Source organism: Arachis ipaensis, chromosome B1, assembly GCF_059453495.1.
Source record: "Arachis ipaensis isolate K30076 ecotype BB chromosome B1, ASM5945349v1, whole genome shotgun sequence".
NCBI classification, from domain to species: domain Eukaryota; kingdom Viridiplantae; phylum Streptophyta; class Magnoliopsida; order Fabales; family Fabaceae; genus Arachis; species Arachis ipaensis.
Genome location: NC_142436.1, coordinates 3,372,703 through 3,494,598, shown reverse-complemented (window position 1 = coordinate 3,494,598; position 121,896 = coordinate 3,372,703). Strand labels below are relative to the sequence as shown.

At 31.4% G+C, this 121,896-nt stretch overlaps 8 protein-coding genes and 5 pseudogenes across 13 annotated transcripts; 4 read left to right on the top strand and 9 right to left on the bottom strand.

Annotated features, from left to right (window-relative positions):
- Positions 1 to 1,260: 1,260 nt before the first annotated feature.
- On the bottom strand, positions 1,261 to 5,374 carry LOC148575567 (uncharacterized). The gene is made up of 6 exons (XM_088502916.1): positions 5,223 to 5,374; positions 4,037 to 4,379; positions 3,299 to 3,383; positions 3,081 to 3,167; positions 2,200 to 2,445; positions 1,261 to 1,340 (listed from the first exon to the last, which is right to left on the bottom strand). Exons 1-6 carry the CDS (start codon positions 5,372 to 5,374, stop codon positions 1,261 to 1,263), a joined length of 993 nt encoding a protein of 330 aa, XP_088359042.1.
- Positions 5,375 to 6,311: 937 nt separating this feature from the next.
- Positions 6,312 to 10,735, top strand: LOC107644348 (mitochondrial 28S ribosomal protein S29-like protein). The gene is made up of 7 exons (XM_088500848.1): positions 6,312 to 6,706; positions 6,791 to 6,957; positions 7,731 to 7,942; positions 8,889 to 9,143; positions 9,234 to 9,320; positions 9,897 to 10,069; positions 10,253 to 10,735. Exons 1-7 carry the CDS (start codon positions 6,393 to 6,395, stop codon positions 10,365 to 10,367), a joined length of 1,323 nt encoding a protein of 440 aa, XP_088356974.1. The 5' UTR covers positions 6,312 to 6,392; the 3' UTR covers positions 10,368 to 10,735.
- Positions 10,736 to 10,980: 245 nt separating this feature from the next.
- Positions 10,981 to 13,702, bottom strand: LOC148575566 (inactive tetrahydroanabasine acetyltransferase pauper allele-like). The gene is made up of 3 exons (XM_088500847.1): positions 13,157 to 13,702; positions 12,212 to 12,482; positions 10,981 to 12,031 (listed from the first exon to the last, which is right to left on the bottom strand). Exons 1-3 carry the CDS (start codon positions 13,631 to 13,633, stop codon positions 11,331 to 11,333), a joined length of 1,449 nt encoding a protein of 482 aa, XP_088356973.1. The 5' UTR covers positions 13,634 to 13,702; the 3' UTR covers positions 10,981 to 11,330.
- A 2,182-nt stretch (positions 13,703 to 15,884) lies between these two features.
- Positions 15,885 to 20,699, bottom strand: LOC107644266 (alanine--glyoxylate aminotransferase 2 homolog 3, mitochondrial). Of its 2 annotated transcripts, none has more exons than XM_016348125.3 (9): positions 20,370 to 20,699; positions 19,621 to 19,851; positions 18,946 to 19,116; positions 18,724 to 18,867; positions 18,319 to 18,498; positions 17,734 to 17,959; positions 17,540 to 17,653; positions 16,265 to 16,351; positions 15,885 to 16,160 (listed from the first exon to the last, which is right to left on the bottom strand). In XM_016348125.3, exons 1-9 carry the CDS (start codon positions 20,646 to 20,648, stop codon positions 16,117 to 16,119), a joined length of 1,476 nt encoding a protein of 491 aa, XP_016203611.1. In that variant the 5' UTR covers positions 20,649 to 20,699; the 3' UTR covers positions 15,885 to 16,116. The 2 variants fall into 2 exon arrangements, with proteins under 2 accessions (XP_016203611.1, XP_020971549.1); XM_021115890.2 differs by having other exon boundaries at positions 18,688 to 18,867; positions 20,370 to 20,690.
- A 14,338-nt stretch (positions 20,700 to 35,037) lies between these two features.
- On the top strand, positions 35,038 to 39,977 carry LOC107644187 (protein NARROW LEAF 1). Of its 2 annotated transcripts, XM_088500846.1 has the most exons (7): positions 35,058 to 35,290; positions 36,635 to 36,677; positions 37,222 to 37,714; positions 37,823 to 37,966; positions 38,386 to 38,626; positions 38,729 to 39,229; positions 39,338 to 39,977. In XM_088500846.1, exons 3-7 carry the CDS (start codon positions 37,226 to 37,228, stop codon positions 39,769 to 39,771), a joined length of 1,809 nt encoding a protein of 602 aa, XP_088356972.1. In that variant the 5' UTR covers positions 35,058 to 35,290; positions 36,635 to 36,677; positions 37,222 to 37,225; the 3' UTR covers positions 39,772 to 39,977. The 2 variants fall into 2 exon arrangements, with proteins under 2 accessions (XP_020971543.1, XP_088356972.1); XM_021115884.2 differs by lacking the exon at positions 36,635 to 36,677 and having other exon boundaries at positions 35,038 to 35,290.
- Positions 39,978 to 41,299: 1,322 nt separating this feature from the next.
- Positions 41,300 to 43,785, top strand: LOC107644100 (LYR family of Fe/S cluster biogenesis protein). The gene is made up of 2 exons (XM_016347934.3): positions 41,300 to 41,439; positions 43,268 to 43,785. Exon 2 carries the CDS (start codon positions 43,308 to 43,310, stop codon positions 43,593 to 43,595), a length of 288 nt encoding a protein of 95 aa, XP_016203420.1. The 5' UTR covers positions 41,300 to 41,439; positions 43,268 to 43,307; the 3' UTR covers positions 43,596 to 43,785.
- Positions 43,786 to 44,559: 774 nt separating this feature from the next.
- On the bottom strand, positions 44,560 to 46,261 carry LOC107643934 (tetrahydroanabasine acetyltransferase pseudogene; annotated as a pseudogene). Its single transcript, XR_015902173.1, has one exon. The product of XR_015902173.1 is annotated as a tetrahydroanabasine acetyltransferase pseudogene (transcript).
- Positions 46,262 to 58,614: 12,353 nt separating this feature from the next.
- LOC107644023 (uncharacterized) lies at positions 58,615 to 61,245 on the bottom strand. 2 transcript variants are annotated; one of them, XM_088500845.1, is made up of 7 exons: positions 61,098 to 61,220; positions 60,496 to 60,990; positions 60,254 to 60,410; positions 59,917 to 60,000; positions 59,667 to 59,774; positions 59,184 to 59,453; positions 58,615 to 58,913 (listed from the first exon to the last, which is right to left on the bottom strand). In XM_088500845.1, the coding sequence occupies exons 2-7, from the start codon at positions 60,969 to 60,971 to the stop codon at positions 58,815 to 58,817; spliced, it is 1,194 nt and encodes a 397-aa protein (XP_088356971.1). In that variant the 5' UTR covers positions 60,972 to 60,990; positions 61,098 to 61,220; the 3' UTR covers positions 58,615 to 58,814. The 2 variants fall into 2 exon arrangements, with proteins under 2 accessions (XP_088356971.1, XP_088356970.1); XM_088500844.1 differs by having other exon boundaries at positions 60,496 to 61,245.
- Positions 61,246 to 66,513: 5,268 nt separating this feature from the next.
- On the bottom strand, positions 66,514 to 67,929 carry LOC107644416 (tetrahydroanabasine acetyltransferase-like). The gene has a single exon (XM_016348273.3). It carries the CDS (start codon positions 67,927 to 67,929, stop codon positions 66,514 to 66,516), a length of 1,416 nt encoding a protein of 471 aa, XP_016203759.1.
- Positions 67,930 to 79,584: 11,655 nt separating this feature from the next.
- On the top strand, positions 79,585 to 80,545 carry LOC148575565 (protein FAR1-RELATED SEQUENCE 1-like; annotated as a pseudogene).
- An 8,830-nt stretch (positions 80,546 to 89,375) lies between these two features.
- On the bottom strand, positions 89,376 to 90,806 carry LOC107616144 (tetrahydroanabasine acetyltransferase pseudogene; annotated as a pseudogene).
- Positions 90,807 to 104,882: 14,076 nt separating this feature from the next.
- Positions 104,883 to 106,504, bottom strand: LOC107643840 (tetrahydroanabasine acetyltransferase pseudogene; annotated as a pseudogene). Its single transcript, XR_015902659.1, has one exon. The product of XR_015902659.1 is annotated as a tetrahydroanabasine acetyltransferase pseudogene (transcript).
- Positions 106,505 to 113,830: 7,326 nt separating this feature from the next.
- On the bottom strand, positions 113,831 to 115,400 carry LOC107644411 (tetrahydroanabasine acetyltransferase pseudogene; annotated as a pseudogene).
- Between the last annotated feature and the right edge of the window lie 6,496 nt (positions 115,401 to 121,896).

Below are 121,896 nucleotides of genomic sequence, written 5' to 3'. Positions count from 1 at the left end.
ATACACACTATCTTCTCACATCTAAATAAACATTCAAAGGGACCGACCTTTGGTATTCATCAAAGGACACTTATCATTATGTCCTGAAGCGGAATAATAATGCATATATAACAACATAATAAGGGTTAAAGATTTAAGATAATGTTCGAATATAGAGTTATTTGAACAAGATTATAGAAAAATTTATAAGAAAGATGAAGTTGTTGTTGATTCTCTCATTTTAAGGTAGTATTTGTTTTGAAATACTGGAACGGAGACTAAAAAATTGGAATTCAGTATTATATTTATTGATCTAAAGACGGGTATTAAAATTTCAGTTTCTGTCTTTAAATTTTTAGTAGTTAAGTATTTTCAAAAAGTAAGAACATAGGTAGTGTTTGGTGGAGAGACAGAGACAGAAAGATTAAGACTGAGAGACAGAGACTAAGAGACAGAAATTGAAATAAATCTCAGTATTCTGTTTGGTGCAAAGTGGGAGACAGAAATTGAAACAAGAATAAAACTCTAATTTAATTTGCACAAAGGGTAAAATTGGAATTAATTAATTGAAATAAGGGTATTTTAGGTATAAAATGTTATTAAAATTTCGGTCTTTATCTCTAAAAATTTTAGTCCCATGTGTCTCTATTTTTTGGAGGTACTAAAATACTGAAATTTTGGGGACAGAGACAGAAAATTTAGTACCAGTCTCTAAACCAACAAACATGATACTGAGTCTCAGTACTTCAAAACAAACGCTACTATAGGGACTGAAATTTTTGGGGATAGAGATTGAAACTTTAATAACATTTTATATCTAATATATTCTATTTTAATTAATTAATTTCAACTTTATTCTTTGTTAAATTAAATTAAAATTTTATTCTTATTTCAGTCTCTGTTTCTTACTTTACACTAAATACAATACTAAAACTTATTTCAGTCAATCCAATTTTTCAGTTTCAGTTCAGTCTCTATCTCTCTTCTAAATACTATCTAAATAAATTTATAGGTCTCTTATAAGTTATTGGTTACTAACTTTTAAGTTCTAATCATTTTATAAATAAACACAATGAATAATGTGTATTGAAATCAATAACAAGGTCATGTCTACATGAATGCTACAGAAGTGCTCTTACATTAGCATCAACAATGCCAAAGAAATTAATTGTAAAAATGTTAATAAAATATGGGGAGCATATGCTATAAATTTTGTATGATGCACAAAATTTATTCTAAGCAGGAAAAAGATCGATCTTTCGATTAATAATTGTGACTACATTAATTGAGATTTAAGTGAAAAACTTTGTCAGCACAAACTGCTACAATAACTGGTCCCGCTAAATCACCAATAATACAACCTGAAAATAAAGGGGTCATATTTAAAACTATAGGGAAACGGAAAATAATAGAAAATCATCATTGTATGAATCAAAGAAATTCAATTCACAAGTGGTAATGTGAGAATGTTAGGGTTATAAATTTTAATTAGGCTTGGGTTAGTAAAATTTTATTTTTCGAAAATAATTTATCAAGGTTAGTTTTTGAAAAATAGTTTTTTAAACATTGTAGTAGTTATATTTTACCAAAATAATTCTTAATAAGTGCAAGCAATAATAATTATATTTCATAAAATAAATTTTAAAATTAAAAAAAATCATAATAAATATAAAAATAAAAATAAATTTAGATATTTATTAATATATGATATTATATTAGATTATTAATTTTAATAAGAACACAAGACAATTTTAAAAAATTTTACCTTAAGTATTTTTAAAAGTATCTTTAATTTTTAAAAAATGTTAGTACAAATACGTGGTCTTTTTTATTTATCAAATACAACGAAATGTTTGTGATTTTAAAAAGTATAAACATCTCATCAAAAACTTTTATCAAACCAAGCTTTTGGTTTTCGAAATAACACATGCGAATTATTTTAGTTTTAAAAAAGTTAGATAAGTTAAAATAATAATTTTCGCATACAAGTCAAATGAGTTGTTTAACATTATTTAAGTTAATTTCTCATAAGACACTCAAATAGCTAATTTAACTTACTTACATTTATTATTTACAAAAAGAATAAGTATAGACAGGGATTTATATTAGGGTTAGGATTTAAAATTTAAGATTAAAAAAATTAAAAAAACTAATTTGATATTAGCGAAAATTGATTTTCTAATTGAATTGCATGCTTTTTAGTGTTGATAATAATCTTACCAATCCACTGGCCAGTTGAAGGTTTAAAGAGGGTAGCACCAATTCCAGCCCCAATAGAGGCAAAAACAAGAGAGGCACTACACTTTACTGTTGCCACAAAAACCTTCTGCTTCAGTTGTCTAATTTTCTCACATTTTTCAATGTTATTATCATTTACTTTCTTGCATGGGCACATAGAAATACCAAATTGACATAATTTGCTTCCTATTTGGACAATCCATGATGCTGCAACTCCAAGTATGTACCCTACCACAAAGTCACAAACACTATTAGCACATAATAGTTTAAGTAAACAATTCAATTAATCAAACATTAGAATATACTAGTCACTTAATTGGTGCTATTAACATTATAATATACTAGTTATTAAGAAAAAAATTAGTTCATGGCCTAATTTAACCTTAAATAAATACAGAGAATTAATTTTTAATTAGTTAATATTAAGGTGGAAACCCAGGTGCAGTCGACTTCACGTGAAATTGATAGTTGAGAGCTGTTAGATGAAAATTTAGTCAAATCAGTCAAATAATCTAACGGCTCTCAGTTATCAATTTCATATGAAGTCGACTGCACCTGAGTTTTCACCTAATATTAATATTTTTTTAAGGTGAAAACTCAGGTGAAGTTGACTTCACGTGAAGTTGATATCTGAGAGCCGTTAGATGAAAATTTAGTCAAATCAGTCAAATCATCTAACGGCTCTCAAGTATCAACTTCACGTGAAGTCGACTGCACCTGAGTTTCCATCTTTTTTTAATTATAAAATTTAATTTTTTTTAGAGAACTTTTTATAATTTACGGTTTAAAATTTTAAAATAAAAAATATTTTAAAAAAATTAGTTAATATTACTCGAAAAAAGTTAATTCTTAAACTCTTTAACCTCTGAATGTTGTTCTGGTCACAGAGAGGAAGTAGACAAGAGTTGGCATTTTTCTTGCAGCCTTGCGAGTAGCTGATGCAGGAACATCTGATCATGAAAATCACACATAAATAAAATGCATGTAAGTGTATGTGTTAAACATTTTATTTTATTTTTGAAAGAAAAGAAGTATCATCTAGAAATAATTTGAAAGAACAAGCACAATATATACACTGTACCTTTAAGAAGTTTCCATGCCATTCTTCGAGAAAGATAATAGAAAGAGACTCTTTCTAAAATGCGTCTAGTTGTTAGGACAGTTACCTGTGTGATGATGAAGAATTCAAAATAAATCAACTTTTGAACCATCTTGCAAAAATTTTCTTGACAAAGCTAGACATAAATGCAATAGAAGACATCATATATGCTGGTAATGTTAAAAAAAAAAAAAAAAAAAAAAATATGAAGTTGTCTTATTTAACATTTATCAATTATTGTAATAATTAATTAATACTAAATATAAGATAAATTCTGATGGTTTTTAGTTAATTTTTTAGTAGAAACTCAGGTGTAGTTAATTTTATGTGAAGTTGATAGTTAAGAGTCGTTAAATGATTTGATAGATTTAACTAAATTATTATCTGACGACTCTCAGCTATCAACTTCACATAAAGTTAACTACATCTGAATTTTCGCCTAATTTTTTTTGTTATCAAATATTTCCGTATACCTAATAATGTGGCCATTCTTACTTATTAATTGATAAGATTTCAAGTTCTGAAATGTAAGAAGAGTTTAACTAAAAAACTAACTTTTTTCAACTAATTTCAATAAAAAAATCATAATTTTAAATTCTCTAAAAAATAAAAGTTAAAAAAATAATTTTACAATAAAAAACAAATTAATATTAACTATTTAAAAGTTAGTTTTTTATAATTTTTATATAGAAAAAATCAAACATAAATCGATATTCTGACCTCTCGAACGATTTGCCATAACGATTTTTTAAAAGGGACGGATAGGTTGCGACAGAAGGTATCTTGATTATTTGTTTGAAGATAGTCATGATCGTCTTGTTCCATCTTTGCATGAGGCTCCAAAAGTGGCAAATAGAACATCAAGAATGACCTTAGGGTAATCAATCCAAATGTCCACAATTCAAAAGCAGAAGACAAAGGCTTAAGTTCAATGTTGTAGTTCTTTGCTGTTGTATATTTTAGAGTATCATGGTAAAAATATCTCTCAGGTACACTTCGTTTAGTAGGAATATAATCTTCAGATGTTGCTGCTCCAACATCACAATAAGCAATAACTGGTGTCCTGAAACTAAAATTAACGTGCCTACAATGTTAGTATGCATCCACAAAATTTAAATTTAGAGTTAAAAATTCAATTTTTTTTTATATCATGTTAAAACATTATATGATGAAGCCCTTTAATAACTTACCAAGTTTAATTTGGCTACTATAATTCACTTAGAAAATAAAAGACCTAAATGGATGAGCTATGCAAGCTATCACAACACAATAGTTGTTATAATTCTTTTTTCTTATAAAATAGTAAAAAAATAAAAAAATCTGTGAATCAGACCAATGATTTTCATAGAAAAGGGAAAAAAAATTCAAAAGATTTTGCTAGGATTTATCCTTAAAATTAGGTTTTTTAGAAATTTCATTACCTTTTACACTCTTAATTTCAATTTGTTTTGATAATATTGTTCTATAATCTTAATCGATATGCCATTTAATTTACTGTATAAAATTTTAAAATTTCATCAAATTTTTAATTAAATTTTTACAATTTAAAATTTTGTAGGTAAATTTTTATATTAGATAAAAACTTTCAATTAAGATCTTATTAACAATTGCCTTTAAAAATAATAAAAAAACTATTTCAAGAATATTCACTCTCATTAGTAAATATATTAAAAAAATCCATTTTTTTTAACGATAACTATATATTAAAAGAAATCTACTGAAAATTTGTATCTAATATAAACATTTAATTACAAATTCTTTTAATTGAAAGACTTACTTAAAAAGTTGATGAAATTATAAAAACCATAATTTAACATTCTTTTTCAAAAGAAATTATAAATAACTGTCCATAAAATATAGACATTCAATTAGATAAACTAGCTATATATAGGGTGAAGGATCATACCCAAAAAAGTCCTTTGAAGCAAAAGCGGATCCTACAGCAAAAGAGGCAGTGGTAGCAGATGCAGAGATGAACCATGAAGATTGATAGTTTCTTGCAGTGTTAAAATTTTGGTTTTTCCTCCATAGATCCAAAAGCAATGATATTCCAGCCATTGTAAGACCTTAATTATGATGATACACAGTTCTATGACCAATTAGAAACTCATGAAATCAACCTCCTCATGCAAGAAAATTTAATGCACCAAAAGGTTGGTATTTATATAACACTAGTAATGTAGTCCATTTATAAAATCAATAGGTCAGGTTTGAGCTAGTCTTCATCAAGATCGATATAAGTGGTAAAGACTCGAAATATTTTTAACAAAAATGCGAGTTCGAATATTTTCTATTAACTGGGAGATGACTACCGTACAATGCAATTGTAGTGTAACACTTATTTTTTGCAAAAATAAATCACAATTTCCTCAATTGAAACAATTGTGGCGAAATTACATTTGCAATCGCAATTTAAAATCATCACCTAAGCTTTTAATTGAAAAACGTTGATTAATTCGGTAGTTTCTTATACATTAAGATAGAGTGATATTAGATATAGAAATATAATATTTTAATGCAAGAATAACCTAAAAAAATAATAAATTAAAATTGTGTAAGTGCAACAAAACAAGTAACATGAGCATATACCTTATGTGTTTGTTGTGGAGTTTGAGACACAAGTTGGGAGAGAGTAAGGTAAGAAATTTGGTAGCAGAGGAGAAACAGAGTGAAGTGGGAAGAGGTAACAGTTACAAGATCCGTTTTTGTGGCAACTTGGCTTCGTGAATCGTTCCTTCTAACTCCTATCAGTGCTTCATGCTTTTTAAGGTAAGTCTTATAAGTTTTTTTAATTATAAATAAAGCATGAATCAATACAATATCACACAAAATAAATAAGTATATTTATCTAGATTACATTATTTCTCTAGCGTTAAAGCCCAAGCCAATATTTTCAGCCTAATACTGAGTTCCTGTAAAAAAAAAAATAGAGGTTTCAGCCCAAGAATGAATTTGTATTCCTTTACAATACGAAAGTACAATAACACCCCTACACCACTCCTCAATTTCCCAACTTCGCTACCCTCTTCTCTGCCATTCCAAAACCCAAAACCCAAAACCAGAGAAAGAGAGAGAAATGTTGCGGTCCCTTGTGAGAGCCACAGCGACAACAAACTCCAAAATCCAGCCATGGCGCGTGGCTCCTACTTTTCGCTACTCTTCCAAGCCCGCTCACTTTCTCAAACCCGATCCCAGGAATCCCGGCGCCGCCGCCACCGCTGCCATAGCCGGCCAGGCCGTCTCCGATCGACAGGAGCGCCTCCGCCTCCTCGCCGAAGATGACAAGAACCCTTCCCTTGACGTCGGCCCCAGTGGCCGCCCCCTCTTTACCTCCGCTCCTTCTCTCTCACACCTCGCTCGCCAACACGCTTCCACCTACTTCAAATTCACGTACTTTCTGACATTTCTTTCGTTGTGACATTTCTTCGAACATCTTATGTGCACTGGTGAAATTTTTTTTTTTTTTGGGTTCAGGAAGGAGGGGTTGAACTCTGTGTTACCGGAGGGGTTACCGATGGGAATGGTGACGGAGTTCCAGGAGTCCATGAGAACAGCTTTGCTTGTTCGCCAGAGCTTCCTCGATCTTCGCGACAATTTCCGGCGTGTTGTTGATCCTCCAATGTGGTCTACTAATGCTAAAGGTGTGTAGATCATGTTGAAAGTTCTTACGTTTTGTTTTTTCTGGGTGCTTCATTATGCATTTCCTTAGAGTCAATGTGACTAGTGTTTGGATTTAACTTAAGTTTCCTTGATCAGCTGAAAGTGTTTGATCCTAATATATGGAATTTGGCTTGCTTTTCTATGGTTGATTCTGATTTTGGGTGATTTTTCGCTTTTTGGTTATAATTATTATTTTTTATTATTATTATTATTATTATTATTATTATTATTATTATTATTATTACTAGAAGCTTGATTGCCACACTGCTAATCTGCTCCCATTGAAGCTGCAGTTTTAAATTTTTGAGATATTATTATAATTAGACATTAACTTTCATGTTTTGAAAGTTTGATACATAGGAGTAGTTTTGTTGGAGATAAAAATGAGAGGGATAGTTACTATACTGAATGTATTTATGGACTTGAGAAAAGATTTAATACAATTAACAGAGACCAAAAGGTAGTTATTGAACCCAATTCTCTTTCTTATATGTATTTATATGTATATGGATATATAATAAAGATTATTATTAATATGCATATTTGAGGCTGATGGTGATGTGTCTTTGGCTTGATTCCCCCACCCTCTCTTTTGGTTCCATCTAGTATTGTAATGAGGAAGCAAGTTGGGTTAGAACCAATAGATATGGTTGGTATTTTTTAGGTCGACATAGATTTGGGTGATTTCTGGTGTCTGAATATTCATTTTTAAAGTGAGGTTCAGTGTGATTTGCATGTCTGTTTCTTTTTTTAGGTGTTAAAGTTAGGAAGCAAGTTGTGTTAGATGGTCCGGTTAGCTGTGGAAAGAGCATTGCACTTGCAATGCTTGTGCATTGGGCTAGGGAAGAAGGTTGGCTGGTTTTCTATGTCCCTAGAGGCAAGGCATGGACTCATGGAGGATTTTTCTATAGGCACCCGCTAACTGGTCTGTGGGATACTCCTATACAGGCTGCAAAGGTCCTCGAGGCAAGTATGCTAATTTCATGCTTGTTAAATTGAATAATATCCCAGAGGTACTCTTCATTGGCAATTCCATTTGTTAATATGTTAAACAGAAGGGAAAAGAAGGAAACAGCATGTGTATTTTATTGACTAGTATATTAGCAAATCAACAATAGATCAATTTACAAATGGTTTCACTGTTGCTTAGGAACTGAGCAACTTTTTGCATTATCCAAATCACCCTATAGATTGCCATTTCTCAGGGATGTATTTGTATGCGGCAACTTTCTTTCTTTTACGAGTTATCGCCTTCTCTTTTCCAAAATACTTTGACAGCATTTAAGTTACCCCTCCTTTAGGATTTGCACATATGATAAGAATATATCCTTTTATGATACTTTCTTTAACTAAATATGTGCTCTAGCTGAGAATATCCCCTATACTTATTCAGCGTTATGATAATTTCTGGAAAATTTTTATAAAAGAAAAAAGTTGAAACCACAGCTTCCATTTCTGGAAAATTTAATACCATTCCGAACAGGTATAAATTCAAAGAAAAAAATAATAAAATAAATTGAGATAGAAGGAAGAGAGGAACTTGTTATCTTAATTTGAGATCAATGCTCTTTTGAATAAAAAGGATAATTATTTATACCTTAAAAGGTACCTTTTTACAATCTTTTGCATGGTATAAAAATTGCATTTTTTGGAATCTATAACTTCAAGCTTCTTAAGTATAAAATATCTTTGTAAATTATAAACAAGCTGGTTAAGGATTAACAACTGGTTAAGATGTTACGTTCTGTCAAACTTAAATTTTACCTTTTTCAAAAGATCATTTGAAAAAGATGCTTTTTTAAGAAGCTCATGGCCTCATCAAAACTAACTCAGTATTTATTAATGGAAAATATTACCGCACATAGTATTTTGTTGTCAGGGAATTTTAAATTTATGAGTCATTTGTTTCCAGGATTTTTTGAAGTACAATGAATCCTACTTAAAGCGACTGCCATGCCAAATATTTGATCCAATCCCATTAGGTGAAGGTGCTGGTGTTGGATGGTTGAAAGATGTTGATTCCTTGGCAGTTTCTGAAGGAACAATGTTATACGAGCTAGTGAAGACTGGAATTGAAGAAACACATGCAGCTGTTGGAGTTGTTGTTCGTTTGAGGAAAGAGTTATCACTTGTGAAAGACATGCCTGTTCTTATTGCAATTGATCAAGTGAGAAACATATTCCTTGAAATTGTTTGTTTTCAAAGTTGTGTTCTGCACTATTTTTGGTATCTTATTTGCTGTGGTTGCTGTCTCCAGTATAATAACTGGTTTACATTCAGTGAGTACGAGGAGCCAGTCACAATTCGTTCTTGTCGACCAATACATGCCAGAGAACTTACAATGGTTAGTGTGATGCTGCCATATATTTTGCAACAATGTTAGCAGTAGATCCCTTTATGGGTAATATATCTGCCTCTGCTAAAGAAAACATGCTCATATACTACATTTTATCTGCATGCTTATCTTGTTGGTTTATAGTTACTTCTTTGAGAATGTTGGCTATCTTTATCAGGGGGGAAGACTTAAGAGTTAAGAGAGAGAGTAAACTACCATTTTTACCTATGAAAGTTCAGAATGTTGATAAATCTATCCTTTAATAAATGAAACTAACTTTATACTCATAAAAGATGAAAAACTGTCATTTCTACCCATAAAAGTTCGGAATATTAACAAATCTACACATGAATAAAATTAACGTTAGAGTACTTTTATCACATAGCAACCATCTTTTGTGGGTGCAAATTAGTTTCGATCATTCATTGTTAAATTTGACATCATTTTAAAATTTCATGGTTAGAAATTACAGTTTACTCCAAGAGAACTCTAATGTCTGGCATCGAAAAAATCTTCCTTTATTTGCTTGCCAGCAGTTAGGCTTATGTGCAATTAATCAATGCTTCCGTCTTACTGTTGTTGTAGGTGAATGCATTTAGGTCAATGATGCATGATGATATGATGGTAGGGGCTTTCTCTCATTCAACAGCTGTAGGAAAGCTTCGAAAAGACTTGCCTGATGTTCCGGTAGATGCCCGTGTTATGTTTCCTCGATATAGTTTGGAGGAAGCTGAGACTGTTTGCCATTATTATTTGAGGTACTTTCACAGTGTCTTATTCTTGCAAGCAAGTTAATGTTGGCAATATTCTACCTTACATCTTCTTTGTGAGAAACAAAGTTGCATTTTGCTTTGTCATGGCTGAGACTTGAGTGCCAATGAACCACAGAGCTCAAACTTCTGTTTTGGATTTTGAGCTTATTCTGTTTTCATTTCTGACAGGCAAAGGCTTATTCGCCATGAAGTATTTTCCGAAGAAAATTGGAAGAAGATTTACTTCCTAACCAATGGAAATGGAACAGAGATGCGAGGGTTACTTCCTCACATGGTATCATAGACAACAAATGCATTAATTTTTTGTCCAATTTGATGGATTCAGACTGTTAGTTAATAAGAGAAAATTTTGATGTTTACAATTATCCTGAGTTATTCATCATAGGAAACAGTGGGTTTGCTAATTGCATGATCCACTTAAATCTGTTAAATTAGCATTAAGAATCGTTGTCCAACCGAATGTACCACTGGTTCTTCACCGTCCTGCTTGCTGATTCCTTAGGTGGTCTGTGTATCAGGTTGTTTTATGTTTCTGTCGCACAGGAAAAATGGCAATGTACTACAATGTATATTAATTTGCATCTTGTAGTTTTAGAATTAGAAATATTTTGTTTGATTTTTGTATTTACTATGATATATTGTTCTCTTAAATGATGAATATGCTTGTTTGATTGCCTAGAAGAGTAAATTTTTGGACAAAAGTGTATAAACATTGCCGGAACAAGATTTATGCCTATGATTGCTAATCAATGAAGGCAAAGTATTCCATGACCATGTCATGGACATGGGAAAGGCATTGATGGCGTACAAGGTTGAGAGTAGAGAGTTAAAAGCCTTCATGGCACATAATTCAGCTTGCAAGTTCATTTCTCGGTTTAAAGATACAAATAATTATGTGCAAGAAACCCAACTAATCACCGTTTCCTGTCCTCAATATTTCAACAATGAACTAATACAAAATATGTCTATTTCACATATCATTTGTGATTGATTGCATTATTTGTTAGAGAATCAAGAGGCCAAGTATAAGAAAGTACTTATAGTGGCTTCATAGCTTACAGCACACACAACTCAAGATTGGAACAAAGGTGCACATCAAAGGACTACAAACAAAGAAGAAACAAATTTGAAAATTTCTTGGTCTGCCATATCATTCTAGTTTGGAGCTATTATCATATAGGATGATCAAACTCGAGAGTTTACTTGAACATTTGAACTTGTAAACTTGTGAACTAAATTTCGGGACTTAAACTTGTAAATTCACTAAATTCGGGAGTTTGACAACCTTGCTTTCCTCATCTTTCATAATCTTGAGAGCCTCCATCTCCTCCTTGAACTTGGGCATGGAAGCTTTGGGAAGGGAAACATAAACTCTAACACCTCCTTTCATTGAAGGATCAAAGTTACTAGGAGGCAAGAAAAGGGTCATATCCACATAGCCAAACATGTTCCAAGGGAGAGGTATCATATTAACCGAAGCTTTCCATCCAAAATCCACTTCATCCAACAATTCCAATTGCCTCCAATCTGTTAATACCATTGATGCACCTAAACCTCCAATCTTAATGTTACATTTCCTCATTGTCTCCAACATGTTGATGTTGCTTCTTATGTATTCCATATTACAAGGTTGTTTTTTGCTTTCCTTAATGAGCTTCACAACCTCTGAGAGTGGTTTCTTATTAAGTTCTTTCACTGTTAAGACCACATTTGAATTCACAAAAGCATTCCCATAATACCCTTCTGGCAAAGGTGGATCCAATAGGTGCCTCACACCAACTGCTAAACACAATAAAGTCTTCCCATCACTACTCAATTCCATAGCTCTAGCCTTTGATCTCCAAACATAGGCACCAAGTGCTTCAAGTGTTGTGAAGCTTTCCTTACCATTATTATCATCACCATTTTCCTTCATCAACTCCATTTTGAGTCTCTTTATGCTCTCACCTATTCCATAATACAAATACAGAATAAATATATGTGTTATTTAACTTATTTTCAATATGTATTTTGTATTTCAACATATACGGGTGGTTGATTTTTTTATAGTATGATTGATTTTATACAGATACATATGATATACATATAGTGAGTAAAACGAAGTGTTTATAAATCATAGGCTCTCACCCTTGAAGTGAAAGCATTCATGTGAAAGCTCATTAGATGGCCAAAATGGTGAAACTGCCATTGAAGTTTTATCTAACGGAAATTTCAGTGGTTGCTTGAGAACTGTTCCGATTAGTCTCTCCCTCTCCCACACAGGTTTCACAGAAGGCTCACTTTTCCCACTTGCAAGTTCAGCAACAGCTCTAAAGAATTGCGACGCACCAAAACCGTCACAAACAGCATGTGACAATCCCATTCCAATTGTGAAACCGCCACAAAGAAACTTTGTTACCTATATCGCACATATGCATGTATAAGTATTAATACAATACAATACCATAAGAAAAATACAGGACAATATGTATTACATAACATGCCATAATTATATAATAAAAGAAATATTAATAAAAAATTTTAAAAAATATATTGTCAACAGAAAAATAAATAATAACATCAGACAATAAAATCATTTATCTTATTCTCTTCAAATAATAAAACTTTTAGCATATCAAATATTATCTTAACAAAAGAAAAAAAAAATTAATTTTCATCCAATGGTAGTATAAAAAATTTTACACGATCATTTAATCATGTGTTGTCATATTAATAAAAATAATTAATTTTCAAACTTACTGATAATTAAAAAAATTATCTAAATATGAAAATCTAATTAAATGACAGCATAAAGTTGTTTATATTGTATCACTGAATCAAAATTAAATTCAAAAGAAAACTATGGAGATATGTGAAAAAGAATAATAATGCATCCAAATGCATAATAAGAGTAGCCAAAGTTATAGCTCAAATGGCATAGTCTATCCATACTCAATTAAGAGGTTGCGGGTTCGAGTCTCTTATCCTTGGTAAAAAAAAAAATGCATAATAAGAGTATTGATATATACGGTTGGGTTTTAATAAGTGTATATCACCAATTTTAAAGTATGTATGGCATGATTGTTTAGTCACCTTGAAAACCAAGGGATGTTGACTAGTTTGATCATGATGAAGAGAAGGGTTGTCATAATCAAACACCAATTTCTGTGCTGTTGGAACATCAATCCCTTCAAGATAGTGAAGAGAAGAGAGTTCACAATTAGCATCTGCCTCCAAGAATGGAACTCCATCATCAACATTATTGCACTTGATTCCAAGTCTTCCATCACCACCATTATTTGTTATTATCTTACCTGCAAGAGGGTAATAGTAAACCAAAGCCTTTGAAATGCCTTGTTTTATCACATGACAAGGATCTAATAGTAATTGGCCTTTTGGGTCATCAAGATTTGCTTGGTATGCATAAATGATGTGACAGAGAACGTTGAGCTCAGGATTGTTGTCAATGCTTGATAGAGAAAGAACACAAGAAGGTGTTGGTTTGGAAGGTTTAATGATCACAACATCCTTCATCTCAAGTGAGAGTGTAGTTGCATTGTTATTTGCCATGAAAGAATGTGAAAGCTATGTGTTGAGAGAGATTATTTATTAGATTGGTATGCTTAATATTATTGCTTCATCTCTATATATATAGGTAGATTAGAGCTTATTATTGTGTGCAAATGCATGTACTTTGATCTTATCCATTCAATGTGAAATTGGAATCATTATTACAAGGAAAAGTATAGATAAACGATGAAAATATTAAACAATGTAAACAATAGATATATCAGATGTTCATTTTATTAGTGTACGGATGATTATTTTAATATTAAAATTTAGAGGGTTAATTTGAAAGTGTAGTGTATTTTTATTTGATTGGTAGTTGTTCATATTGTTCAACAAAATTATTGTCCCCTAACATTTCCCTATTCAAAAGTGGCATTGGAAGAAGTTGCATTGTCACTGACCGAAGAGGAATTGGGTAGTAGTGACCCCTTGATTATTAGGAAGGTAAGCAGATCTTGGAGTATAGCATACAGTAGTTATATTACAAAGTTTTTCACTGTAGGGGAGAAAATATTTTTATAATATATTATTTTAACTTTTTTAATATTAGAGACTTTACATGTACCAAATTAAATTATGAACAATATTATATGAGTAACAAATTTATTAATTTTAACTAACGCTTGACCAACTTTAAATTTTAAATACTAAATTCTAATAATATAAAAATAAATATTGACCGAAAATATTAGCTAATATTAATAAAAAATATTAATTCTCATAAATTAATATGATTATGCTATAAAAAAATAAAAAAATTTAGTAACAAAAAAATATTAATAAAAAAAAGTCAGAAGTTACTTTATTTATTATTCATTAAATATTATAATAATTAATAAATATTAAATAAAGAAAATTTCTGCTGTTTTTTTTTTCTAACATTACTGATAAAAAAAAGTGTATTTTATTGTATATCCGTATAAACCAACACATCTCTCTTCCTCTTTTAAATAGTTGTTACTTGTTAGATTTTTTTTTCTTTTTTTTTTTGGGAAAATAAACCACCCCACTCCCACTGCCCTTAGACATAAGACATGGCCATCGAAAAATGGAAAGTGTTAGAATATAATTAGGATCAATTAGAATTATTTAATATATCTGAATATTTATTATAAGAAAATAGGTCTTTATTATTACAATTCTCTTAATTCTTATAAATACCTTTTTATATTGTATCATTCAAGACAACTTGAATAGACAAATTGAACACACTCAATAATATACAAATTCTTTCTCCAATTTTTAGTCTCTTATTTCTAAGAGGGAGCAATAAATTTCTCGTAGAAAGAGTTTGAATCTCTTAATCTAACTTATTAATGAATTTTTCCTGAGCATTTACAATCTTGTAACATTGCCTTAGATACAATGACAAACAAAATTATTGAAAGAACTATAGATTTTTATAATGTCTTTGTCTAGTACAATTGCTAAAGAAAAAAGGCTAAAAGAGCTAAATTTAAAAATTTTGTTTTTGAATGAGAATGGTAGATGAGTGATAGATGTTAACGATGCTTCGTTTGATATAATTAACGAAGCAAGTAAATTTCGTGCTCTTATATATTATATGGTAGAAACACATTCCTCTTAGAGATGTCTCTTAGTCTTAGATAACTTCATTTAAAAGTTTAAGCTAAGAGTATTTGGCACTTGGTTCGTATGTATATTAACTTTCAACTTAAGTCATGAATAGAATGAATGTGGGACCTTGAGCACCCATAATACCCAAATCTTTAATAATTGTTAAGTATTTAAGAAAAGTGGGAAATCACACTTTAAAAATTAACTGTTAAAGGTGAATAACCACTCTCCATATATACAACATCAAGCATCCCATACTACTCGATGTGAGACTTTGAGCACCCATAATATCCAAGTCCCTAACAGACTTTCTCTAAGAAATTATGTGTTAGAATATTTTAGATTTGGACTTTACATTGATTGTCAAATTTTGATTTCTTGGACATGGATTTAGAAGTCACTATATATTATTAGACTTGAAGTGGTTTTGACGCTTTGTACCTTGAATAGCTTGTAAAATGGGTTGAGTATATGTAAACTTAAAAATTTGTGTCTTTATTTATTCTTTAGTGCATTTTATTTGTTGTCTTATTTTTTATGTAGATTTTAACTTCGTCCTAAGATTGGTGCAATTGATGTAGGTTTCCACAATACATTGAAGAGCTAACAATCAGGGTTTTATTTTTTATTTCAAATCTTAAATTTCAATTTCAGTTTGAATAAACTTTAAGTCTTTAAGTTCTCCATGCGATTTAATTACTAATAATTAAGTGTAAGCCGGAGGTAAGTACATAATCACATACATAATATAAAAAAGAAAATTTAATGCTAACTCATATATTATACATAACAATATAACATGCTTTACTCTAGTGCAAAGACCGTTCTAAACTAAAATATTACACTAATAAGATCACAATTAGAGCATGTTCGTCATCCAAGATTATGGCATAGTGCAATAGGCTTCACATCTTTAACATTGTGTAGTCCATCACATCTACAAGAAAATCTATATAATGATGCAAAAAATGGCGAGAATTAGCATGAAAACATATAATAAGTACTATGAAGAGAAAGAAAAAAAAGGTGATGATAGTGATGACAATAACAAACCTGCATCTTCCTTAGTGAAACATAATGGAGGTGTAATCCTTATAACATTTCCATGAAAGCCACCTTTCCCAACTAGCACCCCCATATCTGAAATAGAATTGTAAGCTTAAATGGGGTTAATTGCATTGTATTTCTTTTTCTTAACAAGTAATTACGTTCTATTTCTTAAACTATACATCACGGCGGTTATTGAAAGAGTAAAGTATCGTTTTTCTTTTCGGGGTAAATTATATTTGTGTCTCTAACATTTAAATCGTCCTATTTGTATTCTTTATATCTGTAAAAGTGATTCAATGTTATTCTCAATTACACATCATGAGTAATAAAAATGTTTGGGACACAATTGATGATTTAATTCGAAAAATAGCTCATCAAAAGTTAAAATTAATCCCTGCAACATTTACATACTTCACTTTTCTAGGGACATAATTGAACCTAAACACAAATAATGGATACAATATTGAAATCGAACACATCCAAGTGAGAATAATTGAAAAATACAATATGATTTGTTAGTATAATTGACGGCAGAATAATATTAAATCACTTTTATAAATGTTAGAGATACAAATAGAACGATTTAAACATTAAGGATACAAATAGGACTTACCCTAAACATTGAGGACAAAAACGATACTTTACTCTTTATTGAAAATATACAAATCTAAAAAATTTTGAGAGTAAGAATAAAATATATAATTTTTATAGTAATTTAATATAATGAGAATAAATAAATATTATTATTATTATTATGTATTACTCAAAACATTTTTAAATTCTAGTGGGGCACTTGCCTCCAGAACTTCCTACGTGGATCCGTCCCGAACAAGTTTAATTATATTTTTTATCAATAGTTGACAAAACTAACATTTTTTCAATGAAAAGTTTAGGGGTCAGCAATTTTTGTGTTTGGTGGTCAACACTTAACCATCAAAAGAAAAGTGAATGATCTTCCACTATTGGATGTAATCTCACACCATTAAAAAGACTATTGATAACCAATTAATGATTACAAAATACAAAAATTGCTGGTCCTAACACTCCTCTTTTTTCAAAACAATGTTTAGGAGATCAACGTTGTTTATTGAAGAAAGTTTAGGAAGTGATTTGCTCATAACTCAAAAAGTTCAAGGCGTATAATGCACTTAAGGGTCTATTTGTAAAATTTGAAAGTTTAAATGACTGAAGTGCATCATATTATATGTAAAGTTGAACAGAGAATTAACCCTGATTAATAGGTATCACCGATTCACTATCACAAGTTGTAGAATGAACCTTTCATCTTTTCAATGATATGCAGCATTTCAGCATTAGCAGGAACTTTCAACTTCTGATCTTTCACAAGCTCAACTCCAAGCAACATTCCTTTTCCCCTCACATCCCCAATTACTTGTATAACAAGAAAACATAATGTTATTCATCATAGAAAAAAAAAATAAATAAAACTAGAAGAAGCAAAAGAAGCTTACTTTCATGCTTATCCATGAGAGAACTAAGGCACTCTTTTAGATATGATCCAACAACAAATGCATTTTGCGCAAGTTTTTCCTTCTCAATTACTCTCAAAACGGCATGCCCCGCCGCACTACATACCGGATTCCCACCAAATGTGCTAAAGTAAGTGCGGCGACTCAACACCTCCGCTATCTGAGGAGTTGTAACCACCGCGCCAATAGGCGCGCCGTTACCAATCCCCTGAAATGTATAATTAGTTCAATAATTCGCATACACTTTGTCCAACAAGAACAAAGAGACCAACTTTTTTTATCTTATCTTTGTTTACTTTATGACAATTCACTGACCTAACACACAATGCTTTCTAGTCTAAGAAAGTGGTTTAATTCATTGTTACATGGTGAACACTCACGTGCAGTTCTTTTTATGTGAAGTTAAGAGCTATTAGATAACAATTTAGTCAAACATGTCAAATCATCTAACAGCTCTTAACTAATAGCTTCACATAAAGACAACTGCACGTGAATTTCTACTTGTTATATACATGAATGTCTTGTGCAAATTCCAGTGCATGTCACTTGGGACTAAAGAAGTGCTACCTTAGCCAGAGTTATAATATCAGGGACAATTCCATGTGCCTCAAAGCCCCAGAAGTGGCTTCCGGTTCGACCGAATCCGGTCTGGACCTCATCTGCTATAAAGAGACCCCCTGCTTTCTTTATGATGCTATGAACCTCAGGCAAGTAACCAGGAGCCAATTCTATTACTCCACCCACTCCCTGTCAAATACAAACCCTTCACTAAATTAAGGAATAGAATTCCGATTCATATAAAGAGAATTCCTCACTTCTTTCTCATTCAAAATCGTGCATGAGACTTTCATCTCGCACGGCTCCTAAGTGATAAAAGAAAGAAGATCAAATCCATTCGATTTAGAATTTTTTGTAAAATGACCAACAAAATTTAACCTCATCAAGGACTGAAGTGATGAATGATAGCATCACCTGAATAGACTCAGCAATAAACCCAGCTACTCGACCGCAAGTTCCATAATCGATTATATCTTGAACATCATTTGCATATTTGACTCCATCCGAACCAAAGACACCTCTATATGGATCTGGATTAAGGGCATGATGAACTCCACTCTAAAAGGCATAGTAGATGCAGTGACTATTAACTTCTAACTTTAATTGAACATTGGTTTAAAACAGAGAACCGTTCACCTGCACAACATTGAACTTGTGAATGTTTTGAGCAGTGGCACCCATTGTTGAGGTTGCATTGCCATGGTAGCCATTTCTGATGGAAATTATGTCATGGCAGCTTGTGTACAGCCTGGCAATCATCAAAGCCAGCTCGTTGGCTTCTGTCCCGGAATTTGTGAAGAACACAGCCTGAATGAAAATTTGCAAGTTAGGGAATTCCTAAGGAGGAGTACTAGGAGGCCAGCAATTTTTGTGATTTATAGCCATTAAATAGCCATCAATGATGATTTTAATGGTGTGAGATTGATGTGAAATTTCATGTAATGGTTCACTTTTCTTTACTGGTTATATGTTGGTCAGAATTTGAAAAAGTTGCTGGCCCTCTAAACTTTTCCATCCCTAAAATCTAAGCTTGAAGATCACTCCATCAAATGAACTAAGTGAAAGAAATCATGATTACAGAACAAGGCGCACAAGCATCCTGCGGGAACGCTGAAAAATCAGGTGCAGTTAACTTTATCTTCGTGTGAAGTTGATAGCTGGGAGCTGTTAGATGATAATTTAGTCAAATCTGTAAAATCATTTAACGACTCTCGGCTATCAACTTCACATCAAGTTAACTGCATCTGAGTTTTCACCTATTTGAACACTTCAACTAGTATCATTGAAAAAGCATAGAGATAAATGAAAAACCTTGAGGTCACTGGGAAACTTAGCAGCAAGAGCCTCGGCGAAATCGATGACAGCATGGTTCAAATAGAGGACAGTGGTATGCTGCAAGAGTCTCATCTGATTGACAGTTGCTTCAACTACATCAGGGTGGCAATGGCCGCATGAAACGGTGGCAATGCCACCAAATGCATCAAGATACCTTCTACCATTCTCATCATATAGGTACTGCATTTTACCCTCCACCAGATTCAACTGCCACAAATCATGTATCGTATATCATTTACAAGGTCTCGAATTGAATTCAATACCTTGTTTAAGCAATATCAAGCTGCTTATTATTTGGACTAATCCGTATTAGTACTTAAGAGATTATATTTGCATTAAAATAACTACTTTATGCAAAGTACTGATAAGAGAAGAGAAGATATGTCATATAAATCATATAAAATTGAAAAAGAAACTAAATTGAACCATCACCATCGTCATATAATTTGAATAATGTTTGAGCTACAGAGATACAAGATTTGGAAAAAAAAAATATAACGTTACTTTTTCTCATTTAAAAAATAAATAATAGTATATAAATGCATGATTTAATTTGATGTTTTATAAACAAGTTGCATTATAACCGTGGAATTGGTGTCCAAAACATTCATTTTTATCTTAATGTACGAACTAACATACTAACAAACTAACTAACATAATAAGTCCCTAATTAACAACCAAAATAACTTTTTATAAGTAACTAATGTGTGATTGAAAATGCTTACTGGGTTGGTGTAATAGGGGCCAACGGATGTAGGTAGGTAGTGTTTGCGCCTCTTGAGGAGATCAGATGCTGAAGGACCACGGTAAGGTGATGGAGTGTGATTGAAGTGTGGCATTTCAGGAGGAACAACCAAATTGCCACCAACACCATCTTTTTTTTCTTCTTCTTCTTCGTTGCTTGGAGCTATGGTGGTGGTAGACAACAAAAATTGCGAACTAGTTTTGTTGTCCTTCTTCCGCAGAAGTAATGAGCGATAAGGACATGAAAAATGCTTCATCATGGTCCTTTACAGATTTCAGTTCTTGGTGGTTGGTGTTGGGTTGTCATCTACAGTTACATCCGTACAACACTTGAAAGTTATATCATAGTATCAGATGTCTTCACAAAGTGATGTTAAACGCTAAATGACAAAAACGGGGTGGTCCATGATAATCTTAAGTCATAACTAGTTTTTTTTTTTTTTTTTATATTATTATTATTATTTTTTTCACCGTATTTCCCAAATCCGACATAAAGAGAACTAATTCGTGTAGATCTGTCACCAAAAAAAAAATTCGTGTAGATCTAAATTTTATTTGGGGGTTTATTATTTGTTAATAAATTACTGCATAATTAGTTATTTTGAGAAAAATTAAGTGCTTGTTTGTGTATCATTAAATTGATAAAAAATTTATTCAAACACGCTAAAAAATTAAAAAAAAAAATTATTCAATAAATTTTTTTAATTTTTTAGCGTGTTTAAAAAATTTTTAATAATAAAAATAAAAATACTAAAAAATTAAAAAATATATTTTTTAAAAACTACAATTTACATCTTTTTAAAAAAAAATTTTAAAATTTTTTATCACATAATAAATAAACAAAAAATACTTTTATATTATTATATACTCAAACATAATTGATAAATAAAATTTTTTTTTATGAGATATCTAAACATAAAATTATTTTTATTTTTTTAATTTTTTTAAAAAAATAACTCAAAAATATATCTTATCTTAAAAATTCATCCAAATTCGTCCTAATACTAAAATAATTTAATATATTTAATTAAATTATATAATAATTTATAATATTATTTTTATATGAAAATATCTTTATGAAAATAGTCATTTTTGGATAATATATGGTGAAATATTATATGCACTTTTTTATAAATTTTTTTAAGAAAATAAAATCAGTGTTTTTTTTGTGGAAAAAAAAGTATTTTTTCAAATGAATAATAATGTTGAGATAAAATTTTCAAAATATATTATAATCAAAATTAATAATTATAAATTGAAAAATAGTTTATAAGAAAAAATAATATTTTAAACTTTTTACTATAAACAAAAGCTTATTGTTTTCAAAAAGAAATGTCAGAATACACAAGATTATGTATAAGTTAGCATTCTAATTATGAGATGCTACACATTCATGTAATCAAGTTGACCCAACATAAAAAAAATTTAATACCATTAAATGAAACATGAAATACACGCGTCTAACACACACAAAATCGCTCTTGCCCAACGCTTCTTCTCCCCCACGCTTCTTCTTCTTCTCCCGCGCTTCTTCTTCTTCTTCTTCTTCTTCTTCTTCTTCTTCTTCTTCTCACGCTTGTTTACGCACGGAGCGTCTTCTTCTTCGCGTTCCTCCTTCTCCTCCTTTTTCGCGTTCCTTCTTCTTCACGTGTTTTCTCCTTATCGTCATTCTTTTATTGTTGTTGCTGCTGTATTTTTTTATCTTTTCCTCGTTCTCTCTCTGATGAAGAAGCAGTAGAAGATGAGGAAGAAGAGTTTTGAATAGTGCAGAATAAATCGAATACAGTACTCATGGTGAACCGAACACAGTATTCATGGTGAACCGAACATAGTACTTATGGTGAACCGAACACAATACAATTGTATAGTATTGAGTGAACGAAACATAATCCATTATATAAAATCAAATTCAAACAACTTTCTGCACCGAACACAGTACTCATGGTGAAACACTTGTATAGTATTGAGTGAACGAAACATAATCCATTATATAAAATCAAATTCAAATAACTCTACCTACAATTTACATATTATCAATTCAATTCAATTTAATTCAGTACACCTCCGTCCATTTAATTCAATTCAAATTAGCAATTGCATTCCATTCAATTCGATTTAAAATTGAATAATCCAAACTTTGTCAGTTTGATTCGTTTCAGAAGAGTAATCCAAATCACTCTCCTATTTACCAAAAAATTATGAACCCCTAAACCCTAAACCCTAAACACTAAAACCAAAACCCTGAACACTGAACCCTGAACCCATAAACCCTAAATTCCTAAAACCTTAAAACCTAAACCCTAAACCCAACACTCTAAAACCTAAACCCTAAACAGCCTAAACCCTGAACCCGAACCCTGAACTCTGAACTTTGAACCCTGAACGTTAAACCCTAAACCCTAAACCCTGAACCCTACCGTAAACCCTAAACCCTAAACCCTAGACCTCTAAACCCTAAACCCTCAACCATGAATACAGTGAACCAAAATTAATACACGGGGCGAACCAAAAGTTTGAAACACACTGAACCCCTGTACATTGAACCCTGAACCCATAAACCCTAAACCCTAAAACCTTAAACCCTGAAATCCTATCGTCATTCTTTTGTTGTTGTTGCTGCTGTATTTTTTTGTCTTTTTCTCCTTCTCTCTCTGGTGAAGAAGAAGTAAAAGGTGAGGAAGAAGAGTTTTGAATAGTGCAGAATGAACCGAACACAGTACTCATGGTGAACTGAACACAGTACTCATGGTGAACCGAACATAGTACTCATGGTTAACCGAACACAATACAATTGTATAGTACTGAGTGAACGAAACATAATCCATTATATAAAATCAAATTCAAACAACTTTCTGCAGAATGAACCGAACACAGTACTCATGGTGAAACAATTGTATAGTACTGAGTGAACGAAACATAATCCATTATATAAAATCAAATTCAAATAACTCTGCCTACAATTTACATATTATCAATTCAATTCAATTCAGTATACCTCCGTCCATTTAATTTAATTCAAATTAGCAATTGCATTCCATTCAATTCGATTCAAAATTGAATAATCCAAACTTTGTCAGTTTGATTCGTTTCAGAAGAGTAATCCAAATCGCTCTCCTGATTTGAAGTTGAGTCATTTATTGTTTCGATTCAGAAGTGCAGATCGAAGAAGAAAACGAAGAAGAATAGAAAAAAGATAAATGCAACCAGATCGAAATAAGAAAATGAGATGATGAACGCGAAGAAAGAAGAAAAAGAAAAATATTTACGTTGCAGCAGAAGATTTACGTTGAGCAAAATTTTAGGTTGCAGCACGTTATATGTAACGCGTGTGGAGGAAATTACTTAGTTAATAACCATGTAAAAAATACATGGATGCATAGCTTTTTCAGATAATTTATATATAAAAATCTAACTCTTTCTTTTGTATTAAATTATATTTTTTGGTTAAATTTATTATTTTATTTATGATAATTACTTAATAGAAAAGCAGAGAAGATGACTTGAGAACTAAAAATTCGAGTGTGTATTTGTTTATAAAAATTTGAACCAAAAAAATGAGAATCAGAAAGCTTAAAGCTGAACAAAGGGAAATTGAATATCAAGTGTGTATTTGGTATGAATTGAGTTAATACACTTCTAGTAGCTCAAGTATATATAGTGCACATCATAATAGAATTCGACTAACAATGTAAAGAGCTTTTGATTGAATCTTTTTCTTAATAATCTGTACATTCAACTGATAATGCTTAGTACGATTATGAAATATTGAATTAGCAATTAACAATATATTACTCATGTCACAAAAAATAGTTGGTAAAGTCTTAAAAAAAATCTGCAACTCAACTAATAAATTTTGCAATTATTTTAACTCAGTTTCTATAAACATAATATCCACACTTAATTGACTTCAAGATTACTCACTCACATAAATAATGTTATTATATTTTTTTATTTTTTCAATTCACCAACACACTCACAAAAAAAGAGAAAAATTTATAACAACTCAATATATTTTCATTCATATAAAAAAATTATTAAAGTGTATGCCTTTCAAGCCTTTATATAAACAAAATATGATAACATACTTAATTATTAAAAAAGAATATTATTAACTATGAACAACTAATCATTAGTTATAATGGAAGTGATAAAACTTGTAAAAAATTGAAGTCATTATTGTTGACTATTTTTAACATATAATCAAACTTTGTAATTCATATTTGACTTTATATCCAAAACACGTCTAACATGTTGTAAACAATTTGTAGCATTTTTGAATCTTTTAGTGTTTTATAGAAAAGATCATATAAATTCTTAAATCTTCTAACAATTTGGTAATATGTGAAGTCTTTTAGTTTCTTTTGTAATTTTATCCAATTTGACAATTTGCTTATCTTAAGATCATTGATTCTAATATTGAAGTGGATACAAATTAATTTATTTTATGCAACAATGCTTCCCTTAAATCAAACTTGTAAAATTTATTATTCCAAGCATATTTTTCAACTTGTAAAATAACTCGGTGTTCAATGGGTTTGTAAATATATTCGCAACTTGTTCTTCAGTATGATAGAATTTGATCACAACTTCTTTCTCATTCACCAATTCTCTAATTTTGTGAAACCGTAAATCAATATGCTTTCATCTCCCCTCTGTTGGGCATTGTCAACTCCTTGTTGCAAATCTGGTTCAATAAAATTTCACAGGTTCTGATAGCCTTCAAATGAATAGACATCAAACTCTCCTAGTAACTATAGTCGAGTTTTTCATCTAATTTGGAATCATATCATACAATATTGAAAGTGTTTGCCATACTGACTCTATAAACAAACAACTATGAGAGAACCCTCTCACACCTCACAAATTCTCAGACATCAGGCGCTAGATTAATCAGCTCTGATATCAAATGTAAGTATAATACCCGCACTTAATTGGTCATAAGATCACTCACTCACATAAATAACGCTATCATATTTTTTTATCTCTCAAACTCACCAACACACTCACAAAAGAGAAGAGAATTTCTAACAACTCAATACATTTTCATTCATATGGAGAGATTATTAAAGTACATGGATTTTAAGCCTTTATATAGACAAAATATGATAACTTACTTAATTGCTAAGAAAGGTTATTATTGGGTATGAACAACTAAGCAAGGTTGTAATGGAGGTGATGAAACTTGTAGAAAGTTCAAGCCGCTATTGTTGACTACTTTTAGCATGTAGTCAAACTTTGCAACTCATATTTGATTTTATATTCTAAATACTTCTAGCATGTTATAAGCAATTTGTAACATTCTAAAATCTTCTAGGTTTTGTAGAAAACATCATATGAGTTGTAAATTTTCAAATCTTCTAACAACTTGGTAATATGTGGAGTCTTCTCGTCTCTTGTACTTTTATCCAATTTGACAACTTACTTATCTCATGATTATACATGATGATTGCAATATAGATGTGGATACAAGTTGATTTATTTTATCAAACACTGCCTCCCTTAAATCAAGCTTGTAGAATTTATCATTTCAAACATCTTCTTTAACTTATAAAATAACTCGGTCTTCAATGGCTTTATAAATATATCCGCAAATTGTTATTCAGCATGACAGAATTCGATCACAACTTCTTTCTCATCTACCAATTCTCTAATTTTGTGAAACTGTATATCAATATGCTTTGATCTCCCTTCTTTTGGGCATTGTCAATTCCTTGTTGCAAACCTGGTTCAATAAAATTCCATAGGTTCTGAGCTTTCAAATGAGTAGACATCAAAGTCTCCCAGTAATTGTAGTCGAGTTTTTCATCTAATTTGGAATCATACCACACAATATTGAAAGTGTTTGCTATACTGACTCTATGAACAAACTACTATGAGAGAACCCTCTCACATCTCACGAACTCTCAGGCACTAGGCACCGGATTAACCAGCTCTAATACCAAAGGTAAGTATAATACCGACACTTAATTGGTCCTTGGATCACTCACTCACATAAATAACACTACCATATTTTTTTATTTCTCAAACTCACCAACACACGCACAAAAGAGAAAAAAATTTCTAACAACTCAATACATTTTATTCATATGGAGAGATTATTAAAGTATATGAGTTTTAAACTTTTATATAGGCAAAATATGATAACATACATAATTCTTAAGAAAGGTTATTATTGGCTATGAACAACTAAACATGAGCTGTAATGTAGGTGATGAAACTTGTAGAAAGTTCAAGCCACTATTGTTAACTACTTTTAGCATGTAGTCAAACTTTGTAACTCATATGTGACTTTATAATCTAAACACTTCTAGAATATTGTAAGCAATTTGTAACATTTTTGAATCTTCTAGAATTTTGTAAAAATATTATATGAGTTGTAAATTCTCAAATCTTCTAACAACTTGGCAATATGTAGAGTCTTCTTCTAGTCTCTTGTACTTTTATCTAATTTGACAACTTGGTTATCTCATAATCATACACGATGATTCTAATATGGAGGTGGATATAAGTTTATTTATTTTATCCAACACTGCCTTCCTTAAATCAAGCTTGTAGAATTTATTATTCCAAACATCTTTTTCAACTTGTAAAATAATTTGGTCTTCAATAGCTTTGTAAATATATCTGTAACTTGTTATTCAGTATGACAGAATTCGATCACAACTTCTTCCTCATTCACCAAATATCTAATTTTTTGAAACCGTATATCAATATGCTTTTATCTCCCCTCTGTTGGGCATTGTCAACTCTTTCTTACAAATCTGGTTGAATAAAATTTTACAGAACTTTTAAATGAGTAGACATCAAAGTCTCCCAGTAACTGTAGTTGAGTTTTTCATCTAATTTGGAATCGTACCATACAATATTAAAAGTATTTGCCATACTGACTCTATGAACAAATAACTATGAGAGAACCCTCTCACATCTCACTAACTCTCAGACACCAGGCACTTGATTAACCAACTCTAATACCAAATGTAAATATAATACCCACACTTAATTGGTCCTAGGATCACTCACTCACATAAATAATGCCATCATATTTTTTTTATCTATCAAACTCATCAACACACTCACAAAAGAGAAGAGAATTTCTAACAACTCAATACATTTTCCTTCATATGAAGAGATTATTAAAGTACATGAGTTTTAAGTCTTTATATAAGCAAAATATGATAACATACTTAATTGTTAAGAAAGATTATTATTGGCTATGAACAAATAAGCATGAGTTGTAATGGAGGTGATGAAACTTATAGAAAGTTCAAGCCATTATTGTTGACTACTTTTAGCATGTATTCGAACTTTGCAACTTATATATATTTGACATTACATTCTAAACACTTCTAGCATATTGTAAATAATTTGTAACATTCTTGAATCTTATAAGGTTTTGTAGAAAATATCATATGAGTTGTAAATTTTTAAATCTTTTAACAACTTGGCAATATGTGGAGTCTTCTAGTGTCTTGTACTTTTATCTAATTTGACAACTTGCTTATCTCATGATCATACATGATGATTCTAATATGGAAGTGGATACAAGTTAATTTATTTTATCCAACACTGCCTCCCTTAAATCAAGCTTGTAGAATTTATTATTTTAAGCATCTTCTTCAACTTGTAAAATAACTCGGTCTTCAATGGTTTTGTAAATATATCCGCAAATTGTTATTTAGTATGACATAATTCAATCACAACTTCTTTCTCATTCACTAATTCTTTAATTTTGTGAAACCGTATATCAATATGCTTTGATCTCCCTTCTGTTGGGCACTGTCAACTCCTTGTTGCAAACCTGGTTCAATAAAATTTTACAGATTCTAAGCCTTCAAATAAGTAGACATCAAAGTCTCCCAGTAACTATAGTCGAGTTTTTCATCTAATTTGGAATCGTACCACACAATATTGAAAGTGTTTGCCATACTGACTCTATGAACAAACTACTATGAGCGAACCCTTTCACACCTCACAAACTCTCAGACACCAGGCACTGGATTAACCAGCTTTGATACCAAATATAAGTATAATACCCACATTTAATTGGTTCTAAGATCACTCACTCACATAAATGGATCTCTCATACTCACCAACACACTCACAAAAGAGAAGAGAATTTCTAATAGCTCAATATATTTTCATTCATATGGAGAGATTATTAAAGTACATGAGTTTCAAGCCTTTATATAGGCAAAATATGATAACATACTTAATTGCTAAAAAGGTTATTATTAGCTATGAGCAAGTAAGAAAGGTTGTAATAGAAGTGATGAAATTTGCAGAAAGTTAAAGCTACTATTGTTAACTACTTTTAGCATGTAGTCAAACTTTACAACTCATATTTGATTTTGCATTCTAAATACTTTCAGCATGTTGTAAGCAATTTGTAATATTCTCGAATCTTCTAGGATTTTGTAGAAAACATCATATGAATTGTAAATGCTCAAATCTTCTAACAACGTGGTAATATGTGGAGTCTTCTAGTCTCTTGTACTTTTATATAATTTGACAACTTGCTTATCTCATGATCATATATGATGATTCTAATATGGAGGTGGATACAAATTGATTTATTTTATCCAACACTGCCTCCCTTAAATCAGGCTTGTAGAATTTATCATTCCAAACATCTTCTTCAACTTATAAAATAACTTGGTCTTTAATTGCTTTGTAAATATATTTGCAACTTGATTTTCAGTTTAGCCAAATTCAATCACAACTTTTTTCTCATTCACTAATTCTCTAATTTTGTGAAATCGTATATCAATATACTTTGATCTCCTTTCTATTGGCAGTATCAGCTTCTTCTTGCATACCTGATTCAATAAAGTTTCACAGGTTCTGAGCCTTTCAATGGGTAGACATCAAAGTCTCCCAATAACTGTAGTCGAGTTTTTCATCTAATTTAAAATTGGACCACACAATATTGAAAGTGTTTGTCATACTGACTCTATGAACAAACAACTATGTGAGAACCCTTTCACACCTCACAAACTCTCAGACACCAAGCGCTGGATTAACCAGCTCTGATACCGAATAAATGTAAGTATAATACCCACACTTAATTGTCATAGGATCACTCACTCACATAAATAACGCTATCATATTTTTTCATCTCTCAAACTCACCAGCACACTCACAAAAGAGAAGAGAATTTCTAACAACTCAATACATTTTCATTCATATGGAGAGATTATTAAAATATATGAGTTTCAAGCCTTTATATAGGCAAAATATGATGACATACTTAATTGCTAAGAAATGTTATTATTGGCTATGAACAACTAAGCAAGAGTTGTAATGGAGGTGATGAAACTTGTAGAAAGTTCAAACCATTATTGTTAATTATTTTTAGCATGTAGTCAAACTTTGCAACTCATATTTGATTTTACATTCTAAACACTTCTAACATGTTGTATAAGCAATTTGTAACATTCTTGAATCTTCTAGAATTTTGTAGAAAACATTATATGAGCTGTAAATTTTTAAATCTTCTAACAACTTGAGAATATGTGGAGTCTTTTAGTTTCTTGTACTTTTATTCAATTTGGCAATTTTCTTATCTCATGATCATTTATAATGACTCTAATATGGAGGTGGATACAAGTTAATTTATTTTATTCAACACTGCCTCCCTTAAATCAAGCTTGTAGAATTTATTATTCCAAGCATTTTCTTCAACTTGTAAAATAACTCGGTCTTTAATGGTTTCGTAAATATTTTTGCAACTTGTTCTTCAATTGACAGAATTCGATCACAACTTCTTTCTTATTCACCAATCCTCCAATTTTGTGAAACCGTATATCAATATGCTTTGATATCTCCTCTATTGGGCAGTATCAGCTCCTTATTGCAAACCTGGTTCAATAAAATTTTACAAGTTCTGATCCTTCAAATGGGTAGACATCAAAGTCTTCCAGTAACTATAGTCAAATTTTCCATTTAATTTGGAACTGGACCACACAACATTGAAAGTGTTTGCCATACTAACTCTATGAACAAACAACTATGTGAGAACCCTCTCACACCTCACAAACTCTCATATACCAGGCGCTGGATTAACCAGCTCTGATACCAAATGTAAGTATAATACCTAATACACCACGGCTCTTGGATGCTATTAGCCAACTCCTCCAAGTGGTTCCAAAGCCTCCTTCTATTAGCTAAGTGCGGACTTTCATATACAGTTGTAAACTACCTCCTTCTTATTATCTGAATTTATAATTCTCATGTGTATAAGCTGATCTTGAATAGAGATAGGTTCAATATTCCAAAAATCTTTATTCCAAAGACACCAAATGCTACCAGCAAACCGACCGATAGCTTCACTGATGCACCAAGAGTCAAAGCCTAGTCTTTTAATAATATTTTCAGCTTTGTTTTCTGATACATGAGATTTCAAAAGCATATAGAAATTAATATTGTATCTATAAGCCATATCTTTAATAATAATGGGAACCCTCTAGAGAGAGTTCCTCTACAATTCCAAATAATAAAATTCATTAAAACAAACAAAGAAAAAGAGTTAAGAGTTCTCTTGATGGCGCAGGTAATCATGCCTCTATAGGCTTTGGGCTTGAGGGAGATTCTTTCCTATCCTCATACTGATCTTTGATGACCATATCTTTCGACCCAGAGCTCTGTTGTTTGTCTCCTAGATTGATTGGGTTATTAGCTGCACTGCTGCCTCTGTGTTCTGTACCTTGTCCTCCATGAACCTTGATATGATTACATGGTGGCATGGGCCATGATACCAAAGAAAGAGATGCGTCTTCCATTGTTGTGTTCTTTGGTTAATTTCTTTTGGAGTAAACTAAAGCTTCTCCAGTAATCCTAGTGGCTGTTTTTCTGTTTCTCTTTATTATGTGTATGCTCCATGATATTTACTTGGTTTTGATTATTTGGCTTCTCATGATTTTGAGTGATGCTTGATTTATTCTGATGTTAATTTTGGTTGGGACTTTTTTTCTTTCCTACGTCCAGGACTTTCTCCTTCAAATTTGAGGTGGATGCCTTACTTTTTGGATGACTCATTTGGGCTTACAGTTTATGGTTATGCTTGTAAGCATTGCTGCCATATTTTCCTTGATCTTACATTTTTGCCTTGATTGGATTCTGATTGTACTCATTTCTGTCCACAATATTTTCTTACACGCTCTCATTATTGTCATCAAGAGTTTTCTCTGATAAGACTTGGAATTTGGAACCATAAAAATTTTTCTTTTTTGCTCTCGCAGATTCCTCCATTCTGATTTTATTCTTTCTAGGATTGTGTTTGACCAGCTTCCACGATCCAAAAGGATTCTTATTATTGGTGAGTTTATTGTTTTTTTTCCTCCTCATTAATAGTAGGATTATTCCCTTTCTCTACTGCTGACTCTTGTGCCTCAACCTGTAATCCCTGATTTTGCGCCATAATAACCTCACTCCCGTTAGGGGGTTTCCTTTTCTAGTGATTCCATCAAGTTACCGTTATTTTCGTCTTTTCTTCTCTGTTTCGGTGTCCGATCACCGTCCATGGCTGCCTGAAACACTTGTTTGAGCATTTCTCTCACAAATTTTGGGCAATTTTTCATCCTATGTCCGTATCGCCCATACTTAAAAAATATATTTAATGGAGCCCTTCGTATTCGAGTTTGAATTCTTTCTCTAGAGCCGTGAAAGAGGGTACAATCTGCTTCCTTAGATCAATTTCCATACATATGCAAGCAAATTTTTCTCTATAATGTATTGATGTAAACTCATCAATCTTTAGCATTGTTCTTAAGGCTTTTCTACCGTCCAAAGAAAGTATTTATTGTAGAATTTCGCTGGAAGGTTTGGAATTTCGATCTAGACAGCTACCTTGCGTATATCTATATCTTGTGGCATGAAGAGAGGTTTCCAACGTTGTACTAGGAGGTAGTGATCCGCTATATCCAAAGTCCCTCGAAGAGGGCGTAGTCTTCTTGATTAAAGAAACGAATCAAGAAGAAGTTCTCCTCAAGATCCATGACTCGAACTACATCTTTTCTAGCCCATTTTTGAGAATCCATCTCTCCACAGCTTGGAGATTGAGGCTTTTACCAAGGGGTTTCACTATCAGTGATAGCTTCTATGACTTGCACCAATCTTCATACTCCTCCAAAGTGACTTTAATGCTTGGTTTGGGATTGAAGAGAGTCTCAAATCTTTCCTAGCCTTCAAAGATTCTTGATTCGACATGTACTCCTCTGCAACTATTTCAACTATTTCTTTTGGGTTGAGATTGTCAAAACCATTATCAACCATCATATCCAGGTAGGATATCTTCTGTTTCATGTTTTCTCTATCAATAATTCCTTCTTAAGCCTCCATCGGACTGGAGAGAGAATTAGTTTCTGTTTCTATAACATTATTAATGATATATTCCATTATTTTTTTCTGTCTATTCCTAGTCTTGCATTCCGTTCATTGTTATCTTTTTAATGCTCCTAGCCACTAGATCTCTCTATTACATTATTAATACAAAATTATGTAATATTTTTTATTTTTTATATTATTCTATTAATATCAAATTTTTTGCTTATTTATTTTGTTATATAAAGTTAACAAAACTTTATGGTAAAATTATTTAAAATAACAAGACAAGTAGATTCTTAAAGAATTTTGAGAAGAACTTATAGGATTCTCAACAAAATAGTAAGTTATAGAAAAAAATTTTACGATAAAATTATAGATTTTGGAATAAGACAAAATATCAAGTTAGTCTTTGCAAAATTGCAATGATAAATTTATAGGTTTCTAAAGAAAATTAAGTATATAAAGTAAGTTTTTGAAAAAATTTTGTGATAAATTTATAGAATTTTTAAGAAAAAAAGGTATCATTATTTCTGATAGTGGATTTATATATATATATATATCTCTAACAGAAGTATAAGTTGTCTCTATATTTCAATTTTTTATAGACTTATAAATTTAATATTTTAATTTTGATTAAATTATTCTATTAATTTTTATAATTTTAATAAACAACAATGCTAGGGAACAAGAGGGTATCAGCCAAAAACCAGCCAAATACCTATGGGTGAATCCAAAACATCTACGTGGATGGTGTTTATGCTAGGTATTAGGATATTTTTTCTACTAAGTATTGTTTCTTTTTCATATTAAATGGATGTTCTTTTATATATTTTATAAATTTTTTTATATACTAAGAATTGGAATTGTTAGAAGTTCCGTGATCCCCGCCCCTATTTCTCCAATGTATCATTCAGAATTTTAATTTGAGGTGAGAAGCAATTAATATCAAATATTATAAATTAAAAATAAATAAAATTAATTAAATATAATTATAAATTAGTTAAGTTGTTTATTTTTTGGCTGATCACCTTTTGATTCCATATACTTTTCCTTTAATAAATTTGTAATTAAATTTTTATATTTTAAAAAGTTTTAATTGGATATTTATATTAGTTTTAAATTTATAATCACATCTTTATCGTTCAAAAAATATTTAACTTAGTAAAATATACTGAGATATATTTATTAGTGGTATGAGATAAATAAAAATATTTTGGTAGTATTCACCGTAAAAAATAATTTAATTATAAATTTAAAATTAATATAAAAATTTAATTAAAAATTTTAAAATATAAAAAAACTATAAAAACTAACAAATAATTTATAATGACTTGTTTGATTTTTTTTCATTGAGAAACTTATAAGTCAATCATAGAATTTTTGCAAAAATTTATTTGGTACTTTATTTTCCTCAAGTGTATAAGCTTATTATAAAATTTACTAAAATATTATTTGTACACTAAAATTAGTCACTAATATTTGTACACTAAAATTAGTCACTAAGATCAACCACCAATATATTTATATATAAATACATATGTAGTTTAATTTTTTTTTAATGTATATTTATATTCCAACATATATTTTATATTAGTGATTGACTTTGGTAGCTGATTTTAGTATATATCTAGTATTATTCTAAAATTTATTAAGGACGGCCTTCTCTTATTCTTCTATTAAAATTTTAGTAAATTATTTTTTAATATATTTATCTAAAATTAATTTTTTCTAAAATGGAGAAACGGGAGTGAATAAAGTCAATAAACATTGGTATTGAGAGAATATCTTAAAGTATAAATAATGTGCATTGAATAAGGCTATTAATAAAAAGAGACAAGACATTAATAAAGAGAGAGAAAATGTTAAAATATAATTAGTGTGAATGATAGTAAATGACATATTTATCCTTAATTTTAAACTAACATTAAAAAGTGAAAGAGTTTATTAGGATATTATTATTTATAAAACTATTTAAACCTTTTATTTTAACAAATGTATAATAAATATATTAATAATTAAATTATGTATTTTACATTTTTAGTTCATAATTTTCAAAGTGTTATAAAGACACATGTTTAAGTTATTATCTTAAAAAATTGTTTAAAAAGGATTTTTAATAAAAAAATAAAAATTATTCTTTTTATAATAGAAAGAAAAAAGATACATAATCTACAATGCATATTTTTCTTAAAAATTTAATTACAACCTTTTTTTTTTCTAACTTCAATCTTCAACAAAGAGAAATTTATAAAATCTTATATGCCAAAATAAAATAGAAAATGATTTGTACTCTTTTAGAAAAAAATTAAAATAATAATAATAAAAAAAGAAAAACAGAGCTTTTCCCCAAATAAAGAAGAGTCCACTCGAGTGAACCACCCCACGCGACTCAGCACTCAACACTCACAACACTCAGCACTCAGCAGTGTTGATGAGCAACAAAGTTCGTATCTTTCCTCAGCTTCATGCCCCGTGATCGCTTATGCACTTCTCTATTACCTCACCTACCCATCATGCAATTCAAGGTTTCAAGTATGATTTGAATATGCTTCAGACCGAGTTGTCTTTCACTCAATTCAAGGTTTGAACTTTGATACTTTTTTCATGCCCCAAAGATGTTTGTGTTAATGCTTTTGAGTGTAACAGTGTTTGGTTTGAGTTAACTGCTCTGCACTTCTTTTGATTAGTAAAGTGTGAATACGCCTTATTAATTTTAGAAGTACTGTTTCTGATTAAGTGGGGTGCTTGTGTATATGGCTGTTAAGTATTGATGTTACTGTATAATTGTATTTGTCTAGGCTTTGATTCATGAGTAGGTAGATTAGAAGAAGTTTGAGGTATGGAGATTTTGAACTTCTTTAGCCATATTTGGCGTTAGGCCTATGAATAATAGTATGCTTAGTTTATAGTAGTCCAATTAGTAGTATGAGGGCTAGTTATAATATGAATTACTATAACCAGGAGGACCAGCACTAGTAGTAGTTGCTTGGTTTGTTTGAGTGTCATGCCCTTCGATTCGATCCTCAAGGACAGTGTATATGCATCAGGTATCGGGCCTCCCACCCAATTTAAAGGTGAAATCTGATGAGGCTAGGGATTAGTCGTTAGCTACCAACCGATAGATACCCGAGGATTAAAATCCATCAAAATAAAAATATTAAAATCCATTAAATGAAAAGTGAACCATTCTTTGAATTTCCTCGTTTGGAAATCGGAATATTCTCCATGTTTGGCCTTCTCAAAATTAGTTTTGGCTTCCAATTTTGTATCCATTTTTTTCCCTTCTAGTTATTTGGTTGTGCTTAAATCTTAAACAAAGATCAATTTCTGTGATTGAATGCCTGAAATCCTGACAAACCTGCTTTGATTGAGAGGATGGGTTGGATTAGGAGCGGTCCAATTTGTTATCTTTTACCTTCCTTACTGGTTTTTATGATGGTTTTGTGTGTCCCTAAACGGTAAACTCAAGAGTATAAGTTAAGATTTTAGAAAACCAAGTTATGAATACATAATGATAAGTTAGGTCCTTAACTTGGTCTACTGGACCTCTTTTTTTTTTTTTTTTTTTTTTTCTTTTTTCCCTTTGATTGAATGATTAAAATCCTCAACATGAATGATGTTTTGTGGATGTCTATTGCTTTACTATTGTTATTGGTTTATTGTTGAATTTGAAATATTGTATTTCCTTAAACTGAGTATTGCAAAGAATGGATCAATAGTTGTCAGGTTCTGTTCCTAATACCATTATATTAATGACTTCTATTGCCCTTATGCATGGGGCATTTTCATTAAACAAATATGTATTGTTTTCAGTTTTTCATGCATCTGCTGGTTCTTAATGTGTTTTCATATATGTTGAGTGGAAAGAATCCTAATTATATTTATACTGTTCTTAATGTGATTTGTTCCTGTGCTGGAATAATAGGTTGCTTCTGGAACGTCCTTGTATGCGTTTGCTGTTTATTCATGTTAGTCTCTTATCACTCTTCTATAGCAGTATGCTGTTTAGTTCGTACTTTTGCAGCTCTTTGAATTGCATACCCATTGAATATTAATGTCATGTATAATATATTGGAATAGCAGTTTGAATTGTAATAGTTTGTAGTTGTAGGAATGTAGGTGCTAGTTGTCCTCACTATATTTTACAGTATTTGTCTTCCCTTAATATTCCTTATTGCTTGTTGCTTTCTTTGCTGCTCCATTTGATGTTTGTGAGTAATTTTGGGTTGATCTATTACTTTTATTTATTTTTTTAATACTTTATGTTTTCTCATTTGCATTTAAAATTTATAAACAACAGTATAGGCATATGAGCTGAATTTACCAAGACGAACCCCCTAATGTTGGTAGTGAGTTTGATCTATAGCTCCGTTTAGTTTTGCTGTCCTACATTTAATTTAAAGTTGAACTAAGACAGTGATCCTATTTACTATGCTCTTGTTTGTCAGATTTAAGTTTAACATCTTATCAATCTGCATTTGTTTATATAAGAATACTGTTTTATGTTAATAGAAAGATGGAGCGCACCAGATTTAACATGAGGGGTCGTAACTCTGGTTCAACTCCGTCAGAAGAATCATCTTTGGACCTTGAAAGAAATTGTTGCAGTCATTCTAATCTGCCTTCGCTGAGTCCACCAACACTACAACCCTTTGCCTCGGCTGGGCAGCACTGTGATGGCAATGCTGCCTACTTCTCATGGCCAAGCCGCTTGAATGATGCTGCGGAAGAGCGAGCAAACTATTTTTTAAATCTACAAAAGGGGGTACTACCTGAAACACTTGGTCGGTTGCCAAAGGGGCAGCAGGCAACCACATTGCTTGAACTCATGACAATTAGGGCATTTCACAGCAAGATACTGCGTTGTTACAGCCTTGGTACAGCAATTGGTTTTCGCATACGGCGAGGTGTATTAACAGATATTCCTGCCATTTTAGTATTTGTGTCGAGGAAAGTTCACAAACAATGGCTCAGCCCAATCCAATGTCTACCCACTGCTCTTGAGGTTGTTGACAATATTTAATCTGAATCTACCCTAACTTTGTTAGATATTTAGTAATTATTTGTTCTCTAATGCCTAGTGCAGCACTTAAATGTTTAATATGTAAATCAGGGGCCTGGTGGAGTATGGTGTGATGTAGATGTGGTGGAATTCTCTTATTTTGGTGCCCCAGAGCCAGTTCCAAAGGAACAGCTGTATACAGAGATTGTAGATGACTTGCGTGGGGGTGACCCTTGCATTGGTTCAGGATCTCAGGTGTTTCTTTGTTCCAATTTAAAATAGGTTACTTTTGATTCATTTTATATTGTGTAGATTTAATGACGAAAGAAGGCTTTTTGGTCTGATAATGATGTCATGATAGGGTAACCATTGTTACTGTCCTTTTATCGGTTTGCCAATTATGATGTTCATTCTAATGTGGTTCTGTTGCCAAGAAAGCCTTTTCTACATGATTCTAACTCTGTTGGTTGTATGTTGTGATTTCAACTAGTATTGTAATTGTTCTCTATGGTCACCTCTGAAGTTTAATATCCAGATGTGTGGACCTTCTATAGTCCTCGATTTCATTCTTCATCATTTTATTGTATCTATTACTTTTCCGGAACCATAATGGTATCAAAATTCCTGTATTCATGAATCAGTTGAATTTCTAATTGCTTACTTCCTTCATACAGGTGGCAAGCCAGGAGACATATGGAACTTTGGGTGCCATTGTTAGGAGCCAAACAGGTAGTCGGCAGGTTGGTTTTCTCACAAATCGACATGTCGCAGTTGACCTGGATTATCCGAATCAAAAGATGTTTCATCCTCTTCCACCCACCTTGGGGCCTGGGGTTTACCTTGGTGCAGTAGAGCGAGCAACTTCATTTATAACAGATGAACTTTGGTATGGCATATTTGCTGGAATAAACCCAGGTAACATAGTTTTATAGGTCTGATAAATTCTGTTGCACCGACTCACATTTCCCCATGCGTAGTCAACTAGTCATCCTTCATCACGGTGTGTTTCTCTTGCAGAGACTTTTGTGAGAGCCGATGGCGCATTTATTCCTTTTGCCGATGACTTTGACATGTCCACTGTTACTACTGTAGTGAGAGGCGTTGGAGATATTGGTGATGTAAAAATTATTGACCTACAGGCACCAATTAGTAGCCTTATTGGAAAACAGGTGGTGAAGGTCGGAAGAAGTTCCGGCTTGACTACAGGCATTGTTTTGGCTTATGCCTTAGAGTATAATGACGAAAAAGGAATATGCTTTCTAACAGATTTTCTTGTGGTTGGCGAGAACCAGCAAACGTTTGACCTCGAAGGAGACAGCGGAAGTCTCATCATGTTAAAGGGTGACAATAGCGAGAAACCACGACCAATTGGGATCATATGGGGAGGAACGGCTAATAGGGGCCGCCTTAAGTTGAAAATTGGACAACCTCCTGAGAATTGGACTAGTGGGGTTGATCTAGGCCGTCTTCTCAATCTACTTGAACTCGATTTGATAACAACAGATGAAGGACTAAGAGGTTTGTCAAATTTTTCTCAGAATGATCTGTTTTTTTTGTTACTCTTTTCTGTCATTCAGATCTTGTGTTATAAATCCTGATTCTGTTTATTCTGCTGTCACATATTAGTGGCGGTGCAAGAACAAAGAGCTGCTTCTGCAACCGCGATTGGCTCTACAGTTGGCGACTCATCAACCCCCGATGCTATGCTTCTGAAAGATAAATCCGAAGATAAGTACGAGTCACTTGGTCTTCAGATTCAGTCCATTCCCTTAGGAGTTGAGACTAGCAACCAAGACATGAAACCGTCGAATATGGAGACTGAATTTCAGTTAGAAGATGGGATCAAGGTAGCTCCCAGTATCGAACACCAGTTCATCCCGAGTTTCATGAGCCGGTCTCCACTGCACAAGAACAGCATGCAGGAGCGGGCAGCGACCGAGAATTTGTCCTCGTTGAGGAGTGGCTGCGACGAAGATTTATGCGTTTCACTGCATCTTGGTGATAACGAAGCAAAGAGAAGGCGTTCTGAAGCATCAACTAGCACTGAGGAAGCTCAGTGAAGTAGATTATTTACATGAGCTGGATGAATCTGCTTGTTAAAAGATTCAATCATTTTTAATTAGTCCCTTTTTTTTCACCGGGTAACGTGTTGTTTGTAACAGTTATGATACTGTATTTTATGCTTAGAAGCTGAGACAATGAGCAATGATCTTTGTGGAGTTCGCTGTCTATGAAGTGAATCTGTGGTTAGAGACAGAGAAGAAAAGTTTGCCTTGGTGTCTAGTTGATAGCTTTCCAACTCCTCCTTTTTCTAAAAGAAGGAAAAGAAAAAAAATCTGAAGATCATATTTCCATTCAAATAACTCAAACATATTACATTTCACGTATGATTAAATTCTGATCTAACAGAAAATCACAGTTAACCCTTGATGCCTACAATAAATAAAAAAATTCCTATTACAAACTATAAAAAAATATAATTAATATTAGAATTTAATTTGGATGGATCGGTCATTCAATCAAATTCATGTGTTTAAATTAATTTTTAGATAATAAATTTAAAAATTAATTATTTTTACTCACATGACAATATACAAATAATTGTTTTGTATACAAATTTTTTATACTAATAGTATATAAGAATTAAATTCTTAATATCAAAAAACTAATTCAAATTATTTTTGCGTATTTCTTTTAATATAAATTCATTGATATCTCATATCTATATAAATCCTTGTTTAAAAAATCAATATAAATTTGAAACAAAAGGGAAAAAAATAAAATAACATAAGAAATTAGGGGTATACATAGTTCGGCCCGACTCGAAGGCTTGGCCCATATCCAAACACTTTAGGGGCTAATTTAGTGTGATTTCATCGGGTTTAGGGTCGAGTAAGAGTATCAAAAATAGACTTAGTCATTATTTAGGGCTGGGTTCGGGTCAAGGCGAACCCGGTTTCACCCATTCTATAGAGGATTAAAAAAGGTATATATGTTTTAAATTAATTCCAATATTATGTTATATTAATTATAAGTTTATTGTTTTATTTTTAATTACAGATAATTAAATTAAAAAATATATCAAAAGAAGCATAAAATTAGAATTTATGGACAAATTTAAATTCAAAAATATATATCAACTTCTCGATAACAAGTACATTTTTTTCTTCTTTATAAATAAGTGTATCATCATTTTTTGACATATAATTTATCAAGATTCGAACTTCACCGATTTAGATTCAATTTTAGCGTGTGACCTGAAAGTAGTATGATTTTATTGAATTTAAAGCCGAGTAAAAATTTTAAAAATAGATCCGATCATTATTATTTAGAGTCGGATCCAAATCAAAGACGAACTCGACTTCACCTCACCATATCCAACCCTACAACAAATAAAAACAAATCACATTTAAAAGTGAACATAAATTCATGAAAAGAAAAACGCAATAACCATTAACTACCCTTATCTCGCCGCATAAGTGTACCCGCCCTGCGCCAAATGAAAAATTGAAAACTCTTGAATTGCTCTAAACCATTCCTTTTTGCCATTCTAGCTACCGCCACAAAAAGAGAGCGACAAAATTCACCTATCTCTGCCAGAATTCAATGCAGGTCTTTGCATAACGGAATCACCAGCTGTCGCCATTGTTGAAAAGGAAGCATTGCTCTTGTCGCCACCGCCGAAGGAGATCCGCCGCTCCTTTTTGCTTGGTTCAACAAAATCGCAGGTTCTTAATCTCTTCCTTGGTTGTTTTTTGCCGTTACTTGAATATGATAGTGAAGGAAAAGAGCCTTCTGTAAATTTGATTATATTTTTAGACAACCAAAAAAGCAGAAATTAGGATGACGAAATCGGAAACTAGGTTTAATTAATTATGTGATTTGGATTTTTCTTGTGAGTTTGGAAGTGCTTTTGTGGTTAATTGATGGGTAAACTGAGTCTCAGTCTTGCCTTACTAGCTGCATTTTTTTAATTCGTTGAGGAAAATACTGCACGTCTGAATGTTTCTGAAGCTTGGGAATAGACTTCTCAAATGGATTAAGTTGATTTATTGTGGCTTGGAATTGGTTGTTGTTGGATCTGAATTGAGGTTAAGGGCACTCTTTTATATGTTATGATGAAAATAGCAAGTCGAGTTTGAGCGAGAATGGCAGAAGTTTGAGTCTGCTTCAAGTTTAAAGGCATTGCTTGGCGAGCCAATCAACAATTTGATGAAATTGGAGAATCTGAGCAGATCGGAGTTTGTGATTGGTTAATCGTGTATTAGGATTGAAAAGGGTAGGTTGGATCCTTAATTTAGTGTTCCCAAAGGTCTGGAATCAACTTGAGTTAGTAGGTTGTTAAACAGTGTTGTTCAAGTTCTGGTTTCTCCGCAGAATTAAGTGCAGGGACAGCAACTTGTGGAACCTATATCTCGCTGCACAGACCACATTTCTGTGTGGGACCAAATTTGGGTGAAAGCTAGTTGTGTCTAGTGTATGGTCACCAAATTCGGGAGTATTTCAATCTCTGTAAGATTAGATTTGAGTTTTGGAAGAAGAACTGCCAGACTTGATTCTGAATTTCTTCAATAATGGGACAGCTAACTGCTAAAATTTATAATTAAGTCTATAAAGCTTGAAAACATACGAGACTAAAACAAGTGTGAATTTTAGTACCTCTAGTTGTCCCCACCAAATTTTAGCTCATTTAGAGGTCTTTAGAATTTATGGTGATTTTTGGAAGAAAGTGACAGTGCAGTTTTTCTGCTGCAGGGCAGTTTCAGTAATTTCCCTTTATCTAAATATGTAGCACCTAAAAATTCACGATTCTTGAATCGTTGGCAAGCTTGTTTGAATACGGAGGTGTTGATATGAAAGTTTGCACATTCTCGATGTCGTTTGCCCTGGTTTCATTAGCAAGTTTCTCGTGCATTAGCGGTTAAATGCCCGTTTTTACTCTGATGTGTATAAGTTCGATTTGAGTTGGCCTTAGTAATTCTGATATTTTGATGTTACTTTGGTGATTAGAGGCTGTTAAGAGATTTGGGGATGAGTCTTAGGCCTAGTGACAAGAGTTTGCTGTTAAGAGGTTGTTCACTAAAAGTACCATTTGGTCAATGTCAGTTCGCTGGACTTTTCTTGTAATTTTGAAATGCTTTTGAAGCTGCTAGTTATTCCCGTTCTCACTCTCAATCTAGTTGTGCCCACCAAGCCCATCCAAATCTAACCCAAAATCTCGCAAATACTGCACTGTCTTAACCTCAATTGACACCCTTCAATTTCAATTTTAATTTCTTTGTTCTCTTCCTCTTGGAATCCTAATCAGTAGCCACAGTCCTACTCCTATACTCACTAGTCGCTCCAATTGCATTTTACTTCTGCCATTGTTGCTGGTGCTCTCCACTGCGTTGCTGTCTGTTGGTGTTCATTTTTCGAACTCTCCGTAGTCCTATGCTCATTATCCACTCTTTGATGTAACGTTGCCCACAACAAGGGTGGACCAACGAATGCCAGCTGTTGTTTCTTTACTGTTGATGCTGTGAACTAATAAGGATTGTTCTTCTTTCTTGACAGAACTGAATTCAACAACTTAGCTATTGTCAGACACGACAAGATGCGAGTTCAGAGACTTTCAGGAATGCAGAAGCAAGTGCTCAGCTTATATAGAGGATTTCTTCGTGTCGCCCGATCCAAATCTGATAAAGAACGACACAAGATAGAGTCGATAATATCAGAAGAGTTCCGCCGAAATTCCACGGAAGTAGACCGGAAGAATTTTCAATACATTGAGTACTTACTCCGTCGTGGCAAGAAACAGCTTGATCAGCTTAGAAGCCCTGGCACCACTGGGTTAACTTCATTAGAAGTTGATTTGTCTAGAACCAACAAGACTAACTCTTAAAGTAAGGATTAGAATGCATGTCATTTGTTATTACCAAAGAAATATATTTGTAATCATGTTTTAACATCATATACTAATTTTAACAAAATATTTAATTGTAATTTCATGCTATAGATTTGCACATATTAATTACCAAAATATTTAATGGTAATTTCATGCTATAAATTGTTTGCACATTAGACACTTTCCCAAACTTTAAAGGCCCATGCAAATGCTTAGCTTGAAGCTATACTAGGATACTTATATAATTAATTGTATATCAAATTTCATAATTAGAAATGTTACAAAGCCAATGATTTTTGGCCAGTAGTGAACTAATATACTAGATTTTTTTTATATTTTATTAGTTTTTTACACACGCATATACACATAATTTAATATCATTTGTACTCATATTATACGGTCTGTAGTCTGTACACAGATTGATAGAGAAAAGAAGCATTATTGTTGATATTGTTAATACCATGCAAGGTTATCCTCCTATGGATATTGGCTCTTTATATCTTAGGGAGGTTTGTGATATTCTCGCTCTTGGAATATTTTCTCTTGATTTTAGATCTCCGGTTCCATAACCCAAGAAAGTGGTGTTGTGAGGAGAATTCATTTTCTCGGTTATGGCTTGAGATTAATGGTGTTCAACCTTGAAGGCTATTACTGGAATTTGGTGTTCATGTGTTGATTTTGATGAAAAATAGCTTCTAGAAGGTTCCTTGCTGTTAAAGCATGCTTTTTTTGAATATGGGTGAATTTTCTTATGTGGTTAGGGTTCTTGAAAGCTCGGTATGGCCTTCAGAGCCCTTATCTCTTTTAAGCCACAAGGTGTTTCAGCCTTGTCGTCTTGATGTATGCAAGCAATTCTAATGTAGCTCTTGATAAGATATTGAACTTTTATTCCAGACAAAAAGTATTACAAACGTTCAAGGCAACATTAGGAAGAAGAAAAGACCCACAATCACTAGCACGAATCAAACATGAAACACATTTGATTATCATAATTATATATGTATTTATTTTACATTATAGACATCACACCATCAATTTATTTATTATTATTTATCACTAGATGAGAGGTGATTGTAGACACCATAGATTTTGCATGCATGATGAACACACCAAGCACCCTTTATTATTGTTGTTGTTGTTGTTGCCCATAATCTATGGTTTAACAAGCATGAGAGCTTCCATCTCCTCCTTGAACATGGGCATAGCATCATTAGGTAGAGAAACAAAGATTCTAACACCTCCATTCATTGAAGGATCCAAGTCACTAGGAGGTGAAAAAATGCACACTCCAACTGTCCCAAACATGTTGCATGGTGCCGGTACCATGTTCACTGGCTTAGCCCACCCTTTGTTCATGTTTTCCAACATACCCAAGTGCATCCAACTAGACAAAACCATAGATGCACCGATACCTTGATAATCAAAGTGCTCTATTTTTGTCTCTTTTGTGTCAATAGCATTCCTAATATACTCCTTTGAGAAACCAAGCTTCTTAGTCTCTTTGATCATCTTCACCACATGTGAGAGTGGCTTTTCATTGAGTTCCTTTACTGTTAGCACAACTTTTGGGTCCACAAAAGCATTCCCATAATACCCTTCAGGCAAAGGAGGAATCAAGGAGTGATTCCTTCTTAACCCTACAACAATAGCCAATGAAGTTTTTCCATCATAGTTGAGTTTCAAAGCTCTAGTTCTTGACCTCCAAACATAAGCACCAAGGGCTTCAAAACTTGTAAAGCTTTCACCCTCCAAAGAGTAATCAATATTATTGCTATAACTTATTTCCTTCAATAAACTCTTTTTGAGTCTTTTTATGCTCTCACTATCCACCTTAAAACATTCATGCACGAGAGTTTTGGTGGGCAAGTAAGGTGAAACCGCGGCCGACGCCTCATCCATGGGACTTAGCAATGGATGTTCAGTAATTGACCCATTTAGCCTTTCCCTCTCCCACACAGGTTTCACAGATGGCTCGCTTTTTCCGCTCGCGAGTTCAGCCATGGCTTGAAAGAATTGAGATCCTCCAATTCCATCAAAAACAGCATGTGATGCGCCTATTCCAACTGTGAACCCGCCACAGAGAAACTTGGTCACCTTTATTCCCAAGGGATATTGGTAACCATTTTCATCATCATCTTCATGAAAAGGATTATCAAAAGCCAAGTGTTTTGCATTTTCAGTGTCACTACCATCAAGGTAGTGAAGGCAAGAAAGCTTGCAATTTGCAATGGATTCCACAAATGGAACTCCATATGCATTGCAATGGATTCTAAGTTTCCCATCAGCATGTTTTACAAGCCTTCCAGCAAGAGGGTAGTAATAGAACAAAGCCTTGGAGAGTGCTTCTTTGATCACAAGTGCAGGGTCATTTTGGGCATTTTGAGGATCATCAATAAGAATAGTGTTATTTGGTGGTTTAAATATGTGAATGGTTTGACATAGACTATTAAGTTCTGGTCTATTATCAATTGTGGATAGAGAGATTACAGATGAAGGAGTTGGTTTTGATGGCTTTACAAAGATAACATCTTCCATGCTAACCTTAAGGTCAAGGAATGGTTTTTCATATCCCATAGAGATAGAATATATTTAGTTGTTTTGTATGTGTTACACTATGTGTGAGTTTGAGATGGGTAGGATAATATATGGCCAATGCTTCTTCATGTATTTATAGAATTTGCGTTGTATGTGCATGTGTGTGTGAGAGAGAACTTACTAATAATGAACAAGAATGGAAGATGTTGATAATCTTAAAACATGGTTATTTAAATTGTTTGATCTTCTAAAGCTTTATTCTAATATATTAAACACATGAGAACACAATTGTTTTTTTTCTTTCTTATCCTTCATTTTAAATGCTTTGTAACCTTTGGTAATAACAATGGTTTAACCCAACATATAGGACTGTAAGTAGATCAAGTTAGATTATAATTTAGTTCAAGTTTGATTCTTTAGGGTAGCGTTTGGTGGAGAGACAGAGACGAAAAGACTGAGATTGAGAGACAGAGACTAAGAGACAGAGATTGAAATAAATTTCAATATTCTGTTTGGTGCAAAATTGGAGACATAAATTGAAACAAAAATAAAACTCTAATTTAATTTCCACAAAGGGCAAAATTGAAATTAATTAATTGAAATGAGGGTATTTTAAGTATAAAATGTTATTAAAATTTTAGTCTTCATCTCTAAAAATTTTAGTCCTCTGTGTCTCCACTTTTTGGAGGTACTGAAATACTGAAATTTTAGAAACAGACAAAAATTTTAGTACCAGTCTCTGAATCAACAAATATGATACTAAGTCTCAGTCTCTCAATCTCTGTCTCAATACCTCAAAACAAACGCTATCTAACAATTTGATAAACCAATGAGTTCATGAATTTATGAGCCAAGCTTAATATGAATTTGAGCTTATATATATTATGTATTTTTATTTTTAATTTGTAATAATAATTTATAATTTTACACAAACACATAATTATAATATTCAAATTTGTTAGTGATTTTTTTTTTCATATCTAAATTGTAATATTTTTTTATTTTATTGTAGATTGAATAAATAATAAGTCTTGTTAAATTATTTATAATAGAAGACAATAACATTCTATATATTAATGATTTGAATAAAGTATTATATTAATCTCTAACATTTGAAATAAGTCCTAATTTCATTCCTAATATTTGAAACGTTTTATTTTTATTCTTAAATATTTATATCATATATTTTAATCTTCTGATCAAAATAACAAAATTCTTTCAAAAATACTTTCATCCATTATGATTTTCCGAAAATCGTAATTATATGGTCACAATGGTTGTTATAGTAATTTGAGAGCAAACGCAACAGAATAATAAGAAAAAGAGATAAAGATAAACAGAAAAACGTATTTCTGAAAGAAAAAAATTTTAATTGACCAAAGAACAAAAATAAGACGAAATGAAATATTTAAGATAAAAATCAATCATCATTGCTCTAAAATCTAAGAAAAAATATTTATATTGGTGATCATTGTAGGATTGATTTTACTTACTCGTTTAAACTTTTTTGGACTAAATAAAATAGTTTAATATGTTAAGAATCAAACTATAATTTAGCCCAAATATTTAAGATTAAAATAATATTTTATTTTTTATTTTTCATTTTTAAAATTAAAAAATATTATTAAATAGGAAAGCAACACAACCGACATAATCATAAAAACCATATATAGGCACCATAATTTTAGCTAACATATATTTTAATGGCACAACTTAAAATTATTATTAGTAAAATGTTTTAAATTTTTTATTTTAATAAAGGTTAAATTATATAGTTGGTCCATACACTTTCAGTGAAATTGCAAATTGGTCCCTACACTTGAAAAGTTTGTAATTGGATCTCTAAAGAAAATTAAAATTTGCAATTTAGTCCCTGTTGGTCAAAAAGTGTTGATTTAACAGAATATTTTCAGAATATGTTGAGAATATTCTGTTAAAATAGAGAATATACTGAGAATATTCTGTTAAATTAAGCACTTTTTGAACGACGGAGACTAAATTACAAATTTTAATTATCTTTAAGGACTCAATTACAAACTTTTAAAGTATAGGGACCAATTTGCAATTTCACTGAAAGTGTAGGAACCAACTGTGTAATTTAACCTTTAATAAATACATAATAGTTACATTGAAAACTAAATTTTGTATATTTTTTTATAATAACTTTTTAATTAATAATTTTAATGTCTTTACGGCATATCTTTAACTAAACTCCTTTTTATAAATAAAATCAATTTTTAATTAATCAAATCGGAAAGTGAACTTAATTTTCGTGAATCTGAGTTAAATTTGACCTAAGTCAACTCCACTAAACTCAGTTCCAATCCTAGTAACATGCAATTTTATAAGACTAATGAGTGAATTGGTAGAAGTCTTTCTTTCTAATCAGCTTCACGTAAAGTCCTACTAACACATGAATATTATATTCTTATTATTTAGCTTGTAATTGCTCTATGACCAAGACGTACAACATGTATAGATCTTTCATCATTGTTTATACCCCCCTCCCCCCTTTTCTTTTAATGTCATAACAGTTCCTAACTAAACAACCAGACTGCATTCACCAATGATAAGTAATTAGAGATCAGAGGGTCACGTAGAGTTCCTTAATTATTAGTGATAATAAACAGAAATGATGTTGAAAATGTTCTCTATAAAACGACAAAACAAAGCGCACATGATACACATCCTTGGATTTAGAACATGTGATATATGTGATATATAAGTGAATAATGATGATAATCACTACCTCTGTGTGTGTGTGTGGCGGAAATTTGATCCATTTGATAATGGTACCAAAAAGTTGACGGGATACAAACATATGATATATCCTCAATATAAGTTCAAGTCTGAAAAATTGATAGTGGTGATATAGCTAGTGCTCCATTTTGTTTGTATCATCGTTGGGTGCAAGCAACGGTTCATCGTATTATTGTAGAACAAATCCTGAAACTTGATATAGTTATGGAATTTCCCAACAAAATCAGAAAAAGATGAAAAAACCAATTAAATAAAGAAAGAAATTGAGAATTAAAATAAAGTAGTTCAACAATACAATGACTAAATTCTAATAATGGTCCATGAGATTTAAGGTATTTATCGTTTTAGTCTTTTAGATTCAAAATTCACTAATATTTGAGATTTAGCTCCAGGCACGCACTACAGTAGTCTCTGAACTCTTCTTGACATTGAGTCAATAAACAAAGTGTTGAGCTAGCTCTAAATTGCCATATTCGACAAAATTAAATAACGACGTTTTATTTTAGTGCTTAAACAAGGTAAAAATAAAGTCATTTTAGAGAATGAGAGGAGATAATACAAATTACGTATCATATAAATTCTTCTTCGTCTTTTTGTTTTTTGTCTTATTTAAACGACAAACGAAATAGCGTTGTTTAATCCGGGATACAGTCTGACAAGTCAAAATCAATTTAGCATTTTGTTCACCAACTCAATACTAGAAAGGGTTTAACTACTAATATGATGTCTAAATTTAGATCTTGGGGTCAATACAGTAAATTTTAAATTTAAAAGATTAAAATAATAAAAATCGTGAATCTAAAAGACAATTATAAAAATTTAGTTATAATAATATATATATATATATTTTAAATTAAAAATTTAATAAAATTATAGTGATGAACGAAACCATTAAAGCTAACAAAAAAATCATTCACGCAGTACAGCTTACACCTCTCTAGTCTTTAGTTGACCAAGATAGTCAAGATACACTCTTCCCATTTTATTGAGAATAATTCACTAAATTAGTTTTCAATAATTTTGATTTTGGATAAATTAGTTTTTAACAAAAAAATTAACAAATTGATCTTAATTTTTAGAATATTAGGCAAATTAATTTCTAATAAAATAAAATAACAAGTTAGTTATTTAATATGAAGTACAGACAATTTGAGTTGTCGTGTTTGCGTGTCGGACACATTTTGGACACGATATTTATCGACAATCGTCCGACACACATGTCTGTCGTATTCAATCGTGTCTTAATAAAAAATAAAAAAATATTCTCTAAATACATTTAAACACACCTAAATATCATTACGTGTCAGCGTATTCAGCCTTATTCTTAACATGTATTCTTGAAAATTGAAATGAGTTTAGAAATAATATATATTATTATTTATTAAAATAAAAAATATTTTAAATACTTTTATATAGTTAAAAAAAGACATTAAAACCAATTAAAAGATTATTTTATATTTTAATACTAATATAATATCAAGAATTCATTGTAATTTATATAAAAAATACTTTATATTTTATATATATATCATGTCCCCATATCTTATAAGATTTTAAAATTCATGTGTCTAGATATCCTATATCGTGTCGTGTCCTGTATCCATGTCAGTGTCCGTACATCATAGGTTATTTATTTTTAAAAATTTAAATAGCTTAACTAATTTTCCTGTGAAAAATGTTAGAAACACATTAAATTTTATTATTTTTAGCCATCATTTTTAGTTAGTTATTAACCAAATTTCTTTAATTCAATAATTTAATAACATAATTTAGCCTACATTTTTAAATATTAATAATTAATTGATGACAAACCCTAAATTCTAAATCCAAAGTAATTACATTTTATAGTTATAAGTTACCTTAGACTCATCGTAGTTGTTAAAATTAGACCATATCTATCAAAAATTCAGCAAATCGATAGTCCAGCAGTTTAGTTAGCCATTTAGACCAAAGTTGCTGTTGTTATATTTAGTGTTTTATATATTATTTTAAAGTTTTTGACTAAATTATAATTTCTATATTTATTTAATTAAACTTAAGTGATGTAAATTATTTTGTTATCATTTAATAAAAATATTCTATTTCTTTGTTTTATATTTGAGTTCTCATTTTTAATATAATTTTATATATTTATTTAATTATTATCAAATTAAACAATTAATATAATTAAACGTTTCAATCGAACCGTTAAACCAATAATCAGTAACTTAGCCGAATCTATTATATATATTGTTGGTACAATTCTCATATGTATGATAAAACTCAGACACATTTGTCTTGTTTTTTTCGTTAAGTTTCTCACACTTAACCAAGCCAACAATCAAAGTAGCAGAGAACAAAAGTGATAACTAAGGGTGTATTTGGTTTAGCATTTGGAGTATTAAACACACGTTTAATTTTATTTTAAGTTTTACTATAACTTATTTTGATAATAAAAATAATTGTCAAACATAAATTATATTAATATCAACTTACTTTTAATTAAAATCAATTTTATAAAATTAATTTTATACAAATTACTATTTACAAACATTAATCCAAATACATTAAGTTGAGTGTATCTGTGGTCATAGTCGATCCAAGCACTAAAAATGAGATGAAATTAGAGATGTCAACAGGATAGGATGGGGGCGGGGATGCCTCTTTGCTCTTCATCCCTGCCCCCAGATTTACTCTCCATCTCCATTTTTGTTTCCCGCCGTAGAGGAATATTGCTCTCCATTCTCATTTTTTACGGGACTCCATTTTTGCGGGGACCCCATTCTCCATCTATCTGATAGTTCTAACTAATTATTAATTTCCATATAAATAGAGCTGCAAGTATCCATCCTATACAAAAACAGCAAGATTTTATACCAAAAAAAAAGTCTAAACGATAAGATGGTGACTTCTTTCGAAATGACGCAGTGGGGGACGCAACAGTGAGCCAGAAGACAGAGCAGTGGACAAGGTGGGAGATGCGGCAACAGAAAGAAAAATGGACACGTCGACAGAGTTACGAAAAGAGAGGTCGCAAATAGAGAGCACAACGCGATGAAGGTGATGGCACCATGAGGTGTAACGATGCGGTGAGAAGGGAGAGTGGCAACAGAGTGGCTGCAGAGAGGTTGGATGGAGTATGGATAGCATTAGGAATCTCTGAATTGAATAAGGATTATACAAATGAGGATTAGGAGTTTTGGGTTTATGTGTGTGTAAATAAACTATTAAGGACAATTCAATAAATTTATGAATTTCGAGAATTAGCGAGGATGGGGTGGGGATTCCAGCTCGAGTCCCTGCGCTTGTCTCGAGGAAATTTCGTCCCCCATCCCCATCTCCATCTCCGTGGAGAAAATTTCCCACAGCCGGATCCCCATTCGAGGCAGTCCCCGCAGGGATCCCTGCATCTCAAAAAATTTTGCCATCCCTAGATGAAATATACCTCCATATAGTATTTATTAACTTTACAATAATATAAAACAAAAAATTACAAACAAAAACTACAAAAGGTAATTATATTTTATAGAATTGTGCATTTTAAAAAATATTTTTGCTAGTCGAAATAATTATTTTCAAAAGATTAAGCTGATTTGAAAAGTTGGTAAAGTGTCGAGATGGAAGTAGGAACTAAAAGAGATACATGTGCAAGCATTAAGTGGAGATTATTTGGCACAGATTCGATTTCGATACTTTGGTAAAATCGAGCAGTTACTCAATTGGAGAATCGAGCAGTTACACGAATGAAAGGGATCGAAGGCTTTCTTTGAATTAAGGATTTGTTGGTAACGCTCTTGGGAAAAAGAGTGTGAACGATTACCTTAATCTCCGCACGCAAAGGGGTACAAATTCTTTAATGATCAGTTATGGAAAGAGGACTATAAATAACAGGAAGCAGTACGGCACAGGGGTTAGAACTTTTCTCCAGAAATATACTCAAACATACTTATATCCCAATGAATGTATGCGTCTCCATTCGATTTTGATTTCTGTAGAGTTCCTTCCATTGTCTTTACTTTTCAATTTTACAATTTCTGTAAACTTTATCTTTTCCAGTTCAATGTATCTTCAGAGCATATTTTAATTTCATTGTCAAATTTATATTTTAGCACTTTTATTTTTCATGTCAAAAGTCTTTTGACCCAGTCGAAGGCATTTTAATTGCTTTATTTAAAATTCAATGTAAACTATTTTAATTTTAGTCATTTTTACTTTTTGAAATATTTATTTTACACTTTTTCTGTCTTTTGTACCTTTTGAATTCATTTCCCTTTTAATGCTCATCTAATTCAAGGATCTTTGATGTACTTATAGAAAAATTGGTATCTACAAAAGAGGAGTAAGTTTCGCTTCCCGATCATCAGAATCGAACCACCGTCAATTTGTTAAAAATCGATGAAACAATTTTAAAGGAAAAAAAAACAAACTAAACGAGGAGTACTCAACAGCTAATTAGCTATGTTGAGTATAGCAGCATCAGCCCGGCCTCTCACTGCGAGTTCCTGTTTGGTCTTTTTTATTGCGTTTTATGTGGTTGTGCTTCTTCACATGGGCTGCTCATCACAAGGCTCATGAATACAAAAAATAGTGTGATAATTAGGCAATGCAACTACCAGTTATGAGCATTTGCTAGGTCAAAAGTTTTGAAGGGGACCTAAGCTGATGGTGCATTTGGGTATGTGGTGGGTATACGAGGTGCACGAAGGATGCTAATAATGGAACCTTGTATTTGACAACCAAGAATAAAAAAAGGAACCTTGTATTTTGCTATTTGCCTTGTAAGAAGATGCTAATTATTCTATTTGATATTCAAATAGAACAATTAAATAAACGTGGTAAAATTATAAAGAGCTATAAAATAATTAAATTTTAGAAATTCTATTTGACAACTCAATTATCTATTTCAACCTTTTCATTGGTTGTCTGATATAATTTTAAATGCGTTGTGTAAAAGAAAATAAAAATTACTTTGAAATGGTCATAAAATTATTTTTTTTAAAAAAAATTAAATTAATAAAAATATATATAAATAATTATATCTCTAATATATTTTTTCATACAAGAACCTTTTTTTTTAGTTTGCACAAATTTTTATATCAATAGTACTAAAAGACTAATAGATTTTATTATTTTTTATTATCAATTAGCTAGCATTATATTTTTGTACACAAATTCAATAAAAGTTTAAATACAACATAATATTAAAGACTTAATGTTGGCTAAACATTAGCTAAAATTTGTTCAAATTAATGGCCACCGAGACTTTTTTTTTTTTTTCATATAGGACTTTTTTTTTAAGAGTAAAACCTCTAAATAGGTCCTAAGAATTTGGATATAAGTCAAATTTATTCTTGACAAAGATTAATTAGGTTGGAGCTCTTCAACCTTTTATGCCGTTAGTCAATTCTACTTGTTAAAGACGAATTTGTCTTATATCCAAATTCTTGAAAATTTATTTGTGGCATTACTCATCTTTTTATTTGTTTTATGCTTTTTTTTTTTAATCAACAAGGATCGACTCTAATATCAAATATTTAGAACTAATTAATCAAATTCTTATTAAGTTACACTATTTTTGTTTTTTGTTGGAGCTTCAAGAACTTAAAATAGCAAAAAAAAAAAAAGGAATAGGAAATTTTAAGAAACTAAAGTAACAAAACAAGAAATTATAAATTAAACACTACAATTAAATAAAATTAAACTTAGGATTAGAAAAAAAATTAATAAAACTCTTGAATTCTAGAGAAAAATTAAAATTTCTTTATCTAAAATTTAATGTCTCAAAATTTAAAAAAAAAAAAGAAAAAAATGAGTGTGTATAAATTGTGTCTTCTTCCCTTGATTTTGGCTTCTAAATTTGGATTTTTTGGAGTTTTAGGGCCTTTGAGAAGCCAAAAAATAAGTATTAGCGTGCTTTATTAAACCTAATACATAGGTGCATCTCGCTATAGCGAGAATCTCGCTCAAGCGAGAGGAAAGTTCGTTAGCTCGCTATAACAAGGGTCTAGCCAACCAAACTTTCAAATTATTTTTTGAATTTGTTTTTCTTGTTCAATTTTTTTCGATTTTTTGAGGTTATTGATGTGTCTTAACCCTAAAACACTTAAATAAATTTGATGACAGCATCAAATATCATATAATAATTAAGAGCATAAAAAGTATATTTTTCACGTATAACTTCATCAGAAGCAAAATTCAAAAAACTCAATAATTAATTGAACCAAAATTGTGTAAATTTGTTGTTAAACTTTATACTTTTTAACACAATTTAAAATAATAAAATGGAGTATATCACGGATAAAACCGAACTGCCTTACTATGCTCATGGAGAGGTTACTTTAGTTGACAGTTCTTCTGCTTTACCGAATTTTATGACTTTCTTTGCTTGGTTCTGTGCTAGGGGCAGCAGATTTTGTGAGTTGTAGTCATCAATTAGTCATCAATAGTATATTTAATGGTGTAAAATTTCATCTAATGGTGGAGAATCACTCATTTTCTTTTTGCTGGCTAAGTGCTAGCCAAATTTTAATAAATCTACTGGCCCCTAGACTTTCCCATTTTTTATACCTGCTGCAAATCTGGGTTTTTTTTGTCTATGTTATCCCCAACCCAACAGGTCAAAGACTAATCCATTGTGGTATTGAGCTCTATTTAAGGGTTTATCGCTGGCCAATGAGTTGCTGCATGCACAAGGCGGGATTCGAAGCCCCAACACTTGTTTAAGCGGACTAGTGAGCTAACCACTAGACCAACCCAACTTGGTTTGGGTTTTTAATTCTTAAAAACTTTCATGTGCAGGTCATGGCCTCTCAGTTTGAAGCCCATGCTGGCTTGGCATCCGGACGCAAGCCGTGAGTATCTACTATTTAGCCATATGCATTAAACAGCTCATCACAGTTTTACTCTGTTGTGAAACTATTTGTGTCACCTTAGAATGCAGTTGAAGATATAATATTGCAATTGTTCTAAGATATATATATTATGAAACTTTTACATATCTCATTCCAATCTTTTATGTTATACGATTCAGTCTTCTAACTTTTCCTTTCACAAACTTATGCGTGCCTCTTTGTTTGCTATGATTTAATACTGACATTGTTCTTGAACTGGCTTTGGATGCACAATATGATTGATTTTGCCTTCCCATATCTCTTGGCTCTTGCAGGTATGCATTTTTTGTTCCGTTGAGTAGTGTCACCTGTAATTAGATTCACATGTATTTTATTCTCTTACAATATGTGAATAAATAGGCTACAAAACTTTATAAACTAATTAGTGCTCCAAAACAAATTTATTTTTTAAAATTTGGTACATTGAACTTGTTTTGTAGTGATCACTGATAGTGATCAAGCACTGCAGCATGTTTAAAAGAAAAATAATAGCTGCTTGTGGTTTCGGATTTTGGTAGGCTAAAATTTATCGTATAATTTTAGAGGGTAAACTTAATACCCTTCTCTTCTTTATGTTATATATAGATTAATTATAATCATACTTGCTTATATATCATAACAATTATTTTTTTAACTATTTTTTCGTATAATTATGCAGGATAATTTTAGGGATGTTAATGAAGATTAATTAAGATGCTTATCATAATGGTTTATTGGCAAAGACTTTAATCAGAAGATACTTATGTAGGATACAATATTTTGATTTTTTGTCGTTTATTAATAGTAAACTTGGTCTCATGCATATTTTGATATGGGTGTATTTAATTTAGTGTGAGATATATGAATATTCAAAATTATGATCATCCCAATACTTTTGGTTTATTATAAATATATTTTGTTTAAGGATAATTTTTATTATTTAAAGAATATTGTATAGTATTATTATGTATTTATTTTTATTTTATAATGTTTGACTAATTTAATTAAAAATGCAGGATTATATATATAATCATACTGCTAAATATTAGGTTTTAGAAAAAAATTATTAAAATAATATATATATATATATATATATATATAAATAAATAAAAAAAACGATAAACATAAGGCTACGCTTATATAGAATAGCAAAAATAAGTGTAGTATGTTCTTTTGAATTCTGATGAGTGATGAAAAGCGTAGCTTTTGATTCTTAAGCGCATCACTTTAAAAGCAAGCGTAGCCTATCCTAAACTCCAAAAAATCAAAAATATAACTTTTGAGATAGAAAAGCGTAGTCTTTGAGAATAAGCAATCCCCACTAAAATGTCTCCAAAGCCAAATAACTATAGCCTTTGCCATCATTTTTTTTTAGCTACACAAGAGTAGTTGAATAAATAATTTTCTTGTAGTGTCAAAATAATAAGACAAGTTTGCATTTACACAATGACTTATATAGCAATTCTAGTCCAAGGAGACGCTCAAGCCGAATTGAAGAGAATAAAATCCTTCAAGACTCGATTAATTTCATGAAGGAAAACAGCAAAACTTTCCTTTGTAATGTAAGCATTGTTCCTGTTTGTAGTTAAATTTTTTGGGGTACTGATTGAATTAATAAAAGAATATTATTCTATTAAGTTTTTTAACACATTATGAGTATTCTTCAAATTCACCCTTGAAATTTAGATTGATACCAATCCGACTTCATAAATTTCAATTCGGGGTAGCATCCTAAATTTATCTTTGTTAACGACAAACTGAGTTGGCACATTAAGTTGGCACACTGTACGAATAAAAATGACATAATTTTATTGAAGCGATGGAAATTTCTCAGAATTATATCATAGAAGAGAGGAAGAATAACGAACGAGGGTTTTGTGTGAGAATGTTAATCTAAATATGATATGATATTGCTTTCTTGTCTAATTTATAAAGCCACAAAATGACATTTTCTCCATTTGTGTCATGTGGAAACTTAATGCGCCAACAGAGCAAGCTGTTAACGCAAACGAATACAAAGATTAACACGAGTTATGAATCAAATTTTAAAGATGTTTATTTGAGTAAATTTTAGGGATCATTTAAGATTGACGCAAATTTTAAGGGACATCTTAACACAAATGTTGAGTAAATTTTACTTTACATAAATTGTTGTTTACTTGTTCATCTTTTTGGACCTTTTGTTCATACACGTTATTTACTTTCCTTTTTTCTTTCAAAGAAGTGACATACACGGATGACATTGATAGAAATAGCAAAAATTAAAACATTTTACCTATAAAGAATTTTGCCGCATTTTGATGCTTATATACACGAATTTAACTCTAAAATTGACTACTTTTTAAACGCATAATCTAAAATTATTTAAGCTCATAAATTTGATTGAATGTTTGTGTAAAACTTTTTAGGTATCAAAACTAACTAAATATTTATGTTTCTTATTAAATTTGAATTTAGGTTTCATCTCTAATCAGTAATATGCAAAGAAACCACACATTGTTTATATATATAATTTATTAAGATTTAAACTTAATTGTCATTTATAAGTATCCCCATTTTTATAGAACTCGAGTTAAGGATTTGTTTGGCCCTCGTTCTTTTTTTAGGCTTAGCTGACAACACATTATGCATTTATGCTAATAGAAAAATGAATTGCAAACCAACTTGGGTTGGTCGAGTAGTCAGTTCACTCGTCCGCTTAAACAAGTGTTGGGAGTTCGAATCCCGCCTTGTGCATGCAACAACTCATTGGCCAGCGGCAGACCCTTAAATGGAGCTCCGATCCACGACGGATTAGTCCTTGGTCTGTCGGGTTAGGGGATACCGTGGGCAACCAAAAAAAAAAATGAATTGCAGTGAAGAAGAGAATAATAATGTGCAATAAAACATAATTTAGATACCAAGTGCATACATTAACCCAACCCATCACTTCTCAAAACTGAACACTGAAGAAGGAAAATTATGCATAATAATGATTCCATCACCAAGAAACAGATCATCATGCAAGTATTGGTAGCTATGACCAAAATCAAAGGTTTAAGTAGGGATGGAGATGGAAGTTTGAAACAAGGCATCATCCTAGAAAGTCATCACAGTTTAAAAACTGATCCCATAACAATTTTATGGTATCTTCAAGCATCTTTGAAATCAATGCTGTGTCAACCTTTTGCACCTGTTGGAAAGAGAGATGTATAGAATTGTAAATCAAATGATGGATTCACAGGTATCTTTCACTCAGGCACAAAGTAAATACTAGTAATGTCACTAATCATTCAGTGATTGTTCATGAGGCTCCTTTGTGAATTCTACAGTTGAAATAAGAGACAAGTACAATAACATGTTAAAAAATATTAAACTATAGTCTAAACTTTATAACCTAACAAATTCTGCAAATAGAAATCACTAGTCTTTTCTCCCATTTTGCCACAAATATTAATAATACCTGTAATGCAGAGACAATTCCTTTCAGTTTCAGGGAAACTTCAGATGCAGATTCACCAGTTGATGTCAGAAAATCAAATCGATCAGCATGTCTTGCCTTCAGCCTCAAGGAAGGACCTACATAAGCTTTAGTTATAGTGTGCCAGACCCCAATAACAGAAAACCTGTCTCCAGAAGATGCTTTCCCTAGGGGCCATCTCAAACCACCTTTCACATTTTCATCTAGGACTGCAGAATCAATCAACTTTTGAATGCATTGAATTTCATCATCCTGGAATAGGAGCACATACAGTAAGTTCAATTGCATTGTCTATGTTCCTTTTTTCTATTTGAGAAATGGATAAAAACTATGCTTTAGCAATTCAATTTGACATGTAATAAAAATAAAGGAAACAGGAGGATTGTGAAAACTATATAACCGAATTCTCTACACGAAAACATTGGCATGATGTAATCTATAGAAGTGAATAAAAACGACACTTACTTTTGGAGCTGCTATAATCCTTTTGGTGCATAGCATTAGTCTGAGATCAAGGTTCTTAGCAGGACAGGAGACATCTGTGACCATGTGGCGAACATAATTTAGTTCGACCTACAATTACAAGTGATATTTAATTTCCAACATGAGGATGAAAAAGGGATCAAATATACTGAAAGATGGAAATGGAAAAAAGCAAGTGTAACACGTTTTGCTAACATTTTCTAATCAACTAATCAAATCATAGACTTTTTACCTTGTAGAGCTTAAGCTTGTTTTGCTCCTTTATTATGCTACACTTGCAAGAAATAGTTGCTTCTGGTCGGTTGGCATCGGACAGCTAGATAATATAAGCAAGAAATTGGCAAGTGAATAGGAAACATGATCACAGCTTGCGCAGAAACTCGAAAAGAGAAAGTCTAGGGGGCCAGCACTTTTATGCACTTAACCAGCAAAAGAAAAGTGAGTAATCTTATACCGATAGATGTAATCTCACACCATTAAAAACACTAATCATGGCTAATTGATAACTACAAATCACAGGACTTGCTGACTGCATAGCACTCCTCTATATAGGGCATATATATATATACCTTCACAAGATACATGTCTTTTTCTGTATTATCAGGTTCAAGTCCAAGTTCAAGTGGCAACGAAGTGGTCATTTTCTCCATATAGGAGGCAGGAACACTTGTGTAAAACGATCTACGAAACTGTCGCATTGTGGGTCTTTCTTCTTGTGTAAAAGTACTGAAATATATTGTAACATTTACCACTCATATCAAGATATAAATATAACTAGTGTTAGCTTATGTGAACTTCATCTATTGCTTACCCGTGGAAGAGAATCTTGCCAAATCTTGCAACCAGGTAAGGCTTAATTTGTTCAGATTGGGGGTTTTGGGCCTTCATTTCAGTCCTCACGTTTTCGAAAGAAGAAAGCAAGTAGTCAATGGCTTTAGCTGCCACAATTTCCCAGGGGTTTCTTGTTGCATGTGTCCCTATAGTGTAACTTTGAGATTGATGCTGGGTGCTCTGAACTAAAATAAGTGGCTTTTGTTTGAAGTTGCAGTCAAAAGATTCCAAAGAAACGGGACGAAGTTGTAAAGAAGGGTGAAGCTGATTATCATCATGATCATGATCATGTGAAGAAACCACAAACCAATTGGAAAGAGCATCCTTTGAATAGATGCTTGACAAGTTCAATTTAGGGCTATGGCTGAATTGTCTCCGGCGAGGAGGCAACTCGGGTGAAGGTGAGGGTCTTTGGTTGTCCTTGGAGTGCCTCATGTGCGGAGGAACATAAGCCATTATTAATCTCTCAAGCAAACTAACAAGAGAATTTGCTAAGGACTGAGGACTATGAAAACGACACTAGATAGCACGTCTTTAAATAGAAGGAAAATCAATGAAAATGAAATGGATTATAATTTTCACCTTCATAGAGAGAGCAAGCAGGTGTCAGCACTCACAAAAATTGATTAGAACCGTCGCATGAGTGCCTTTTCCTTCTTTACACCTTACAAATACTTTACCTTCTCATTTTCTGTGCAAAATAACCGACTCATTTCATTTTTTTTTGTTTGTTTGAGGAATGCTATTTTAACATAGAAGTACATCATTGGTAGTTACCAACTATTAAGATAAGGATGTGTTACGGCCTGACCCAAGCAATTTACGGGTCGGCCCGACCCGAGTAACACCCGACTCGAATGGTTGGGGGCGAGACGCTCAGACTCCGATTCGGACACGCGTCTCCGACAGTTTCGTCACAACTGTGTAAGGGAAGCCTCGAAGGAAGTGGGCCTGTCCCTGCAGGGCCCACCTCTGACACGGTATAAATGGGAAAGGATCTACCCTTTCCCTAAGGTACGTCACATATCAACCACTCCCTTTTTCGCCTGCACACTTGACTGACTAGAACGTCAGAGTGTCTTTGCAGGTGACACCCCCTTTCACATCTGAAGAGGTCGGGACCTCGCCTACCCCAACCCGGAGACATACGACCAGACGACTTTCCCTTTGTTGATTGGAATATTCACCCGATACGTCCGGTACCTGACCTATCGAACAGGATGAATGATGTGGATGACTTATTTTTTATGAGATTTAGTTTATCAAAGTGATTGCATTTAATTATATTTAAAAAATAAAGTTTTTTGTATTTATAAATAGTAACGTAATATAAAGCATATGAAACACACACAAGTAATAAAATACATTTTTTTAATATATTTTTTCTCTCTTTTTTTTTTATATATATTAATAAATATATGAATCATCTTTATTGAATTAATTATATTAATACTATAGAGTATTTTATTTATGCTTTTATTTTATATATCTTTTTTATTTTTTTCAACAACACTAACTACGAATACTTAGCATATCACGAATTCAATTTACCAAAACACCCTTAATCCGATAGGAGAAAACACATGAATATTATATTTTTTACACTGATATTTAAATTTATGGGAGGACATAGCATAAAGTCTACATAAGAGGCTATTTGTTAAAATGGTTAGCCGAACAAATTGAAACTGTTAAAACTACATAGTTTAAAATTTTAATTAATTAAAAATATTAAGTTATCCATAACTTATTCTATTTATTTCATATTTAAGTCCATACCAATTAATTCTCTAATTGTTTTCATTAAAAATGTTAAACCCCAACATTCTACGTTAAGGAAAATAGTAAAATACCAAAACTTAAACACTTTTTTTGATCAGGAAAACTTAAGTTTGAACATACGTTGTAGCCCTGAGAATATGGGCCTAGGGCCTTAGTTGATTGAGTTGAAGAAGGAGATGGGACGTTTTTTATTGCCATGAAGGAGATGCAGCCTTGAACGATGAGCTTGACATTTGCTATTATTGGTTCTGTGGTTTATTTGAGTGATGGTGGACGGGTGTTTGTTGGGGACCATTTTTTGGGTCAAATATAGTTAGGATCCCATTTATAAAGAAAGAAAATGTTGTAATTCATCACCACAGAAAAAGGGACTTCTTAATCAAACCCAAAAAAACAATATTACAATCAATCATCGTAGAAAAAACAAAATTCAAAGGCTATAAATTAGAGAAGGGCTATAAAGCAAGTGATGCTTTGATTAAGTGATTATATATGTCGCCTCTTAATATGTTGTATTCGAGTTCAAATTTTAGCGGTGGTCAAATAATAAATAAAACCCTTAAAATATGTATGAGTATGTGATGTCTAGGACTAGGATTGAAGGCTTTTTAATTCATAAAAAAAAGGGCTATAAATTAATACAAGACTATATTATTGAACATCCCAAAAATCCTAAATTGTTACTAATGATTTCTTTTTCATCGATAAATACCTATGGTTCAGAATGATGCACACATTTTTTTTTTTTTTTTGGAAAAATAATGAATTCCACAAAAACTGAACAATCTTTTAAGCCCATGTAAATTATAAAAGTCATGTTTTGCTTAATAACGTCTGTCCATGCACGTAGCTCTGATAGATATATTCTAAAAGTAAATTATTTTTTCTATCTACGAAAATTTAAATTATTGATAAATTTATCTATAAAAAAAATTAAATTTATAGTAATGATAAAACTTGAGAAAGAGGATTAAATCAAGTTGAGTTAAAAAAAAAAGTTCTTTTAATAATTTTCGTGAAAGCAAAGATTAACAGAACAAAATAGAAAAAAAGAGAATCAGGCAAGCATGCATCTTGGTTCGATTTTCTTGTATCATAAAACCTAAATTCAATCTCCACCACAATCATGTTGGAATTACTATTATAATCAAATTGATTACGTATACCAATACCAATGAATTACAACCTAATTCATCTGGTATCTCTACCCAAGTCTAATCACTACTAAGTGCTGTCCCAATTTGGCAAAGGAAAACCCACTAGTTCAACAGCTATCAAGTGCTATCGCAACTTAGCCAGGAAAACTAATCCTAGTTCATCAATAACTAAATACATCGAAAATTTCTTTTGGCTTTTCAATGTATCTCTCTTGCCTTTTTTCTCTCGTGACTTTTTATTTTTCTCCTCACCATAATCTGTCTTTTTTCTCAATACAGAAAGATTAACATCAGATAGCCATAACAAAAAAAAAAAAAAATCTAAAATAGAGCTCAAGAAGAAGGAAAATAATTTTGCATGTATAAGATGATGCTCTGAATTTTTCACTCTATATATTTTTCTTATCTTCAAATGTTGTTGAGAGTTCAGCTTTATAATATAGAGCTTGTTCTTCAAATTTCATCACCGCCTCTTCAATTTTCTTGTTAATTTTGCCTGTTGTAGCTGTTTATCTTAGCATGTAATACTTTTTCATTTAATTTTGCTCCACTACCTCTACTGTCTTTGCAGCTACTCCACTATTTATGTTATTTTTGCATGTTGTTTTTACTCTACCAATTTCTGAATTTTGATCCTCTACTGTCCTTAGTGTAGTGTGATTGCCCTTGTTGTCTTTCATTCTCCATAAATGATGCCAAATGTCAAATTTGCTTTTTTTTTTTCCTTTCTCTTAGTAAATGCAAAACCTTCTTTCTTTATGTTTTGGTTCTAATTTGTCTTCATAAGCATTAGACTGATGCTTTAATTTGTGTATTATGGAAGTTTGCTGAAGCAACATGAGTTAGGTTGAGAGATGAAATATTGGGCTTGCACTACTAACACACACATTAAACTACATTTGGACTTTTAACCTCATAAATATTTGTCATATATATATATATATATATATATATATATAATCACTTCTAACTCAACAAAAACTTATATTATACATATAAAAGATGAGTTCTGATTGACAAAACTATCCAAACACTAAAAAATTATCCAAAATTCTCAAACTATCTTTTTAACCTAACTTAATCCCAAACTTTGACCCAAATTTTGAAAGTCTATTTGATTATACTCTAACCCACAATTACTTATGTTTGTAGAAAAAAATTATGGAGATTGAGCAACGTAATGAATTCTCTAGAGTGTTGTCTCAAAATAATTTGGTTGTTCAAGCTCTCAAAAAAGAGCACTCAGATAGAGTGCGTGACGTGAGTTTTAAACCGATTTATAGTCAACTCTTTGGTCCAAATTCACAATAACCAGGAGATGGAGCTCAAACAAAAGAGACCCAAAAGGTGCTGTTTGAACTACAAGAATAGGTGGTGACAAAAAAATTGAAAAGGAAGGTAGTGGAGAATGAAGTGATGGCAACAAAAAAGATAAAGAGGCAGGCAATGGAGAGTGCTTTATGATATCCAATTCAATGACAAGGTGGGGGGAATCTGACATCGCTATAGGGATAAATTTCTTAGAGGGACAAAACAAAAAATAGATGTTAGAATTGAATGTTATTTTATGTCAAGTATACATTTTTTTAAGTTACTTGACTATTCAACACTTAATTAGACATATACTTTATCTATATTTAAAAATATAAATATATTAATTTATTTCGCATTTATATTTTCATGAATTTTTGTTATCAATTAAGATTCTTAGAGAAAAAAATTTTAATATTAAAAAATAAACTCCAAAAAGTAATGAAAAAATACCTAGAATATTTAAAAGAAACAGTGGTGGTTTGTGCTTCAGAATACAATATTTTTACGACAGTTTTGAATTGAATCTAGCAACAGTACTAAACGGTCAAAAATAAATTTAAAAGTTGTGTGGTTTCAAATAGCGGCAGTTCGCCACAAAAAATCTAAAAAAAAAAAAAGATTATAGATAGCTTTATAAGCATTGCAAAAATGGCATTGAATTCATGGATTCGCATCTTGCGACAATTTAAAAACCACCGCAAAACAAATTGACGGAATATGCTAATATACCGACAGTTATTTCAACGGTTGTTATTTTCCGCTGATAATTTAGTTTGCGACAAATTAAAACTACTACAATTTTTTAAAATTAGCCGCTGCTATTTTCCGTACGGCACGTGTTGTAGCAATCCTAGACCACCCGTAGAGAGAAGTAGAAACAAGCCGAGAGCCAAATATATACATGGATCAATTAACCACACAGAAAGTTATAAAGAAAAAAAAAGAAAGTTGAAATAATTAATTAAAATACACCAAATAAAATAAATTATTCGTCAACCTTGAAAAAGGTCGTGGAAACAACAAATAAATATTAAAATAAGTCTTGAAATCTTATTTTATTAGGCATCAAATAAACTAGAAGACTTACACGGTAAGCTTGAAACAACGGGAGTTAAAAATATGAAAAAGATTCATGGATTAGATCATTTAACACTAAGCGATAATTAATAAAACCCATGATGAAAATCATATCCCTATTTTTATTCAATAACAAAACTCAACTATATATAAACCCTAACAAGAAACACATGTGTAACTTATTTAATCATGATTTACCTACATTTTAACTAATAATAAAAATTTACGTGTATTTATTTTTATGTGAAAATAATAATTACAAATTATTAAATGATACTTTGATAAAATATATCAAATTATTTAATAATTTTTAACTATTATCTTCACATAAAAATGAGGAAGTATAAGGAATCAATACATATTTCATAGTGTATATAATGAGAGTTAATTTTAAATTAAAATTAAAGTATCATATGTTTATTTAAAGCGATTCAATAGAATATTAGATGTTTATTATCTCTGGTATTCGGATGGTTATTTTGGATAGTATGAGTGTATTGTATTTGATAAATTAGTAATATTTTATTTTGGATGTTCGAACATGTACGATAGCGAATAATTACTTCTTCTTATTGGGCCAAAAAATCAACCCATTATACACATTGTATACTTATTCTATTGGCTCCCTAGCGAGATTCCATCAAAATATCAGTATGTGAATAATCACCTTAACTAATAGTAATTGCAAGTGCTTTCATCTCCTCCCTAAACTTGGGCATGGCATCAATGGGGAGTGAGACATAGATCTTAACACCTCCACTCATTGAAGTATCCATGTCACAAGGAGGAAAGAAGATGCAAATACTCACTTCCCCAAACATGTTACATGGGGCAGGTATCACATTCACAGGCTCCTTCCACCCAAAATCCATGTTTCTCAAGAATCCCAAATGCTTCCACTCAGCCAAAGCCATGCATGAACCATTCCCATCAAAATCAAACTCCTCAACTCTTGTCTCCAATGTATCAATTGAATTCTTAATGAATTCTTTTGTGAAAGCAACCTTCTTGAACTCTCTAATAACCTTCACCACTTGTGAGAGTGGTCTTTCGTTGACTTCTTTGACCGGCATCACAACATCTGCATCCACAATGGTATTACCATAATACCCTTCAGGCAAAGGAGGATCTATGTGCCTTCTTATACCTACCGCAAATTTCAGCATAGTTTTACCATCATAGTTCAATTTCAATGCCCTAGTTCTTGCCCTCCAAACATAAGCAGCAAGAGACTCAAAATTTGTAAAGCTTAATTCTTCATTTGTAATTGGAACATTGTTATCAACAATTTCCTTTGCCAAATTCAACTTGAGTCTCTTTATGCTCTCACTACCCACCTTAAAACATTCATGAACTAGGGTTTTGGAAGGTAGATATGGCGAACCGGCGGCCGAAGCTCCATCCATGGGACTTAGCAATGGAGTTTTGGTTATTGACCCATTTAGCCTCTCCCTTTCCCACACAGGCTTCACCGAAGGCTCGCTTTTTCCGGTGGCGAATTCGGCTATGGCTTGAAAGATCTTGATGGAACCAACCCCATCAGCAATGGTGTGTGGTTCCCCTAACCCTAATGTGAACCCTCCACATTGAAATTTAGTCACCTTCACCACCATAGGGTATATTAGTTGGTTACCATTTTCATCTTGATGAAAAGGTGGATCATACACAAAATTTTTGGCAATTCCAATGTCACTCAAATCAAGATAATTGAGTGAAGAAAGGTCACAATTTGCAATTGCTTCTACAAATGGAACACCATCTTCATTGCAATTGATTGTTACCTTCCCATTGTTGTTGCTATGATGCTTCACTAGCTTGCCAGCAAGAGGGTAGTAATAAACCAAAGCCTTTGATAGTGCTTCTTTGATCACAATTGCAGGGTCATTTTTGGAATAATAAATTTTCTTTGTGGTGTTGTTGTTTTGTGATTGGTATACACGAATGACTTGACTTAGGGGAAGGAATTCAGGCCTATTATCAATTGTGGATAGAGAAAGTGTAGTGGAAGGAGTAGGTTTCGATGGTTTCACATATTCAACATCTTTGTTTTCGATTTTGAAGGATGCAATTTGATGATGTGCCATTGGAAAATTAAAGTAGTGTTCTTATTAGTGAGATTTTGAAATGTGAATATGGCTAATAATATTATTGTTTATGTGGTGATCATGCTACTTCAATTCATGTCTATTTATATGCATATAATTCACCTAATTACTTACATGTTTGGACATAGTGAGTGATTGTTAGGTGAAGATGATAATGTTTGGGAGGAAATTCTATATATATAGCATAATGACAATGTTTATTGCTTCATATAATCAACCTATATGATAGGACCATGTATATGTTAATGGAAAGAAGTAATTAGGTAGAGATAGATGTCACATCAACAGCATAATCTATGTTGTGAGCATAACATATTCATCTTTGTGATAGAAGCAAAAATGATTAATTGTTATTATTTATTAATGAAAATGATTTAATTTTACGAATAACTATGTTATTTCCACGTAAAAACACACACACACACACGCATACAACATGCCAGCGACATTATTTATATACTTTAAAATTATTATTATTGAGTGCTAAATATAATTTAGATTAAAAAAATACAAAAAATTAATTGAATAAACAATTTAGTCGAATAATACTAGAATTGATATTATTAGGGGGTGGAAGAAAAATCCAACCAAATCTATATTAGATATTCGTAGAAAAAATAATATTACATAACTAATAAAATTTATTATTTTTAGTCAATATTTGACTATTTTTAAAAATTAAAGACTAAATTTTAAACTCTAAATTGTAATAGTATAAAATTAAGATGTTAATCCAAAATATTAACTAATATTAATAAAAAAATTAATTCCCTAATATTTTTTTCTGTAGAAATTATCAGCTATATAGATTAAAATAGAAACTCACATTCAATAAATCTCTACTATCAAATTTAAACCACAGTATTATCCTTAATTTTGTATATATAAAAATCTAAAGTTAAAATCTAATTATTCCATATATACTACATGAAAAATTTTATCTATTTAAAATAACTTGATTGACAAATTAAAAATAGATTTTTATGTTATTTTTTATTTACTTTCATAGTTTTTATTTAAATTAATAAACTGTAAATTTTATTTTTTTAAATTGAAATATAATTTTTGTCATATTCTATAGAGATTTATACTAAAATAAAAATAACTTTTAATGACAAATTTTTAGTGATAATAATATATTAATTACTATATGTCTTATTTAAGTTATATTTGTCATTATTATTATATATATGTTGTAAGCTTATAATGACGATTATATTTTTTTGTCTATTAAAAAAGTTATTTTTACCTCAATTATGTAATTGTCATCAAAATTTTTTAATAACAAATATAAGATGACTTATATTTAATTGTCAATAAATATATTCATGACTTTTTTTTAATTATTTCTAAAAGCAAATTAAATGCCACTATTTTTTTTAATAGCGCTATATCTCTTTGTCATAATATGGACTGAGATAAAGGTGTTAAGTAGAGTTAGTTTCATATTTAATTTTGTTGATCTGGATTTCTGCTGCTGTTTTTAGGGGTGTTCAAAATCGATTCAGATCGAATTAAACCGACCAACCGAACTGAAAAAATAAAAAATCGAATAAACCAAAAATCGAAAAAACATATTTTGCAGTTTTTTTACGGTTCGGTTCGGTTTTTGGTTCTGACCATGAAAATTCCAACCGAACCGAACCGAACTGGTGGGTAAAAAACCCTAAAAAAACCAACCCCACCCACCCCCAATTCCATTGAGCGCGACCTCTATCCCCTAGTCCTAACCCCACGCCTCCCACCCCCAATCGAAATTTCCAAACCTAGCACTCTCCTCTCACAGCCGCGCTTTCTGCAGTCTTCATCGATGCGCCCAGCCACCGACGTTCTCTCTGCAGTCGCGCTCTCCTCTCACGGCGCCCAGCCACCCACGTTCTTTGCAGTCACGCTCTCCTCTCACGGCGGCGAACCCACGTTGTTGCAGCACCTCCCATCACCGGCGAGAGACCATTCCTCCCACCACCTCGCAACAAAGCCTTCCTCCCAACGCCGCCAAACCACTTCGCAGATAGAGCACCACGAAACCCTAGCCACAACCAGCGCCACCCTCGCACCCAGCAGTAGCAGAGCACCACCCTCGCCACCCACAACACAGCACCTTCCAGTTTCCCACCCAGCCACCGATTCAAGTTAGATATGGAGCCCGAGCCACCGAGTCAGGCATGTAATTTGACTAATTTCTGACTTGCTGACTTGCTGATTCATTGTTGTTTGTTGATTCATTGTTGCTGACTTACTGTTTGTTGATTCATTGTTTACCAATTGTTGTTTATTGATTCATTGTTGCTGTTTATTGATTTATTGCTGACTTAGTATTGTTGCTGGTTATTGATTCATTGTTCGGTTTATTGATCTCAGTACGGTAAAAGATAAATTTGAATAATGAGAAAATGGAAGCATGTTTGAAGTATTAGATTACCTCCGTCACTGAATCTAATGATTTAGTATATGTCATGAGAAACTGGATATTGTTGAAACCAGGAACGTTCTTCCCAGCAGCGTCGAGCCACCGACCCCAGTTCCCACCGAGCCACCCAACACAGCACCAGCCAGCAGCCTTCTTCCCGCCAATTCAACTGAGATATGGAGTCCGAGCCTCCGAGTCAGGTATGTAATTAAGTAATTCAACTAATTTATGTTCAATAAATCAATAATCATTGATGGATTGCTGCTGGTTGTTGACTTGTTTATTTCATTGTTGCTGCCTTGCTAATTGTTCTGTTGAATTACTGAAACTACTTCTGTTTTATTTTATTTTGGTGTTCTGTTGAATTACTAAATTACTTTTGATTTTTAAAGTGATTTAGTATGATTTATCAAGTGTTGGAGATTCTGGATGTTGATAGGGTTAGATTGAAATCAGTATGGTAAGATAAATTTAAATAATGAAAAAATGGGAGCAGATTTGAAGTATTAGATTACCTCTGTATCATGAGAAACATGACATTGTATTATTGTTGAATTACTTTATTGTTGGTATTATTGCTGGTTAGTTAATGATTTTGTAAATTGCTTGATTTGTAAACAGGATCTTGATTTTGTAAATTGCTTGATTTTGTAAACAGGATCTTGATTTTGTAAATTGCTTGTAAATTGATTTTGTTGTTTAATGTATTTGTTTATGCAGTTTGATGTCAGTTCAAGTGAGAATATGGGTGACCGGATTGCCGATTTCAATAGTGTATTTGTGTTTGTCGATTTTAATGTATAAGACTTTGTGAAATAGTATGGTAGTATTTTTTTAAAATTGATTGAAAACTAAACAAACTAAACCAAATCAAAATGATTTTAATTGGTTTGATTTGGTTCGAATAGTTTCAACAAAAAATCGAACCAAACCGAACTGCAGTTTAATTAGACGATCAAATCGAATGACATTTTTCTAAAAATCCGAAACAAACCGCACCACGAATACTCCTAGCTGCTGTTTTAGCTTTGAGGCACTTTTGCTCCACATGATTATTGTTTTACAACGTCATTAACACATTTTGCAACCCGTAACTCTGGCATACACCATTATTTTGCAAATGGTCAAAAGATTATACAAACAAAACTAATTTTAAATTGGAAATTAACTCAATGGCTCCTTAACCAAGGTGGAATTTGTCATGTGCAGTTAGCAGCTTCTTGATACTCATTAGTTACGTTGCATCTCCAATATCATTTTGGCAATTATATATGCATGCTAGTATGACTATTTCACAGTCATTATAGTATTTTAAAATTTTTTGTTGAAAATAAAATAATATTTTTTAAATTAAAAAATAAAAATATTATCAAAATAAAAAAAGTATAATTTAAATTTGAATAACACTTATATAATTATCATAGTTACACTACAAGGGAACCGGGTGTTACCTGCGGTAAAATACCAGCCCTTTTTCCAGAGCGCTGCTGTTCGAGTGAGCTGCTGCAGTTCTTCATGCGTTTTGATAGTCCACCTCCAATAAATCTAAAATGGTTGCCCTCTTTGTCCCAACTGCATCTAATAACAAGGTGGGAGAAGGGGGTTGTTTCATTAAAGAACCACAACCAATACATTAAGGCGCCAATAACCTTCCCTCTTTTTGGCGCGAACCCTAGCAGAGCATAGCGCCAATCGCGGGTCTCCTTCCATCACCGTCGTGACGTCGTCGGCAGACTTCCCCCTTGCCCTTGCTCTGTTGTGCGCCGATCGCCCCCTCTCCCCTCTCTCAGGTTCGTTCTTGTCCCCTTCCCCAATTTAATTTGAGTAGCTGTTCATAAATTAATTTCAACATCAATTTCATCTCTGTGCCATGTGAACTTTTGGTGTCAAAAGCATGTGAAGAACGATCCTCTCCCTCGTATGTTCCAATTTTCTCTCCCAATTTAGTGAGCAGATTTGATTTTCTTTTCCCAATTTCTAAACCCCTGAGTTTTGATACGTTTGTGCTTAGTAAAATTTCATATTGGAATCCAGTTTTGCACTTTCAATTTGGATTAAACTAATGTACTTTCTGTGGGACTGTGTGGTTGACTAAATTAAGTAGAATCCACTTTTAGTAAGCAAGAATATCTGCCATTTTTGTGTTTCTGTGTTCCAAGTTTGCTCCTCTATTCAAAGTATGAACCTTCCGAAAATAGCTCTGTTTTCATAAATTTGTGCATAGAGCAACCCTTCTGAAATAGAAACCTAATTATTATGATGTTTGTTAGAAAGACCGAGTTGAATTGACTAAGTTAAAAATCACATAAGTTTTCGATTGGATTGAATTTTACCAATTTAAAGTGATGGAATAATGTAGTGTAAGAGACACACTTCCTTGTGACTAGGGCAAAATAATTCAGCATGCTCTGTTTTGCTTAATTAATCAATGATAGGGATATATTAAAATGAAGGATATCACAACTACTGTCTAAAATTATAGTAACTGAAAGAAAGAAATAGAACATGATAAAAATAAATCATTGGGAGATGGATCACAATTATAATAAACTGGATAGTAGCAATAAGGAGCAGATGGTGGAGCAGAAGGAGTAGTAGTGTAATAGCAAACATAGTTTAATAGCTTAGCATTTTTGTTCCAATCTGGAGATTACAAGAAACCTATGGTTGGAGTTGTTTTTTGGCGACAGTGGAAGTAAGGTGTGAATCACAGGTTCTGATTTCACCAATGACACAAACTTTGTGTATAAGAGTTCTACTTTGTCAACCTCTTCACTGATAAACAACGAGAAGGCATCATCAACAATTGCCTGAGCCTCCTATATCCATGATGCAGCTCGCGCTATTGGAGTAAGTAATGTGTTCAGAATCGGGAAGTAGTTTCTCCTATGTTTTAGTTTTTAAAATTTTATTGGAAGTCTGTGCGGTTAGCGACTAGCTAATAAATGCTCTTAATTGCTTATCTATGTGTGTAGAAAAGAATTGAGGCTATTGAGTAAGGCGATGAATCTTCTAGACTGTTATCCCAGAATGATTCGCTTGCTCAAGCTCTCGGAAAAGAGCGCCTGGGTAGGGTGCGTGGAATGGGGTTGGGGCCGACTTCTAGTCAAGTCTTTGGTATGAATTCCCATTAGCCGAGCAATGGTTTTGAAAGGGAGGAGACCCAAAGGGTGCTGCTTGAACTGCAAGCAGAGTTGGCAGCAGAGAAATTGAAAAAGAAGGCAGTGGAGGATGAAGTAGCAGCGGAGAAGACCAAAAGATAGGCAGTGGAGGATGAAGTAGCAGCCGAGAAGACCAAAAGACAGGCAGTGGAGGATGAAGTAGCAGCTGGGAAGGTCAGGATGCAGGCAATGGAGAATGCTTTGATATGTCTACTTCAAGGGTAAGGTAGGAAGCTGCCATCAGACGTCGCCACATGGATGAGTGCGTTGGAGGGACAGAATAGAAAGTAGTTCTTAGGATTGTGGAACCTTTTCTTCTTTCAGATATACACTTTTATTTTGTTGATTATGCAACTCTTAGTAAGGAGTACACTTTGTTGATATTCGGATAATTATATTAATTAAATTAATGGTTTTGCTATTGTCGTTGACCCTGTAATTTATTTTTCGGGATTTTAAATAATTTAACTTACTAATATTAAGAACGATTTAAAAAAAATGAAAAAAATGTACATTGAAATAAAAAACAGTGTGGATTGCCGGTGTACAAAACAGTATTTTTGCGGCCATTTAATCGAAAAATAGTGGCAGTTGCGAACTAGCCGTTAGAAATTAAAAAATTCAGGTTAGGAGATAGCGGCGGTTTAAAACCGCCGCCAGTTACATTTCAAAAAACATTGGCCGTTAAACCGCGACGTTTTCAAACCGCCGGTAAATGCATTAGTCTTTAAACCGTGGCCATTAAACAGCGGCGATTCCAAACCGCCAAACATTTCGTGTCGATCACAGATTTTCAGATCGCGGCGGTTTTAAACCGCCGCTAAACATTGCGACGCTAATCTTGGGTTTTGCGGCGGTTGTGCCCGCAGTTTCTAGAACCGCCGCAAAATCATATAACCACCCCCTAATAGGCGACGCTTAACGAACCGCTGGAATTTCGTTTCGCGGCGATTTGAAACTGCCGCAAATCACTCCAGGAACCGCCGCTATTTTCCGTTTCCTTTGTAGTGTTACCAAAACATCTTTATATTAGAAATATATGTGTTTGTATGTGTGTATAAAGTCTCTAGTATTTATAGTTGTGGTGGCCATATTGATTATATAAATATATTATTAAAATTAAAATTACACAATTTTTTACTTTTAAAATTAAAAAACATTATTAAATAGTAAAATTAACGTTACTTTAATTTTAACAATACTTTTTAAAGTACCGCATAACCACTATAATATAGACATCATAGACTCCATCAAATATATAATCTATAAAACTAAATTGCATCACTTGTACATGACCAGTTAGTATCCAACTATTTTTTTTTTATTTTATTGAAAAATTAATATGTATAATGTTTTAAAAGTTACTAATTTGTTAATTTTATTATTTTTGAGTCTAATCTGATCTATAACACAAAATTTATCAATAACCAATTTAAATTTTACTATTTAATTTTTTTTAAATCAATATTAGTAAAAGTCTCGAATAGAACAAAAATGACTACAATATAATGACTATTATATATCTTATTATCTTTACAAAAGTGTATTATCTTTTATTGTAGATACTATCGAAATAATAGACTATATTATTAAATGTAATATATAATTAAAAATAATAATTCATTGCATTGTAATTTTTTTTAATTTTCAAAATTACTATTGAAATCGTTTTTAAATTAAATCATTTATCTTAAAAATTTAAACTAGCTAGCAAATAAAAGTATTCTAATTCTTATATCTTATCTATGTCTCGTGTCAAAGTCTCTTTTTAGATTTATGTAAATTTTTTATAGGTTTTTTTTTTTTTTTTATCTTATGCTTAACTTTTTTTCTTTTTTAATAACAAGTACTAAACTCTATATTTAGTAGATTATTATTGAAGTTTTAATATTATGTTATAAAATAATATTATCTAAATATTCAAGTCGATAAATATATAGAGATACATCTTATTGAAATAAAAGAAATTGATCGAATGTTACATTGTGACATTTTAACCCAAAATCCAAACAAACCCATAAAGATGAAATAAATTTGGTTAATATAATTAATTAAGAAATTGGTGGTCAGTTACGTTGCTGACACATGTTTCTTAATTTGATGTTTTAAAATTTGGGATATATTATGTATATATAATTATATATATTTGGTTTGCTATTTACTTGTACGGTTGCAGTTGTACCCGTTAGTTCGTGACACGCCATATTTAAGGGGGCACGGCAACCGGGCAAAGTCGTCTATCCAATAGGGTTTCAGTCGTCAACCTGGTTTGTTAAATAAATGGTAAAAACTCAGGTGAAGGCGACTTCACGTGAAGTTGATACCTGAGAGTCGTTAGATGAAAATTTAGTTAGATCAGTTAAATCATTTAACGGCTCTCAGGTATCAACTTCATGTGAAGTCGACTGCACCTGAGTTTCCACCTAAATAAATTGAAGGCGTTAAAAGTTAATATTAGATTTAATTATTTTATTAATTTCTATAATTTTACTAAATTTATAATTAAATTTTTATATATTTTTTTAGTTAAATTTTTTTATGTTAAAAATATTAAAATTAATAAAATATTTTTTTAAATATATAATTAAAAATATAATTAAATTTTTAATTGTGAATATTTTTAATTTATAAAAAAATATTCTATTAATTCTAATATATTTTACACTAATAAAGATCTAATCATAAAATTAAAAATAATATAAAAACTAATTAAAAAATATAAAAAATTTAATTACATATTTAATAAAATTATACGACTAATAAAATAAGATTTAATTACTCTGTTGATCTCTATAATTTCGTGAAACTTTCAATTAAGTCCTTATTTTTTTTCTTTTTAATTGGATTTTTGTACTAATTTTTTTTAATTAAGTCCCTCTTAGTAGTAATCAGCTTAATTTTATAGGGACCCAACTAAAAAAAATTAGGATATGAACCTAAATAAAAGGAAAAAAATGTAAAGATCCAATTAAAAAAAAAATTAGTGTAAGAATTCAATTAAAAGAAAAAAAAAATATAGAAACCTAATTAAAAATTTTGTGAAATTATAGAGACCAACTGAATAATTAAACCAATAAAATAATTAAACTATAAAACTATAATTTTGAAGTTAATTATTAGGTAACTTTAGGTTATATGAACAAGCGAATTGGTTTTTGACATTGAGAGGGTTGACTTTAATTTGGACCTTATGGATCCGAGCTGTTACCTTGTGTCCGCTCCTAAGTAATAGATTTAATTTGAATATGAGATCCCGGCTGCAGAATAAAAACCAATTTAAATTGGTGGAGTACTCAGTTTATTTATTTGCTTCAATAAGTCTAAAATATTTGAATTTTGTTTTGTATATACAATAATTTATTAGTCAATTTTTTTAAATTTAATGATTTTAACTAAATGAATTTTTTACAATTATTTTTACATGAATTGCAAAATAAAATTTAAACAAATAAAAAAAATTATCTAGAGATTAATTTTTTCCAATTATATATATATATATATATATATATATATATATATATATATAAAATTTTTAAATATTCCAAAAAAAAGTTAGACTAAATGCATGAGCTATTAAGAGATATAAATGGTGTCATTTATTTGATCCTAAGTCTGCATAGATATTGCACAAGAAAAAGAAAATATCAACACATCTATTCAATGTAAAAAAATTATAATGTAGTCTAATTAAAAATGTGAAAATATAACCAAAAAAAAAAAAAAAGAAAAGAAAAAGAAAACAGCATTACCCAAATGAACACGAAAGGCACATGTCCTCCTAATCTGATATAAATAGAGAAAGTTCACATTCTGTTGTTATTATAGTTGAAATGGGATATTAGTTGCATTGTCATTGTCCTTTGTCTTAACTCATTATTTCTCCTTAGTCCACGTAATTTGCTTGGGCTCATTAATTAACTGCAACCTGCAACCGTTGTATGCCAAATTTTTATCCCATTAATAATTCAAAGTTTAGGGGGATGACGATTAGTCGAATACTTTCTTCCAATCTTTAGTTAATTATCTAGGTTATGTTAAAGAGATTATGAAAGATTACGTGAAAATTAATTTAATCTTTAAAAGATCAGAAAAGCTCTACATTTACGTAAAAAATACATGGATGTTATCCAAGTAACTTTCTCTACACGCGCGTTTCCTCATCCTACAGTCGTTTATACACGCGCTTCATATAACGTATATAACGTAAATCTTTTCTTCGTGATAAACTTTTCTGAACGTAAACCTTTCTCAACGTAAACCTTGTTCTCTTGTCGCGTTTTCGTTCTTCTTCTTTTTCTCTGTTCGCGTTCTTCTTCTTCTTCAACCTAATAAAATTTCTTGTTCTCTGCATTATGGATCTGGATTGACTTTGACGTAATTAGCTTCGTCGTTCTTCTTCTTCTTCTTTGTTTTTTCTTTGATTTGGAGTTTTGAATTGAAACAATGAATGAATCAACTTCAAATCAGTTGAATGAGTGCGATTATTCTTCGGAAACGCATCAATTTGATGAGGTTTGGATTATTGAATTTTGAATCGAATTCAATAGAATGCAATTGCTAATTTTATTTGAATTGAATTGAATGGACAGAGGTGATCTGAATCTGAATTGAATTGAATTGATACTATCTAAATTGTAGACAGAGTTGTTTTGAATTTGGTTTTGTATAATGGATTATCTTTCATTTACTGTTAGTAACATTTCGGTTCGGTAAGTATTATAGAATTATTTCACCGTTAATGACGTTTTCGGTTCACTGGACAGACCAGCTGTGTTGTGAATGAAAGATTTGTCCTAAAAGTGGGGATGATTTTTGAGACACTAGAAGAAGCTGCAAAGTTCTATAAACGTTATTTCAAACTTGCCGGTTTTTCTACCAAAATAAGGAACACGACTCGGGATGGAGACAAAATTAAGAATCAACTAATTGTATGCACCAGAGAGGGGAGGTGAAAATCCAAGATATCTCCAACTCTGAAAACAAAACCCTCAGCTGGGTTAAACTGTCCAGCCAGGATTTATGTACACATAATGAAGGACGTCGGTATTTGGACAATTTCCAAAGTTGTTCTGAATCACTCACATCCTTGCTGTCCAGAACGGGCAGAGATGCTCAAACAACACAGGGAGCTTAGCATGTTTGTGCGTCGCACCATTGAAACCCACAAGGAAGCTGGAATCAGACCGAGCAAAACTTACCAATCATTTGTAGCAGCAGCTGGCAGCAACCGTGAACTAGGTTTTATAGAAAAAGACATGAGGAATTACATCACAAGGGAAGTACGGAATATTTTTTAAGAAGACGATGCCAAAGAATTTGGGAAGTACCTACTAAGAATGAAAGAGAAGAATCAAATATTCTTCTTCGAGCTCAACCTTGAAGACGATCACTGCATTAAACATGCATTTTGGGCCGATGCAAGAAGCAGATATGCATTTGAGTATTTCGGAGACGTGGTTTCATTTGACATCACCTATAATACAAACAGGTATTTCGTTCAGTGACATATATTTTTCATGTTCTTTGAATGTATATTTTTCGGTTCACCAAGTCTGGGTGCGCTTATTTATGCAGGTACAATTTGGTTTTAGGTTCTTTTGTTGGCATGAATCACCACGGCCAGTCGACACTTCTTGGATGTGCACTGATGAAAAATAAGGACATTCAATCTTTCAAATGGCTATTTGAGTGTTTGCTACGTTGCATGGGAGGGAAGGCACCAAAAGGCATTCTTACCGATCAATGCACATCGATTCAAAGGGCAATTGAGCTATGCATGCCAACAACAATTCACCGCTGGTGTATCTGGCACATCATGAAAAAGATCCCAAATAAACTAAACGGCTACAAGGGACACATCGATATTGAACAAGAGATGAGCCATGTTATTTGGAACTCGTACACAAAAGATGCATTTGACAGAAACTAGAATGATTTCCTCACAAAGTATGGCCTCGGAGGCAACAAGTGGCTTTCAGGTAATCGAGGTTTCAATTCAAATTATTTTCATGCTCATTATCTTTTTTTCCCAAAGCATGAACTGTTTTCGGTTCACCACACCTTATGGGTTTGGTTTGTTTTGCAGAGCTGTACAATGATCGGCATATATGGATTCCAGTTTATTTGGATCACCACTTCTGGGCCAGAATGAGAAGTACACAAAGGAGCGAGAGCATGCATTCATTTTTCAACAAGTTCATCACACAGAATAGCTCCTTGAGACAATTCGTGAAGCAATACAACAATTGCCTAGCAAGCAAAGAGCAAGCAGAAAGAGAATTCGATGCTGCAGATTTTTACACCGTGATACCAGGCACAACAAAATCAGCAATAGAAGCACAGTTTCAGCATGTATATACCCATGAGAAGTTCAGGGAAGTTCAAGCTTAATTCAGAGGTAAAGTGAACTGTATCATAAGATCAATGCATTCCACCCTAGGTTTCACAACATATGAAGTCATAAAGCAGGTTTCTAACTCCACATTCAACAAGTTTGTCATCACCTATGACACAGTATCATGAGATGTAAAGTGCCATTGCTTGCTGTTTGAGTCTAGGGGCATATTGTGCCGCCATTCCCTAAGAGTCCTAAGCTTTGAGCGAGTGGATAACGTGGCACCGAAATACATATTGAAATGCTGGAGCAAGAACATAAAGAGGAGGCATACACACATCAAGAGTAGTCAAGATAAACCTCTATTGGAGCCGAGAAGTAAGAGATTTGACGAATTGGTATTTCGGTTGCACAATATATGTGAATTTGCATATGAGTTTGAAGAGTTGACCAGAATTCTACACCGAGCATTTGACAAGGTCATGGCGGAGATGGAAGAATATCAAGAGAGAAGCAAAGGAAAAAGTTTGCTAATGCACGAAGAAGCGACATTAAGCAATGTGAATGACCTTCAAAGCCCACCACGTGTCAAAACAAGAGGTCGGCCCAAGAACAGACTTGGATCAAACCTGGAAAAAAAGATCTCAAATGCCATGTAGAAAAAGAAAAAGACAGCTCCAAGCGAGGTAAAATTGACTTGCTTTTGATTAGTTAAAAATTCAATTGTTCATTTTGCTAATATACAATTAATTATGTCTTTTGTAGTTGAACCTGTTAGACTCCGCATCATCGATTTAGTCAAGCTCCACTCTTTACAATGCACCAGATATGAATTATCCAAGAGAGGATTGTACAAGTTATAGTTTTTATTAATGTAAATTTTTGTTCACTCATGAGCAAATTTTGGTTCACCATGGTTATAGCAGGAGTAATTTCTGACTGTTGTTAGTGTTTAATGAATAGTCACTTTTTTTGTGAAATTCTATATTGATATATGAAATTTTTCGATTCGTCTAGTGTATTAATTTCTAAGTTGAATAATTAGAATTTGTTTTGAGAAACGGGAATCAGGGTTTAGGATTTAGGGCTTAGGGTTTAGGGTTTAGGGTTCAGGGTTCAGGGTTCAGGGTTCAGGGTTCAGGGGTTTAGGGTTTAGTGTTAGGCTTTAGGGTTTTAAGGTTTAGAGTTTAGGGTTTAAGAATTAGGGTTTAGGGTTTAGGGTTTTAGGATTTAGGGTTTAGTGTTAGGCTTTAGGGTTTTAGGGTTTTAGAGGTTTATGGGTTTAGGGTTTTAGGGGTTTAGGGGTTTAGGGTTCAGGGTTCAGTGCGTTTGAAACTTTCGGTTCGGCTAGTGTATTAATTTCGGTTCACTGTGTTTTTGGTGTTACTAATGTATTGGTAAATACACTGATTGTAATCACTGAGAACTTGAAATAAAATAGCACCCAGACAGTTTCAAGAGATTTATAAATTAACATCTCAGATGTGAGATGAGTACATTGAATACATTAAAAAAATTATTGATATTAAGATTAGATACATAGATTAGCATTTACATTAATATTCACATATATACATTGAAAGAAGCATTGTTTGCTTTTTTAAACAAGTTAAACAAAATATTGTCAAATACAACCAGTGAATCACAGTATATCCTATTTACTATCTAAATCCCCATATGTGAATTTACAATAAAGGCTGAAGAGGGCAGCAGATGGCTTTGGCATTTTATTGCTTCAGATTTCCCAATCACTTGCTCTCTGATTTTGTTCATTTCATGCAACAGAAGATTTGGACCATATTGGTACCTGAAGTCATCAATCTCTTCCTACATTTCAATTGAAAGGAATTAGTTACATAACAAATGAACCCAACTGAAATAAGAAAAGAAAGAAGTTTATTAATTTAGAAAGTACTTACTTGTGTCCAAGCTCTATATTTACATCTCTTCCCGTTGTTGATTTTTCGTGGATCGATTATTTCGAGCCATTTCATGATGTATATTCCACAATCATATCTAAGAAAAAATTGAGTATAATACGATTAATAGTATACAAAATAAAATACATCAAATATAGCACTATAGAAGAGAAAGATTCTTACTCTGTACGTTGACTATTCAGTTGGATATACTCTACTTCTTTCCCCAGCCCATCTTCCATTAAGGGTTCCGCCCCAGCGTAAACCCTCATCTGAGAAATTATTAATCCCTAAAAGGGACACAAAAATTAAAAAAAAAGCATCAACAGTGAATCGAACTCATTTCATGTACTAAATTATTTGAATAATTTACAAGAAGAATAACTTACAACAAATTTTTTTAGCATCACTCTTGATTCAGGTATATGTTTTTCTGGCTTATTAGTAGAGTCAAGCACATAAAATTTTTTTTTCTTGACATCAGCAATCCACAACCACCAATGAGCTCCGTTGCAAATTGGCACAAATAGCTGAATTGTGGGTAAATGATAGAATATTTCAGTGGAAACAAAAAACTGATGAGAGAATTATTGAAGAATTTTTAGAAATTACAACTTACAAATGGATGCGAAGCAAGTTTTATTTTGTCAAGAAACTGGCGATAGTGGGCATACTGCTCAATATCAAACCGGTATGCCTTGTTTGTCGTTTTATCAATGTACTCCACGCCATGTCTTCCCAACATAAAATTCTGCAAAACGAAGATTAGTTAAATCAAATTTCCACCGAACCGAACACAATTCATATGCTGAATATGAAGTGAAAAATATTCATTCATGAAGAAAAAAGTTTTCTTCATGCAAAAGAACTCAACAGAACACATAAGAATCAGGTGAACCAATATTAACATTCTGACTAAACCGAACAGGAATCAGTAGTGAATAAGAAATTTAGCTTACCACAATATCCAGCGGCACAATGTCTATTTGTTCCTGATACCGCCGAACTTTGATTTGGTTGAGAATCATGCTATGTATACTGACAACCTACATAAAGAAAAGTTATGAGATATACTGTATAAGAGTGTTTAGAAAAATTATTATTTTTAAAGCAATTGGGAAAGAATTTACCGAGGTATGCACTTGTTCTCCGGGCATTAGAGACATGAAATATCCTCTTAACCCCTCATAAAGCGTCCCATGTTTCAAGACGAATATTGCATCATATTCGTTGCTACTATCTTTTGTCTTTTTTACATGTGTCATCAAATGATAACACTTTTCGATCAACTCCTTTGAGATTTTCATTTTTTTTTTCTAGAGTTTTTAAAACTGTAGCAGCTGGCAAGGGTGGCTCGGAAGTTGTTGCTTCAACAAACTTTAATGCTGCCGTCACTCCAGCATCTACCACCGCCTCTGCTAGGACTTCAAGCTGTGAAACAGGCGGCTCAGAGGGATCAGTTGGTTGAAATGCTGGTGGATTTATCCCAAGGTTAAAGGAAGGCATATCATCTTCCCTTTGGCAAGGTTGCTGTTCTTCTTCGACAGGGCTGTTGCATTAAACCGATAACAGTTCAAAAACAACTCATTTAAATTAATAAAAAGAACTTTTATGTGCAACTTACTCATCATCAGAAATTTCATAGAAATAGTCATCTTTCAATAATTCTTCAATAACAGAACTCGTAAGAGACAACGCAGGTTTTGGCTCTGTTTTTCTCGATGAAGATATCTCGACAGCCTTCTTTTTAGGTTCCGGAGGGCAGCTGTAAGAAACAGAAGAGATAAAACTTACAATTAAAACATGTAGTGAAGTGAAATTATTGGGATTTGTATAAGCAGTGAAACTTACACATTAACATCTACTTCTTCTTCCGATTGCTGCACTGCTGCTTCTTTGCTGGGCTAGTGTTGTGGTTCCAAAAGGCTGCTGCATTAATAGATGTTGAAGTGATTTAAAATAACCCTAAATCCTGAACACACTATCTATCAAGTGATTTAAAATAACCAAATCCACTGAACCTAAATTAAGCAATATGGTGAATAATGGTAAAACTTACAATTCAGGTTGTTCTTCTTCTTCTTGTTGTTGTTCTTGTTGTTTTGTAGGGCTGCTGCATTAAACAACAAATATTTCAGTAATGATTTAAAATTACCTAGCCCACAAAACCGAACAAGATTCATGTGGTGAACAAATATTTATAAACTTACTCTTTATTAGAGGTTTGTTGTGTTTGACTCTTTGGAGGGACATAGATAAAGTCATCATTGATCAACTCTTCCTGAAGAGAACTTGGAAGAGACAATGCAAGATGATTTCTAAGGAATGTAAACAAGGAAGAAGTTAATATTGAATAATTAGAATTTGTTCTAAGAAACGGGAATCTGCACATTGAAAAGCTCACATTTTCAAAGGTTCAGAATGAGTTTCTTGTTGAACCTGAATGATTTGTAGATCAGAATTAGGTGTAGCGCTATTGACATTTAAACACGTTTTTTGTGAGATTAATTAAACAAAATTTAATTACCTAAATCTGATAGAGTAACATAAATATTTTTAACTTACACTGGTGGACTTTTTAAAGTCTTTCTTGGATGGATTTTCTTTTTTCTAAAATATTTTACAAAGCAGAGGTCTAGAAACACATCAAATTCATTTTTTGAAAATACCGAACCGAAAGTAAAGAGTGCAACGAACCTGGTATTGTCTTGGGCATTTACAGATGGTGCGCAGCTTCCCTGAGTCTGCAAGAGTGGTTCACTTTCCAGATTTACAGTTGGCAGTCTAACCAAGATAAATAAATATTATTAATTGAATCTAGAGGAATTACAAAAGGTTCTAGCAAAAGTAAGCAAAGAAAGGAAAAGAACTTGGTATAAGAAATTGAATCTTACGTCTCAGAGGATTCATTTCGTACCTCTGTTGAGGCAAACTGATCCGGAGCAATGTGTGTTGACTGAGCTCCATCATTTTTTTTTATCTCTTTTCTCTTATCATCTCTAACGCTTGCCTTCTTCTTTCTACAGTGTTGTCTTTTCCTTGTTTAGTTCTGAAAGTTCATAAAATAAATATCAATACACCTAAAATGAAAGTATGAATAAAAGAAAATCTGATTCAAGAAACTTACTTCTTGTCAGATTTGGTTTTTTTTTTGTCACTCTTTGCGGTTGTTTTCTTTTTATTATGGGTGTTTTCTCAATTTCTTATTTTCTGCAAGACAAACAAACACATTGAATTTACAACCGAGAAAAATATAAGCAAGAACAAGAAAATAACAATCAATTCAACCAAATTGACAGATACCACCAAACCAAAAATAATTAAAAGGCAGAACCGAAAATTAGAAGACCACCAAACTGAAAGGAATTCATTTGCTGAACAATACTTATTGGCTTTCAGATTTGCTTGTGCTCTCTGAATCTGTTGGCACAGGCTTCCTTTTTTTTTTAACCACCTTCGGTGGTTGTTTTTTTTTCTTTGTTCCATTTTTTTTATTTCTTCTTCTCTGCAATACATAAGAACAAATGTATAAGAACAAATTTAAGCTACAAGTTAAATGAAATCAATATGAAAATTAAACTTACTGATTTTCGGATTCACTTTTGCTTTTTGAATCTGTGGAAATGCTTTCAGTTTCACTTGTTGATTGTGAATCCTTCTCAACAAGCACCTTCTTTTGTCTTGCTCTCTTTGCCGGTGGTCTTTTGTCAGATTCAGATTGAGATTCAGATTCGAAAAATCTTTCTTCTTCCGAAGAAGAATCCAGATCGACAATTTTTTTTATTTTCTTTCCTTTTTCTTTTTTATCCAACTTTCTTGTTTCTATTTTTTCATTCTTTTTTTTTTGTACAGAATTCCCTAAAACAGAAACAAGGACTCAATTATTTAATGAGAAATACAATAACAACTATTTAATCAACATGAGCAACCCGGTTTACCGAATGATGCTGAATAAAAAGCCATAAAACATGATAATTATTTAATGATCAAAGAAACATTTTGCATGCACAAGGACTCAATTGAATACAGTAACAATCAGGTGAAGCAAATATGCGAGCCCACCAAACCGAAAAAGGCTCATATGGTGAACAATTACCAGTATGACAAATAAATTAATTATAACCTAAAACAGAAGTTTATTTAGTTAGTAGAGTATTTTTAAAGTATTTGAAACTAAACTTTAGGGGAAATTTTAGTAGAGTGTGTGTTTATCAATAGTTCTGTTACTTCTCTAGAAATCCGTTCAAGCATCATTTGCTTTGTCCAATGGGCCACCTAAGCATCATTTACTTCTCTGTTGATATACTTTCACAAAAACACAGCCATCAACAGACTGTTTCCTCCCCTTTCTCTTGTTTTCAACTCCTTTCGTCAAGAAGTTGAGCATATGTTTTGCCCAATTCCATTCCTGAATGTTGTCGACATGAAAGATCGGTGGCTTAATTATGGATTGGGGAGGCCACACTTACCGTTGTGGGCAGCAAGAAGCACTTTTGTATGAAGACAACAAAAGTCCTCTTGAATTTTTTCCGGTTCTCCTCCCCTTCTACGCTCATATCCAGCACATTCCTTGTCTTCTGGATTTAGGTTGTTGTAATCAACCTTATCATCAAAACAATTCCCTACAATATTTTAGTAGCACAAATCAGTAAAAAAAAAAGCGCAATTTAATTTTCTATAAACCAATGAACTGAAAATAAGCAGTAAGTGAAAAGTGTATTACCTCCGTTGGTTATGTCCAGGGCAGCTGCTACTTTCTGAGGAGTTATGTATATTCTGCCCTGGAGAGTTTTCAAGCATTCTTTCTCTTCATCAAAGTGATCAATCAATTCTCTCAACAGGATATGAGAGACATTTATTTCTGGGACATGTGCCAGGGCACCAAATCCCATTTCTTCCACTATATCTTTTTTTCTTGAGTCATATTCCTGTACACTGTTGCCATTGTCTTTGTTTGGCATCTGCAATAATGATTTTTCTATAAGTTTTGAAACAAAATGTGAGGATATATTTATAATAGAAAATAGATATTATTCGAATGAAAGCGGATAAATATATTTAATGTGCTTACGTTATAGTGCGGCTTCTCCTTCATTGTTGCCATTGTCTTGTTCTGTTTTGCTGTAAGGAAAAAGTTTGGTCAATACTTCACTCAATACACCATTAAGTACAAGCATATATATCTTAATCAAGTCAATTAAAAGCCATTGAACAAAGCAAAAGGAAGCCACCGAACCGAATAAAATTCATTTGGTCAAATTTAAAAATATCCACAAAATTTATTCCAAAGCCCTAGTTATACTACTGTAAAAATTCAATCACAGTATTTCAAGAATGCCACCGAACCGAACAATGTTCATGTCAAGAATAAATCGTTTTCTACTTTTAATCATCAAGAATAGTATTTTTCCGTACAAAAGAAGTACTGAACAGTGTAACAACTAATTTCAAAGCGCTCGTTACACTGTCTACTGAACTGAATGAAAACAACAATAAATTTCATTCCAAACCCTAGTTATACTGTAGAAAGGCATGCACAATAGTTTGATCTACTAAATGAAGAAAATAAATTCAGTAAACCTAAAATACAACTAGGAGAAACGCGACATTGCAAGATTTCAGATGAACAGTAGTTTTTCTCATGCCTTTTGTAGTCTATGATGCTGTTTTCGTTCTTTTTTTGTTGTTCCTTACCAAATCTTCTCGCGATTCTGCTGCAGTAGTGCTTTTCGCAAAGAATGTGACTGAAGTTTGAATGATTTTGAGAGAGATTCGAAGAGACGAAGCGGTTTTGTGTGTGTTGAAGAAAAAGGAACATTTTTTCATAATGAAGTGCGAATGAAGTAGTTGTTTCGTTTGTATGTGGCACGTGAAAATTATATTTTTTTAATGAGATTGGAAACACGTTAGTTGTTTTGGGTTTGGGCCAACTTGATTACATGGTTACATGAATGTGTAGCAAGCCCATTAAAAAGTTAAACACGTCAAATTAATTCATAAAAAATATAATTATAAATTAAATTAATTTTTTCGTTAATTATATAATAATATATCATCTTAAGTGTCAAGTAATATAATATGATAAATTAATTATACATATTATAAAATAATTGACATATTATATCAGTGACACATGACATATCACTGATCATTCGATATTTTATAAATTTATCTAAAGTCAAATTAATCTTTAAAAAAATATTTGCCAGAATCATTTTAATAATGAGCTACTTCAAAGTCCAAATAGTGGTAGAGATGCGAACCACATATAGGGTGGTGAATGATGAAGGAGGCAACGAGAGAGATTGAATGTGAGAGAAAGAGTCCCTAACTATGTTTAAATGAGACTGGTAGATATAGAATTAAATTAAATGCATGAAATTCATCAAGAAAGGAATGAAGACATATAATTGATATTTCACTTTGATAGTATATGGAAATTGAATTTTCAGTTACTAATATTAAATCTGTAAGAGTGAGGGACAAAGGTTGATATTGATATATAAATTAAATGGTAAATAGTTCAAAATACCACTTCTTCTCCAAAAACATATATAAAAATTTTATCATTTCAACGATTTTATATTAATAATGCAGAAAATGGACAAAGGCATAAAAAAGAGGGAGTATAATTACTAGAAGTGTTAAAAATCAATCCAAACCAAATAAAATTGACGATTGCTGGTTTTTATCCTTTGTTCTGACTTCTGATTTTTTTTAATTCTAGTTTAGGGCTGCTGGTTTGTACCAGTACTACAATGATTTTGTAAGTTTTTTTTACTTTTATAATAATATTATTAGACTGACATGAATAGAATATAGTGGCCTTGCAGATGTAAGGAGTTATTCTAATATATCAATTCGAGTTTGTACTAACGATATAAAAAATATAACAATGCATGTATGATCATTGTGGTCATTCTTTTTAAACAATAAATTATTATAAGTTTTTATTAAGAGGGTCACTCAGACGATTAAACCGTATTTTTTTAAAGATATTTTTTAATAATTAAAATTTAATACATATAATCGATTAAACTGTATTATTGTTGTCAAAATTAGGTCAGATAAATTAATTTATATTAATCGAAAAATTAGTAAATTAAATTTTGAACTGGTCTAAATTAATATATTTTTTTTATAAAAAATGACTACAATACTTCTATTATAGAAAATGACTATAAGATATTTTAGTTATTTTTTATAATAGAAATATTATAGTAATTTTTTATTAAAAAAATATTAGTTTAGATCGATTTAAAATTTAATTTATTAATTTTTTGGCTAAACTAATTTGTCAATACAGTTTAATCAATTATATATATTAAATTTTAATTATTAAAAATATTTTTGACCTTTATCCAAATGACTCCCGTTTATTAAAAGAAACTACCATGCACAAACATTAAACACAACAACCAACAAACAACCAAATCTTACACAAAGAAAAAGACTTATAAAGAAACAAACATGATGATCATTGTACAAAAAAGAAAAAGAAAAACAAAAACAAAGAGAAATTAAACAAATAAACATGAAATTAAGGGATATTATATATATCCATATGTTGCATGGATTCCTAGGATATATTATTATTGGGTTCAAATATTATTAAGAAGTATAAGAGCTTCCATCTCCTCTCTGAACTTGGGCATGGCATCATTAGGAAGAGACACAAAAATCCTAACTCCTCCATCTTTCATTGATGAATCCAACTTGCTAGGAGGTGCAAAAATGCACAAATCCACCATGGCAAACATGTTGCATGGTGCTGGTAATAAATTCACTAGAACATTCCCTCCAAAATCCATGTTTTCCAAGAAACCCAAATATTTCCAATCGGTCACATTAAAATATGCACCAATACCTTCCACATTAAAATCTTGTTCTTTTGTCACCAAAGTGTTAATTGAATCCGTGATATAGTTTCTAGTAAAAGCAGCTTTCTTGATCTCTTTGATGTGCTTCACAACTTGTGAGAGAGGTTTCTCCATGAGTTCTTTAACTGAAAGGACAACATTTGCATCCACAATTGCATTCCCATAATACCCTTCAGGCAAAGGTGGATCCAAATGTCTTCTCGCCCCAACTACTATACCTAGCAAAGTTTTTCCATCATGGTTTAGTTTCAAGGCTCTAGCCCTTGACCTCCAAATATAAGCAGTGAGTGATTCAAAATTAGTGAAAATTTCTTTCATAGTCTTAATATTATTGTGACTAGTATATTCTTTGATCAATCTCATTTTGAGTCTTCTTATACTCTCACCATCCACCTTAAAGCATTCATGCACGAGTGTCGTGGCCGGAAGATGTGGTGAAACTGCGGCCGAGGCATTATTGATCGGACTCGGCAAGGGTATTTCGGTAATTGACCCCATCAGCCTCTCCCTTTCCCAAACAGGTTTTATTGATGGCTCGTTTCTTCCTCTTGCTAACTCGATTAAGGCATGAAGAAATTGAGATAATCCAAATCCATCACATAAAATATGTGAGATCCCAATTCCAATTGTGAATCCCCCACATAGAAACTTGGTCACCTTGAACCTTAAAGGGTATTGGTGGCCATTTTCATCACCTAGTGAAGGAAGCTGAAAGGCCAATTGTTTTGCAATTTCCATGTCATCACTACTACCATCATCAAGGTAATTAAGAGAAGAGAGATTGCAATTAGCAATTGCTTCTATAAATGGAACTCTATCATTGGAATTGCAATGGATTCTAAACTTCCCATCATCATGTTTGACTATCTTACCGGCAAGAGGGTAGTAATAGAACAAGGCCTTTGAGAGTGATTTTTTTATCACATTAATAGGGTTAGGGTCAATTTGGTCATTTGGGTAACCATCATGTTTTTGTGATTTGTAAACTTGAATGATATGGTATAACATATTAAGGTCAGGTCTATGATCAAGTGTAGATAGAGAGAGAACAGAGGAAGGTGTAGACTTAGATGGTTTGATAAATACAACATCCTTCATTTCAACAATGAGAGGTGGCATGATGGGAAAAATGTGATTTTAATGAATTTAGAGAATGTTATTGAATGTGTTTGTGGTATCTGAAATATACGGGAATAATGGAACCTAATCAACCTATATAGATCAATACTTGCCGCCCTATGATTCATATCTGTGATTAATTATATACGTCGAGTGATTAGTTCTCTTGACCAATAATAAATTTATTATAAATTAGATTAATTTTTGACTTTTCAAATTAGAGATACCGTACAACATTATATTTATGATTATATATGTAATTATACATTTTGTTTTGTTTGAATTAAGTTATGTTCGGGCCAATATATGTCGTTCATATATGTGAGAACTCTGTGATAATTAATCTCTTTGCTCTTTGGTCCGCCAGTTGTCTTTGAATTCATGATTAATGCTAATCTGCAGTCGACGAATGAAGTTAATAGATAATTAGATGGTAAATACCTCTAAAACATCTTTTTCTTAAAGATATTTTTTAATAATTAAAATTTAACATATATAATTGATTAAATTATGTTATTTTTGTTAAAATTAGGTTAAATAAATTAATTTGATTAAAAAATAATAAATTAAATTTTAAATTCGTTTAAATTAATATTTTTTTTATAGAAAATGACTTCAATATTTCTATTATAGAAAATGACTAAAATATTCCTATTATATATATTAATTTTAAGAATCTTAAATTCTAGTCATTTTCTTATCTGTCGTCGTACGGTTAGAATTTAAAGTTTTCAAAATTAATATATATATATATATATAGAAGAATATTTTAGTTATTTTTTATAATAGAGATATTATAGTTATTTTTTTATAAAATATTATTAATTTAGACCGGTTCAACATTTAATTTATTGGTTTTTTTAACTAAATTGATATATCTGGTCTGATTTTGATAAAAATAACACAGTTTAATCGATTATATGTATTAAATTTTAATTATTAAAAAATATCTTTAAAAAAGCGTTTTTGACATCTTTACTTGAGTGACTCCCTAATTTAAATACTTTAAAAAAAGTATTTAAAGTATCAACTTTAGTCCGTTATATATTACATTTTAAACCTGTTGAATTTATTCTAAACTCAACTTAAAATATAGCTGACGGCTGAAAATGTTAAAAGTACAATAACTAAAGTTATTTTATTTTGCCTTATGCATGCAGTAACTCATTGGCCAGCGACAAACCCTTAAATGGAACTCAGATACGCGACAGATTAGTTCTTGACCTGTCGGGTTGGGAGATACCGTAGGCAACAAAAAAAAGTTATTTTATTTAATTTAATATTTTTAATGATATATTTATTATATTTAAAATTATATTATTTTAATAATAATTAATAAATATAATAATTTATAAATACTAATAATAAAATATTATTAGACAACAACAATGTTACACGTAAATATTATTATTATTATGGTTGTTGTTGTTTGTCAACTAATAAGCATCTAACAATACAAATTTATTTAAATAACCACATGCTTAAACAGTTAAATTTTTTTGTCTAACAAAAATTAAACTCTATATTAGATTATTGAAGTGTTATAAAATTATTTATTTAAAAATTTAAAATAATAAATAAAAATACATAAATAATTATATCTTACTAAAATAAAAAAAAAATTGATTGAAGTTACATTATTAGTGATATTTTAACCCAAAAACAAACCAAACTCATAAGATGAAATAAATTTTGGCAAGTAATTAAGAACTTGGAGGTCGATATGTAGCTTGCATTTATTTCTAAAAATAGTATAAAACACTGAAAATAAGACACAAAAAAATAGACATAAAAATTAATATTTTTGTATTTTATTAAATGGTAAACTAAAATAAATGATAAAAATTTAATTTATTCTCATTATAAAAATTAATAAAAATAATAAAAAAATAAAAAATAAGTTATATCTTTTGTTAGTATCTTTGTGTCATTTTTGTTAAGATAGATACAAAATACACTAATTTAATATCTTTGGACATAATATTTTTTCTGTCTATATCTTATATGTCAAATACAATTTTGTATCTTTGTGTCCCTATTTCAGTATCTGATGTCTATAAACAAACAAAGTCTAACTAACATATAATATTTTTTAATTTGATATTTTTAAATATATATCTTAATTTGATATTTACTTCTTCCTGTTGATGCATGACACGTCAACCTAATTTGTTGAAATATTAAAGGTGCTAATTAAAAATTAAAATTATTTAATTTAAATTAAAAAATATTAGAGATAATTAAAAATTATTAAAAATTATTATTTTTAATTATCAGTTAATTATTAATATTTAAAAATATATTATCAAATTATTAAACTAAAAAAATTAAATTGATGCTAAATAATAATTAAAAATAACAAATTTTGATATTAAATGGAGCAAATTAATTGGTTTTGAGTTTTGACATTGAAGCGTTGACTTTAGAACTTAGGGATCGGAGCTACCAGCTAGGTTACCTATGTCTGCCGTATTTTTTTATTTATTCGTATAAATCAGGATATAAAAATTAAAAATATTAAAAATTATTAAAATTTATTATTTTTAATTATCAATTAATTATTAATATTTAAAAATATAGAATAAAATATATTATTAAATTATTAGATTAAAAAAATTAAATTAATAACTAAGTGATGATAAAAAATAATAAATTTTAATAATTTCTAATATTTTTCATAAAATTGATCAATTTGTATATTTATTGATATTTTTGCAGATATAAAATATAAAAATCAAATTTATTATTTTTTTAATAACTGTACAAATATAAATGTAAAAAAATTTAAACGGCTATTTTTTCTGATAGTGCGTGCCAGCGAAAATGCAACAAAATAAAATAACATTTACACGGCTGCTGCAAACGGAAATGTCACCTTCTAGGACTATATTTTAAACCACTCCATGTGTGCAACTAGCAATATGTGGGTCAATTTAACAATAGATGCTATTAGAAATAGATAGTAATAAATTGGTTAACATACATTTTGGTTCGAACTTTCACTATTGATTGATAATTTTCCAGTTCAAAGTTTTCATTTCGGCACAGATAATTTATTTTAAAAAAAATAAATTACATTTTTTTCTTTTAGTCATTAATTTATATCCATACTTAATGATATGATTAGAATAACAACAAGAAAAAAAAATAAATATTAATATAATAGAGAAAGAAAGAAAATAAATGAGACAACAATAATTAAAGATAATTTTGTAAAATAAATTTGATCTTTTATAATTATAATACTTTTCAATCATGTAATATTTAAAAACAAAGAATTATTTTTAAACAAATATGACAATGAAAAATTAATGCTTAAATCTTGGTTTAAGCATTTTTTTTTTCAAATTTTAATCAGAGAGAAAAGTAAGGTGGTTTTAAAATTTAATGAAAGGGAAATGCTAGTTGTACAATATTAATCAGCCTTTAATCAAATTTAAATAATATTTAATTATTTTTTTAGTATAGCATGTTCCTCTTTTGTAGATACATATCTATAATTAGATTTTAATTTAAATTTAAATTTTAAAACCCACCCACTTCATTGGTGGTTACGGTGACTTTGCTTTACTTTCGTAACTTCACGTAACAGATACAGTTTTTTAAATTCCTTATTATACGGGACATTCACACGCATTAGTGAATCCTAAACCAAAAACGACGCTGCCACTTGACTATCACCACCTTCCAGCTGAAGCACTCTCTCATTTTGCATTGGTGAAAGGTATCATTATTTTTCACACATGTATTTATGTAATTTGTTAAGAAATATCATGTTCAATATTTTTAATTATATTTTAATTTAAACATAAAAACGCTCTGCTGATTTAATTGGAACAAGGTTAATCTTATTTAATTTTATTAATAAAGTTGTTGCAAATAAAGTACTTTCTACGTAAGTAATTTGAGCAAAGAAGCAAAAAAAATCTGGAGTTTAAGAAAGAAGATGTAGTTGATATGGTCATAAAAATTCTGTTGTTATTTATCAATTATAACACATATGATAGTATGATATTTATTCAAAATATTTTTAAAACACATCCAAAATCAGGCTAACTTTAAATATTTAAATTTAAACGTTAATAATACAATTAATCTTTTGATTTTTTATTCGATCAAATGAATATAATATTTATTATTTAAATTATTAGTTGAATTTTTTTCGATACTTATTAGTTTTCAAAATTATTATAATCAACAATTAATTTAAAAATGTGTTGTTATTTTTCGATTATAACACATCATAAATTTTTACGATTTTAGATGTGTTTTAAAATATTTTGTATATAATATCATACTATTAGATGTGTTATCATTGAAAAGTAACGAAAAAATCCAACCAATAATTTAAATAATAAATATTAGATGCATTTTATTGAATCAAAAATCAAAAGATTAATTGTATTATGTACGTTTTTATTTAAAAACTAGAATTTAACAATTTTGAAAACGTTTATATCTAAAAACTAGATTTTTATCATTTTAGATGTGTTTTAAGAATATTTTGTATATAATATCATACTATTAGATGTGTTATAATTGAAAAATAAAAACACAATTTTTTATGACTATACCAACTACATCTTCTCTTATAAATTCTAGATTACTTTTTGCTTCTTTACTCAAACTAATTAAGTACACGTCCTGAATCGTAATAATTCACGCTAATTACTTGTACAAGTTCTTATCTTTATTCTCATCCCAACAAATAGATGTATTTCTTTCAATTTCAGTGTAACCAACCCAGCAAGCTAATTGACTATAAAAGCTATGCAACAAAAATAATATCTTTCGATCATTAACACACTACTAAATAGAACTTAATCATAATTTCCTTGCACCCGTCAAAGTTAATCCATTCTAAAAAGTAAAAAATCTTTAGAATTTTAAAAGTTAAATTTTAAATTTTGAGTAATTTGAATTTTAGATGTGTATTTAAATTATAAAATATTATTATATTAAATATATTAAATTTAAAACAGAAATTTAAGATTTAAATTTTAAATGTTAGTTTGATTTAATTTGAATTTTAAATATAAATTTAATTCTTAAAGACACTAAATCTATTTACAATTTTTAGATATGTTAGTTTTATTTTTTTTTGAATTACTGTAAGAAAAGGCTGAAAATTGTACCATATTTAAAGGATACCTAGTTGAACCGATAATGAAATATGACACCAAAAAAAATTTAATGAAATATATGAATATTGTTTTATTATACAAAAAGATATATAAAGAGTTTGGTGTATAATTCTTTTTTAAAAAATATTTTTTATTTTATAATTTTTTTAAAATCTATTTTTGTTATTTCAAAGACTTTAACCTTAAATCTTTTTATTAGAATATTAAATATTAAATATTTATTATTTAATAATTTGACTAATTTTATATTTATCATTATTATACATATTTGATTTATAAAAGATAATTAATAAACCTGTTAGTGTTTATTAATATATATTATGGGTTTTAAATCATTCAGTATTTAGAAATTCTTTTCAAAATAAAATCATTAAAAATTTAAATCTACATTGAATATTGAAGCTAAGTATAGAATTGTAAGGAACACTAATGTTGAGAATGCACGTGCATTCTAAAGCATTTGATGGAGCACATAGGACTTGCATAGCTGCATATTGAATGGTTTATATGTAGTTTGTAGTCACTTAATGAGGTGCAAATTTCGCTTGTAGCAGTTGCGTATAGGGATGACAAAACTTTCAAAGCTCCGAAGATTTTTGTAGAGACGGCCTCGAATAAGGATTCGATTGTGGAAAATTTTTTTCACGAGATGAGAACGGAGGACAAAATTCTTTCGAAGTAAGCGCATAAATTTGAGTAGGAATCTTCATCTCGTTTCTGCTAATTCCTAAAATTCATAAATTATTTAATTATTCTTAATAGTTTATTTCTCATATATGTTTTTTAGTTATTTCACATACCATATATATATATAAACTCTGAATTCCTAATCTTTATTTACATAACCCTTTTTCAATTCAGAGATTCTTAACGTCGTCCATACTCCATCTTACCTTTTCTGTCATCACCTTCTTGCCACTCTCCCTTCTCACTGCACCATCACCCCTCACCGTGCCATCATCCCTCACCGTGCCATCACCCTCACTGTGTCGTTATCTCTGTTCGTGGCATTCTTTCTCCTCTTCGAGGGTGTGTTCGTTCTCTTTTTCGCAATTCTATCGTCGTGTCCATTTTCCTCTCTACTGTCGCATCCCCCACCTCGTTTACTTTTTTGTGCTCTGGCTCGCCATCGTGTCCCTCCACTGCATCATTTTGAAAAAAGTCGTCGTCCTGCCGTTTAAACTTTTTGTATAAAGTCTTGCTATTTTTGTATAGAATAAATATTTACAACTCTATTCCTATAAAAATTAATGATCAGTCAAAACTATTAGAGATATAGAGAATGGGTCCCCACAAAAATAAGACCCTATAGAAAATGAAAGCGATAACAGGGAATAAATTTAGGAGCAGAAATGGAGAGCAAAGAGATATCCCTCGCCCCCTTCCTGTTCCGTTGTCAACCCTAGTTGCCTATATGCTTATTTCATTTGGTTGCATTTTGGCTAATATCATCAACGAAAATGAGAACTCAAATTTTTACACAATTTTATTAGTATAGTTACAAAAAATATTATAAATTTAATTTTTGTATTATATATCTGCGAAATTATCATTACATATACAAATTGATAAATTAGACAAATTGTATAAATAAACCAAAGGAAGTTTAAAATGAATCATAACTTTTTCAAAATAATTACGACTAAATTCTTAAAATGGTCCCTCAGATTGGGCTCCTGCACCAATTTCACTCCTGACTTTCTAATTGCACCATTTCGATCTTTGAGATTGAACTCCGGGCACCATAAAAGTCCCGAAGTCTATTTCCAGCCTGAGTCAGCAAATCGGAGTGCTGATCTGGCAAATGGCTGCCACGGTGGATGTTCCATATGGTGTCGTTTAGAGTTTTGGCGCCTAAGGAGAGTAAAACGTCACCGTTTTACATGAATGAAGAAAACAAAAGGTTAGAGCCATAAGGGTTTTGATCACTCACAATCTTCTCCTTCTTTTCTCCAACACCGAAACACTTAGACTCCCTCTTTCTCTGACAATGGTGAAGACTTAGTGCGGTGGTTTAGTGTTTGCGAGTTCAACAGTTTTGCGGGACTGCTAGTGTTGTCATGGAGTTCACAGTGCCGTTATTGAAGAAGCACCATTGTTGTTGTTATTGAGGTGAGTACACAGTGCCCTTCTTCTTTTTTTTCCGACAATCATAGCTTGATTTTCAAGGGTTTAGTTGGCTTTTTGTTTGTTTGTGGTGGGGTGTTTTCATCGTTGATAAAGGTTTAGGGTTTCATATATTGTTCTGTTAGGATATGGGTTTTAAATATGCTCTGTTTTTGCCTAATGAAACAGGAGAAAGTTTTTTTTTACCATCCATAAAATGCAATCTGTTAATTTTTGGGTTGTGACCATGGTCATTGAGTTAATGTGTACAATTTTTATTTCTGATGCAGACGAAAAATCTAATTGACATTATGTTCCATCATGGGGGTAGCTTTGAAAAAAATGAAGGAAGGATGGTTTATTCTCCTGATAAAAAAAGTTGTTTGGCTGATATTGATGAAGATACATTAGATGATTTCTATATTAGGAATTATTATAAAGAGTTTGGGTATGACAAGATGAAGAAATGTTGGTGGCTTGTTCACCAAAAAACTTAATGATTATTGAAATAATGATTATTTATTTGATTTTGTATGTGTGTGACTAACATTGGTTAATGATGATGATATATTGATTATTGATTCTTGAAATCAGGAAGTCTGCATAATAGCATAAGCAACCATTTATGAGTTGTTCTTGAAATCAGTTTGGTGAATTTTATTTGGATTGAATATGAACTGATTCTGCAAAATTAGAATGGGACCATATTGTTTGCACAATGTAAATGTTAAGGTCTATTATGGTGAATTAGTGTGAAAGTTATGGACTGTTATGGTGCATTTTTTGAAAGTCAGGGTCTATTATGGTGCACGGGTGAAAGTTAGGGACTGTTATGGTGAATTATCATGTGTTCTCACTCAACATGGCTATGCTATCTCAATTTCTGTTGCAGGGTCTGATTTCAGCCATGAGGGAGGTGATGCCTAATGTGCATCACCGTTTCTATGTGTGGCAGTTGTGGTGTAATTTCAACAAATAATGGAAAGACTTGGAACTGAGGGGATTGTTGTAGAATTATGCACGGGCCACTACGTACCAGGAGTTCAAGAAGTTAATGGATAAGATTAAGAGGCTTAACGAGGATGCTTGGGCATATCTAGAAAAATGGCTAGGGGATTCATGGACAAGGTTAAAGTTCAGTCACAAGCTGAAGTTAGACTCTATTTGCAACAACGCATGTGAAGTATTTAACTCGAAGATAAAGGAAGCACGAGAAAAGCCAATCATCACACTGCTCAAGGATGTCAGAATGTTTGTAATGCGCACAATGGCTAAGAATAAGGTGAAGCTGGAAAATCACGTGGGAATACTACCACCAGTTATCAAAAGTAGGCTTGAGAAGGTTAGGAAGGAGTCTAAAAACTGGCATCCAATTTGGGCTGGTGATAATGGTTATGAGAAATTCGAGGTGCATGGTCATCCTACAAACCATGTTGTTGATTTGGGAAAAAGATTCTGCATTTGATGTTCTTGTCCAGTTCCTGGTTGAAGAGGAGCGGCTCGAACTCCCTGCTGCGTGTCTAGCACCACCCACCATTTGTCACAAGAAGAAGAAGAAGAAGAAGAAAGAAGACATAAGTGGAAGAAGAAGATGAAGAAGATATGGTTCACATTGGGTTTAGGGTTTATAAATGGGAGTAGGGACTATATATATTGGAGCAAATTCACCAAATGTCCACGTCATATAGCCATTTTCACATCCACCGTGGCAGCTACCTGCCAGATCAGCACTTCGATTTGCTGACTCAGGCCGAAAATAGGCTTGGGGACTTTTATGGTGCCCGGAGTTTAATCTCGAGGACCAAAATGGTGCAATTAGGAACTCAGGAGTGAAATTGGTGCAGGGGCCCTATCTGAGGGACCATTTTGGGGATTTAGTCAAATAATTACATGTGGCTCATAAACTAAATCTATGTAAACTACAGAAGAATACATCGAATTCTACATTTGTATTTATATGTGAACCGTTGAACCCTGCCCCACAGTTTACATTGCAAGCGAAAAAAACATAAATTATGGTACTTTGTCACGATTTACGAAAAACCTTCAACAAATCATAAACAACGGTACAAAACAGTGATTTATGAAGAATGACAAATCCGTAAGAAGGTGTAATGGTTTATGAAAAATGATTTTGGTGTATAAATACTGGTTGAACATGATTGTAATGTAGAGTGGCCAAATATAATATTTAATGAAAAAGTTTTTTAGTTAGCTTTTGTAGACTACAGAAAAAAAATTAAGAAAAACAAAAGAGAGAGTATAAATTTTACTAACAAGGATCTTGTGAGTATTTTTATTCGTCCATCAAGTAATTTCGTTAATGGTTAAATCAATATACAACATAAGCTTGTAAGGTGTGGAACCATGCGGGTAAAGAAATTATTTGATGAGATCCCGATTACCATGCTGCAATCTCTATGAAGTACAATTTGTAAATCTCGGGGAATTAATAAATAATTAATCAATAAATTAATTATTATTTAAAAAAAATTAGAAAATTAAATTTTATAGTTTAAAATAGAAAAATAATTAAAATACGAATTTTGACACTAATTTTAAAGATTTTGTCCTAAAATTAGGTCAAATAAGCCGAATCGATTGAACCGGATTTAAACCGGGCCCAAGGCCCATGTATATAAAGCCACGCTTCAGCCATTCTTTCCCGAAATTAGGAGAATCACGCTGAAGGGGAAGGGAGATTGAAGAACCCCAAAACCCTAACCCGTACTCAATTTCAATCTCAAATAACTTTCAATCCGAAACTCCGATCGTTGCACCGTTTGCGGCCATCCGACCACAGCATCGAGCTCTACAAAACCCACAGAACAAAATTGTTGGTAAGTCCCATTTTCTTGCCCAGCTTCTCACCCCTCAATTTTGAAATTATTGAGTAAATGTGTTGAGATTTTGTGTAATTTAGGTGTTTATGATCGAATTAGCTCGCAAGAGTCGTCGAGTTTAGTTCATTTGAGCTGTAGGTCAGGTAAGGAACCCCTAATTCTTGGTACATTTTCAATTTAGTGAACTTTGTATTGATTATAGTAATAATTGTCATATTAGATTGAAATTGGTTATTGGTTGGAATCAAAATTGAGAAATTGGAGCTTGAACTTGAAATTTGGTGGCTCGGAATTTTGATTGGAAAGGAATTGGGACTGTGGACGGTGAATGCTTGAGGTGTTCCGGTATTAAAGAGGAAGATATAGTTTTAGTTTCTCATAATTAAAATATAATGTATCGTGAAAATTTAGGTTAGTTGACCGTAAGATAGGATTGGATTGTTGATGTTGCGATGATTGATATTTGTTGGTATTTATGAGGCTTGGTAATTTTGAGATTGATGATTATTGATATGTATGATTGAGTATTGTATTAGTGGTGTGATATTAATTGATGATGATGTATGTTTGGAATGAGCATAATTAGAATTGTTGCATTTGAATGGAAATTGTTGAATAAAGATTAAAAAATGGGAGTTTAAATAATGTTTAAATGTTGGAAGAGCCAGAGAGTATTTAGTATAGTATAGAAATGCTTGATGTTGATTTTGAAATGGTAAAAATTGGGTTTTGTTTGTGTGTTTTAAAAATTGGAGGTTTGGTAAATTTTGGATAAAAATCAATTTTTAACCAAATTTTGGCATGTCATAACTTTGGCTTCTGGACCCTCAATTTTTTTCAAACTTATTTTAAATAAAAATTAGATCCGTATAGTTTATGTCGTTCAAAGAACGAATGAAAAATGTTTTAAAACAAAAAAGTTATGCGCGTCCGAAGTTTGGTATGCAAAATAGGAAATTCTAGACATAGTAACTTTTGCATTTACTGCTATGCCCGCGTACACGGCACACACGTATGTGGCCATTGGGCTTTGCCCAGAGGCTCTGTGTACGCAGCAGGGTGACGCGTCCGTAGGATGGAAAAATTTTAAAGGATGCGTGCACAAACCCCTGTTTTTCTGAAAAATGGATTTTTAAGTTTCAAACCATTCATTTGGCTTTCCAAACCTGTATAATTATTATTTAAAGCCTGGTAATTGGTTTTTGGGGTGTGGAGTATGGGTGGACCTGTTGAGAAAGGTAACTTGTCAGTGGAGAAAGCTGTAAAGCGGAGAATGGTAAGTTGAGGAATTGTGGAAGCGTTGCACATATGCTGAGCCTGATGACCATGTTGATAATGAATGATAATTAATTTAATGTGAATTATTTGAGGAAGTGTGAAAAATATTAAGATTGTCATGAATGATGATTGTATTGAGAATGAATGTATGATTGATTTTTGAGCTTTGACCTGGCAAGGATCGAGGTGGTTTACCGCTTGTCCAGTATCAATATGTCTATGGGGATCGTGGTGATTTACCGCCCACGGGTTATGTAATTGCGATTCATGCACCTGACAAGGATCGTGGTGGTGTACCGCTTGTCAAGGATTGCAGTTGAGGTGAAGATCGTGGTTATTTACCGCCCACGTGTGTGCTGTTTTCCAATTAAAAATATCTGTGGGGATCGAGGTGGTTTACCGCCTGCAGATGGTAGGGATCGAGGTGGTTTACCACTCACCAGGTGAGGATCGTAGTACTGTACCGCTCACCAATTTTCAAGAGGACGATATCCGGGTTAGATACCGGACATGTCGGGTTGACTATATAACCGACATATGAGACTCATCAGCCATAGGACAAGCATGCATCATATGCATTTATATGTTTGTTTGGTGTGCTTTGTCTTGAATTGCCTAAGTGCTTATATATGCTTACCTGCTATCTGTTTTACTTATTGTTTCTACAATCTATTTGTGATTTCTTTGTATGTATTATCTGTGCTTGTAACTAAGAGATCCCTCGGGCTAGAGGAGGTGATTCCGAGGGTAGTTCCACCGGCGATTGGGAGGTTCGGAGGGGTCGAAAAAGGGGAGTGTTAGATTAGAAAGAGAATCCTTAGCTAATCGCCTAACTTTTGGTTTAGTTTATGTCTTATTTTTAGTTCGAATCAAATATCGGAAGTTCTAGGATTGTCTTTGACTTTTCCGGGACCTTATATGTTAATTATGTGGGCACCGTTACCATGCTGTGAACCTTCGGTTCTCATTCCATACATATCTTGTGATTTTCAGATGCAGGACGTGAGGCATCTCGTTGAGGCGTCTGGATTTACTCTATAGACGAAGTGGGGATACTGGCTTTTGATATTTTTCCACGTGTATATATATATTGAATCTGAACCTCTTAGAGACTTTTGATGGAGAACTAAATGTATATTTATGTATTTTGGGACTTATTGGGGTGTATATATATATATTCTCTGGCCGGCCTTAGTTTCGCAGGTCGAGCCAGGAGTTTGATATTATGTATCTTTTGACCCTCTACTCTTATTATATGTTTGTGTTTTTACTCTTCTTCGTATGCAAGTTTCTATTTAAGTGAGCATTACGCTTTTTCTTTTTGCGACTTTTGTTTAAACTTTCTTTTAAGGCTTCTCTTTATATCTTTCAACTATTATTATGTATATATTTTATTTTAGAGGTCGTAATACCTCACCACCTCAACTTTACAACTTAAGCATAAAATTTTGTGTGGTAGGGTGTTACACAATTTGCTTGTAATAGGATGCGATAAAGATCTGCAAATTCTGTTTCATTGTCATAAGATTTTTTTGGAGATGAGAATTACCCATGAGTTATATGGTAAATTTGAGGAGGTTATTGCCAATTTTGGGAGATCAGCTCTCAAATTATTCGAGTTTGATGTCTGTAGTTAGACTAGTGCTGGCATTGGTGGCATCTCTATCTTTTGCGGCTAATTTAAATCATCTTGTGGATGTGTTTTGGGAGATAATTGTTCATATCACGAGCTTGCGGTTGAAATGGCAGGTTCTCCTCATATGATTTCTGCTAATGTGAAAGACAAAAGACCAGATCTGATTAAAAATACAGTACGGAAGGATGATTTGGGTGATGAGCCTACCATAATAGGTAAGACAGTGGCGACGATACAAGGAGCAATCTAGTTGCACAGCAGGGTTCATCATGTTCCGGTACACAATAATACTTGTTGCAATTTTCCGCTATAAACCTGGAGGTGAAACAACAACGGACTTTGAGTATGTTTTTGGGGATCAAGGCTTGCACGATACAAACGCTCTAGCGAAACTCTAAATTGGATAATCTTTCCAAAGTAAAGAGTAAGTTATGATTAGGGTGAAGAGTTATTGCATCTACTGTGGAATTAAATATAAAATGAGGGAGCTAGATTACATAAATTGTCATGGCAAGTGAAAATAATTTGAAAAAGACTGTAATTGGTTGATTCAAATCACACTTTGATAGAAAATCATATTCAGGAGTTATAATAGACCCCATACATGTTTGACAACATAGATATCTAGTAATCACAGATAGTTCAATTATCGCGTGATCTGTACTTTCATCTTTTTGCTGATTAGGACCGATGTTACTGTTATGATAAAAGTCTTGCAAAATACAACAAAGAAGTTATAGTTTTAGACTTAGTTATAGGGTAGTTTGGTTGACAATGCAAAAAATAATAGCACAGATTTACAAAAATTGAAAGGAGTCTTACAACAAGTTACCACAATGAATTCTTGGTGTGGAGTCGATCATAGCTGGCAATACTGCAATGCTAAAAACTTCTTCTTTTAGTGTTGGAGATTAGGTAGATAATTCTATAGTGTATTTTCACTGTCTCTTCTAAATATTTTCTTCTTGTAATGAGACTTTTAGGTATTACAAGTTACTTCTCAATATTGATGGAATTCATTTATATGACAAATATAAAAATACATTGCTTCTAATAATTGTGCAAGATGGATACATTTATGGTAATTTTTTTAAATAATAAATAAATACAAAATTCCATTTTTATTGAAAGAAATTATCATAAACATCAAACACAATAACCACAGCACAACCATATCTTATTCCACGTAATAAACAAACAAAAAGACTTAAAGAAGAAACAAACATGATTAACAGATCTTACATATCCATACATGTTGCATGCATTCCTAAGATATATTATTGGGTTCAAATGTTATTAAGAAGACTAAGAGCTTCCATCTCCTCCCTGAATTTGGGCATGGCAGCATTAGGGAGAGACACAAAAACCCTAACTCCTTCATCTTTCATTGATGAATCCAACTTACTAGGAGGTGCAAAAATGCACAAATCCACTGCGGCAAACATGTTGCATGGTGCTGGTAAAGAATTCACTAGAACATTCCCTCCAAAATCCATGTTTTCCAAGAAACCCAAATGTTTCCAATCGGTCACATTAAAATATGCACCGATACCATCCACATTAAAATCTTGTTCTTTTGTCACCAAAGTGTTGATTGAATCCGTGATATAGTTTCTAGTAAAAGCAACTTTCTTGATCTCTTTGATGTGCTTCACAACTTGTGAGAGAGGTTTCTCCATGAGTTCTTTAACTGAAAGGACAACATTTGCATCCACAATTGCATTCCCATAATACCCTTCAGGCAAAGGTGGATCCAAATGTCTTCTCGCCCCAACTAATATGCCTAGCATAGTTTTCCCATCATAGTTTAGTTTCAAGGCTCTAGCCCTTGACCTCCAAATATAAGCAGTGAGTGACTCAAAATTTGTGAAAATTTCTTTCATAGTCTTAATATTATTGTGACTAGTATATTCTTTGATCAATCTCATTTTGAGTCTTCTTATACTTTCTCCATCCACCTTAAAGCATTCATGCACGAGTGTTGTGGTTGGAAGATATGGTGAAACGGCGGCCGAGGCATCATCGATAGGACTCGGCAAGGGCATTTCGGTAATTGACCCCATCAACCTCTCCCTTTCCCAAACAGGCTTTATTGATGGCTCATTTCTTCCTCTTGCTAACTCAATTATGGCATGAAGAAATTGAGAGACTCCAAATCCGTCACATACAACATGTGAGACCCCAATTCCAATTGTGAATCCTCCACATAGAAATTTGGTTACCTTGAACCCTAAAGGGTAATGATGTCCACTTTCATCATCTTGTGAAGGAAGCTCAAAGGCCAATTGTTTTGCAACTTCCATGTCATCAATACCATCAAGGTAATGAAGAGATGAAAGATTGCAATTAGCAATTGCTTCTATAAATGGAACTCTATCATTGGAATTGCAATGAACTCTAAACTTCCCATCATCATGTTTGACTATCTTACCAGCAAGAGGGTAGTAATAGAACAAGGCCATTGAGAGTGATTTTTTTATCACATTAATAGGGTTAGGGTCAATTTGGTCATTTGGGTAAACATCATGTTTTTGTGATTTGTAAACTTGAATGATATGACATAACATATTAAGGTCAGGTCTCTGATCAAGTGTAGATAGAGAGAGAATAGAGGAAGGTGTAGACTTAGATGGTTTGATAAATACAACATCTTTCATATCCACAATGAGAGGTGCCATGATGGGAAAAAATGTGGCTTTGATGGATTTATTTAGAGATTGTTATCTTTTGTTATTTGTGCCATTTGAAATATATGGGAATAGAACTTATATAGATCAATACTTGCCGCCCTATGCTTCATATTTGTGATCATATGTATGTGCATTTTGTTTTGTTTAGATTAAATTATTTTCTAATAATTATTGAAATTCATGATAAGACCATCCAACAATAATAATAGATAAGGTCAGGATATAAGATGGACAAAATTATATATATATATATATATATATATATGATCTTGAAAATTATTGAATGTAAATGTCATGGTTATGTTATAAATAGTTGAATTTTCATTTATATATTATATATGCTATGTTTTTCTTTATCTTTCCCTTGTCTTGGTTATAGAAAACCCCTAATACTTTAATTATTTTCTGGAAAATGTATTGTTTCTTCGTTCATATGATAAGTCTGTGGTAATCTCTTTGGTCCAGTTGTCCTTGAATTAATTAATAATGCTAATCTGCTGTTGATGAATGAAGTTAATTAATTGTAAAAAAAAGGAATATTTAAAGTATAAACTTTAGTCCATTATATTACATTTCAAACCTTTTAAGTTTATTCTAAAATCAGAAGCTTAAAACACAGATAACGACAATGTTAAATGTTGGTACGTTAAATGAATATATTGCTTGTATATTAATAAATGGGTAACATTTACTTTTCATTTTGGATATGAAAATTTTTTAAAAATCTTATGGTCAACTATCTCACAAAATTAACATTCTAATTCTATCGTCACAAAAAAAAGAGTAAATTACCGAAATAATATCTGAAAGTTTGCATCACTAACAAAAAGACTCTAAAAAATATTAACCACAAATAAGCTCTTAAAAAATTTAAAAACGAGATCAAACGAATTAAATATTAAATATATATTTTTAAAAAAAAATTAGAAATAAGATTTTGATATAATTGTTTTGCAATCATTACTAAAAAAAAGATCTTTTTTATCTTTAAATTTTAATAATTTTATGTCAAGTAAATTTTAAAAAAATATATTTTATTATGAATGACCACGTTATGTTGAAAAATAAAAAAAATGTAGAGATCAAAATTTTTTTCGAAATTTTTTGTGTAGGTTTTAGATATTTATTCAAATATTGCCGCAAAAATTTGGATCAAATAGATGAGTTGTTTGCTAAATAATAAAAATTAACACTTACAAAAAATATAATATTTATTGATTATTTTTATCATATTTTTAAAATATGTAAGAATTATTTTGTCAATAACATCTTTTAGAATTTTTTTATCAGCGCTTGAATATTTCGGATATCAAATTGATATATAATTAACTCCCGAAAAAAATCATTTGTAGATAAACAAATACAAAAAAGTATTAAGTGACTAATACGTTTCTTTTATTTTACTTTATAGTTAAACTAATACAAGCAAATTTTTATTTTTTTTAATCACTAAAATTGTTAGTCCTCTAGAATTTAATCTCAAAACAAATGAAGTTTTAATCCCAAATTTCTAAATGCTAAATTGACTCAACACTACTTAGTCACAAACACCAAAACAAAACTCAAATTAGAATTTTAAATGTCATGAATAAACTCTATACCAGAGCTTGTTACATCAAGACACAAAAACATAATTGGAATTTACTTCATGGCTTTTCTAAGGAGAAATTTGATATGCATTATAAATTCAATTGAGTAAAAGAAGAATGATGACTCAAATAATTAGATTTGCTTAATGTTTCCTTTCTTTTTCTCGTCTTTATTATTGTCTCTGCTTCTTCTTATATAATCTAGTTGCGCCTTCTTCATTTCAAGTATATAATTGATTGGAGAAACTGTCAAATTATCTCATTTATATTTTTTTATTTATATTTTCATGTTTTTTTTTTCTATTAGTTTAAATTTTTAGAAAAATTGATTTCATAATATGATATCAGAATTTTATGTTAAAAAAAATAATATAAAAAATGAAACAGAAAAAAAAATTTATGTAAAATTCAATCAAACTCAAAGAGAGACTCTCACTTTGAGAGAGTGTGTAGAAATATAATCAATCATATTACTTCCTTTTATCAACTTAAACTTTTGAAAAGATTAGTTTCAAGACAAACAACAACATTTAGATAGTATTTTTTACAATCGCGCTACGTTACCAACAGCATTTCTGCCAACTTCTGCCAACTCTTATTTATAATTGTGTTTAATAGAAGTATCTTTGTGAATGTGTCTAATAAAAATATCTTTCTTATGGTCGTATTTAATAAAAGTGTCTTTATAGATATATTTTCTGGATGTATCTCTTTATATATGTATTTAAAATATAATAATTAATTATTGTTAGTAATAAGTTAGCAGATGATATGTTGGTACCGTATACTTTTCCTATTTTTTATCAGCAATTTGATGACATTTTTAGTATTTTACTTTTTTTTTTAATATTTGGCCTTTACTACTTATGAGATCGAACGTACAATTCCATATTAAGCATTCAATGGTATTGCTGGATATACTCTTTTCACAAGAGAATGTTCCAGCAACACTTTCTATATTCAAAATTGTAAAAAAAAATAAAAATAAAAAATAGAAATAAAAAAAACCCTACACATACTCCCTTGATAACAACCATTCATCAACCAATTGAGTTGCGTATATAATGTGATCAACTAAGACAACAGCAAATGTTGCTTGATCATTACTCACTCAAGACATACACATGATTTTATTAGCTCCTCTAAATTAAAATGATACTGCAGCATCATCACATGAGTTCTAATTAAAAAGTCACTCTCATTGTATTTTTGGTCATGAGTCATTATCATATTTTATTTTCAAAGCATCAGCATGCATATATCATATATACATACACACAGTCGAAAGAGACTGAAGTAGCTTTTTTCATTTGGTATGGAATCATAATGTTTAAAAAAAGGTGAATTATATGGTAAAGATGTAGGTTTACAGATCTTTCTTTTTATGGGATGAAAGAGATATTGAAAAAGGTAAGATCCACACTTTGAATAACAATAAAATAATAAAAAATAACGATAAAAAGAATTTATTTTCTTTCTATATATCACTCAATCTGTATAGTAGAGTGCCCCTTAAAAAATGTTGCATTGGAGAAAGAAATAAAGAAGCTAAGATAAATGCATTCGGATCGATAAAATTAGTTATAGGTGTTCTCTTTGAAAATCTCAAATTGACCCATTTAGGGTGTATTTGTTTGTTTTTTATTTTTTATTTTTAATATTTTTAGAATTTTATAAAGAAAAAAAAAAGTAAAAACAATAAAATTATATTTGTTTTCCTATGCTTCTAAATGAACCACTAAATCACCTGGATCCTGATTCTAAATTACCATAAAAATTAAACCCTCTTTAATATAGTAATATCTATTTCTCCATCTTTAACATGATCACAAAATTATTTTTTTTAAAATATTTACTCAAGTGTCTCTTTTTAAGCTTTGAAGCATGAATAATTTTTTATTTGTTTTGTATTTAATTTTTTTTAAAATAATGATCAAATTTTAAATTTTTTTAAATATTATATTATGATACTATGTCATAAAATTATTTATTTAAAAAATTATTTTTTTAAGTAAAAATATATAAATAATTATATATCTAATAAATACAAATAACATTTATATAGTTAATGAAGTTACATATTCTTTTCAAGATACTTGAGCTTCACAATTTACGCTAAACTTTGTTTTTTTACAGAGAAATAAAGGAATAATAGAGTGGAAGAGAAAAACTTCTCTCCAACCAAATAAATTCTAAAAGAAAGTGGAAGGATTAAAATTTAAATATGTAAAGTTGGGTTTGAATATAAATTTTATAATCAAGAAGAGATAAGCTCGTATTATATTGCTAATGAGTTATAAATCAAATGATATAATCTTTTCATAGTCATTTAAAAAGTTTTGAGTTTTAACATTTTTATCTTTAACATATATATATATATATATATATATATATATATATATATATATATATATATATATATATATATACTGCTTAGTTTTAAGGATATACTGCTTAGTTTTAAGGATTGCTAAGACATCAGTTTACCGGTACAATAACTGTATCCTTTTGCAACTAAGCGAGCCTTATACTTGACTCCTTCATCTCCCGGAGAGGACTCCTTCATTTTGATAGAGAGGGATGGAGAAAGTGGACAAAACGAAATAGCATTTCTCAATCAAAAAGAGATGGATTCTCGTCTTGTATGGCCAGTACAATACTGAGTCTTATTGAGGGCGTATCTGCTGTTCTCTTTTCTGCTGTGATTGAATCAGTAAGCGCTGCGAATCTTTTCGTATAAAGAATATATATATATATATAATATAAAAACTCGTATTATGTTGCATCACAATTTACGTATTTAGAATTGGAGAAGTCTAAATAGCAATTCCTCTATAAGACTTTTTCTCAAAATTAGTTTTAAAGTATTAAATTACACCCTATAATTCTTATTATCTGCAACTTAATTAATTATTTAAAACAAGTAGGGTTATTGGTCATCATCACTCTTGTGAATATTATTTTTTTTAATTATAAAATTACAGTTTATCAGTTATATATTTTAGCACTTAATTATTATAGATTCAGGCGTGTGACATTAAATTATCCTTAATATGCATGACACGTATCTCTTATCTCTATGACAATTAATCAATTATGACAGACTACAAGCATAGCCCTTGTTAATATGTTTGAAGAACTGAATTATAGAAAGGAGAAGTAGTAAGATTTGTGAATTGAATTGTATATTGAATAAATTGTAGTATCCGAAACAATAGCATCCTTACATCTATTTATAGTTGTAGAAATGTTGGGTAATAAAAAAAAAAAATCTACAGATCAGCAATTTTTTCAAATTCTGGACAGTATGTAACTAGTAAAGAAAAGTAAGTTATTAGATGAAATTTTACACTAATCTCACACTATTAAAATTATTATTGATAACTATTTAATGGCTACAAATCATAAAAATTACTGGTCTTCTAGCCCTTTTCATAAAATTTAGTCAAAATCAGCTAAAACTTGTCTTATTTAATTTTTATTAATTATTATAATAATTAATAAATATTAAATAAGATAGGTTTTAATTTTTTCATTTTTTGTTTTCGTAATATTATTGTTATAGTAGTTAGTAATCTTAACTATCAATACTATTTTTTTTATATATACACCTCTTTTGAATTGAATGAAAAATTAAATATCATAAAAATAGACAATATAAATAGTTATATTTTTAATATTTTTTTAAATAATTTTTTTTTTGAATTTACTTGATTTGAGTCATAAATAAATTTCTCTTATTCACATTATCTCATTTTTTTTTATATATCTTAATATTCTCTTGAGTGCTTTCCAAGGATCAGTAGTTTGAGTCTGGTCGAGTTAGAGTCAGGGATTGTAATGCTTTAGCATTAGACCTGTACTGTTTAGGTTCATAAAAAAAATTGTGGGTCATATAAAGTTTGGTAGATGAAACCGTTGAAGTGGGGACAGAGAATAATTAACATGTAATTGATCACTCCCTTTGTGTGTTGCTTCTAGTCCCATCCAAGGAAGAAATTAAAGTACTTCCCAAGATTTCAGGAAGAAAATTGAATATAGTTATTGAATCAATGAAGGATCGGATTCATAGACTTGCAGCAGATCTATATAATAATAATAATAATTATGGTAAGTATATATTAAAATTAGTCAAAATTAGTTATTAGTATAAAATATATATTAAAAATAAATTAAATAATATATATTTATACATAAATATACAATAATTAATTTTAATAACTATTTTTAATGTATAAATAACATTTTTGATATAATTAACATAAAAAAAGTGACTTTTATTTTGTATTGTGTAGTATATAATTCTATTTTATTTTATATTACTTGATATTTCTCTTCTTGTAATAGTTTTTAACAATAATAAAAACACACTATGGCATAGTTTAATAGTTTTTGTGTTTGATAAAGATTTAATTATTTTGCATGTCTTCGTAATTTTATTAAATTTTTATATTTTTTTTCTTTAATTAAGTTTCTATATTATATAAATTTTTTTTAATTTAATCTCTATTAACATAAAACGTCTAAAAAATGTTAGTAAATTGTGAATTTACTTATCTTTCCTATTTCATACTGTGATTGTTTGCTCCCGTTACTTTTGTTATTCAACTCTTCTTCTATCGGAATTCCATCATCAATTTCATCTCCTATAACCTCATCATCATCCAGCATTCTTCCTGCCAAATTCTTTTTGTCTATTTTTTAATCATTTTTCTTAGAGACATTAAATCGAGCATCTGATGAACGTGATTTATCATTCTTGACAATCTCTTGTTCCAAACCACCATTGATGATATTACATATTTTTTATAATTCTTAATCACATTTTTAGTACCATCCTTTTCAAATTGTTCCTCATCTTTATCAAGAAGCATAGGATATTTATGATAATAAGGAATAGAGAGCAATCTACTCATTAGTATCTGGGTATAAACACGATTTATTAAAAAAATTCAAAAATTAATTCAAAAAATAAGTATTCAACTAGTAGTATATTTTTTCCTAATCAGCTCATAAACTATTCTATTAAAAAAACTGATCATATGCTTAAACTTGTTTTATCAACGTTCAAAAACTGAATAAAAAAAACAACTTATCACCTATTTTGGCAGATCGAGTTCAGGCAGTAAGGTGAGGCGCGACGAAATTAAGTCAAGTGCCGCATGACACGCGAGGAATACAAATAATACTTAGAATAAGATTAAAGTATTTAAATTATATTCTCTTGATCTGTTAGTATAATTGATGACAGAATAACATTAAATTATTTTTATAAACATTAAAGATACAAATAAAATAGTTTAAATGTTAAGAATACAAATAAAATTTATTTCAAATATTAAAAACAAAAATAATACTTTATTTAAAAAAAAGACAGAGTAGTATACTAATTATTAGAGGGAAAATAATATCATCCATCTACCAAAAATAAAATAAAATAATAAAGAAGTTCTAAAAATGTCTCATTTCAATAATTGTGTAATCCATGCATGCATGGTCAATGCATATATATATATATACTGTCTAAACAACTATTAATAAATACTAGACAAATCAAATTTTTATTCAAAAGAAATCATCAGTATCATAAAAATAATATTTAAGCACATCGTAGAATCAAATCTTGTTTCACATTATTCAAATAAAAAAAATAGAAATTATAGAAATAAACAGATGAACAGATATAGTCCATATAGTACTCCATCTTTTGATATATGGTAGATACTTATATTATGATATCAATTCATCTAATAATTCATAATGCCATTTTTATGTGAATACATCATCGTTAAAGTATCTACCTAAATAACCAATTTGGGTTGGTCGAATGGTCAGCTCACTCGTCCACTTAAGCAAGTGTCGAGAGTTCGAATCCTGCCTTGTGCATGCAGCAACCCATTGGCCAGCGGCAGATTCTTAAATGGAGCTCAAATTCGCATCCTATGATTTATATTAATTAATAAAGCTAAGTGCTTCCATCTCCTCCCTAAACTTGGGCATGGCATCATTGGGGAGTGACACAAAAACCCTAACTCCTCCTTTCATTGATGAATCAATGTTACTAAGAGGTGCAAAAATGCACAATCCAACTGACCCAAACATGTTGCATGGAGCAGGTAGTGCATTCACCAACACATTCCCTCTAAAATCCAATTTTTCCAAGAACCCTAAATGTTTCCAATCAGTCAAACTCATGAATGCACCACTACCTTCCACATCAAAATCCTCAACCGTTGACTCAAAAGTGTTAATTGAGTTTCTAATATATTCCTTTGTAAAAGCAACCTTCTTGCTCTCTTTGATGTGCTTCACAACTTGTGAGAGTGGCTTCTCATTGAGTTCCTTCACCTTTAGCACCACATTTGCATCCACAATTGCATTCCCATAATACCCTTCTGGCAAAGGAGGATCTAGCAAGTGCCTTCTAATTCCCACTATCACACTAAGCATTGTTTTCCCATCATAGCTAAGTTTTAGGGCTCTAACTCTTGATCTCCAAACATAAGCAGCTAGTGATTCAAAACTTGTGATGATGATGTTTTCTTTTGTGGTTTCAACAATATTGTTGTCAAATTCTTTGATCAAACTCATCTTGAGTCTTCTTATGTTGTCATCATCCACCTTAAAACATTCATGCACAAGTGTTTTGGAGGGAAGATATGGTGAACTCGCGACCGAGGGACCATCCATGGGACTTGGCAATGGAGTGCTTGTAAATGACCCAATTAGCCTTTCTCTTTCCCAAACAGGCTTTACCGAAGGCTCATTTCTTCCACTTGCAAATTCAATTATAGCTCTTAAGAATTGAGATGCTCCACATCCATCTATGACAACATGCGAAACTGCCATGCCAAGGACGAATCCGCCGCATAAGAATTTTGTCACCTTGAACCCTAAAGGATATTGTTTAACACTTTCTTCATCTTGTGAAGGAAGATCAAAGGCAAAGAGTTTTGCAACTTGTGTATCACTACCATCAAGGTAATGAAAAGAAGAAAGATTGCAATTAGCAATTGCCTCCACAAATGGAACTCCAATGTTGGGATTGCAATGAACTCTAAACTTCCCATCAACATGTTTCACTAGCCTACCAGCAAGAGGGTAGTAATAGAACAAAGCCTTTGAGAGTGCTTCCTTGATCACATTAATAGGGTTAGGGGCAATTTGGTCATTTGTGTAAGCACCATGATTTTTTGATGATTTGTAAACATGAATGGTTTGACATAGGCTATTGTGGTCAGGTATGTTGTCAAGTGTTGATAGAGAAAGAATTGAGGAAGGAGTGGCCTTAGATGGTGTGACAAATACTACATCTTTCATATGAATATTAAGAGGTGCCATTGAAAATTTTTTGTGGCTTTTTGAATTTGGAGAACGCTTGTGTTTGTGACTGTGGGATTTGAAATGTGTTGGAGTGGTTTATATAGATTATAACTTGAATTGGATTGGATGATTATTACTCATAAGGCATATACTTATATAGCTTCGTTCATGTATGTGCATATATAATTGACATGCATGCAATAATTGGCAAGATGGAATAATAGTAGGTATTATATGAATGAATTCCTCATGTTATAATATTATAGGGGTGTCAAAATATATATAAAGAATGGTAATGGAAGTTTCTCGTATGGATTGAGTTCACATGGTTTTGGGAATATGATTATGATTACCGTTAATTTTATAAATGTTTTGGCAATTAGATCTCATTTTTATATTGAGTCCATTTTTAAGTTGAATATAACTCATTGTTTTTTGTTTTGTATGTAACTACAAGAAAATCACTTTTAGTGATAAGTTAGTTTGGTTTTATTGAAAATAAAAATAATCGCTAATGTCAGACATTAGTCATTTTATATTTTGTTGTTAAAAAGTTTTAGTGACAATTATAATAATTATTGGTAAAATCTTTTTAGTAGCCACAAAATTTTATCACTTGTCTTTAAGAGTGTCATAATATTACTCATCTCAGAAGGAGACAACATAAATAGTTATATCTCTAACACCCCCTCAAATAAAAATTATATCTCTTTTTTATTTGTCTTACACTATTATTTTTTTTAATTTACTGAGAATCGAACTTTAGATTTTTCGGACCTAAAACTCTATACCATGTCAGAATATCATTCATACTAAAAATTTAAACTAATAAAAGAGAATAATATAAATGACTATATCTCTAAAAAAAATAAACAATGGTCATAATATATTATTATCATTAAAATTTTTTCTCTAAAACTGGTTTCTCTTGTAGCCTGTATTTATTGGTTGGATCAGCTATAGATATTCAATATTTGCAACATTATTTCACTTTCTAAGTTTCTAAGAATATAATCTCATATATATATATATATATATATATATATATATATATATATTTGTAGGTTTGTATTATTCAACGTTCTATATAACTTAAAAATATTGATATAATAAACTATTGTAAACGCTACAACACTCACTTCTTAAATTCACTTTTGGAATTGTTTTAAGATCACTTAATTATAATTATTAACTATGCCATATTAGGAAGCAATATTGAAAAATCATATATAATATATAAGCAATGTCATAGTTTTAAATAAAATGGCGTAATTTTCATCCTTTGTACCATATGTGCTAATGTGTGCACTTTCTCATTGGGATACATTCATATTATTTTCCATTCAAGTTTTTTAACATTAAAGTACTTTAGTATTCTACGTATACAATACAAATTTTGACACTAATATAAAGCATATATATAGGGCCCATACATGCAAATTCATTCAAGTATAAAGGGAAATATATACAAAAATAAATACGAAAATATGTATATAACTTTTTTCTTTTGAAAGTCAAGCATTTATCAATTACCAATAATTATTAAGGGGGGGGGGGGAATGTAGGTAATTGCTGGTGCTTAATTTTATGGTGTATATAAATTTTTTTTATTATTTCTTTCCTTCACTAAATAAATTACTTTCAATAAAGATATATGAATACCAAAAATGGCTAAATTAAAATTTTTGATATTATGAAATGATTAGAGAATATTGCCAATTAATGAGTTGTCTTGAGAAAAGAAATAATTGAGAAAGACTAATTAAAACATCTTTAATCTAATCAAAGTAAAAAATAGGTTTAATTACTCTGTTATTTCTACAGTTTTGCAAAATTTTTAATTAGATCTCTATATTTTTTTTTTTAATTAATTGAATGTCTGCACTAATTTTTTTTAATTAGGTCTCTCTTGACAGTAATTGGCTTAATTTTATAGGGGTCCAACTAAAAAGGAAAAAAAAAGTGTAGAGACCTAATTAAAAAAAAAAATACAAAAATTTAATTAAAGAAAAAAAGTACAAGAACCTAATTAAAAATTTCGCAAAAGTATAGGGACTAAGAGTAATTAAATCTAAAAAATAATATTGAATAATTTTTTGGATAAATAAAATTAATTTCTACAAACGGAAGAAAGATATATTATTTGTAGTATTTCATTCAAACAAGGGATGCACTATACATTGAACAGGATCTATCCCCTTTCACTATACTTGAAGCATAGCATGTGTACCTTCATATGTGCTTACTTGTTACTTCTACAAGGTTAGCTATTCGTTTCAAGTAAACGATTTAATAAGGTAAACCACAAAAAAATATCCTCCAATTATTAAATTTCTGATAAAATGAAAATCAAAATTCGATCTCTTGATATTTTTATTATTTTTTAAAAAATTGACCGCATGTCATGAAATCACTCATTTCAAAAGTTTAAGCTGATGGGAGAAGGCAACATTAATGGTTATATCTCTAACACTCTCCTTCAAACAAGAGCCTCTTTTGGGTTTGTTTGATTTTGCATAGGCCTTCTCTTCTCTTTTATTTGCCTTATGCTATTGATATCATGTTATGAAACTACTCATCCCAAAAGCTTAAGCTGATGGGAAAAACAATATTAATGGTTATATCTCTAACATTGCATATAAAAAATCACAAAAATAATCTACTTATCATAAAATTACTAAATTTTAACGATAAAAATATTTTATTTTTAATTTTTTATTATCTTATAAAAAAATATCAAAATCCGATCTCAAAAATTCTTGTTGGGAATAAATATTTAACAATAGTAGGGATGTCAACGGGGCAGGGTGGGGGATGCCTCCCTGCTCCCCATTCCCGTCCTCAGATTTGCTTTCCATTTCCGTCTCCATTTCCCGTCGTGGGGGAATATTGCTCCCCATCCCCATTTCTCACAGGGCCCCATTCCCCGCGGGGACCCCATTCCCATCTACATAATAGTTCTAACTAATTATTAATTTTCATATGAATAGAGCTGCAAGTATCTATCTTAAACAAAAACTGCAAGATTTTATACAAAAAATCTAAATGACACGATGGTGACTTCTTTCGAAATAACGCAATGGGGGGACGCAACGACGGGCCAAAGAACAAAGCAGTGGACGAGGTGGGAGACGCGGCGACAGAGAGGAGAATGGACACGATGGCAGAGTTACGAAAAGGAACGCCGCAAATAGAAATTACCATGTGGTAAGGGAGATGGCACGGTGAGGTGTGACGATGCGGTGAGAAGGGTGGCGAGGGGGTGGCTGCAGAGAGGTTGGATGGAGTATGGACAGCGTTAGGAATCTTTGAATTGAAGAAAGGTTATGCAAATAAAGATTAGGAGTTTTGGGTTTCTATATATGTGTGTGTGAGAAATGACTAAAAAACATATATGAGAAATAAACTATTAAGAATAATTCAGGAAATTTATAAATTTCGGAGAATAGCGGGGACGGGGCGGGGATCCCCGCGCCTGCTTCGGAGAAATTTTGTCCTCCATTCCCATTCCCGCGAGAAAAATTTCCCACAATCGGATCCCCATTTAGGGCAGTCCCCGTAGGGATCTCCGCGTCTCGGAAAATTTTGCCATCCCTAAACAATAGGAGACTTTAAAATATTTTAATGATATTTTTCTTATTAATAATTTTGGAATATTTTTTTTGTCAATAAGTTGATAATATAAAATATTTTTTTTGTGATTTACTCATTTAATAATTAGTTTTTTTCTTTATTGATATCTACTATTTGTGGTAAAAATTTAAGTTGATGAGAAAAATATATAAATAATAATATTTCTAACGTGCGTATCACTCTCACCCCCTGAGAGCTTCTTTTAAGCAGAAATTATTTTTGTTATGAGAAAAAAGTTAGTGTTTTGGGAGAATATTGGAAGGTGGGGTGATCTACCGAGCGGTGAAACTTCCGATCAACACGTAGGGGGCATGGTGTCCCTGCTCCTCAGCAGCGTGTCAGCACCCCAGCAGCACACCGAGAGCGTGGTGATGCGGCACGCATGCAAAGATCTGGCACCATGCAGGGGCGTGGTGGAACTGGCGTCGCGGAGTCCCGATGTGCCTGCGCCACGGGGGACGTGTTGCAGCTGCTGGCATGCAGGGGACAGGTCTCACCCCGATAAACAGCAAGCGTGGCCTAAATTGCTCTATATAAAGAACCTCCCCCAACTGCAATGTATAGAAAGTGTGTTAGTGAGAGGAAAGAAAAGCATTAGTGTGTGAAGCAGAGGGGAAGGGGTTGCGATTCAACTAAGAGGGGAAGGGTGCTGCTGCTCCACAAGGAGAAAGGGTGGAAAAATAGGCAGAAAAAATATATTATTTTGTATTTATTTTAAAAAATGGTTTGTAATTATAATGTTCCGGAGGAACATATTATAAATTATTTGAATCATCTAATTTATGTAAGTTGTTAAATTATATTTTTATTGTGTATTTAAATTTTTGTTATTTTTTGTTATTTAACATGTTAAATATAATTTTTTTGTTAATTTTAAATTAATTTTATATTATAAAAATACTAAAATAAAATATACATTATATGATATAATATACTAAAATTTTTTAAAAAATATATATTTTTCTACGATAAAAATATAAAAATAATACTATAGTAAAATAAAATATATACTCTGTAAAATAAATAAATATGTATGTTGAACATATTCAAAATTTTAATATATAAATCTTAAAGTAATAAATAAATATTAGAAAATATATACGTTGTTATTAATAATATTAGTGAAATATATGCTTTTGATGCACGAAAAAAAATTATTTTAACTATGGTACTGGTAATGGTAATGCACTGCACGTTAATTATTTTAACAAATAAAATATTAAAATAAATAAATATGTAAATAATATTATTAAATAAAGTGATCACATACAAATAGATATGCTAATATTTGTTTATTAATAAATGAATATTTATAACTAATATAATAAATATATTTTTGTTGATGCAGCCTAACAGAAATTTGTTGGTGTGTAAATTGGATCCGCCACAAAGTTGGAACCCGAGGGTCGAAAACTACTTACGCGCCACGGGATTTTACCACGTATCTAGGATTGGGATGATAAGAGGATTTCACCCATTGTTAGCTGCTCTGGTTGAAAGGTGGAGGCTGGAGACTCACACTTTTGTGTTGCCGGTGAGTGAGGTTACAGTGACATTGGAAGATATCGCATATATATTTGGCTTACCCATTGATGGAGAGCCTGTGAGTAGGGGTGGCAAACGGGCCTAAACCCGCTGGGCCGGCCCGCATAACCCGCCAAAAAAGGCGGCTGGGCTGGGAAATTAGGACCGCCAAATAACAAAAGCCCGCCTAACCCGCACCGCTTAAACTGTGGGCTTTGGTGGGACGGGGCGGGCTTTCTCGCTGGGCTTAGTATTTTTTTTATTAAGGGGTATTTTTACAATTTTTTTTGTCAAAACTCAACTTCCCACAACCCAACTTACAAGAGGATGAAGATGAAAATTGAGTGTTTTGGATTATGTTTATTTTGTTTTAAAGACTATTTATAATTATGTTTTGGATTATGTTTATTTTGCTTTAGGAACAATATTTATAATTATGTTTTGGATGAAAACTTGGTTTATAATTATGTTTATTAGATATTTATAATTACAAAGACTTTAATGTTTGTGAATATAAAAATTATAATTTGTTTATACTTTTAGAAATTATAATAGTTAAAAGTAAAAAATAGAAGAATTTTTTTATGCTTTTATATATATTATTTAATAGTTAAAAGTAAAAAAAAAAAGAAGATATAGCCCGCCGGCCCGCCAGCCCGCCGTTAGGCGGGGCGGGCTGAGATTTTGGGACCGCCTCACTAGACGGGGTGGGGTGGGCCAGCCCGCCAAAGGGCGGACTTCTGGCGGGGCTGGGCAGGGCGGGGCGGGCTTCCCCGCTTGCCACCCCCACCTGTGAGTGGATGGACTGACAGTAGTAGTGATTTCGTTCAGAGTCAGAGCATGGCAATATTCGGACGTGAACCAGTACTCAGTCGTAATTCGAAATCCTATATAAAGCTTGGTTGGGTTCGACGTATCAGAGATGCAGAGCCGTTGGACACTGTATTCCATTCCAATCCGGAACTCTCCGTCCTCGGGATCAGCAACGCCTACAGAAAGTGCCTATCATGGTTTATTAATCAATCCAAAGTATAGATTAAAGAAAACATATTATTCGGTCATCACGTACCTATGTTTGAATATTCCAGAAACTCCGGTGCATGCATGGCGTCGAGATCTAACTCACGCATAAAAGGTGGCACGTTCATCGGTTGACTGATCGAGGGGTGAACCACTACATTATCCGCTGCTGTCTCAACTCCCACATCACCATCTTCGTCTTCGTAGCCGGCTTCATAAGTGGCTTCGAAGTCCTCTTCGTTGTCACTATTCATTCCCTCGTACACTGCAGCTCTATCATCCTCCACCTCTAAATTATTTTGAATCCCTTCCGCTTCTACGGTTTCAAACTCAACAT

Coding starts and splice junctions, on each gene's coding strand:
- LOC107644348 (XM_088500848.1), top strand. CDS start 6,393: ATGTTGCGGTCCCTTGTGAGAGCCACAGCGACAACAAACTCCAAAATC. Junction 6,707..6,790: donor TCCACCTACTTCAAATTCAC/GTACTTTCTGAC, acceptor TTTTGGGTTCAG/GAAGGAGGGGTTGAACTCTG. Junction 7,943..8,888: donor AGGCTGCAAAGGTCCTCGAG/GCAAGTATGCTA, acceptor ATTTGTTTCCAG/GATTTTTTGAAGTACAATGA.
- LOC107644023 (XM_088500844.1), bottom strand. CDS start 60,971: ATGGCTTATGTTCCTCCGCACATGAGGCACTCCAAGGACAACCAAAGA. Junction 60,411..60,495: donor GGCAAGATTCTCTTCCACGG/GTAAGCAATAGA, acceptor AATATATTTCAG/TACTTTTACACAAGAAGAAA. Junction 58,914..59,183: donor GAATTGTCTCTGCATTACAG/GTATTATTAATA, acceptor TCTTTCCAACAG/GTGCAAAAGGTTGACACAGC.
- LOC148575567 (XM_088502916.1), bottom strand. CDS start 5,374: ATGGCTGGAATATCATTGCTTTTGGATCTATGGAGGAAAAACCAAAAT. Junction 4,380..5,222: donor GCTTCAAAGGACTTTTTTGG/GTATGATCCTTC, acceptor TTTTAGTTTCAG/GACACCAGTTATTGCTTATT. Junction 3,384..4,036: donor TATGGCAAATCGTTCGAGAG/GTCAGAATATCG, acceptor ATCATCACACAG/GTAACTGTCCTAACAACTAG.
- LOC107644416 (XM_016348273.3), bottom strand. CDS start 67,929: ATGGCACATCATCAAATTGCATCCTTCAAAATCGAAAACAAAGATGTT.
- LOC107644187 (XM_021115884.2), top strand. CDS start 37,226: ATGGAGCGCACCAGATTTAACATGAGGGGTCGTAACTCTGGTTCAACT. Junction 38,627..38,728: donor ATTTGCTGGAATAAACCCAG/GTAACATAGTTT, acceptor TTTCTCTTGCAG/AGACTTTTGTGAGAGCCGAT. Junction 39,230..39,337: donor AACAGATGAAGGACTAAGAG/GTTTGTCAAATT, acceptor GTCACATATTAG/TGGCGGTGCAAGAACAAAGA.
- LOC107644266 (XM_021115890.2), bottom strand. CDS start 20,648: ATGATGAAGCATTTTTCATGTCCTTATCGCTCATTACTTCTGCGGAAG. Junction 17,960..18,318: donor ATATTATAACTCTGGCTAAG/GTAGCACTTCTT, acceptor TATACATTTCAG/GGGATTGGTAACGGCGCGCC. Junction 16,161..16,264: donor TTTCACTAAGGAAGATGCAG/GTTTGTTATTGT, acceptor ATCATTATATAG/ATTTTCTTGTAGATGTGATG.
- LOC148575566 (XM_088500847.1), bottom strand. CDS start 13,633: ATGGCAAATAACAATGCAACTACACTCTCACTTGAGATGAAGGATGTT. Junction 12,483..13,156: donor AACATCCCTTGGTTTTCAAG/GTGACTAAACAA, acceptor TGTGCGATATAG/GTAACAAAGTTTCTTTGTGG. Junction 12,032..12,211: donor TGAATGCTTTCACTTCAAGG/GTGAGAGCCTAT, acceptor ATTATGGAATAG/GTGAGAGCATAAAGAGACTC.
- LOC107644100 (XM_016347934.3), top strand. CDS start 43,308: ATGCGAGTTCAGAGACTTTCAGGAATGCAGAAGCAAGTGCTCAGCTTA.